The sequence below is a fragment of the Passer montanus genome, unplaced genomic scaffold (genome assembly GCF_014805655.1).
Source record: "Passer montanus isolate IOZ18808 unplaced genomic scaffold, ASM1480565v1 scaffold68, whole genome shotgun sequence".
Lineage (NCBI taxonomy): Eukaryota > Metazoa > Chordata > Aves > Passeriformes > Passeridae > Passer > Passer montanus.
In genome coordinates this window covers 881,184-1,018,599 of record NW_024371926.1, presented here as the reverse complement: position 1 = coordinate 1,018,599, position 137,416 = coordinate 881,184, and the positions used below count along the sequence as shown (strand labels likewise).

Genomic DNA, 137,416 nt, shown 5'->3' with positions numbered 1-137,416 from the left:
TCCCAGTGCCACATCCTTATGCATGTGCTGAACCCTCCCTGTAGTGCAGGGAACTACAAATAAATGCTGTTGATGCCTCTGCCCTCCCGTCAGGGATTAGGACATGCTGGAGCAATTTGCATGAGGACGAAACTTGGAAGAAATGGCAAAGCTGAGGGAATATGATATTATTTATTATTGCCAGTTGCAAGGGAACAGCAGCAGCCTCCAAACTTGTATAACTCTGGAACACGACTATTATTAGAACGCAAAGTTAGCAAGCAATTAGCTAATTGCAATTCACATTGTCTGTTGGCAATTATAAGGAGAACAGTTATAAACCCCAACAGATGGAACTCAAATGGGTCAGTGTCTCTTTTTCTGTTTTATTTTTTCCATCCCCAAAAGGCATTTGCTATGAGCTAAACTCAGGTTCCCTCTAGGGCTCATGAAAGCAGCCAGCCTGTGAGTCAGTGTGCACCGGGGTCCCTGCAGGTCACACTCCTGCACCCCAGCCCTGCACATGGAGCTTGTCCTGTCCAGACCTTCCCAAATGACCCAGTTTTGAGGCCAGAGAGTTCAGCTAAAAGCACTGTGGTTTCCATAATTTACTGTCTGTGGTGGTGTTTTTTTAGTGGCCGTGGAAAAGTGGGGAGCAGAGAAATCCAGCTGCAATTTGTCTTTGTTCCCATCCAGTTCTTCACGGCTGTACAGCTTCAGGTAATACCTTCCCTCCCCTCTCCAGCAGTGACACAAACTGATGGTGCCTCCCTGAGCATGATTTCTAAAATCTTTTGAGGTTATTTGAGGGATTTTCATTCCCTTCTGAGGATGAGTCAGAAAAGGGATCTCTGCAAAGATGAGCAGGCAACAAAGCAGCGCTCTGCTTCCCCTCTCCTGCAACAAAAGATACCAGCAGAACAGCTCCCACAGGGCAGAGATTATCTCACTGCTTTTGTTAGAAATGCCTGGGTGATGCAGCACCAGGACACGACAGAAGAGCGGAACATGAGCCCTGGAGATTTTTCAGTGCATGGTTTACATCTGTTTAACCAAACACAGGTGCTCCTACCTGTGGCACTTTGCTGTCCTCTGGGTGGGATTTGTGCTCTCAGTTCAAGGGGTGCTGTGACAGGGGTCTGCTGAGGGTCATGCCTCAGGTTTTAGCTTTTCTGTGTTTCAGATTCTGTGCTGCTTTAGTGTGTGGGTCTGGGCTTCGTATTAAGGGATGGTGAGCTCTGCACAGAGCAGGGAGACAAAACAATTCCTGCTCCAGCTGGGGACCAAGGACAAATGATCCAAATCTGAGGCCTAAGAACAGAAACAACATGAGCTGAAGAGAGAAAAACAAGAAGGATGGGACTTCATGGGCTAAAGCTGTAACTGGACAATTAACTGCAATATGCAAATGGAGCAGAGGTTATAAAAATGAGAGACCCCATGAGCACTCGTGCATTTTGTGACCATTTTGGTTCATCTTGGGTGTGTCCCTGGCTGGGCTCTTGTGCAGCCCACGGTGGAACCATTGAGGAGATCCTTTTAATAAATCCCTGCTTTATTCTTTAGCTCTGTCCAGCCTCTGTTCTAGGTCAGCCTTCTCAAGGCATCAAGGGGGTGAGGAATCATCATCTATGTGTCAAGCATTTCTCTGCTGAAGCATGCCAGGGTCCAAGCTGTGCACACAGATCAGGGTGTTTGACACCAGAGGCAAACACGGGGCACACATGACAGCCCCAATACCCCAAGTGTTGCAGCCTGGCACGTGCCAGCCTGTTCCTCAGGTTTACAGCACATGCAGGAGTGTGGCAGCAAGGCTGCTCTGACACGTGGAAACTCATCCTGCATTTCAGATTCATGGAAACTCATCCTGCATTTCAGATACCTTTTTACAGTAGGGACCAGTAGGGGCAGATTTGGCCTTAAAAGGAAACATCACAGAAGGTATTCTGAGGAAATATTTCACTAAAGTACCTCATATCTGCTTTCAGATGCTTTGTGGTCATGGAAGGAGCTTTGCCCTTTATCCTTCCTGAATGTATGTTGGTGATGCCAGTGACTGTGACAAAAGAACATCCTTGTTTTGGGTCAAGCTGATACAGACACAGAGACAGCTGGGTGATCTGAAACAGATTAGGCCCAGCAATATCAATTTCATAAATAGCAATACAAACCCACTGCACACCTTTGGCTGATATTAAACAGGGGATGGGTTGGAATTCGTCTCAGAGCAAAGGCATTATAATGAAATGGAAACATCAGGTTTTACTTAGAACTCCCAGGTTTCCCATAGGAGGCAGTTTATGTAGTGCCCATTTATTAAAGACAAATGCTATCATTTGGAACATATCTCATGGAGAGCAGGGGACTGGCTGATGCAGGGGAGCAGTAACTGGAGATGGAGCTTTGCATTTACAAGCCGTTGTTTTCAGCAGGCTCTGCATGTTCTGCCAGGTGTGATGAAAGCTGCCAGGTGCCCCAGGGTCTGCCAGGAGCCCTGGGCCTGGCCTCCCACCGTGCACAGCCCCACGAGGGCCCTGACCCAGGTGAAACATGCTGGACTTCAATGAGTATTTAACAGCAGACAGAAAGATAATCTGGTTATCAGAAGTCAGGCAATCATGGGCTAAAATAAGCAGGTATGGTTGGGGGGGCCCAGCTCTGGCTCCAGGTGCTGAGCCCTGCTCTCTGCTCCAGGAATCCCTTGAAATGAGAGCCAGCTCCTGCAGAGCATCTGCTGGTGATACCTCAGGTTTTAGCTTTTGTGTTTTTCAGATTCTGTGCTGCTTTAGTGTGTAGTTCTCAGCTTCATATTAGGGGATGGTGAGCTCTCTGCACAGAGCAGGGAGACAAAACAATTCCTTCTCTAGCTGGGGACCAAGGACAAATGATCCAAATCTCAGGCCCAAGAGCACAAACAATGTGGGCTGAAGAGAGAAAAACAAGGATGGGACTGCAGGGGCTAAAACTGTAATTGGACAATGAACTGCAATCTGCAAATGGAGCAGAGCTGATCACAGTGAGAGACCCCGTGAGTGCTCCTGCATTTTGGGACCATTTTGGTTCATCTTGGGTGCAGCCCTGGCTGGGCTCTTGTGCTGCCCAAGATGGATCCATTATGGCATCCTAAGAAATCCCTGCTTTATTCTTTAGCTCTGTCTGGTCTTTGCTCTAGCTCAGCCTCCTCAAGGCATCAGTGGGGCTGGAGGAGACCTTGGCCAAGGAGCAGCAGGGACAAGGATGCTCACCTGTGCCCAGGACACATGGCAGCTGCACATGTCACCTCCTCACAGCTCCTGAGGCTCTGCTGTCTCTGATTTGGGGTCCTCACTCAGAAAGCTTCAGAGGGGTGTGCCTTTTGGAGGGGGACCCTCCCTGGTTCAGCTTGTTCCTTTTGAGGCCCACTGGGGTCAGCATGGGCTAGGCACCAGCCTGATGTTCCTTTCCTTTGATGAGTGAGTGGTTCTGAACTAAAGGGCAAATGCTGAACAGGAATAACTGCTGTTACAGTCACATCTACAGGCACCTTTGGTTCAGGTATTCACCTGGAAAGAAACAGTGTCCAATCAATCAATTGAAAAAAATTGCCCTTCTGAAAACTTTTTGGATGGGTCCTGGCATCCCAACAAGATTATTCTTTGTTCCTTTGAGATCAGAATCCAGGACAGGCCTGTCCTTCCCAGGCAGCACCAGGCAAAACTACATGATTTGGGAAGCACAAATTCTACTCTTTGCATGTAGGAGAATTTCTGCCTCAATGCAGGATGGCATCTGCAAATATGAATTTGAATAAATTCTATATTTATGCTCCATGCAGCTTTTAGTACATCAGACAAAGCATGCATATGGGACAGAACAGTAAGTCCTGCATGTGTTTCCCCTACCATGTGACCACAGAGATCTGACATCCAATGCCACTGCTCCTTTTCCTTACAGAGCTCCCAGAGGTCAGCAGGTCAGTTCATGGAGTCCTACAAGAAGCCATGGATTCCTTTTGGGTAAAAAGCAGCTCTGGAGCAAGAGGGGTTTGAGATCTCTGCCCACTGCTCATGCTGGGTACTGGGGGAGAGGCAGATCCCCCTGCAGTGTGCCAGGGAGGAAACGTGGGCTGTAATTTAGAGAAGAATATTGGCATTGCTGTGATCCCCACAGTGAGCACTGCAGGCATTGGGGAACCTCCTGTCAAGGTACAGGCACAGGAAAAGGTGCTGGGCTCATGAGCCATCACTCAGCATCCCTTAATGAGAAAATCAAACCTTGTCCCACAAAACTGCCTGCTGCAGGTGGTTTGACCCTGAGAATGTAGCTGAGGGAAGATGTCCATCTGTGCTGAGCCCCTGCACAGAGTGGAAAAAACTCCCAAAAATCAAATGGTATCAGACAAGGGATCTCCTAACTGCCTTATCCTGCCAGCTCCACATCTGGGAGGAGAGCAGGAGGGCAGAGAAGTGCACTGCCTGCCTGCCTGCACCGTGCAGACAGGCTGGTGACAGCTCAGCAATGTAAATGATGCATAATAAGCCCTAAATAAAGTGTGAGGAACATGTTTGGGATCAGCAAATCTATTCTGACAAGAAGAAGCAAAGGAATGAAATCCCTTTTCCCAAACAGACTGCTAAATCATGGAATAAATGTAATCTAATCCCACAGAAAAATGGCTACTGAAGATTTCTAGCTGGAGTCTCCCTGCTCTGCTCCATGGGACAGTGTGCACCAGGGAACAGGGGCAAGGAGGAGGAGTTTTGGGAGTGGGGGCCACATTCTCCTCCTCAAAATGCTCAGGTTCTATTGAAACCACTTTGTGCACTCACATTTACAGCCCAGTCTGTCCCATTTCCGTACATTCCCCCATCAGCCATTTATCACCAGCAAGGGGTGGCTGGAGCCAAATGTTCCCCTGACCTTCAAGAGCCCTGTGAGCTTTCCTTCTCTGCTTAAGTGGGAGACTTAAGATAAGCCCAGAGCAGTCTCAAATAAACACAGTGAGCTGATGGGTTACAGGCTGCGCTGGCCAGCTGAGGAGAAGGGGATTCTCTTCACAGTTCTGTTGGTGCTGTGGAGTTTCTTGTCCTCACAGGACAGGCAGGACAGAGAGCCACTGCAGCACTTCACTGCAGGACAGTGGAGGCCACAACCGAAGGCAAGGAGCCCAGAGCAGTGTCCTGGGCTGACTTCAGGATGCTCGTAGCCCCATTTGTCTTTTTAGCCCAGAAATAAGTTTTGCACCTTTAGGACTCGTTCTGAGAGCAAAGAGGGGGAAGAAGAAGTGCACAGCTTGTTTTCAGACACTGCACTCACCCCTCCACACTCCTGCTCCTGTGCTGTCTGCAGCACGGACAGACAGACAGCAGGACAGAGCTGCCTTTGCTTTTAGTTCGTTTTTAGCTCGCTGAGGCAGAGAAATCCCCCGGACTGTGGTTTTACTTTTTATTGGACCTGTTTAAACCTGCTCTGGACTGAACACACAGAAGAACTCCAGCAGATCCACCTGTGGCCCACCAGGCCCGGCCTGGGCCTAAGCCTGGGCCTTTCCAGCACCGGAGAGACTGATAAGAGACTGATAAGGGTCTGATAACAAACTGATAATAAACTGAGTGAGCAGAGCTACAGCCCAGGAGAGCATTTTCTCAGTTTGTCGTCTCTTTTGGAGCAGCAAGAATTTTTATTGTTTGATATTGCTCATTTTTTTGTGCTGCTGAACACTTTACCTGTTAAATAAACAAATTTTCCCACTTTTCTCCAAGAAAACCTTTTTCCTGAACAGGTTAGGGGAGTGGACACTTGAATTGGTTTTCTAGAGGAAGCCTCTTTAGGGGTTTTCCTCCCAAAATTGCCCTAAACCAGGACAAGCAGCCATGGAGCAGCAGCAGTGCTGGGAGGAGCTGTGGGACCTCAGGGCTCCAGGGCTGCCCTGGGAGCATGGACAGCTCTGTGCTCCATGCAAGATGTGATCTGATCCAGCTTTGCACTCTTAATTTTCCATGGGTTGCTCTGCCCACCTGCTGAGCCACCTCCAGGCAGGTACATATTTTCCAGGGAAAATGCATTTTTTTGTCTCTGTGCCCACGCTGGGAGGTGCTGAGGCTGTTCCTGTGGAGGCTGCAGGGAATGGTCCTCCCTGGACTGTGAGCCTTTAAGCAGTGGTTTTATGTTCTTTGTTGTCCTTTCACTTGAGCAGGGGCCAAAAAGGTGGGATCCAGATTGCAGGTGTGTTTCTGGTACCTCTTTTCTGTTTGGGAGCTGCTGCTCCTGGCCCTTGTGGGCAGCAGTGAGGGTCTCTGACCCTCCCCAGGCTTTGGGAGCCCCCAGGCTCTGCAGGTTGACCAGGCAGCTGTCCCAGGATGGGGCTGCACCGACAGCATGAGATGCAGCCTTGGAGAACAGCAGGCTGCCAGGACACCTCATCAGATGGAGATTGCCTCTTTGTTCCTCTGAAAACCACAAAAAAAGAGTTTCTCCCGTCACAGTTCACTGATGCCCAGACAAAGATGATGTGAAATCTGTGGGAAGACTTATTTTATTACAATATAGGAATGCACAGAACCAGATGTTTAAGCTTAGCTGTGGCTCCTCCATGTCCTGCTGTCCCTGCTCAGGGAGCAGGGTGATGTACAGCACTCTGAACGTGGGACAGCACTCTGTGCAGGTCTCCAAGGGCTGCTTGGAGCCAGGGCCACGGCCACTGCAGGTCCCCTGCATCCCTCTGTGCCACAGGGCCTGCTGCAGAGGGGTCACATTCACATTTTCTGAAAAATCCCTTTGCCCAGGATTTTTCTCCTGGGAAGCTGAGAAGCCTCAGAGAAAAGGAAAACAATTCTTGTCTCATTTGCTTCTCCTGTGTTGTGCTTATGTGGAATGTGTTTGGAGATTGTTTACCCACAGGTGATTGTTTCATCGCATTCTGGTGTGAGTTGCTTTGACTTTTTGGCCAGTTGGGGCCAAGCTGTGTCGAGGCTCTGGAAAGAGTCACGAGTTTTCATTATTATCTTTTTAGCCTTCTGTAAGTAGCCTTTTTTGTATTTAGTATAGTATAGTTTAGTATTCTTTAATACAATATAGTATCATAAAATAATAAATTAGCCTTCTGAGAACATGGAATCAGACTCATAATTCCTCCCATCATTGGAGCACCTCACAAATACATACAGAGGTGGCAATGCTGGCATGGTGGAAGAGCAGGTGCCCCTTGGTGACCCCAGCCTGGCTCAGAGGCAGCCCCAGCCCAGCCCCTGCAGGTGCTGCTCTGCAGCCCAGCCCTGCTGCCTTTCCCTGGCCTCCTGAGGCCAAACCCTGCTCCTGGTTTTCTCTCTGTCTCTGCTGCTTCTCCGCCGAGTTAAACCCATCCGAGTCCCAGCCAGGGCTGTGTCCTGGTGGGATCTGGGAGCCTGCAGATGTTTTGCAAGAGCTGGGACAGCCTCCCCAGCCTGCCAGGCTCTGAGCCCAGCCCGGCAGCTTTGGCTCCCCAGGCTGCAGCAGGCAGGCAAGGCTCACACGCACGTCCAGCCTGCCAGCCTTGTTTGTTTCTCCAGCAGCCAGAATTTCATCTTTTCCACCTCCACGCTGCCAGGAGAGCCCTCATGCACTGCCCTGACACCTCCAGGGTTTATTTCCAGCTGAAGCACGCTGCCTCCATATGTGCTCCTGCTGCTGGCTGCTGGTGATTAAGTTGGTGCTGTTGTTGGTCCCCCTGCCTCCATTCAGAAGTTGGCAGTCATTAAAAGCTCATTCATCTCGGGAGCCCAGTGGCAATTGCAGCCTCTCCTTCGGGATGGGTTAACTCCTGCTCTCCCACCAGCCCGAGGGGCAGCAGCCACGCCTGGTTCTGATTAACGTGGTGCAGAAAATCCAGCTCCACACTCTGCTCAGGGAGAAAACAGTGAAAATTGCCTGGAGGCAGGAGATGAGCTGGGTTATTGTGACCCTGCACAGAGCTGTGGGCACTGCATCCCCTCACTGAGGGGCAGTGACTGCAGCAATGATGGGAGAGGACATGGGTATTTCCCCAGCAGGCCTTGTAAAATTAAATTCTAAAATTGTCAGTCTGATCACCCCTCATTGCCTTCCCAACTGTCAGGGTGTTCTTGGCTGTTAGAGGAAGGACTGGCAAATGTTTGTGGAGAATTTCAGGGACCATGGCCCAGGAGGTTGAGGCTGTGAGTAAGGAATTCACTGCCCGGAGAAGTGCAAGGCTCACACTGATTCCAATTCCAGAGACAGGAGGGGCTGCTCCCTTGGACATGGTCAGTGTGTAACAGAAAACTTCAGCAAATCAAATGCTCTGAATTGCCCCTGGGTACAAAACTCCCAAAGCACGTGGATTGTAATGACCAGGAAAGAGCGAGCTGAGGGTTTGTGGCCCCTGAGCAGACTGTTTGCAATTCCTCCTGCTCCAGAGGTTCCCTCCAGGCTGCAAGTCAGAGCTAATGCTAAAAAAATATTTTTTATGCAAGACCAACTCTGAAGTGAAATAGAGAAACATACAAAGGAATCTCAATTGACTATCTGGCTCTGACACTCCTGAAGCTCGTGGCTATTTATCTCTGTCCAAAAGTGTGCTTTAAAGACACAACAGGAATCTTCCTTTGGGGAGAGAAAGGAGTGTATGTCTGCCCTTCAAATGTCAAATCGAACACCAAAGATATGGGAAGCACATAAACCTAGAGAACAAACAAGCTCACTCCATACCTGAGATGAAGTTTGATTTTGGATGCAGAAATGTGTTTATTTTCTTGGAAAGAAGCAGGCTCTGGCCTTTCAGCTGTTACAGATTTCCTCAAGGGAATAATTTTCCTAGCAAACCTTGTTCCTTCTGTAATCCTTTGTAGCAACTCACCGAGTCATGCTGCCCTTGCTTTAAAAATACGTTTTCAAGGCCCATTAGCAAATTCACAGGTTTTTTTTTTTTATACGCTGAGAATTAAAGTGAAAACATAAGACCCAGCAAACTATTTTAGCTTTATATACAGCCTCCCCAGTAAACAAGTGTTGCAAGAGCCTGTGTGCTGCCGGCAGAGCAGAGGGATGGGAAACAGAATGTGGTCACATGTGGTTTTATTCAGCGAGTTATTTATATAATCTGAAGTATAGTAACAATGTCCTTGGATCCAGAGTCTCCCAGCTCTGCAGTCCCTGCTGCTGGTGCCTCTTGGCTTTTCCACATGGACACCCCTGAGCTCCCAGTGCTTCACTTCCATGTGACACTGCTCCATTCAAGGGCCTGATTCCTGGGAGTTTGGATTCTCAGGGCTCTGGGACACATTTCTAGAGCTGCATCCTCCCATAGCCCAGCATCCTGCACCCTGTACTCCCTGGGTACATCATCCTGGACTCTGGTACTCCCTGGGTACATCATCCTGCACCCTGGTACTTACTGGGTACATCATCCTGGTAGTCACTGGGTGCATCATCCTGCATCCTGTGTGATCTGATCCAGATCTGCACTCCCTGGGTACATCATCCTGCACCCTGGTACTTACTGGGTACATCATCCTGGTAGTCACTGGGTGCATCATCCTGCATCCTGTGTGATCTGATCCAGATCTGCACTCCCTGGGTACATCATCCTGCATCCTGGAGCTCTACTGGTACCTGCTCCTGTGTCCTGGTCCTGCCCTGCTATGGCATCCTGGTGCTCCACACGGGTGCTCAGCATCACCTGAGGCTGGGCAGGAGAGTGCTGTGACAATGTCTGAAGGACAGCCGGTCCCAGGAGACAGCATGGCCTCATCCTCCCTGCTTCTTACCTCTCTCTGCCTTCTCAAAGGCCCAGTTTATGCCTAGACATGTCCAAAAGCACCGGGACTCCATCTCCTGACTTTCTCTGCATCCCCTGGCATACATCATGATTGTATTTGCAAGGTGTCCTGACAAAGACAGGAATGATGAATCTGACTCCATGTTCTCCGAAGGATAATTTATTATTTTATGATACTATATTGTATTAAAGAATACAGAAAGGATACTTAGAGAAAGCTAAAAAGATAATAATGAAAACTCGTGACTCTCTCCAGAGTCCTGACACAGCTTGGCCCTGATTGGCCAAAGAGCCAAAACAACTCACAGCAGAACCCAATGAAACAATCACCTGTGGATAAACAATCTCCAAACACATTCCACACATGAGCACAACACAGGAGAAGCAAATGAGACAAGAACTGTTTTCCTTTTCTCTGAGGCTTCTCAGCTTCCCAGGAGAAAAATCCTGGGCGAAAGGATTTGTTCAGAGAATGTGAATGCCACACAGCATCTGTTCCTCTGCCCTCCCACAGCCACCCCACGAAGGGATGGTCCCTGGTGTGATGGGCTGTGCTGGGGTGGGCAGGCAGCCCAGCAGCACCGCGGGCTCCCTGCCAGGGTACAGGACGGGCACCCAGCTCAGCTGCATGGACTCTGCAACACTGCAGACTAGTGGCACGGCAGGAGAGCAGCTGGAGCTGGGAAGGGCCAGAGCAAACCTGAAGCAAACACCTGATCCATTCCCTCTGAAGAAATGTCTTTAATCCTGCTGGCATTAGAGGTTGTGGCCAGCCATTCTCCAGGCAGGTGAATGGAATTCTTTATTGTGCCTATTTGGTTATATCTTGGATAGAAATAAGGATTATCCTCGGATTTTTGTGTCTCACTCAGAGCCCCCAGCACGTGTTTATAATTTTCTTCTTCCTTTCAGGCAATGCCAGCAATCTCCTGAAGTTCTTAAACTGAACCTGTGAAATTTAATGGCTGGACAGTGGATCTGACATATTCCTCTAAAATTCAAATGTGCTTCTCATGCTGATTTATGATCTTTTTTCTCCAGCAAAATATCCACTGTATTTTATCTCTAGTATTTCTCATGTGATTCTGTGTCAGAAAGGAAGGTCAGGCACGCCACTGCTCTGAATTTCCAAGGAGCAGCAGTAGGTGGCTGGCTTGGATTTCTTTAGTCTGGTTTGTGCTTGTTTGTGCAGGCAAAGCCCTCTTCATGGCAGGGACAGTCAGAGCCCTGCCTGGGCAGGTCCTGCCCCTTGGCCCTGGTACTGCAGGCACAGCAGGGGCAGGGTGGGGTCTGGGGCAGAGCTGCTGGCACTGCCCAGGCCCTGCTCCCTGCTTTGGAGCTGCCCAGGCACTGGTGCTGTGTCCAGCACACACAGCTCAGCCATCCTGCTCCACTCTTGGCTGCTTTTCTGTTATGAGCCAGGGGTTTAAAACTTGAAATAACCACAGATAATTACCCAAATTGAGGGGGACGATGCTGCTTCTCTTCCTGAGCCAAAAGAAAGAAAATTTATCATAGACATTCCATAGGTTTTCCTACACTCACACACTCTCTGCTCCTGTGGAGCTGGCTGGGTGACTTGGGGCACTCAGGTGTCCCCATTCCAGATTTTGGTGAACCTTTTGTGTCATGCTGTGTCCCTGGGGTGCACCTAAGGCTGGCGAGGGCAGCCAGCTGGGCTCTGGGGCTGCAGAGGGGTTACAGGCAGTGCTTGGTGGCAGGCGGGATGCTGAGCCCCATGGATCTGTAATTGCAAATGTGGAGTTGTGGTACTGAGGGAATTCAGTGAATCCACAGATTTCGTATCTCCACTGATCTTCTGTGGCCCATAAATGGTCTAAATACTGGTTCCTCTTGCCTGTGGTCAAGAGCTAGCTCTTGGGTTTTTGAATAAGAACTGGCATTATTTGGCAGTGGATTTGAGGCCTTGCGGAGTCATCAGCTCTGTTTCTCAAAAGCTTTTTTCAGAAGTAATTTATTTCACTGAACCTTTAACTGCTGCCCTCATCCCAGCCCTCCCCTGCTCCTGTTGCATCCCCAGTCATCAGGTCCATGCCTGGCTGCTCCCCTGCCTCCCAGCAGTGACGGTCAGTGCTTTAGGGCAGACGGGCTCTGCTCCCCACCCAGCACCCTGCACAGGTCCCAGCTCCCTCCCCTGAAGAGCTGGAAGAGGCAGCAGGAGGTGGCAGTGCCAAGACAAGGAGCTGCCCCAGGAGGTTGCACAAGCAGAGGCTTTGCAAGAGGGATCCAGTGGCACCACCACGCACCAGCGTGTGCTGGGAGGAGCTGGCACAGAAACTTCTTTTCTTTTCAAGTGGCCATCCCACCCCAGTCTCTGCCGTGGCCAAGTGTTTCCAGCTTTCAGAAGAAAAGGCACAAGGCAATCTGCTGCTGTCCCCTCCACTGTGCCTGGGGTGAGCTGTGGTGGCACTGGCACTGCCACCATCCCTGCTCCTGCCATGCCACTCCTGCCCTGAGTGGCCTCTCCTCCCTGCCAGTGTCCGTGGCAGAGGGATGGCTGCTGCCTCCTTCAGCTGCCCAGCCCAGTGCTCACTGCCCAGTGGCCCTGGCACAGCCTTGGTGGCCACCGAGCCCAGGACCCGTGTCCAGGGACAGCCAGGCTCTTGTCCAGCCCAGCAGAAATCCACGGTTTGGCTCTCTGCTTCCTCCCATTCTGCCCAAGTTTATTTTCCTTGTTTTCTGTTTATGAGCTCGGGGAGTATTGAATTTCCCAAAGTCACTGCCATCCATTGCCACAGGTCTCGCACACAAAGCCTCCCTCAATGCCAGGATCCAAGTTTTGCAATTGGACCAGTTCCCTTTCCCTTCAACCATTGTGGAAACAGCCTTTGTTTTGCTTCTGGATCTTGTTCCTCAGGCCCAAATCAAGGGCCACTGTCCAAGCCTGGGTTTTTTGAAATCCGATTTCACTGCTTTAATGAAAACAGCACATTTCAGGGGATGGGGCTGAGGTCCTTGAACAGTAGGATTTTTTTCTGCAGGACTTGTGTATCTGCAAATGCTGCGCTGTCCAGCCCTGCCAGCTCCCTGCAAAGAGCAGGAACTGGAGGGACAGGGCAAAAATGCTCCTGGGGGACTTGTTAAAAGAGAAAGCTGGCTCAGGAGCTCCATTCCAGCTGCAGACAGACAGCCAAGGTGGAACATCCTGTGCCCTCAAAGGGGCTGGGGGGCTTGGCAGGTGTGAGAGTGTCCCCAGTGTGTGTGTGGAGCAGGCTGTGGCAGTGGCTGTGGCCAGTGGGAGCCACTGTCATGCTCTGGCTCCTCCAGGGCCTCCCTGGCCCCCAGGAATGTGGATCCTTTCACTGGAGTCACACTTGCCTCCAGTGGGAGATGCCTCTGCACCACGTCCTGGCAAGGGGCAGCCGTGCTCCTCTGTTCCATGCATGGAAGTGGCACCAACCTCAGCCTTTGCTGATGAAAACTCCATTTATTCTGGGCCTGTAGGAGAGGAATCCCCTCTAACTGCGTGCTCAGGCATGTGCTGAAACTGCCCTTGTGTGTGTCAGAGCCAGGGAACGGTTCTGTAATCGCCCATTTTTATTTAATTGTAACGCCTCTGTCCCACGAACTGTTCCAGATGCTCTTATGGTTCCTAGCTCTGGGCTCTAAACATGCTGTTCTCCTCACCCTGGTCCCCACCCTTCGAGCACAAACAATGGTTTTGCTGGTTTTTGAGCCTTTTTTGTGCCAACGGGATGTGGGGAGAGAATCCCCTTCATGCCAAATGCAGTTGATAATGCAAAACAGGAAGGGAGCTGGATGCCAGCCTCAGAGGAGCTGGGCAGCGAGGGCCAGCGGGTGTCACCGTCACCCCGAGCATCCCGGGCTGCTGAGGGGCAGGCCTTGGAAAGAGGAGTTTCATGGAGGGATAGGAAGGGGAGGCTGCACCCCCTGCAGCAATGATCCCAAACCCCAGCTCCAGCTCCCAGGGGGTGCTGGCTGTTCCTGGTGAGCCCCTGGCATGTGCAGGGGCAAGGGGACATCCAGGTTCCACAGCAGCGTGGACAGGACCCTGTGCTGGGCACAACCAGCGCCCTGGGAGGGAACTGAGGGTGTGAGGGTGCTGCTGGCAGTGCCAGGAGCACGCTGTGCCACGGCAGTGCCACCACCTGCGTGTCACAGCCAGCGCCTGGCAGGTGCTGTGCCCACGCTGGTGGCACCGCTGCCCTTCTCAGGGGCTGTGGGCAGGTGACCCAGAGTCCCCTGAGCAGCTGCTCCATCCTTCCCTCTGCACAGCTCAGCCACCTTTGCTGTTCTTTGGGGGATCAGTTGTCCTTGTCCCCATGCTGATGGCAGAGCTGTGCTCACCAGGCACAGCTCCAGATGCAGCTGGGAAACTGGTGCCATCAGTGCTGGAGCCACATGGGGCCAGTGGCCACAGGAAGGGGACCCTTGCTCCCAGGACAGATTGTTGCTCTGGTCTCTGCAGGTTCCCCCATCTCCTCTTTTATCCCTTCTTTATATATATTTCAGAATGATATAAATTCTCCGCTATGGACCCTGCTGGGTGAGCACAAAAGAGAACTTGCAGGCAGGCCCAAGAGAAAGGGAGGATGAAAAAAACCACAGGAGAAAATTAATAAAGCATTTGAGAAAGGGAGAGGATGCCTCGCTGGGAAAGTGTGTAGCACACAGGGCTCCCCAAAGCACATCAAAGCCTGACTCTGAAATTAGCCCAACTGATGGGAATGTAAAGCAGGGGATTCTCCCACTGAGCTGTGGATTGAGAGTCCCCCCACAGGCTGCGAGGCACTGACATTTGTATTTATCCAGGCTCGAAGCTCCATCATGGAGCTTTTCAAAGGGCACTGCTGGGACCCAGCAGGCCTCCTCCCCAGCATGGCAAACATGGCACTTTTAATTACTGCTCTGCGCCGGCACATGTGCCCGACCCCCACACTAATTCTTGTTGCAATTACAGCGATCTAATTGAGTTTATTCACTCTCCGAAGCTTTTGTGTCTTTCTTCCTCGCACTCCCTGCCGGTGAGAGCCGGGGCTCCATTGATGGGGTAGGTAGGGACAGAGGCAGTGCCTGGTGCTGGCCCTGGGGCTTCTTTGTGTCCCCTGAGCTGCTGGGAAATGCCAAATCCCCCCCGAGGCAACGCCCTGCTGACCCCGGCGCCGAGCCTGGAGGAGCACTTTTACATTTTTATAGGAAAATTACTTCCAATTGACAGGGAAACGATGGCACCAGAGTGACACACAGGATGGCACCAGAGTGACACACAGCATCTCCGTGGGCAGGGAGGGATGAGTGTTCAACAGGGGCTTCAGACAGAGACTCTTGGCCCCGGGACATCAGAGAGCTTCTGCCCCCGTGTCCCCACCTCATCCCTCACTCTCTGCAGGTGCTCTGAGACTTGCCAGGTTCCCAACATGAAAATGCACCCACCCAGCAGGGAGGAGATGCTTTTGGAAGGGGGTTCCTGGCTGAGAGGGGTCTGTTCCAGCGAGCAGCAGCCCGGCCATCAGCAGGTGCCCAGCACTCTGCGCCCAGCAAGTGCCATCAGTGTCTAAATAATGTCCTTGTCACAGCCCCAGCTGTGCCTTGCACCTGTGGCAGGTGTTGCAGTGGAGCCAGGACCTGGCAGTGTCAGGCAGTCCCAGGTGAGCCATTGGGAAGAGCCCCTGGGTGCTGCCCCTCCAGCTGTTTTATACAGTGGCAAATGTTGGTGTCTACTGAGAACAAACAAACCCATTCACAAGTTTCTCTTGGAAATAATTTGCCTAGAAAACAAACCAAAATCCACTTAAATTATTTAAAAATCTCCTTAGCTTTTGCATCTCTTGGGAGTGAATTTTGCCTCCTCTTTTGCAGCACCACCTGTTCTTTCTTTTTTTGCCCTTCTTGCCATCTCTCTGGGTTACAGGGCCACGGTGGGAAGTGACATTCCAGCTCCAGGGGCTGCTGCCACTGCTCATCCCACTGACCTCTTACTTTTCAAGCTTATTTGATTAACAGTAAGTAAAATAAAACTTGCTGATGCTTGAAATTAAAATTTCCTCATGCAATATCAGCTGAAGAACTGCTGGATGTTCTACAGGGAAATGAACAAAGCTCCCACCTGAGACAGTGCCAGGCTGAGCTGGGGCCCCAGGGGCACCTCCATTCCTGGAGGAGAAGCTCTTGGAGAGCCTGATGGGAACATCTGCCGTGGCTTCTGTGGATGCTCTTGAAGAGGGAGAGAAGCAGACACATGGTGACTGGCACCCAGCCCAATGAGGGAGGAGGGGGAGGAATTAACTCTCATTTAAGTCCACTTTTGTTGTAAATAAACTATAATCACTTCAAACCTTTTGCTTAATCAGAAAAGGCTGTTGAACATTAAGCAAACCATCGGCAGACTTGTCTTACTGCTGGATTAGAGATATTAAATGCCAGCAATGCTTGATTTTTTTAATCTGTCCTGCAGCTGCATTATTAAAACAAACACATTTGCAGACCTGCAAAAATCCAGAAATGAAAACAAAAGATGAGATTGAAGCTTTCCCAGAGGCAAGATCTGAAATCTGGATAATTTAAAAATCTACGTTTAGTCTTCATCTTTTGAACCAAATAATGGAGGGAAATGACACATAATAAAATTACCACTGGAATTAGCAGCACATTCCCTAACAAAGCCAGGTTAAAACTTAGGAATCCCTCTGTGCAGAGGCAACAGCTCTGGAGCCCTCTCAGTGCCCTGCTGGCACAGGGACTCCTCTGAGCCCAGGTTTCTGCTGAAGAGAGCAAACAGCTCTGGCTGTAAAAATGATGCTGGGTTGTTTTGGTTTTTTTTCAGAAACTGGTGGATTTTCTGAAAGCTCCAACTTCTAGACACCAGAGGCTCTTGCAGTTCATTAAGTCTCACCTGTATTTGAAAAAATGAAGGTTTCTGGTTACCTTGGTGGCAGAGCAAATCTTGGAAGTGTGATGCCCAGGAGCCACAGAGCAGCCTACATTCATCATTTACTCAAGCTCTGAGCCCTTGTGCTGGCCAGGGGGCAGCTGATGGTGCCAGGAGCTCCAGGAGGCCACAGGGAGAGTGACTCAGTGTCTGCTGGGCCCTAAAATCCCACTGCTCCAGAAGTGCCCCCCAGACAGGGACTGGGGGCCCCTGAGGATGAGGCATGGCCAGGAGCAGAGCATGGAGTGCTGCCCTCGGCCAGGGTGTGAGCAGGCCCCTCCTTGCCTCGCCACTGCCACCCTGCCCACAGCTCTGGCATCCTTTTGTTCCTCCCTCCAGCCCTGGGGACAATAAAACCCGATTTTAAGGGAACCAGGGGAAGATGCCAGCTTGGCAGGGCTGGGCACGCTGGGACGTGCTGCTGTCTCAGGGCAGCAGAGTTACAGAGAGTGTCTGTCACTGACAGGGATGCCAGCCAGCAATTCATTTTCCACATTAATTTTGATTATGAGTTCTTATATGGTTGCAGAGCCCAATTTTCAAGAGGGAAGTTTCCACCCCCTACACACAGGACAAAAAATCAGATTGACCTAAAGTTGTTCTTTCCTAAATTTCTTGTGGAATCTTGGCTGGATACAAGTTGTCTCAAATGCAATTACACTGTCATAAATAATTTTCCACCTCTTTTTTCCGTCTCAACCATCCCGCTCCCCTGCGGTCAGTGGAAATTTCCCCCTTTTATTAGGTTAGACTCATTGGCACTGAGAAAAACTCTGCTCATGGCATCATTGTATGCTTCCAGCCAAATCCTCGGAGATTTCCCTCCCACTAACACAAAAGCTGGGGCCAGGGCTGGATCAGGGAGCCTGTAGCTGGGTGCTGCCCTTGCACAAGCCGGGGGTGTCCTTGTCCCCATTTAGGAAACTCCCCCAGGAGTAGCACTGCCTGGAGCACCCACAGCACCTCGGGGGGCTCAGCAGCAGCAGCTCCCCACGGGCTCAGAGCTCGTGGTGCTTCCAGACTGCTAAAAACGGGACCAGACTCCTGGTACTAAAGTGATTTCAGCATTTATTACAACAAAAGAAAGCCTAAAGCAAGGGGGCGAGCAGGAGTGATCCCATCGAGGATGCTGCTGGGACGGCTTCAGCAGCGATGTCCCTGGTGTTCCAGGTGGAGCAGCACGGATTCACTGGGTCAGATGTCCCCTTTTTATCCTGTTTTTTGTCCCTCTGGATTGGTTTCTGTTTGGATCCTTTATTTGCATTAAGGCTTTAGGCGCTTGATTGGCCCATTACGGTACCTTATTTCTTATAACTACCCTTTTAACCCCTTTTACCATAACCAAACCAACAGTACATGTTAAAAACAGGACCAGACTCCCAGTACTAAAGTGATTTCAGCATTTATTATAATAAAGGAAAACCTAAATCAAGGGCTGAGCAGGAGCACTCCTGTCGAGGATGCTGCAGCGCTGGTGCTGGGGCTTCCTCAGCAGCGATGTCCCTGACAATGTCTCCAATGTTCCAGGTGGAGCAGCACACCTTCCCTGGGTCAGATGCCCCTTTTTATCCTGTTTTTTGTCCCTCTGGAGTGGTTTCTGTTTGGATTCTTCACTTGCATGAAGGTTTAAGGTGCTTGACTGGCCCATGACGGTTCTGTCCATGCTGGCTCATGGTGCACTTTACTTTGGTGTGTTATAGCACACTGAGTACAGTATTTCTTATAACTACCCTTTTAACCCCTTTTACAATATAATAACCAAACTAACAGTACACGCCTAACAATTATCAACTATTTTACAACCGTTTCTAACCGATTTTAAACACAGACAAACACAAGAAGCGTTTCTATAAACACTTTGCTGCAGCGCGATGTTGGCGATGGGTTATCACAGGCACAGCTGTGAAGGTTTTTGGCTGAATCTCTGTTTCTCGTGCCTGCTCGACTCCCTGTGCCGCGTTGGCTGAGTCCCCGCAGACAGACAAAGGGGATGTGACTAACAGCTGCCACATGTGGCTGTGTCCTCCTCGGATTTACCTAGCTTTCCCTACGAGCTGCGTCCCCAAAGCACTTCACAGAGTGGGCTATCAGATTCAGGGCAACCCCCATGGCAGGGAGGAACAACAAGGAGGACTCCATCTTACCAGAAGGCTAATTAATTACTTTTTTATACTATATTATATTATTTTACACTATATTACATTATGTCTAAACGGAATCTGCCAAGCACTCAACCCTGCACACAACTGCACTGAATCTCGTGCTTGTCACCAACAGTCCTGACACACACACACACAAATATTTGGCCCTGGTAGGCCAAGGAAACAAAACCCCATCACTTTGGATAAACAATCTCCATATTGCATTCTACTTTTTCACAAAAACAGGCACAACAAATGAGATAAGAATTGCTTTTCCTTTCTCTGAGGTTCCTCACTGTGATTCCCAGAAAATATCCCTGGGAAGCTGTGCCTTGCTTTTCTCTGTGAAGAGAAACTCAGCCACAGTGGGTAACTGGGATTGTGGGTGCAGAGCCACGTGGGGAGGAAAAGCTCTTTAAGGGGGGGGTCGTGCTCCATGCCCTGGCTGCTCTGCAGGGCCAGGAGACATCTTTCCTTGGGCTCTGGCACACCCAGGCCACGGCTGAGCAATCCTGTTAATTCAGCCCATCAAGGGCTGGTAAATAATTTTAAAGGGTCATTAAAAGTATTATGTTATGGGTCCTGGGATTTTTTTATTTTATTTTTATTATTGTATGGTTCCTGGGATGACCAGTGGGAGCGCAGAGTGGGATGGCTGTGGGGGGACAGGGAAGGCTGTGGTGCTCCAGGTTCATCCCTGGCCATGTGCCCAGCCCCTCCTTGCTCCAAACATGCTGCAAGATGAAGTGGGCAGGACTGGGCACCCCAGCCCTCTCTGCTTGCCCCCCAGCCCTGCTGGCACTCTGCAGGGCACAAGGAGGGCGTCTCAGGCCACAGACCCATTTTGCAATGCTGCAGGAAGCCTCAAACAGTCAGATGTATCTTCTGCTGCAAGAAGTTTGTTTCTTGACACTCACTTGAGTGCCTTCCCAGCAACGAGGCCGTCTCGCTGCAGCCTGACAGGGCTCTGGTTTCTGTCTGCATGAGGAGTGCTCATCCTTCTCCTGCTCCTGTGGCTGCGTGTTTTGAATTAAATCGTATGGGAGACATTCAGGAAAGTGTGAAGTGATTTTTATGTAGCGGATGAAAAAGTTTCGGGGGAAATAGAATTTGATGAAATTGCACTGTCCAATATTAGTAACTGGTTCACAGGAAAGTAGAGAGGAGTCTGCAGCCCCGAGTCATGTGAGTGCTGCCAGGACTGCGAGCCACATTACTCACTAAGTGGAAAGTCCAGGTAAAGCCCAGCCCCTGGCTCACATGTGGTAGTGATTTGGGCAGATCCTCTGTCAGAGTGGCTGACATCATGACGAGAGGTATTTACAGCCGACAAGGAGAGCTCTGCACAGACCTTGCCCCCCCTCCCCCTTTTTTTTCGTTTTTTTCTGAGCTGTTATTATAAAGTATTATTTATGAAGTGGTGAGAGCATGAGCAGCACAACCCTGCCAAACTTAAAGCACTTTTCATTTAACAGAATGAAAATTATTTTAACATGAGTATCTGAAGGAAAGATCCACAAATTCTGGACAGCTTTATGGAGGCAGGCTATAAATTCTGAGCTCACAAAACTATTTTTCTCACCAATGGGCTTCTCTTTACCTCTGAAAGTTTACTTTCAGTAAACACAAGCTGACTCCTCAGCAGTCTGCAGAGGAGGATGTTCACAGCCATCACTGTGTGTAGTCCCTGTGATCTGTGGATCATTCCAGAGAGGCACTTGGGGACACGTTTCCATGTGTGCCAGCTCTGCCCCTGCACCAGGCCTGGGGCTCGGCTGCAGAGCTGACCAAGGCCACCCCAGACTGCAGGGCTCACCCTGCTGACACCCCTGGGCTGCCCAGCAGCTGAACAGGACAAGTCTCTCTCTTTGTTACCCACTTAACTCTCGTAGCAGAGGTCAAGTTCCAAGCCATGGGAATGAGCCAGACTGAGGGTGAGCAGAACCCACGCAGACTCAAGAACCCCCTCAAGCTCAGGAGTGCTCTGCACTGGCCCCAGCGAGACAAAAACCTGCCCAAAGAGGGGAGGACAGGCACCCTGTGCCCCTCTGTGTGTCCCACTGCTTGCGTGTGCTCTGCCAGCAGTGATGGGCTGTGCCCCTGGGGTGGGAGCACCCTCACATCCCCCAGACTCCAGGTGACCTGCTGGGGTTCTGCTGGGCTGCCCCACCTGCCCACACACAGCCCGAGGGGAGCTGTTTCTTTCTCACACAGCCCAGAACGCCAGTTGCCATCATATTACTTTTATTTGTGATCTCATGTCAGCTCAGAGTGCTACTGTGTCCTCCCCTCAGACGAGAGCTGCAGGGAAACCACAAGAAGCTTTTTGAAATGCAAAACTGGTAAGCAACAAAATTATGAAACCACAGGAAACGAAATGAGCAATTCCTGTAGTTCATGCTTTCCCCCCTAAGCTCCTCCTTTGCTCTTAGAAAAATGTACATTAAATGGGGTGTTAGCAAATGCTTCCTGTCCTCCAGTAAGATTCCAGCTTCCCGGGTGCTGGGCAGGATGGAGGGATGAGTTTCAGAGGGCAATGCTGACTCATTGTGACAAACACCACAAATGAAAAAGACCCATCAGGACCACTGTGCAGAGGCTGACAAAGGACCCCCCCGGTGACAGCAGGCAGTGACATCTGCTCTGATGGCAGCCTGGTGGCACGCAGAGCCACAGCTCACCCTTGGCTCCAGGGTTGTGGGGTGGCTTTTGTCTCATTGTTGGCACCCCAGCAGTGGGACAGCTCCACAGCCCCTGGTCCCTGCTCACACCGGGGTGCAGGACAGCTCCATGCCACGCTCTCTCTGCCTGCTGCCAGCCCCAGGCCTGGCCTGCGCTGGGGTGTTGGTCCTTCCCAGCCTCGTGGGGGGAAAAGCCGCACATTTTGGGAACACCAGCACTGTGAAGTGACAGAACAGGTACAGCATGGCCCTCAGCACATCCCCCTGCCCAGTGAGCCTTGTGCCACTGTGGAGCCCCAGAGCCCTCCATCCTCCACACAATCCTCGCTGCAAGTGCAATTGCAGAGGAAGTGCAAACAAGCTGGTGCAGCTCTGACTGTGGTTCGCTGTCATGTGGTTTGTGTTTCACTGATGACACGTTTATGGGGTGCCAGGCCAGGGCAGTGACCCCTGAAGGGAACTGAGAGGCATCAGTGCTCTGCCCCGTTTGCAGAGCACACAGTTGCATGAACGGCCAGAAGCTGGAGAAGCTTCACGATGCTCAGAGGCACAATTCACACTAATAATAACATAAAATCATAATAATCCTAATATCAGTGACCAGAGCAGCTTCAGGCCTTCCATCTCCTCAGCAGGTGCAGCTCTGCTGGCTCCAGAGCAGCAGGCCCACACCTCACAATGGCAAAGAGCTGGGGCTGCTGGCAGTGCTGGTCACACTTCATCCTGCTTTTGGACAGTCACAGGGTGGTGGGGCTCTGCAGACCCCTCTGAATCCTTTCTCGAGCAGCCCAGCAAGGGCAGCTGTCCTGGGGAAGGCTCTGTACCCTTGCAGGGGCTGTCGCAGTCCGTGGAGAGTGAAGCAGCAGCTCCCAAGCCTTGGCAGCAGGGCAGGAGAGCAGCTGCCTGCATGCTGCTGGCTCCAGTGGGGTGTCCTGGTGCCTCCAGTGAGCTACGAGGCTCCAGGATTTCCCCAAGAAATGTCAAGGGACACTGCAGAAAATGATGCTTTTCAATAACAAGGAAATATTCCATGAATGAAACCAGATCTGTTTATTTTGAGTTCACTGTTGCAAATCATTGCAAAGAGAACCCAGTCCTACAGAATAGGTCCAACATGGATGTGAACCACATGAGGTGCAGGTTTGATCCAGCACAGAAACTTTTTGAATTTGCTTTCTTTAAATCTAATTTCTTATTGAAACAATGTGGTTTGCATTAAGGTTTTGATGTTTTGTTTTAAAACCACACATCTAATTTTAAATGTTTAAGACTTATAAATAATACAGTAATTTTGATGCAGCCAAAGAAGATCTCATGCGAGAAACAGATAAATCAGTAAATCAGTACCTCATTTACATGTTTAACATGTGCCACATTTCATTCCCCATCCTCCTTGGATGAGACTCAAAGGGACTTTCCAAAGAATTTGCCCCCACATCCCTGCTTCATCCTGAGATAGAAACAAATTCCAGTTTGGAAAAAAACAGCTTTTATCACAGATGTCAGCAATTAAATTGTCCATTAAATAAAACATTCACTCACCTTATTTTTCCCTTTCCTCATTTGCTAAGATGAGAAATATTTCCCTCTGTTGCTGCAATCCTCTGGGAAGGCTTTCCAGCACATCCTTGGGGCAGCTCCCCAGGAACTGAGCTCTCCTGAGGGAGCCAGAGCTGCTCCGTGGGGCCAGAACTGCAGAGTCCATCCCCCTCCCACGGGCTCTGCCTGGTGCCAGCAGCAGTGCCAGGATGGGAGATCCCCCATGAGTGGTGTTGGGGACACCCTGGGGGCCAACACCTCCTCCAGGACCACCTTTGCCCACCCAGATGCTCCCCGGACATCAGGCATGGCACACACAAAGCCTTCGATGACGAAAAGAACAGCTGAGGTTGCTCAGAGCGCCCCACGTCCCCAGCAGGGCCACCCACACCACGTTTGTTATCACCTAGGCTTGCACCTGTGCTCAGTCAGGTGATAATCACACCAAAGCAGCTCGTTTCCTCCTGCTCCCCCTCACCAGAGAGCGTCTGCCTCCTGCAGAAGGATTAATTCCAGTAATTAATTCAGCCACTCTAGGCATGAGGAGAAAATGCCCCAATTACTGTCTCTCCTCCTGTGGTGTCGCAGTGAAATCTCATTAGCACTTGTGTGCAGCCAGAACTGCTCTGACAGGGGTGTTAGATGTGTTAATGGGAAACACTTTCCTTTATCCTTTGGCAAATCCAGCTGTTTCCACCAAATCAGTATGGAATTTGATCTGGAGGAGCCTGCGTGGCCAGGCTTTGGAGTGGTGAAGTGTTAAAGGGAGCCCTGACCTGGCTCACCCTGTCTGCCCCAGCACCTCTCACCTGCGCTGTCAGATTTGTTCAAGGTGCAAGGACCCAAATCTTGAGCCATTTTATCAGCTGATGTGCACCAGTGTGTGGCTGTCAGAGTTACTGAGCAGCACGCTGCGTGCTGGGAGGGCTGGCTGGGAGTGATGGGCACTGGCACAGGGCTCCCAGGCAGTGCCAGGGCCTGTCCTCGGGGTGCCACCGTGGTGGAGAGCCCGGGCAGTGTCCTCCTGCCCATCCTGCTGCTGGGCATGCCTCCACCAGGCCTGCTGGAAAGGCTAAAAGCATTCTTGGTCTGATCCCAGAGCAGGTCTGAATTAGGAATAAATGAAAAAGGAAAGAAGACAAAACTATCATTTGACTTTTATTAAAGTTTCAGGAGGGATACAGGCCAATAATTCCTTTTTATTGATAAACCTACCATCAAACAATGCATTCCCCCATCCCTTTCCACTTCTGGCTGCGAGGTGTCTGACACTGATGGGCAGAGGGATGTGCTGTCCCTCTGGGAGCAGGGACATTTTGGGCCAGGGTGCCCCACACCTGCTGACCCTATGGCTATGTCATATATCAAAAGCCATAGGTTATCAAAAAGTTTATCAAAAGCTTTTGATAAAAGCCTAGTTATTGCCAAATATGATTGTAAATTTGCTGTATCTATTGAAGGAAGAGAGCTTGAAGTGCGCGTGAATACATTTTGCTGCTGCCCTGTAAACTGAACAAACCTAGAATACAATGGCAGCTGACCCATGGCTGTGGGGTCACTGGGAGAGCAGGGAATCACAGAGCCCCTTGCCACTGGTTTCACAGGGATGCTGTAGCCCTGACCAAGAAGATGCTGTTTGTTTGGTTTGGCAGGGAAAGGATTTCCCCTGCGCTGTTTATTGACACATGAATCAGTCTGGCACGGCAGCGAGGGCTCGGCACTTGTGTGCAAGCACGAGAGCGCGTGTCAGGCAGCGCAGTGAAAGCTGCACTAATGAGCCCATTCATCTTGTCACTCCAGGCAGGGACAGCCCTCGGTCCCTGGTGCGTGGACACTCGTCACTGGCTGGGTGAGGGGAGCCTGTCCTGCGGCCACTGCCCGCGGGTGCCGGCCACTTCAGACACCCAGGTGGGAGCTCGTGCCCAGATGTGAGCTCATGCCCACCACTCCCAGGCACCCAGGTGTGAGCTCATGCCCTGCCAGGCACCCAGATGTTAGTTCATGCCCACCACTGCCCTGCCAGGCACCCAGGTGTGAGCTGGTGCCCACCACTGCCCTGCCAAGCACCCAGGTGTGAGCTCATGCCCTGCCAGGCACCCAGATGTTAGTTCATGCCCACCACTGCCCTGCCAGGCACCCAGGTGGGAGCTCATGCCCATCACTCCCAGACACCCAGGTGTGAGTTCATGCCCATCACTCCCTTGCAGACACCCAGATGTGAGCTCATGCCCAGATGTGAGCTCATGCCCATCACTCCCAGACACCCAGATGTGAGCTCATGCCCAGATGTGAGCTCATGCCCATCACTCCCTTGCAGACACCCAGATGTGAGCTCATGCCCAGATGTGAGCTCATGCCCATCACTCCCAGACACCCAGGTGTGAGTTCATGCCCATCACTGCCACAGCTGTGGGGGTCCCAACAGACACCCCAACCTGGTGTGGGAGCTGCCTCAACATGGACCTGTTCTTCTAAGTTCTTCTGAGCCTTCTGATGGTTACATTCTTGTAATGAACTTTCTCACACATTTTATGTAAATAATTAAGTATTTTACATTCCTTTCTGGAGGAGGAGAAACTTGATGGACTGTTGGCTTGTGCAGTGTCATTGGAAAGGTGGCCCTTTCACCCTCCAATCTACTGTCACTTTTGGAAATCTATAAATGCTAGAATCAAAAATTAAACTCCCCCTTCTTTTACCTTAGACATTCCAGTGTGCATGTTGTTTTATTTCGTGTCCTGGAGTGACACCTCAGCCCCGGTGTGCTCGGTGTGCCTATCCTGCAGTGCTCCCCTGACCTCCCTGGTTTTATTTCGTGTCCTAGAGTGACACCTCAGCCCCGGTGTGCTCGGTGTACTGCATCCTGCAGTGCTCCCCTGACCTCCCTGGAGGGACTGGCAGGATCCTGGTGCTCCTCCATGCCCAGCTTCATCTCACCCAGCTCACTTGGGTCCCCCTGCCCAGCTCTGCCCACGCCAGTGACCCTTTCTGCCTCCACATGCCCACAGCACACGTGCTCCTCGCCTCTGCCTCCACCCCTGCTCTGCCTCTTCAGAGCTGGCAGTAGCTAGTAAAAAACCCAGCAATTTTTATTCAGGATTAATAGACACTTTTAGTCATTATTTTTCACAACTTGAGAGGATTTATTTTGTTTGATCCTGGGATATAAAGTCTTCCCCTTCAGGGAAATTTCCACTGAAAGTACTAACCTAAATAAGAGGTTTTCTTGTAAAATCTCAGAAGGAGCTCTCTTTTGAAAATGATGACACTTCAGAGAGAGTTTGCAATGAGTTTTACTTTGAGTGCAACACAGCTTGACCTCAATTATGGAGCTGTCCCTGCTGCTTCGTTAAACAGATAAATAACAATAAGAAGCAGATTTGCTTAATGTCACTGCAGAGTTTGTGGGCCAAGTTCAGGACGTTAAGTGCTACACCAGTGTCTGTGCTGACACTTCAAGCAGGATAAATAACCACAGACATGACATGTGGGGGACATGGTGCTGCTGGAGCATCCTTCCTTCCTCCATGAGGTCTCCAGGAGCTGCTGCTGGTGGCCCTGCCTCAAAAGTGGATACAGGTTTTGCTGCATTTCCACAAGCTGGTCTGTAACCCAAACCTGCAGCACAGCAAAGCTGAGCTCCTTGTGACATGGGAAAATCTCTTTTTGTGCCTGCCCTGTGCCAGCAGCAAGACTGACCACTCCTCTGGGCAGCAGCTGCTCTGGTATCAATAAACTACTGGAGGAGGCTGGTGAAATCAGGAAAGCTCCAGCTCGTGAGCACTGCCCTGGGTCAGCCATCAGCAGCCTCCTGGCACAGGGAGCAGCCAGCCCAGCGTGTGCTCTGTTTGTGACAGCACAGCCTGGGCACGCTGCCCCCAGTGTGCTCCACTCAGGTCCTGCCCTGCAGCCCCCAGGACAGGGCTGTGCACAACCCCAGCTCCTGCTGCACCTGCTGGGGCTCCTGGAGCTCCTGTCCCTGCCTGGCTGCAGGGCTGTGTGCTGGGCAGGGAGGATGTGGATCAAGGGAGGCACCTGCCCTGCCCCACTCAGAGCCAGTGCCAAGAGACAAATGCTGTCAGTGCTGCTTGTGTTGCAAATATTCTGATCAGAGCAATGAAGCTGATTAATGCAAACCAGAAATGCAGTTCAGAGAGAGGAGGGGGAGGATAAAACTGCCCATTACCCCAAGCCTGCTGGGATTCTGGGAGCTGGCTGCAATAACCTGCTCCTGCTGGGCACTGCAGCCCTGAGTGCCAGGTGTGACACGCCATGAGGGCAGTGCTGGTGCTGGGGGAGCTTTGAACACAGACCATGCACAGCATGGTGTGCTTGGTTTTGCTGCAGCATGTGCTTCCGTGAGGTCTGTGCTCTGAGGAGTGCAGAATACAGCAGAGATGCAGCCAAGAGCATAAAGGGAAGGAGACGTGAGATGGGGAAAACCATCCGTTCCTGATCTCACTCTCTTGGACTCAGTGCAAAATCTTTCCAATCTTAGCATGCAAATTAACTGGTAAATTAAACATGAATTTTAAGTTGATGACATCCCTTTAAATAAACAACAACATTGGTATCTTGCTTGCAATCAGCTCCTGATCAATTATCTGTGTTTTCACCAATGTGCTGTTGCATAGTGCCTGCAGTTCCTTCCTGCACTGCAGCATCCTGAATCAAAGAAACCTCTCACACGAACATCATGGGCTGAAAACAATGGAACTGAACACCACTTCTTCAACTTAAATTGCTAACAGACAACAAAATTAAATGGATTTTTTTTTCCATCAGAGAGCTCTCGGCAGCAGAGTCAAACATGGGGGACCCAGTAACATCTCTGAGTGATGCTCAGGAGGTGAATCTTCTCACGAAGCTCTTGCTCAGGCACTGGGGAGCTGCAGCAAACAAACCCCAGAGCTGCTGTGTGTCCAGCAGCCTGCCATCTGGATCAGATGGGTGGATGGACAGAGGACATGGGATGGTGGTGGGCTGAGGTGAAGTGTGGAACAGGCTGGGAGGTGACATCACCAGAAGTCCCAGGGGACCGTGCAGTGGTGGCAGCATCCACAGCTGGCCCAGCACCCGGGTGTGGCTGCATCCTGAGCACTGGGGGCTTTTCTGTTAATCTTTGGTCCTAAATCTCAAAATAAAAAAGAAGTTGAGTTAAAATTTATCCTTCCCCACTGAATTACTTTCTTGGCAGAAGTATGAGCTGTGTGACAGCTGCTACTTCAGACACTAAAAATGCTCATTCATCACAGAAAATAAAACCCCTTGTTACTGTTCAGCCGAGAGCCCATGTAATCACCATGTAACTGAATTAGGAATGGGTGACTTTGCTCAGCTTCAGTTTCACACGATCCAGACAAGACCTGCTCAGCTGACTCCTCTGGGAACTGCACTTTATTACAGCTTCAAAAATTCAATAATGTTCAGAATAAAAGCTAACTTTTATGACCTCAGCCATTGCCCACCATGCCTTGTGCCACATAACATTTATATTCTGAATTTCCAACATCAATGCGAGGCTCTTTGAACTCAGGCTTTGCTGGTTTTCTCATTGCTGGGATTGGCTTTCTGCTGCTTAATTTGAGGTGCAATGTCCAGGATCTGGGGTGCAACACCCAGGATGTGCCCAGGACCTGGTGTGCAATGCCTAGGAGCTGTAAGAGCAGTGCCCAGGAGCTGGGGGGACAACCCCCAGGATCTGTGGTGTGCTGGCCAGGATTGGGGTGCAACATCCAGGATGGGGGTTGCATCACTCAAGACATGGTGTGCAATGTCTGAGAGCTCTAAGAGCAGTGCCAAAGAGCTGGAAGGACACCCCCCAGGACCTGGTGTGCAATGCCTGGGAGCTGTAAGAGCAGTGCCCAGGAGCTGGGGGGACAACCCCCAGGATCTGGGGTGTGCTGGCCAGGACCCGGGGTGCAGCAGCAGCCATGGAGGGCAGCAGTGCCCGGGGTGCAGGGCTGGATCGATGGCCATGAGTCCATGGGGGGCTGCAGTGCTCGGGATTTGGGGCTGGATCGATGGCCATGGGTCCATGGGGGGCTGCAGAGCCCGATGTGCAGGGCTGGATCAATGGTGTGCAATGCCTGGGAGCTGTAAGAGCAGTGCCCAGGAGCTGGCCATGGGGAGCTGCAGTGCCAGGATTTGGGGCTGGATCGATGGCCATGGGTCCATGGGGGGCTGCAGAGCCCCGGGTGCAGGGCTGGATCAATGGCCATGGGGGATGCAGTGCCCAGGATTTGGGGCTGGATCAATGGTCCATGGGGGGCTGCAGTGCCAGGATTTGGGGCTGGACTGATGGCCATGGGGAGCTGCAGTGCCAGGATTTGGGGCTGGATCGATGGCCATGGGTCCATGGGGGGCTGCAGAGCCCCGGGTGCAGGGCTGCAGCGGTTGGCAGCAGCTGTGGAGGCTCTGGCTCCGCGTGTCCGTGGTGGCTCCGCGCCCCGCAGGGAGCTTTGCGCAAGGCGAGCTGCTGTCAGGATTTGCACATAAGTCACAGGGTTTAACCGAAATCCAATTTGCCGGAGAGAAGTGTTGGTTTAGATTATGGAAGAACAATTCACTTGTGGGTGTGCTGGGAGGGGAGCGGGGAGGGCAGGGGACTGGGGGGGCCCTTCCCTTCCCTGCCATCGCCAGGTTTGGTGGAGACTCGCTGAGCCTGAATGAAAACAAATGTAAAACTGATAGGTACATTTGTAACCCATTACCAGGCTGACTTTATGAAACTCTAAACTCGCTGGCAAGTGGAGGGAGGTGGCGGCTTCCAAAATATTTTTTCTTAAATGAGAAAGTTGCTTCAGATTGTGCCGGTTCTCCTGGCCCAGGCCGAGCCCCCGCACCTGGAGCCCGGCTGCACCTCGCTCTGATCACCTGAGGCAGCACTGCCAAGCCCCTGGTGCACGTGTGGGTGTCACGTCCGTGTCCCCCAGCCCCTGATCCCCACCATAAGGAAAAGCTGATCCACTGCCATGGGTGGGAATTAGCCAACAGGCCTCAGGGAAGTTTGAGGCAGGCAAGCTGGAGGCCGTGGATCCCTGCCCACGCTTCCTTCACGGGAGAGGCACACGGCCTGGTGGCGTGGCAGGAGCATCAGTGTCCCATTAGGGACATCTGTGACAGCCCCAGAGCCCCCCAGGCCCCACCACGCTCAGAGGGGCTGGGCAATGGACACATCCAAGGTGTTTCCTTTGTCTGTGAGTCTGTCCTGGTGACTCACTGTGCTCAAACACTTGTAGGGATGCTGTAGCCATTCCTGTAATGTATTTGTGCAAAGTGTTACACAGCACAGCCCCCTGCTCTCCCAGGGACAGGGATGGTGTCACCACAGCCCAGGGCTCTGTCCAGGGCAGGGCTCCCTGGTGAGCTGTTAGCAGGGGTCAGTGTGTGCCACTGAATGTCCAATAAATCCCTTTTTCACCTTTTCCCATCAGGTGATGACGTGATGGTGGCAGCTGGGGCTCAGGGCTTGAGGGCACTGGCAGCTCCATCCAGACCAGGGGTGCAGTGTGGGTTCCTGAGCACAGCCAGAGACCCAGCTGTGGCCTCACAGTTCTGTTTCCATATTTACAGCTCTCAGTGACAATTCTGAAATCCCTTACACTTGTCTTTGCCCTGGTGGGGAGTCAGGAGGGGAGCAGGAGAGAATTTCCCCTGGAGCACCAGGCCTCCTGCAAGGTTGCATCTGCCTGCACTTGGCAGCACCAGCACAGGGTCTCGTGTCAGGTTCCCATGTTATGGGCCCAGGCAGGAGCTTTTGTGGGTGTGCTCACACTTGAAAATCTGACCCTCAAATCCTGTGCAACCCACATGAATTTTGAAAGGAGAAATACTGGACTTTATTTCTTAAAGCAAAATAAATTATTTCAGAATAAATCAATAGAACACAACTTTGCTCAGTGGAATAAACTAAGTGGAGACACGGAAAAATAAACTCCTTCTGACAAGTCCTGATGAAAGATCCTCATCTCTGCAGGTCATGGGATCAGCGCTGGAATGGCAGCACTTGAACCCTGGCAGGCAGCCCGCAGGCTCTGGCAGACGTTCCTGGCACTGAGGCACCAGGATGCTTTGCTGGTTGCTCCTGGGCTGGATGAGGCTGGCTCCTGGGCAGCCACAGAGCCCCCCGTGCCACGCTGGGGGCCAGCCTGAGCCTCCCCCTGCATCCCACCCCGGCGTGGAGCTGCTGGGCTGTGGCAGCACTGGTGGCCCAGGGGGCAAGGCAGGTGCCAGGGCAATGGTTGAAGAGATGGGGCCCCACCAGCAGCCTCTGGAGAGGCTGAAGCATCAGGAAAGGCTCCAGAGGCACCAGGGATGCATCTGCCTCTGCCTGTCCTGGTCATGGATGTGGGTCCCAGAGTCCTGTGAGATGGCAGCTGCCCACCCTGTGCACAGCACCTGGTTCCTGCCCTGCTGCCAGGGCAGAGCTTGGGTGCCCTCAGCGCCCTGCACCCTCTGGGGTGCCCCCACCTCTCCATCCTCCTGCACTTATGAGAGGTGACAGTATGAGAGCATGGAAGAGCAGTTTGAGCAGGCTGGCAGGACAGAGCCCCACTGCCAGCTCAGGAGGTGATACCTGGAGTCCCAGAAAAGTCACTAAAACGGGGAGAAATTCTCATTTAATTTGGTTCATTTGTTATAATGATTCTTCACCACGGTCCATATTAAACACTTCAGTGATTTTTGCCTCTAAAACCCTCTTGCAGGAATCGTGATGAAAGGTATATTTATTGTACTTCGGCTTGGAAAGTTGTTTCAGATGTTTCCAATTCATCAACCAGTTCAGACATCTGTTCCTGGTTGGGGCAGAAAAGCTTAACTCACACACACACACAAAAACTGCTCATTTTGGAGGGTTTATGATGAGCTTTCTAATCCTGACAAGTTGTCAAATAGTGCTAATAGCCACCTCAGCCATGGCCCCATCACCCCCAGCCCCAGGTAGGAGCCCGTGGTGACCTCTGGGCTCAGGGGGCTCAGAGATGTCCCCAAGGCAGGGCTGCCCCTGGTGAGACCCCCCAGCCCTGCCCTAGTCCCAGCAGGACGTGCCCAGGACTGCACAGCCAGACTCGGGCTCCACTCAGGATTGCAAAATCTGGCTCTAAGTTGGAACAAAATGATAATATTTAGAAATACTCTGGTACACCAAATCAAACCTCAAAGAAGGTTTGGGGGAGGGGGTTGAGATGTTTCAGTGAGGCAAAAATCAATGGCTTTGTTTGGTTGCAACTTGTCAATAAACACAATCCATTTCTGTACCAAAAAAGGCAGCGAGGTCATTCCAAACAAAAAAAATCAAAGTGATTCATTCAGAAAATGTCAAAACAGGATGTTTTGATACTGTCGGAGTCTATTTCCAGATTTCTTTCGAAAGATATTTTGGTTCAATGGACCAGGTTGCAGGAAGTGCTGGGATTTTGGAAGAAGAACCACATGCTCTGACAGGACAGGGCAGACACATCACCCTCCCTGTCTCTGCTCCAGAGTTTCCTTCCAGCCTGTGCTGATCCAGGCGGGCTGGGCTGGCCACGAGTCCCACGGTGCTGGCCAAGCCAAGGTGACAGCACAGAAATGAACCCCTCGAGTGTGGACAAGATGGACACACCTGGGTACACGTGCACACACGTGTGCTCACCTGGGCACCCACATGGACACAGGTACACAGACGGACATATACACAGATACACACCAGAGATACACACAGATACACAGAGATACACACACATGGACACAGGTACACGCACACAGACGTACACAGATACACACCATAGATACAGGAGATACACACACGTGGACACAGATACACACAGATGGACATATACACAGATACACACCAGAGATACACACAGATACACAGAGATACACACACATGGACACAGGTACACGCACACAGACGTACACAGATACACACCATAGATACAGGAGATACACACACATGGACACAGATACACACAGATACACACAGAGATATGCACCATAGATACACACACAGATACACACATGGACACAGGTACACACACATAGACACAGGTACACACACAGATACATACAGACATACACATGGACACACATGGACACAGATACACACACAGACATACACAGATACACACATACATACAGATTCACACATAGATACATACATAGATACACACAGATACACAGACATACACACAGATACACACATATGGACACCATACAGATTCACACATAGATACATACATACATAGATACACACAGATACACACATATGGACAGAGATACTCACGGATGGACACACACAGACACAGAGATACACACCAAAGATACACACAGATATACAGACATACACACCATAGATACACACACAGAGACATACATACAGATACACAGAGATACACACGCACGGACACAGACACACACAGATACACACCACAAATACAGAGATACACACAGATATACACACACAGACACACACATGGACACAGACACACACACCACAGACACACAGATACACAGACATACACAAAGATACCCTCACATGGACACAGACACACACACCACAGACACACAGATACACAGACATACACAAAGATACCCTCACATGGACACAGACACACACACCACAGACACACAGATACACAGACATACACAAAGATACCCTCACATGGACACAGACACACACACCACAGACACACAGATACACAGACATACACAAAGATACCCTCACATGGACACAGACACACACACCACAGACACACAGATACACAGACATACATACAGATACACACACATGGACACACAGACACAGATACACACACATGGACACAGATACATACAGACACAGATGCACATACACGGACACACAAACACACAGACACACATACATAGACACAGACACACACACAAGTGGTTTCTCCAGCCATGACATGGGGTTTGCTGGTGGTTGTGACTTTCCAGTGCAGCAACAGGGAGTGAGGGGTGAGATGTCACCCGCTGCTGCCCCAGGGCAGGCAGGGGAGGCTGGGGACACTGGTGCCCTTCTGGCTGCACTGGCAGCTCTGGAAACCAGCAGCTGCCAGCGCCAGGATGCTTTCCCAGGAGAGTGAGGTTCTGGGAATGTCAGCTCCTTAATTAACCCTGAGCCTTGTCGCCTTCCTGGGGTGTGAACCCCTGGACACGCTCTGCATCTGCCCCAAAGGGAGAGTGAGAAAAGTTAATGAACTATTAATGAATTCTTCAGATTCACACAGGAGCTCCCCTGCTTCCCTGTGCCAAGCAACCTGAGAGATTCCCACAGCCTAATCTCTGCAGAGAGACAGACTGTCTCGTGGCTCTGCAAGTGCACAGATCCCGGCCGGGTGGATCTGCCCTCCGGTGCCACGCAGAGATTCTTTAATTAAAGCCAAGGTTGCCATGGTGGGGTCCAGGAGCTCCTGACAGATCCGGGCTGGGGAACAGCAGCCAGCACACAATCTCATTAGCACCTGCAGCTCCAGCTGGTTATTGCATTGGGCTGCTTTGAATTTCCATGGTGTGGCCTCCTGGTTCTCACCCCTCTGGAGGCACGAGGAGCAGGTTTGGGGCACGTTGCAATCAGCCCTGCTCTGCCTGGCACAGGCACATCCCAGCATGACAGGAGCCTCTCTGTGGGTGCTGGAGGAGCAGCAGCTTCTGCTCAGGCCTTGGGAATGAGGCAGGTTCTGGTGAGCTTTGCCAGGCATGGGTATCTGTCACCACAGCAGCTCTGAGGGGGGAGGAAGGAGCAGGTTCTGCCCTCAGCCCAGGGAAGAGCTGCTGGCAGACAGCACAGCATCTGGCACTCACCTCTGCAATGGGAGGGGACAGTTCTGTCACGGCTCCCAGCGCTGCTGCCCACAGCCCCAGGCAGTGCCTGCCCTCAAGGTGAGCATCCCACGTGGGACCAGTCACAGCTGGGGAGGTGGAGTGGGTCACACTGGTGCACAGGCACAGGGGGGCTGCAGGCCAGTGCGTGCTGTAAGCAAAGGGGCAGGATGGAGAGGTGCCTGCCATTCCTTCCCATTATCCCATCCCATTATCCCATCCCATTATCCCATCCCATTATCCCATCCCATTATCCCATCCCATTATCCCATCCCATTATCCCATCCCATTATCCCATCCCATTATCCCATCCCATTATCCCATCCCATTATCCCATCCCATTATCCCATCCCATTATCCCATCCCATTATCCCATCCCATTATCCCATCCCATTATCCCATCCCATTATTCCATCCCATCCCAGTGCTCCTATACCCATCCCAGTGTTCCCCATCCCATCCCATCCCATCCCATCCCATCCCATCCCAACCCATCCCATCCCATCCCATCCCATCCCATCCCAGTGCTCCTGTACCTATCCCAATGTTCCTGTACCCATCCCAATGTTCCTGTACCCATCCCATCCCACATTCTCCATCCGTCCATCCATCCATCCATCCATCCATCCATCCATCCATCCATCCATCCATCCATCCATCCATCCATCCCATCCTTAGGATCCCATCCCATCCCAGGATGGCCGTGCTGGGATTTCCCTGTCCACCAGCACCCAGCCCATCTGCTGAAGCACCGATGAGATCTCTGGGTCTGTTCCTTCACCAAATTCCTGGCAGAAAAAAATTCACCTTTCTGCAGTATATTTTCCAGCTTTATTTCTGAAGTGAAAGAAAACCAGGATGATCCAACCCCAAAGCCAAGCCAGGAGCCTTGGGGCAGCAGCCTGAGCTGCAGCACTCACCGAAGGGCAGATTTGCTGTCCCACACCCTGTGCCCACCCTGCCGTGCCCTCCCACCCCAGGCTGTCCCCATGGCCAGTGCAATGTCCAAAGTGGGTGTGCTGAGCCTCAGAGGCACCCAGGGCAGCACTTGCTGTGGCTGCTGCTGTGCTTCCAATTAGCTCACATCTGCTGCTGCTCTCCGAGCAAGCACCCCACCTCGAGCGCCTGCAAGTGATTTGGTGCAGCAATAACAGAAATCACGAAACCTGAAATGAATCTAAACAAAAGGAATCTTTCAAATCACCCTTAACCCGTTGAAGGCCAGGCCCTGTGTGCAAGCAAGGGTTTTGATGTGCTCCATGACACAGAAGCAGCTTCTTCACCCAGTTCCTGGTGACCCACAGGAGCCCCCAAAGGCACAGGCTCCCCAGGTCAGTGGTTATTTGTGTTGGGTGTGTCTGACAGATGTGTGGGGCAGCCCCCACAGCATCAGCCTCTGCTGCTCTCCCAGCCTCCCAAACTGGGAGTCCCACAGTGACCCTTGACTGCGGGTTCTAGAGTTTTCCATCTAGGAAAAGGAAGGAAGGAACAGATAGAAGGAAAGAACAGATTTGCACTGGGAAAGTTGCTGGGGCATCCTGCTCTGCCCTTCCATCCATGTCCTGTGATGCAAGATTTAATGCCTCCTCAGCTTATACACGCTGCTCCAGGCTCCACCTTTCAGGGCAGGCTCCTGCTGGGATGGTGAGATCGTTTTCACACTGGATTCTCTGGTCCCCAGGGGATCATCTGGATGCACACAACTGCTGTGACTGAGCAGCAGAGAGCAGCAGCCGTGACCTCAGCCCATGAATGGAGCTGTCCTCCTCCACAGCCACTCTGGGGTTCCTGCCCTGGAAGCTCCAGATGTCCACAGCAGTTTTATTACTCTACTCCAGAATTCTCAAAGGCCCAAATACATAAATAATAAAGCTGCTTTTTTTTTTTTTTTTTAATTATGTCAGGAACGCACCAGCTTCTTTCAATATAGCCCAATTCTGAGGCATTTCTGTGGGTTGTTGCAAATGACCTCCAAGCAGGAGGTTAATGCTGGTGGTTGTGGTTAGCAGTCACCCACGAGCTGGAGGCTCCTGACACTGCTAACAAGGCACATGTGTGGGAGCAGAGCATGAGGCGTGTGGCAGCACCAGGATTTCCTGTGTTTGGGGAGGGCTCAAGCTCCCTGGCAGCACCAGATGCCAGGGCTCAGGTTTCCCTGACCTGCTGCAGCAGGATCCAGGCATGTGGCACTGGGCTGGCAGCAGGATGGTGCTGCCACACCAGCCCAGTGCCAGCTCTGGGGCATGCTGGCGTGGAGGAGCCTCCTGCAGCCAGGAACCTCTGGAAGGGAAGCTCATGGGTGGGCAACACCTTTCTCCCTCTCCCCAGTGTGTGCTCTCCTTTTCTGATGGTCTCCATCATAAAGGGGCACAGGGCTCAGATTTGGGCTGGAGATCCACCTCCAGCTAGGTCTGGCTGTGCTCTGATATTGGTTATTTCATCACAGAACCCCATGGGCAGGGACCTGCCTGAGTGAGCATCTCCCCACCCTGCCCTTGCAGCCTCTCTGCTCCAGCAGCAGAGAGGACACAGCGACCCATCCTCTCCTGTTCCCTGCTCTGCTCACTCCCAGGCTCCCGAATTCCCAAATAAGCTCAACCCCAACCTGTGTGGCCAACTGGGGACACGAGTGCAGAGCAGAGAACCAGGCAAGGATTCCTCACATGGAGAATGCCAGCAGTCCCACACCCAGCAGGGACTCAATTTCTGTATCCCCCCTATGAGTGTGGGTGCCATAACATGATTTGAGGGGTAAAATGGAGCATTAAAGATCATTTATGCAATAAATTAATGCCCACCAGAGGTGTCAGATCAGGAAAGGCTGGGAAGGATGAAGGGCAGGAAGAAGGTGAGCTCCCCCACAGAAAGGTGCCTTGTCACCTCAAATCTGCATATTTATGAAGCCCATTCTCATTTGTCTCAGTCAGATCAATCACTCCAAGCCCAGAATTTTCAGGAATTCTCCTTACAAGCTGGGCACTGCTTTGACAAACTGCACTGCCAAAGCAGTGCCATTTTTACAGCAGCAGTGTCAGTTTGCTATCACGCTGTAACAGCTACTTTTGCAGAGGGGAATCTACACTCCTTTTCCTCTGCAGTCACAGTAAATGTGTTTTTCACTTTCTTACCATGCTTAAAAATAGCATTAAGTTTTTGCTGATCACATGATTAAAAAAAAAAAAAGACAAACTGAATGATGCAGGGAGTAAAACCATGTGGCACAGTAAAAACAAATTAGGCTCACATATGTTTTGTGTAACCCTCAGGACTTGTCTGTATTAGATATCGGTAATGAAAAGAATATTAAACTCTAACAGCACAGAATGCCATATGCTGAGGAATTCAAAGAGGAACAATGCATTTGCACAGGATGCTCCTGAATGGAAAATGCCCACAAATGAACATTATTTTTCCTTAGCTGTGGAAAAAACCCCAACCTATCACTCTTCTACTTTTCCATGGCTTTTTAGCAAGCTTTTAGGCACTGCTGTCACATCACTGGAAGGTCTCTGTGCAGGGAGGCTGGGACACAGGCTGGGAATGGCCATGTGCACAGCAGGGGGAGCAGCGTGGACCAGGGGCTCTCCTCTGGCCCCCAGCTCAGTGATGGCCACAGGAAACAGCCTTGGGTTTGCCCTGCACACCAGGGAGAGGTGTGGTCCTCATCCCCACCCCCATCCCCATCCCTATCCCCAACCCCATACCCATGTCTCCTTCCCCATTCCCATCCCTGTGTCCCCATCCCCATTCCCATTCCCATCCCTATCTCTATCCCCATCCCTGTCTCCATCCCCATCCCCATGTCTCTATTTCCATCCCCATCATGTCTCCATCCCCATCCCCATGTCCCCATTCCCTCCCTACCATCCTCATCCCTATCCCCATGTCTCCTTCCTCATTCCCATCACGTCTTCATCTCCCCTCCCATCCCCATCCCCATCCCCATTCCTATCCCTATCCCTATCCTATCCCCAGCCCCATCCCCATGTCTCCTTCCCCATTCCATCCCCATTCCCATCCCTATCCCTATCTCTATCCCCATCCCTGTCTCCATCCCCATCCCTATGTCCCCATCCCCTCCCCACCATCCCCATCCCTATCCCCATATCTCCATCCCCATCCCCATTCCCATCCCCATCCCCATCCCCATCCCGATGTCTCTATCTCCAACCCCTCCCCATCCCCATTCCCCTCCCCACTCCCAGCATGTCTCCATCCCCCTCCCCATTCCTATCCCTATCCCCATTCACATCCTCATCCCCATTCCTATCCCTGTACCCCCATCCCCTCCCCACTATCCCCATGTCCCCATGTCCCCATCCCCTCCCTACCATCCCCATCCCTGTATCCCCATCCCTGTATCCCCATCCCCACCATCCCATCCCCTCCCCACCCCGGTGTGCCCCCGGGCCAGCCCCGGGCCGGAGCTCTCGCGTTTCTCCTCCTGTTTACGAGCTGCGAGTGGGGATCCTCGCCGTGACTCACCGCCCGCAGCCACGGCTCAACCACAACTGTAACTTTCCAGTTTGCCTCAGAAACAGCGGGGAGGGCGGCGTGGAGGGGGAAGAGCTGGAAAATGTTAGGAAAAGGCAGCAAAGTCTCTAAAGAGACCAGAGGCAGCTGAGAAAAACAACAAATGGTCTTAGTAGGATACTAACATTTTAACAAGAATTCCTTTAATTTAATCACAATAAGATTCACCAAGAGGAGGAAGAAGCAGAAAGCTTCATCTGAGCATTTAATGAAAAAATCTTCACAGTACAGGCCAGTGCTGCTGCAATTAATTCCCCTTGGTGGAGTTTCCATGTGCACCTCCGGAGTCAGAGTCACAGCTTTCACGCCTTGGCATTCGCAGAGCAGCCAAAGGCTTGGCCGAGATTAATTTGCTTTAATCTTCTGTGTCCCCCTCGGATGCTGGTGGCATCACAGCCACTCTCTGGGATGTCCCAGGCAGAAACACAGGAGGCAGCAGGAGGATCTCTTGGGGAGAGCAGCATCCACCAGGGCTCCGTGTCCCGTGAGACCCCAGGGTGCTCACAAGGGAGCTGGCAGTGCCGTGCCCGCAGTGGGCACTGGGGTGTCACAGCTGCCAAGAGCTGCCCTTGCCCTACAAATAAAATAAACTCATTGAGGTGGACATGGAGAGCAGATTTTAGTGATTTTAGTGCCCCTGTGCTCGGCGGTGGTGCGGAGCAGCCCGAGTCAGACAATGCCAGTGACACGTCCTAAACGGCGTTTTTAAAGGCTCGAAGCAAGCTTGTAAAGATTTTATTTGCACACGAGGCTGTAATGAATAAAGGAGCTGGCACTGCCGCCCCGCCACCCTCCGGGAGCCCTGTCTGCCTTCCTGGGGCAGCACACAGAGCAGTGGCTGTGATGGCACAGCCTTGGTGGCTGGGCAGCTGGGGACAGGGGACAGGGACAGGGCATGGGGAGTGGGGAATAGGGCACAAGTGACAGGGGACAGGGGACAAAGCATAGAGCTAGGGGCACAGGGAACAGGGGACGGGGGACAGGACACGGGGGATAGGGCTCAGGGGACAAGGCACAGGGTACAGGGATGAGGGCATGAGGCACAGGGGACAGGGGACAGGGCCTGGGGCACAGGGTATGGGGCACAGGGGACAGGACAAAAGGATCAGGGATCAGGGACAGGGCACAGGGGTCAGGGTACCGGGGATAGAGCACAGGGGACAGGGACATGGACAGGGGACAGGACACAGAGCAGAGGGTACAGGGCACAGAGCACAGGGCACAGGGCACAGGGCACAGAGCACAGGGCACAGAACACAGGGCACAGGGCACAGAACACAGGGCACAGAGCACAGAGCACAGGGCACAGGGCACAGACCACAGAGCACAGGGCACAGGGCACAGGGCACAGAGCACAGGGCACAGGGTACAGAACACAGAGCACAGGGCACAGAACACAGGGCACAGAGCACAGGGCACAGGGTACAGAACACAGAGCACAGGGCACAGAACACAGGGCACAGGGTACAGGCAAATGTTCTGATGGGGTCTCTTACTCCCCCTGCTTGGGGAGCAGGGCACCTTCCTGTCACACTGCAGGTGACAAGGTGCCCTTTTTTCAGGCTTGCTGCTTTGGGAAGTATCTCATCCTAAATTTTACATTTAAGCATTTTCCTTGAGAAAAAGAAGCAGGACACAGGGATGGTGAGGGGCCGGGGAGGGCTGTCCTGAAGCTCCTGTCCGGTCCAAGCTGGAGCACATTGACTGCTCTGAGCCTGGCTGCCCCCCCATCATGCCACTCCCGGCTCCCAGGGCAGCTCCTGACCCCCCTGGCCTCCCCAGCACAAAATCCAGTGCTGCCCTTTCCCAGACGTCCTCCCCAGGCTGCACAGGGTGATTTCACCAGCTAATCCCGGGCAACTGCTGAACCATTGTCTGCCCAGCGCTGAGCTAGGATATTATGGCTGGGAAAACTTCCTTCCGATCTGCAAGCTGTGTGAACAGAACTTGTTTAAAATAGCTGCTTTGACAAACAAACAGAGCCAGCTCCATTTTCATCAGCATCTCCCCTCCTCAAACATCAACATTTGCGTTTGGGTAACAGGAGATGGCCTTTGGAGCAGCCACAGCCGGGGCCACGCGGATCCTGGCCAGCACTGCCGGCCAAGGGCAGCACTGAGGAGATGCTGAGCAGCCAATTTGGGCAGTGACAGGATCCCTGGTGTCCCAGCAAGGCCCTGCCAGCAGCCACTCTCCCTGCCCAGATCGTGGTCCCACAGGGTGCCCGGGTGGCCAGAGGCACCTCAGGAAGGGGCTGGTGCTGCTGGGTGCATTCCCGGGGATGGAAAGGAGCTCTGCTGTCAGAAATGAAAGCCCGTGAACCACAAAGCACCCCGAGGACAGGCTTTGAAGCTCACGTTGTTTTCATTTGGATGTCATTATTTTAAAAGTCACTTGCGTGTTTTCTGGTAAAAGAGTTTGCTGCAATGTTTCCTCTTCTCCTCCCACTCGGAGAAGAACCTGATGGGAGCACCCATGGGGCCTGACCATGGGGATGGGATGGGGTGGGATGGGATGGGATGGGATGGGATGGGATGGGATGGGATGGGATGGGATGGAAGTAGCTGTCTCATCAAACACCTCTGCAAGTGACCAGGGCAGAGGTGGGGACAACATCCCGGGCACCATGGTCTTGTCAGGCCTGGCTAATGCTGGGTGCCCAAGCTGCCATGTCCCAGAGCTGGGGCTGAAGCTGAAAAAGGGCAGGAACTCTCTGGGCTTCCAGCTCAGTGTAGCCTTGCTGCAGGCAGTGCAGAGGCAAAAGGAAGAAGCTCTGTGGAAGAAGGAGAAGGCCAAGTGTGTGGATTGGTCTGCAGCCACTGCCACCCTGCACAGCTGGCACAGCTGCCCCATGGTGCTGAGAGAACCAGGCTGTGTCTAGAGGTGTCTGACAAAGCCAGACAGTCAGGCTTGTCCAAAAACAAAGCAGCATGGCATTGGGGCAGGCAGGAACCCAAGAGTGTTGCTGCTGCCTCTCCAAGCCAGTCCTTGAGAGGAAAGGGTGTCCCGTGCTTTGGAAATCACTTTCGCTGACTTTTAAACCCAGAGGATCCCTGCTTAGCTGGAAACTACCCCTCCAACAGAGAAAATTAATTATGTCCCAAAGACAGCGCGAGAAGCAGCAAGGAGGCCAGCTGGAAGCAGCCTGAGCCCTCTCGCACCCAGGGCCAAGTTCCATTTCTCATGACATCAGTGGGTGCTTTGACTGCCGTGCCAAAGGAACCAAGGTCTGTCCCGGGTGCAGACAGCTGCCTCCACAGAGAGGAGAAAATCCAGGCCTCTGGATGGTGCTCCCTGTGTGAAAGGATCCCTCCCTGCTGCTCGTTTGCAGGGATTTGGAGTGCACTGCCCACGGCACACTGCTCTGTGCCCAGGCTGTGTGGGGACAGGGGGACCCCATGGCCCAGAGAGCCCCAGCTAAGAGGGGAATGCCCACTCTGGGACTGGGCATCCTTCTGCCTCTTCTGCTGCTGTGGCAGCCCCAAGGGGTGGGGGAAACAAGGGGGCTGCCTTGGCAGTGGTGGGTGGTGTGTGCCAAGTCCCTTTGTCCCACAGGGAGGGCGAGCGTGGCCATGGGAGGTGCTTTCAGCCTGGGCACGGGCTGGCAGAGAGCTGTGCCCAGGGCCCCTCATCACCCAGACCAGTGACAGGACAGGACCCTCACTGAGGGGGATCATTTGCCTCCAGTGGCAGCCCCTGGGGACAGCTCCTGCTGGGGCCAGTGCCCTGTGGGTGACACTGGGCGTGCAGCCCATGTGGCACCCAGCAGCCCAGGAGGGATGTGTGCAGCCTGAGGCGGCAGCACCATCCCTGCAGACAGTGTGAAGTGACTCAGCAGAGTGAAGAGAGGCCTGGGGACAGCCTGGGGGACACCCCCAGCCTCAGCTGCAGCTGTGTGCCACGGATGGTCCCTGCCCAGCTCGGGTACCTCAGCTCCCCGCGGCAGCACCAGTCCTTCAATCCCAGCTCCCCATGAGGGCCATTCCCTGGGGCTGAGCAGGGCAGGATGGCCACGGGCACGGGCTCAGCTCAGCTCCTCTGGGTCCCCCCCTGCCCAGCTCTCAGCTCCAGCCCAGGCAGGCAGCCTTGCCACGAGCTGGGGAGGCCTCGCGCCATGCGCTGCTTCCCTGCCAGCAGCGCTCAGGTTACACTTGACATGGTGAAGTGGCAGCAAAATGAATTTAATTTATTTACTTTTTAAATGCAATGGTGGAAAACAAAACATGTTGCAAAAGTTGTTTGTTTCGGGGCGGCTCTGCGCAGACCCGCTGCAGGAGGAGTGGCTGCTGGCAGCTCAGCTCTCCGGAGAGCGGCGATGCCTGGGCTCGCACGCCGTGCCAAGGACCAGACGCTGCTGGAGACACCCTCCCTCCCTCCCTGGGAGCATGGGCAGGCCTTGGACCAGCCCAGCTCCCTGGCCAGGGTGCCCGTGACCACGTGGGACCACTGGGCTGCAGAGCTGGTGCCAGCAGACCCCGAGCAGATGCTGAGGCAGAGGTGCTGTCAGCGTGGGGTGAGCTCCTGCCCACCACCCAGCAGCGCCCTGAGCTGCCTCCAGACCAGGCAGGGACAGCAGGGAGGGCTCCTGTCCTGTACCTGTGGGGAGAAGGGGCACCCAGCAGTGCAGCTGGCAGCTCCCCAGGTGAGCCAGGGCAGGGGGACCAGGTGGGAGCCACGGGCAGGGCTCAGCTAGCCACCAGCAGTGAGGGCGGCTGCTCTGGCAGGGCTGGAGTGTCCAGAGAGCCCAGCCCCGTGCTGCACCCCGAGGCACCACCCCTCCTTGGCCCAAACTTTCCCATGGCACCGTCAGCGCTCCAAATTTATGAGGGACCACCAAGCCTGGGCATTGTCAAGCACCTAATTGAAAACACTGTAAAGGCAACACGGCAGCGTGGCCTGAGAGCCATGCTGATGGCCACCCAGGTGCCTCGTGGCACTGGGGTCCCAGCAGGGCACAGCTGGCACGCAGTGGTGGTGCCAGGCCAGCGTCCCTCTTGGTGGGCACTGCTTGGCTCCGGGTCCATCCCGGCCAGGCATCTGTGGAAAGGGGAGAGGCCCCAGGGAAACCTCCCACAGATGTGCTGCCTCCCACGCAGGAGGGTGCTCTTTCCCAGAACTTTGGTTAGGAGATACTCATGAGTTAATTAATCCTTGAGTTTTTAAGCAGAGACATATTTATGAGCCCTGTAAGAGGCTGGGGCCCAGAGAGACATTTCTTTATTCTTCCTCCAGCTCAGCTGAAGGAAACCATAAGGGGGAAGAGCGACTGAGCCATGAAATCATGGAAGATGGACTTCAGGCTGGTGATGGGGAAACAAGACCCAACTTGCCGGGGTGGGAACAGTGGACAAATGACTGCTCCCTTCCCTCTCCTTTGTCTCCTCATCCTTTGTCCACACTTGGTCAGTGGGTGCTGGGGTATCTCCAGTTTGAAGAGCAGATGTGGGGTTTGAGCACTCACCATGAACCTCCCCAGCTCCTTCAGCAGGAAGGAACTTGTCCTGGTCTCTTTTGTCCCCTTCCCTGACACCTGTGGGGAGCATTGGCCCCAGAGTTCCAGCTCCCCATGCCAAGGGGATCTGGCAGGCTTCTGTGTCAGGAGGTGTAGGACATGGCTGTGAGCACGTGGGAGCTGCCAGAGAGCACCAGCCAAGGCACCAATGCAAAACCAAGAGTGCAGGACACATGCACTGTGCTGTTGCTGGGCTCTGCTGCATCCCAAGCAGCCGAGAAAACGTGTCATGGGGACAACCAGCTGCCTTCCTGGGCAGGGCACATTTTTCCAGGCTGAAAGCTTGGAACAGAGGCTCTTTGGCTTTACCCGTTTCCTCAGAGTGAGCTGCTCATGGCATTCCCTGTCTCTCTGCAATCACCAGTTTATCTATCCACCTCAGATGATGCTTCCCCAGCTTTACTGCGCATCTTGGCCAATAGCAGTGGAGAAATGTGGCCACCACATGTTGGCAGCAATTGAATCCTGGGCACATTTTTTCTCTGTGCAGCCTTTAAGCTGTGGGAACCATTTCAAAGGAAACCATTCCCCCTATAACATGCTTGTGATCTGAAGATGTCTATTTAGATGGCAGCCCGGCATTAATTTAGCAATTCACTACAGAGTTTGGCGTGATGTTTAAAGCACTAAAATAAATTGTGGTGAAGTCGTTTCCCTCAAACCAGATTGTGTGGTTTACATTATTTGTCAACCTTAAGTACAACTGGCATGTTTGTATCACTCATGCAAAGCCCCATTGTGCCTCTCTAGAAGGGGGAAGAATCCGCACAGAAATGCATCCAAGTTCCTGCCCCGGCAGTTTCATGTCCCTGGGAGATCTGCCCCGGAGGCACGCAGCCCAGCCGGCTGGAAGGGAGCCTGGGCTTTCCTCACGATGATGGGTGTTAAGTGCAGGCTCATATAGGTTATATTACAAAGGGCCGATTTAATCAGAGGCAGATTTGCGCTCTCCTCCTGCAGTGCCTGAGCTCCACCGAGCCGCGGTGGCTTCGCCGCACCCGCCAGAGCGCACACACGCACGGTGCCATGAGGAGAGGGATGGGGGGACTCGGGGGCTGCTCGGTGCTCAGCCTGCCCTCTGCCCCACCGCTCCTGGGCTCCTGCCCTGCCCCGTGTGCCCAGGGTGTGCCCAGGAGCACAGGGAGGGAAGGGACAGGTGAGGGAGGGAAGGATCAGGTGAGGGAGGGAAAGAATAGGTGAAGGAGGGAAGGAACGGGTGAGGGAGGGAAGGAATAGGTCGGGAAGGGAAAAAACAGGTGAGGGAGGGAAGGAATGGGTGAGGGAGGGAAGAGATAGGTGAGGGAGGGAAGGATCAGGTGAGGGAGGGAATGAATGGGTGAGGGAGGGAAAGAACAGGTGAGGGAGGGAAGGAATGGGTGAGGGAGGGAATGAATAGGTGATGGAGGGAAGGAATAGATCGGGAATGGAAAAAACAGGTGAGGGAGGGAAGGAACAGGTCAGGAAAAAGGAGTAGGTTAGGGAGAGAAGGAATAGATGAGGAAAGGCTGCCCCGAGCTGCCCACAGGGATCTGGGTCTGCCTCTGGCAGCTCCCCTCTCCCAGGGGCTGGTTTGGTGACACCCCAGGGCCGCCGGCCGCACTCAGGGACACCTGCAGAGGTGTTCCCCTCTGTCCCGGCTCAGAGCTGCCCAGGCAGCCCTGCGGGGTCCCTGTGGCCCCGCCGAGCCCGGCTGTCCCCGCTGCGCTGGGCTCGGTGCTCGGCGGGCGCGGCTGCGGGGTCAGGCGGGGACAGCACGGCGACACTTTCGCCAGCGCCGCCGGGAGCAGGTTGGCGGGGCGTGCTGTGGTGTTGCGCCTGCCTCTGGGCGAGCAGGCGGGATCTCGTCTGTGATCTCAGTGCTTTATCCCTTCCTTCCCTTGCTCGGTCGCTGCAGCCAGAGAAATCCCCGGATGGCTGTCACAGCTCACAAGCTGCGCTGCCAGCGCCGAGGGTGTTTTCATTCCTGCACCTCCCAGCGAGTCCCCGGTGCCAGAAGAAGCGTCCCGTGCGCTCGCACATCGCTCCCAGCCCCGGCAGCTGCCGCAGGCTCCCAGCCCAGGGCTCTCCCCACCCGGGACACCGGCACGGTGGGGCTGCTCTGCTCTGCAGGATAACAGCTCCCTGCCCTCCTGCTGGATGGTGGCATCACCAACCCTTGGGATCGCTGTCCCGAGTGACCAAAACTCTGCTGTTCCATCTTCCCCAGCCCCTCTAAGCCCCCCTCCCTCCTCCTGCCCCTGCTCTGCGGGTCTCTGGGCCCTGCCTGCAGCGTGTTCCCCACCGTGCCCCCAGAGCAGCCTGGTGGCGTGTGCCCTGCACGTTCTTCTGGCGTCAGCTCCCCAGCTGCATTTCTTCTGCGGCAATTCTGAATTGTAAGAGACACCCGATTTTCTGGAAATTAAGTTGAGACAACAAAAATCTCTTGCTGCTCCCTGGAGCTGCCTCTGTTCCGGCCGTGGACATGTTTGTGCTTTCACTGGGTGGTGGCAGAAACTGCCTCGCTCGAATGGGAATTCCAAGGGACGAGCAGAAGCCGAGCCGGGCTGGGCAGATGCGTGGCAGCAGCGGCTGCTGTCCCCTCTTGTCGCAGGTACCCGGGCAAGCCGCTCTGGGCAGCGCCTGTCCATGAGACACCGCCCAGAAGGGCCGCACAAAAGCTCCCAGCCACGGCATTAAGTAATTGTCACATTTTTCTTCTGTAAGGATTAACGTTCCTGCTAACCTTGCAGACCTTCATTGAGCCATTGTCACCCCCCGAAACGCGGCACAATCGCCGGGGGATTAGGGTGTCTGCGGAGCAGCCTGTGCCCCTATTGTGCGCTCCCGGCGGGCGGAGGAAATCCTGCGACATCAGCCGATGAGTCCCTGCCGGCCAAATTCCCTGCCGGCCGGGCAGGGCAGCCCCCGGGGAGCCCTGCGGTGGCACCGGGGAGCTGTCCCTGCGGCCGGGAACCCGGCCGGGCCGATGGCACCAGGGAGCCGGGCAGCCCCCAGCCTGTCCCCTCCGGGCAGCAGTGACCCAGCTCCTGGGTGCTGAGGAAATCCCGTAAAAATTTAACGGGAAACACAGAGCCATAAAGGGAATTTCCTGGCGTTTTTGTCAGCTGTCGGCAGTGCCCGCTGTGTGCGCTGTGCTCAGGCACCTGGCAGCCGCAGCAGGACTGTGGGCAGGCCAAGCTGCATTAGCAGCTCGTTCCCAAGGCTCTCCCTTTGGAGCAGGAGCAGGCGAGCATGGCAGCAGCACAGCCCGATGTTCTGGGGAGCAGATCCTGCAAAAACTCAGGCTTGCAGACAGGCAGGACAGGCAGAAGCTGTGTTGCAAGGATGCAAGAGGAAAAAAGGAATGCTAAAGCAAACCCAAGATTTATGTACGTGGGTCCCGGGAGGGTCCTACAGAGCTTATAAATGACAATGCATATTGTCGTTCAACCCCCATGCTCAGTAGCAAAGGAAAAGGAGTGGGAAGCGTCTGCAGAGCTGGGGCCATTGCACAACAGCAGAGAATGGAAAACAAACTCATCTGCTTCTCCCCAGCACCAGCACCCCCACTGCCATGGTGCCTTCCCAAGAGACAGAGCCATCCCTTCCAGAGAGCCACGGGAGGATGGGACAGGAGAGTCCCAGGCGTGGTGCCCAGGGAGCAGAGCCTGGCATCCTTCTGTTGTGCCCAGTTTGGACTGCTCAGCCAGAAAAAACCAAGCAGAAAGCCCTCTGCTCCATGCAAATAAGGACTCTTCCACCCAAGACAGAGAGAAGTCTCCATGAGGGATGTCTCTGAGTCCTGCAGGTGTTCATTTCTGGAAAAGAGCTGGCTCCTGGGCAGGCTGGACTGGGGCTGCAGATCTGCACCAAGAGGATCTGTGGTGGTGGCAGATGTGGCATCTGGATGCCTCCGCCCAGCAGGATCTGGATTTGCCAGCCCTTTGGCAGGGCGCTCTGTGTTTAGGAGCCAGGATTGTTACTGCTGTGCAGTGGGATTTCATGGCAGTTTTTCATAAGCTTTGCACGTGTTTGATAGTACAAATAGGAACTGAATCTCCCCACAAGTGACAGCAGCCTGGCTGCCTGGGGCCTGCTGGGACTTGAGAAGAAAGATGTCCATTCATAGTCAGAAACTCTCTGTATTCACTGGGCATGTGGAACAATTTGGCTTCTCTTCTCTGGCATCATGGCAGGGGAAGGGCTTCCCACTCTGCCTTGAGGATTGACAGGTGATTGTGCACAGAAAAAGAGCACTCCTAAAGCCAGAGAGCAACCTGGAGCTCCTCTGCCAGATCCTGCAGCGGGAGCTTTCCCTGGGCACATCTGCTGAAGGAATAAATGGGTTTTGCATTTTGATCTCTTTTGCTTCATCTGGAGTAGCTTTGAGAAACAAGTCCTACAGTCAGGCTGGCTCTCCTTGTCTCATCTCCTGAGGTTGAAATGAGCCCCCATGGACAAGGAAGGATTATTGAGGGCACTCAGAGTCTCCCTGTGCCTCTGTGGGGCTTCTCCTCATTGAACCCTCCTCAGATCACACCTTCTGTTCCATCAGGGTGCCCATTTCCAAAAAGCAGGTGGTGACTGTGGTGACCAGGATCCATCCCAAGACATCTGGGGGGAGGCTGGTCTTCAGAAAACAGCAGCAGATGGGCTTAGTGCCTGTTGAAAATTAGGCTCTGACTGTATAGACTGTCCTTAAAACACAAGCAGCTGCAAAATCCTTGGTCTTCCAAAGGTGGGAGGTGGTGATGCCTCCACCCTGGCTTGTCCTGCGTGGGGCACACGCAGCGGCTGCAGCAAAACCAGGAAATTTCAATGAATTAATTTTTCACCAGCAAAGGTCACGAGGTCCGGGATGGGTGTCGCACCCTGGGAGCAAATTTGGCTGATGCCAGGGCAGCCACCGTCGTGGCAGTCCGAGCTTCCCTGGCTCAGCCTGACCCATGGCTATTGGCTATTCCGGAGATGGTTTCCATGAGGACTTTTCTTTTTTTTTAATTTGGTAAAAATGTTGAACAATTCTGGTTTCGTCCCCATGTGGAGCGGGAAAAATTTTGAAATCTTGAACATTTTTGAGGGCTTAAAAACAATTTCCCACCCAGTTATAGCCACCAGTCTCATCAGGATGTGTTTGAAAAGCCTCCAGCAGGAGCTGAGCAGAGCTGGTCTCAGCTGGATACCACTCTCAACGAGAAATGCCGTGGCAAAGGGTCATGTTTCTTCAGAAAAAAAGTATCTTCAATAGCTCAGGAAGTTATTAGTGTCTGCTAACAATAAGAGCTTTGGATTGATTCAATAGATGCTCATTTTAATTGTAAAATGCCAGTAATGAGAAATGTGCCATCCAATGACTCATTTTTCCCTTGTAAAAATTATTGGACATTTTTATTAGTTTTACAAATGACAGGACCTCGTATTTCTGAGAACACTTTATACAAGCCTTGCACAAGCCCACTCTCATAAAAGCGTGTCTGTGGTGACATCCAGAGCCACAAGAAGGGGAGCGGTAGAAAGGCCCAAAGTGGTGAGGACAGCCCACAAGTGGAACTGGCAGGACCGAACCCCAAGAGGGTGGGAAGGGGTGGATACAGCACCGGAGACATGAGCCCCGGCGCTCCTTCCCCGGCAGAGCCGTTCTGGAGCGGCGCGGGGCGGGCAGGGGGATGGCAGCCAGCCGGCGCCCGCAGCTCTGCCCGGCGCGGAGCCCCGGCTCGGGGCCGCGCCGCTGAGCCTGGGCGGGAGATGCGCGGGGCGCAGGGAGGGCAGGAGCCAGCCCCGGCCGAGCGGAGCTGAGCCAGGTAAGCGCCGTGCCGCGGCAGCGGGAGCGGGGAGCGCCGGGCTGCGCTCGGGGCGCTCGGACACGCGGCCCCGCACCGCCCGTGCCCCGCCAGAAACACATAAAGGGTCAGACGCGGCCAGGGACACCGGGCAGGCACATCCCGGCATCACGTTCCTCCTGCTCTTAGGGCATCCGAGCTGCTTTGGCCAGACTGTGCTCTTTTTTTTAAAAAAAAAATCCAAGCGATTTCTCATGGAGAATTAATTTGCACAGGGAGGGGAAAAAAGTAGTTTTAGAGGATTTGTCATTTCAGCGTTTCGTTTCTCCTGCCTTGCTGACATTATTTGTATTTTTGTTTATGTCTCCTCGTGAGAAGTCATCTGTGACTCTGCATAGTGTGCTGTGAGCTGGCATGATATGACATAATGCAAGAGCTGAGATAGCCCAACGCTTCTATTTTAGTTTGGAGGATATTTTAAACTTTATGTTATCCAGGAAATTTCTGAAATATTTGTCTTCATTCCAAGCCAGAATGAAAACAATTTTTGAAATGTGTCGGAAGTTCCCGTGAAACAAGTAGTGAGAGCTTCCAGCTCTGCCACCGTGCGTGGCAGGGCAGCTGCAGGGGAGGCCCCAGCCTTTCGCAGGAGAGTGGCACTGGAGAGCAGGGAATGGCTTTCTGTGTCCCAGGAGGGATCTCTGGTGGCTTTACAAACCCTCTCTGGTCTGTGGGGCTCCAGCCTGGACAGGGAGAGGCTCAGCGGGGCTGCAGGCAGAGCCACCAGCCCAGAGCTGCCAAGGCTGAGCTGCTGTGGGGCAGGCTGGGCTCTGTGGGGCCGCAGGAGGCCGGGCTCCACACGCCTCCGTGTCTGGCTGGAAAGTGCTATCAGGTTCCCAAAGCCTTTGCCTTTGCCTCTGCGCTGAGACACTCAATCCTCAGAGCTTTGTTTTGTGTACTCTGGGAACTGACAATTTGTAAAGACACGCTGCTGGGCTAATCCTCCATCAGCTCCTGGAGCGGGGAGCAGCTGGATCTGGCAGCTCTCTCCCTTCTCCCACTCCAGCCTGCTGGAGCAGCCAGTGCCTGCAAGCAGTAGCTCCCAGGTTTTGACTTAAACGCAAAGCAGAGCAGCAGCTTCGCGGCCGGCAGCCGGGACCACACAGGCACCTTGTCCTCGGCCAGCCAGGCACTGTGGGGTGGCCACGCCGGCTGTGCCAGCCAGCCCTGCGTGCCACGAGGGAACTGGCAGCGATGCCAGCCTCGGTGCTGAACGCACCTGGGCTCCCTGCTGCCCTGGAGATCTCTCGGGGAAGGGAGCTCTCCCCACAGCCTGGTTTGCTGCTGATGGTCATGATGGTGCTCATCAGCTTCATGATGCTGCTGGTGCCTCAGGGAAGGGATAAAACTAAAATTCTACACAAGAATTCTCTCTGCCTGGCCACCATCTCACAAAGAGGCAAAGGGCCAAGGGTGCCTTGCCCATTGCTCCATGCACAGAGCTCGCCCACAGCCCAGCGGGGTCTTCTGTGTTTGGGGGAGCTGGGTGTCCATCAGACAGCCCTGGAAAACGGGATCACCCTGCAGCCCTGGCTGGGAAGGCACCAGTGCCATTGCTCGGCATGGGCAAGGCCTCAGATCTCAGGAAAACTCATTTTTAAGCTACTTGGGGTCTGTCAGAGCAAATGAGTTGCAGTTTCAGCAGCCACTTGCTCCTGGTTTAACCCTGGGAATGCAACTGTGTTACAAATATTTACCTGATGAGGTAAACCATCAATACCCTTGAAACTTACATTAAAAAATACTGGACTAGAGCATCTTGTGGGTTTTGCTTTTTTCCCTGCTGATTTGTTTCACAATATGCCAGAAGCATGGCTTGAGTTAGGGCTTTGGCAGGAGCTTTTATCATGATTGATATAGTGGAGGATAGAAAAGAAATTTGGTTATCAGAGGATGCCAGAACTCAACTTCCTAGCACATACATTCAATAATGCAAAAATTCTCCTTTAAAGGTCTCCTTAGAACAAATCCCAGTCATCACAAAACCCATGGAGATAAATTAAATTACATTTTAATAGTGGAGAATTCATTCCTGGGCCAGGCGCAGCAGTGAAAGTATGTTCTCTCTTAGGCAAAAGTAGCCTCATCTCCCATCAAAATTCTGAATGTTACCATATGAAAAACTTAATTGGAAATGAAACCCCAAAGCTCCCAGGGCAGAGGCACCACGAGAGACTGCCCCACCTCCTGCTCCCCTGCCCCACGGCTGCCCTGGCTGTGTTCTTGCCTGTCCTGCCCTGTTCTGGGATGGTGTGCCTCCCGAAAAAGCCAGGCTTGACCCGTCTCTCCTCGTGCTGTAGAGATTTCAAATGGTCCTGTAGAGGTTTTAAATCCCTGCAGATGCAGGCACGGGTGCCTTTGGTGAGTGCTGGGTGCACTGGGTGCCTGCTGTGGGTCATTGGGGTGGGGATCACGGGCAGTAATGAGGGATGGTGGCTCAGGGGGATGTGGGGTGAGGGGATTCAGGTGCTGCTGGGGGAAAATGGATTTGTAGGAAGTTCTCAGGGTATGACAGAAGGCCCACAGAGTCTGTATCTGTATGCCGGCCTTGAGGTAAGAACAGGGGATTGTCTGACACTGGCTGGGCCAGCCTCACCTCCAGCTCCCACACGATTGCATCCAAAAACTGGAGGGGGCAAAGGCAGAAAGAGACAGGGCAGAGCTGCCATGGCTGTGCTGCCTGTCCCTCCCACCGAGGGAGCCTTTCCCTCCTCATCCTCCCCCTCCTGGCCTCCCTGCCCTGGCTCTGGGAGCCTGAGCCTTGCTCCCTGCCCAGCCTCTCCATCCCAGCCTCATCCTGCAGTGCCAGGCTGGGCCTCTCTCTTCTCCATGTCTGCACAATGACCAAAAGCCCCGGGCAGAATTAGCTCCTTGCTCAGTGCTGCATCCAATTAATTATATAGTTTAAGACACAATATGTAGACATTTCCCATCCACACCAGCAAAGCTCTTGGCTCTGCTGGAAAGTTCTGCATGGCAGAAGGTGGCTGGGCACGGCAGACATGCGCCCTTGGCACGGGCAGGGAAGAGTGCCAAGCTGTAATTAAAGTAATTACCTGTGTTAATATGTTCTGCAAGTGGCTCGGGGTACAGCAGAGAGAGCACATCACTAACTGCTTCTGCTGCCCAGGGCTTCCCTCCACGTGCCTGCTGCTGATCTGGTCAGCTGCTCTCAGTGCAGTGAGGCTCCTGGAGGGGTCCCTGCCCAGGGGACACGCGTCCCCTGCTGCTGAGGACACACGGACAGGCACCTCCCACCCACTGCTGCTGTGTCAGGACAGCCCAGAGCACCAGCACCTATCCTGTGGGTAAGCAGGAACCTCCAGCTCATGGCTGGGGCATTCCCAAACTACCCCAGCACCCCAAAGTCACCCCAGGGTCCCAAAACTGCCGCAGGTCCCTTCTGCTGCAGCCTGCCCTCCGTGGGCACAGCAAGGAGCTCTGTGTCACTGCCAGGGCCAGCCCAGGATCAGGGCTCTGCCCTGGCTGTGGCAGGTGACCCAGGGGACTCCCGAGGGTACCAGCCTGTCCCCACACGGGGATGGGAGCCCACAACAACTCCAGGCCTCCTGCAGGTCCCGCCCGTGGGGTTTTGTCACACATGATGTCCCACATCTGGGACTCACCAGTTGGAGATGGCAGTGCTATTTCCATGTTGAACTGTAACTTTTTTACCCCCAGCCGTTCCAGGGCTTACAACTATTGTGTGGGGTTTTTAATGTTGCAAGAATTTATATTGGGAAAAAAGTGCTTTTTTTTTTTGCTTTTTTTTTTCTCTATGCCTTGGGAAATGTCATCCAGCAGGAATGTTCCCAAGAGCTGATCATGGCTGGGAGAAGGATGGGCTTGAGCAGGGGCTGCATGCCCAGCTCCCATGCCTGTCCCAGTCTCCCAGGACTGGCTCCCAGGGCTGTGGCTCCCTTGGGTGCCCCATCCGTGCTCTCCAAACTCTGCCCGTGGCCCTCAGGGACATCTGCAGCAGCAGCAGAGGCAGGAGGGAGGGAGCAGATGCCTGGAGAGGGACAGGCTGCTCACAAAGCCACTCCTGCTGCAGAGGCTCTGGGTTTCATGTCCTCCTGGCTGTGCCAGTGGCTCTTCCACTTCCAGCTCTGGATGGAGTTTACAAGAAATGCTGGAAGCCCCAGCCCTGCGATGTGTCATCATTCAAACTTCTCTTTAATAGTATCCCAAAGGAATTTATTTTTCCCCAACATCAAAGCCCCCTGAGCAATGCTGGGAGAGGCAGGGCTTCCCCCCAGAGCCTGGTGGCTCCTGCCCTGCTCGGGGGGCTGGACCCCCCCTGGCTGTGCCAGGGACAGCGATGGTTTCAGGTGGGGCCAGGGGAGGCAGAGCTGTGACAAGATGAGCATGTACGTTCACTCTGAAAGCACAAGTGAGGGGGGTATGGATTGCCCTGCTGTGAGGGTGCTGAGGCCCCTTCCAGGCTCAGCATCACTTCACAGATCACTTTCAGGAGCAGGCACCGATGGAAAAATAATAATAATGAGAAAGGAATAGCGAGGAGAAGCGAGTCTGCATCTCCCCCTCTTCTGCCAGCATTCAGAGGGCACTGGGGATGCAGGCAGAGCATCTCCTCAGACCTCAGTGCTCGGGGGATCCCCCTGTTCCCCAGTGCTGCTGTCCTCCCCAGCTGCATGAGTTTTGCAGAGGGAATTCAGCAGAAGAACTGCAGCAGCTCCTGCCTCTGCAAACACAGCGTGCTGCTGTCCCTGCCAGCACTCCGGGCTGCTTCGCCTCAAGGAATCTGTGACATCCGTCCTGCTGTGATCTGTAACAATATTGGGATTAAATTAGCTTCCCTGAGCTGCAGAGAGGTCAGTGTGTAAGGCCCCTGGTTAATCCAGCAGGCCAGGGAGAACAGAAGCCTCCCTGCATTGGGAAAGGAAAACAACGGGGTCTGTTTGCAATCCGTGCAGCTAATTCAAACAGCATTCCTCAAACAACGGGGGAAAGGGCCTTGGGAGCAAATGGGAAAGGAGTGTTTCCCAACATGCACAGAATGCTGCTCCTTGGGGAGAGGGGAATGTCCAGACTGCACGGACGGGGTGCCAGGAGAGATGCCAGGCCCTGGAGGAGGTCTGGACAGCGAGTGGGGCACACAGCAGCCCTGGGCACAGTGAACCCAGAGCAGCTCAGTCCTGCTGGGCCCCCCGAGCAGCCCAGGGGGCAGGGGGTGCTGCCAGCCCCACATCTGGGCTGGATTGGGCAGCTCGTCCCCAGCTCTGGGGTGACAGGGTCCCGCTGTGCTGTCACCCACAGAGGGTTTTACGCTGCAGGAGCTGGCGTGGCTCTGCAGCTGTGCTGAGGTAAGAAAAGGGGATTGCCTGACTCTGCTGTGGGCTGCAGGCTTGTTGGTACAGGACACGAAATAAAATGATGTGGATATTGAAATTTTTAAGGTAAAAAGAAGGAAAGTTTAATTTTTTTATTCCAACATTTATAAATTTTTAAAAGTGACAGTGGATCGGAGGATGATAATGCCACTTCTCCAATGACACTGGACAAACCAACAGTCTATCAAATTTCTCCTCCTCTAAAAAAAACCCAAAACAATTAATTATTTACATAAATCACATTAAAAAGTTTGTTACAAAAATGTAAACATCAGAAGGCTTAAAAAAACATAAAAAAATAAGACAACACAGTCTGGGCCAGCCTCACCTTGAGGTCCCACATAATGAATGCATCCAAAAACTGGAAGGGGCCAAAAGGCAGAAAGAGAGAGGGCAGAGCTGCCATGGCTGTGCACCGAGGGAGCCTTTCCCTCCTCATCCTCCCCATCCACCTCCCCTTGCCCAGCTGTGGCTCTCAGCACCAGCCTGGGGTGAGCACTGGGGACAATCCCAGATGGAGAGGCTCCCAGCAGGGAGCATCAGCAGGGCTGGAGGGAAGCCCGGGATTGCTCCGGGAGCAGAGGCATGCCAGTGATCCTGTCAGGAGGTCAGCTCTACATCCTCTGGCTCTCACAGCTTCACATCCTCTGGCTCTCCCAGCTTCACATCCTCGGGCTCTCACAGCACCACGGTGCCCCTGGCGTGCCACAGGGTGGTGGTGAGACCAGGGTGAGCAGCTCTCCACCATCCTCAGCTCTGTCTGGGGCTGTGTAGAGGAGGAGCCTCGTGTGCTCGAGGCAGAGCCTCTGTGAACCTCAAGAGGGTAAAGCAGTGCCCCAAGGGAACCTCTCCACCCTTAAGGGAGCAGGCTGGAGGCATTTAGGAGACACACTCAGTGCCATCTTTGGCTGATGTCTGTGGGGAGTGCGGGTTGTTCATTCAAACGTGAATGAAGGATGAGAGGAAATCACAGGATGGGTCAGGTTGGAAGGCACCACAGAGGTCATCAGGTCCAACCTCCCTTCTTCAGCAGGGTCAAGAAGAGAGAGAAGCACGTGGCACAGCATTGTGTCCAGATGGTTCTGGAATAGCCCCAGGGAGGGAGAAACCCTCTCTGGACAATCTTCAGTAACTGCACAGGGAAGAAATTCTGCTTCATGTCCAGGGGGAGCTTCCTGGGCATCATTTCCAGCCCATTCCTCCCGTGAGCCCTGCCAGGGGCGCAGGCCCTGCCTGGCAGCCAGGGCAGAGTGGAGGCAGTGGGCAGGCACTGGCAGAGCCGTGCTCCTGACACTCTGCTGGTGTTCAGGTGCTCTTACAAACTGCCTGGGCTGTCATCCTGCAGCTCAGAACCTCAGAGCAGCAGCCAGAAAAGAGCTCGTGTCCAGTCTGGGAGTGTCACAGACCCTTCAGGACGTACTTGCTTTCCTTCTGCTTTCTCTGTGAGTGTCTTTTCTGCTTTTTGCTTGTGCTGAGATATTATCAGAGGCTGATGAGGCACCAGGGATGAGTAATGCACCTTTTGTGCCAGCTGGGAATCTGCAGGCACTGGTAGGGTTGATGTGGGTCTGAAGGAAGCTGTGGTGCTCAGTGCTGGATCTGCCTGGTGCAGACCTGGGTGCAGCCACAGCCCCTGCCCTCAGCTGCACCAGGTGAGGGACATGGCTCCTGCTTGTCCCTGGGCAGGGTCAGCCTTCCATGGAACACCTTCCCCCTCTTCAAGAGGGCTTTGCAAAGCAGGAGGTGCAGAGGGATGAAATTGCACCAGAATAATGCAGGTTTTTAATGCAGAGGAGAAGCATGTACTGTAAGGGTGGGCTGGGGGATGTGGAGGAATTGGCACTTCCCGTGCAGGAGCAGAGTGGGGCTGTCCCCTCAGCTTTGTGCAGAGCCACTGTGCCCGTGTCCCAGCCAGAGGAGCCCAGGCAATCTGCTGTGGGTGTCAAGGAACCCTCTGCTTTCCATCTGGAGCAGCTTGGTGTCTTATCCTGCTAAACCAGGGAATTTCATGTCCCTTTGTAGAGGAGAGAAACAACCTGTTAGGGATTAATTTAGGATCAGCCTCAAGAGCCATTAGCTAAAGAAAACCAAGCCTGTAAATGAGCTCCTGTCAGAGGGGGAGGAATTGTAGGACTTTGTGCTGGGTTTATTGTGCAGGTTTTGGTGTGATTCACCCTAAAATTGCAGATGTCTCTGCAATGACACCTCTGGCACCAGGGAGTGTGTCCCTTTGCCTTCAGCCAGCCCCACTGCTCTGTTGGCTGGTTACTGCTGTGCTGGTAGCCCTGGGTCTGTCAGCATTGCCAGCACAGAGCTCTGACTTTGGGGTTTATTGCTCAGCTGGAAACTTGATCTACAGCTGTCAGCAGAGGCTGCACCACTCCAGTATCAGAAAGGAGGTTTGGCTGCTCCATGTGCATCAAATACAGATCTTGGCTTCATAATTTTTTACTCATCCAGTCAATGGAGTAACATTGTCCCTGACAACATTTGATGGCACTTGAGAATTTCCTAGAATAGAAAGTTTAAAAAAAAAGCTCTAAATATAAATAGAAAAAGGTCTTGGATATGGAGACTTGCAGCAGTGACTGCTCAGCATCTGCCAGCAAGCAGCACACTCTGTGAGACAGAAAGATCTCAGTGACATCATTTGCAAATAGGAAACGAGGGACATTTAACGAGGTGCCAAGGAGAGCTCAGGATGAATCAAACGTCCATGTACATGAGCACTAACACACAGCACAAAGGAAAAGCTGCAGAAAGGGTGAGTTTCCCCTCCTGCCTGTGTTTGGGGTATTTTGCACCTCTGTGCTCACAGCTGCCCCCACACAAGGGCTGTGTGAGGAATTCATGAGGATCTCTGTGTCTGGGGGGTGCTTGGTGCCCTGTTCTGTGTCCATACCCTTGCCCTGCTCTTCCTCAGGGCTGTCAGGTCCATACGGAGTCACTGAGCACTCCAGGGCTGGTGCCAGCAGCTGTCAGGGATACTCAGGGACCTCCCTTCAGTGGGGGCTCAAGGGCAGCAGTGTTGAAGGGGAACTGCCCTGGCCCAGCAGGGACCCAGCAGGGACCCAGGAGCCACCACAGGGTTTGAAAGAGCCTGAGCCCTCTGGCTTCCAGCTCAGAGCCCTGCAAGCCCGGGGGGTGTCCCCAGGAGACTGCCAGGGTCCATGGGCACATCATGCCCAGGGGCTGCCTGGCAGCTTGTCACACACCCCTGGGACAATCTCCAGGGCACCAGGGCTCTGGGCAGAGCTCATGGCATCACATCAGCCCTGTGGGGAATGAGGGTCACTCATGGCTGCTGGCCCTCGAGGCTGGTGGCCACCAGCTCCTCTGTGTGGCTGGGACAGGAGCACTGGCCAGGGCCCAGAGTGGCTCTGGGAACACCTGGCTGCTCCCTGAGCCCCTGTGCAGCTCTGCCCACCCCAGCAGGCGTGGTGGGGCTCAGGGAAGGTGCCTGAGCACTGATGTTCCCTGTTCCCTGCACGGAGCAGGGTCTACCACGTGTCCACCCTGGAGTGCAGGTGGAGGAGGGAGAGGGAGGAGAGCTCTGGGGCTGCTCAGGTGTGCTGCAGGGCAGGTGTCCCAGGCAGCCCCAGCACAGCCATGCTGCTCTCCTGAGCAGGAGTGTTTCCTCCTGCTGCACAGCCAGCAATGGAAAAACAACCAGGCTCTGAGCTCGTTGCCTTCATGCCTTCCCCCCCTCCAGAGGATAATAAGCTGCTTTTAATATCTGACATGTTTATTAACAGATGCAGTTGTGACAGCTGATGACTTCATATGCCACTTACCACTAAAATGTTAGTAATAACTCGGAATTAACTGTCATAAATAAAAGAGACTACAAAGACAACTGGATGGTGTGTCACTCTGCAGTAATTTACTGAGACCCTGTTGGCTCTGGATGCGAGGCTGGAAGGTCCTTCGTGGAGCTCCAGTCCGGGTTTTGCAACAGCCACAATATTTTGGCTGGATATTGTCTTAGGAGGTGGTACTAGTGGGGTGGAATTCCCTCATGCAGGAGTTTGCACTGGATGCCTTTACAAAGCTGGATACTCTGGTAATAATAATAATAAAAAGCCCCTACCCCTGGATGGGGACGGAGTCTACGGATGGAGCCCGGGATTTATGAATGTGCAAATTGCTGTGATAGGATCACAAACTTTCTGCTTTGCATACGCAGGGAGCAGCGTGGGCTGATGGAGTAGGAGCTTTACGAGCTGAGATCCTGCACATCGCAGAGGGGTTTGTTTCTCTGTGCAAACCCCGCTAGAAACCTGCTTTAAAAAACCAGCCACCACAAAACCCAAACGCACCAGGCTTCTCCATGAACTCGCCATCAACATGTTTTTCATTTTTTTTGACAGAAACGTGTGTGTAACTTTCTCTGGAGGAACTGAGGAATTTTGTAGTTGCTCTTATAGTATTTTAAATCTGAGAACCCAGTAGAGTCTTTTCCGCAGTGATGAGGGAGTGACAAGTTGAAGGTAAGGGCTTCAGCATGCATGTTTGTGTCGATGGAGCTTTTGCAACGCGGGGCTGCTAATGAAGAAGGCGAGCCGTGTCAGCATCTGCCCGCGGCTCTGCCTTGTGCAACGTGGATAATGAGCCCAGACAATGAGAGCTGCGCGGAATCACAGCACCATCTGTGGGATCCCCTGCCTCCCTCCCCCTCCCCCGAGGTCCGTGGGGCTTGCAGGGAAGCCGGGCTGCTCTCTGCGTCCCCTGGCACCGGGCTGGGGACGGGGACGGAGGCAGCTGGGCTATTGATCAGCTGGCCGGAGCTCCCGGCTGGGTCCGGGCCGGCTGCGGGGCGCAGCCGTGCCCTCTGCCCCGCTCTGGTGCCAGTGGGAGCGAGGACAGTGGATTTGCTGCTGCCTCAGTCCTGCTGCGGCTGCACCTGAGGCAAGGCTGCTGCCACGCACCCGTGGGGTGAGTACGGGCTCTGTGCAGCTGGAAGGGGGGAAATCATTAACGGGGATGCCGGCACTAATTAGAGTGGTGCTGATGTGCAGGGAAGTGCTGCTGGATGCAGTGAGGGTCAGCGAGGGCTCCTGCAGCCTGGCGTGGGTCAGGGTGGCTCCAGCTGAGGTCTCCACGTGCTGAGAGAGCTGGCTGGGGGTCACTGGGCTTGCCCACCCCTGGGCTGCCGAGTCTCAGGCATGTGTGTTCCCTTGAACGGTTCAGGTGATGTGGTTTGGGGTTAAAGAGGCACCTCACAGTGAAAGGCATTAAAATAGGGTGAGAAGAAAACGCCAAGGCACGCATGGAGCCCCCACTCTGCTGCACGGGGGTCAGCAGGTACCCACACAAAAAACTCCGTCACCTGCAGGTCTGTGAGCTTGGGGCAGTGCTTGCGATGCTGTGTGGGGCGCCAGGTCTGCGCTGAGATCTCCCAGGGACTCGCAGGGAAGCCTCTCCCCGGCGGGTTCTCTGTTTGGAGTGGTTTTGTCTGTTGGTGACCCCGGAGGGGATGAGCTCCCGGCTCCATGCGCTCACCCCGCTGCGGGGCCAGGGCTGCGCAGGCTGGGTGGGAGCATGGCAGCGGCACCGCGGGGCTGGGAACGCCAGTGCTGCAACATGCCTGCAAACCACCCTGGAAAAAAGGCTCCTTTCGGCTGGATCAGCTCCCTGGCCCCTGCGCGGCCGCTGCGAGAGCAGCAGCACCACCCTGAGGGACGCGGCAGGGAGGAGCGGGGACAGGCACCCGCTCGGGAATGCAGGGCATGATGCCCTGAGCACGGCCAAAACCTCGGGAAATGCAGGGCATGATGCCCTGAGCATGGCCAAAAGCTCTGGAAATGCAGGGCATGATTCCCTGAGCATGGCCAAAGGCTCTGGAAATGCAGGGCATGATGCCCTAAGCACAGCAAAAAGCTCTGCAGATGCCCTGAGCACAGTCTAAAACTCTGGAGATGCAGAGCAGGGATGCCCTGAGCACGGCCAAAAGCTCTGGAGATGCAGGGCATGATGCCCTGAGCACAGCAACAAGCTCTGCAGATGCCCTGAGCACAGTCTAAAACTCTGGAGATGCAGAGCAGGGATGCCCTGAGCACGGCCAAAAGCTCTGCAGATGCTTTGAGCACAGCCAAAAGCTCTGGAGATGCAGAGCAGAATGCCCTGAGCACAGCCAAAAGCTCTGCAGATGCCCTGAGCACGGCCAAAAGCTCTGGAGATGCAGGGCATGATGCCCTGAGCATGGCCAAAAGCTCTGGAGATACAGGGCAGGGATGCCCTGAGCATGGCCAAAAGCTCTGGAGATGCAGGGCATGATGCCCTGAGCACAGCCAAAAGCTCTGGAAATACAGGGCATGATGCCCTGAGCACAGCCTAAAGTATGCCCTGAGCACAGTCTAAAACTCTGGAAATACAGGGCATGATGCCCTGAGCACAGCCTAAAGTTCTGCAGATGCAGGGATGCCCTGAGCACGGCCAAGGGCAGCTGTGCCACCGTGTGCAGGCAGCAGCTGAGCCGAGCACAAGCCCCACATTTCCATCAGCCAAGCCAGATGTGAGCTGGCACAGCTCTTCCTGGCCTGTGAGGCTGGGACTGGCGAGCACCAGAGCCAAGGGCCAGCTCAGCCCTCCTGGCCTGTGGGGACAGCCCTGGAGGGGGACAGAGGGGGCCGTGCAGCCGAGGCAGGTGGCACTGGCAGCAGAGACCCTTCCCTGAGCAGTGTGAGGGGGACGTGTCATCCTGCCAAGGGTGGAAGTGCCTGTCTTTGCCTGAGACCTGGCAAAGTGACAGGTTTCCTGTCATGCCCACCACCAACCTCCTCCAGGGAGATCCCGTGGGGCTGCAGCTTCCTCACGGGCAGCAGGGCAGCGTGGGCTGGCTGCAGGATCCATTGCAAGCCACCCCGAGCACTGCCAGGCCTGCAGAGCTCAGACCTTGCTGCCCCTGTCCCAGTGCTGCAGGGGGCTGTCATCCCACTAAAAGGCAGAGTTTGGATGGGCTCAGTCCAGCTGGCAGCAGAAATTGGTCTGGAGGGCACCCTGGCTGCCTGTCACTCCCTCCTCTCTGTCCTGCCACACACCCAGAGCTGAGGCTGTGGGGTTTTTTCCCAGTTTGTTTTCCTCTGCTGCTGGAGTCGGTGCTACTCCTGGCTCTGCAGGGCTCAGGTTGATGTCTGGGAGAGCCAGAGCACTGGGAATCCCCTCAGGAAGCTGCTCTTGGCGGATGGTTCCTGTGCACATGGCCACCAGGAAGCCCCAGGTGTGCTCAGGGCTCCAGCTTTGGCAGCTCAGCACAGCAGCCCGTGGCTCATCGGGCCCCTGTGAGCCTGGACATTTGTGTTCACAAAGCTGGCAGGCAGGGTCTGTGGTGGAAGGAGCTGTGAGCCCTTGTTAGCATGCATTTCCAGAGAAATAAGGGGGGAATTGGGTATTGAGCTGGATGTGTGTGCACTTGTTGTAGGATGAGCCTCAGCACTCAGTCTGTGCTTCTGGGTGTGTCAGACCCCCCTGCTCCCACCCCCAGGGCTGTACCTGACACGGTGTGTGTCCATCCCCACCTCCTGGGGCACCTGCTCAGCATGACCCTGCTCAGCTATGGGCTTTTAGGGGAAAAAACCAGATTTTCAGTGCCCTGCTCTGTGCTACCCCACACTGGGCTGCTCTGTTTCCTGGTCTGTGATTTGTTTGTGCTGTTCTGGTGAGTTACTGATCTGCAGGAGGCTCAGACCCACCCGAGCTGTGCCAACAGAGGTTTGCCTGTCCCATGACTGCAGTCACATCCCCAGGCTCAGAGCCGTGCCTGCCAGGCTGATTGCAGTGCAGCTCCAGATGCTGCTCTGGCTCTGTGGAGCAGCAGCAGGCGCAGATCCTGCAGCCTGCCTCAGGCTCTGCCTCCTCCTCCTTCTCCAGAGCAGCGTGCTGCCTGTGCGCTGGCATGAGGGCCATGGGAATCCCCCTGTAAAACATTTCCTGATGTTTTACAGCGCTGAAGCACTCTGCTCCTGGAGGGAGGCCTGTGGCACTGTGGATTTCTTGGAGCAGCTGCTGTGGGGGAGCTGCAGGGGCTGGGGCAGCTCCCACTGCCAGGGCAGGGCACAGGGATGGCCAAAAGCAGCAGCCCCTCAGTGTCACAGCACGGGGAATGCAGTGCAGGAGCTGGTGGAGGAAGTCAGACCTCAACAATGCTGTGGATAGCTCTGCTGCCAGATTGGGCTTTTATTATTTTTATTTTTTCGCTGGAGTTTATGGGTTGGGGATTTTGCAGAACTTGGCACTGGGATCTAATATCAAATGAAGACCTTCTGGTTCGGAAATTTGACTTAATGCAGCCGTCTTTTATTGCTTCAAGGATTAAGCACAACAAAGTGGCTCTGCCTGTGCATGTGCAGAGCTGCTTGCCAGAGGCACGTGAGACACCCTGTGGCAGCTGTGGTGGCCCAGCCAAGCCTGGTGGGACCTTCCACTGCAGAGGGTTTCCCAGTGCTGCTCCTGGAGCATCAGCCTTGGGAGCACAGCAGCACAGAGGGACTTCCCAAAGAGAATGAGGGCCCAAACCTGCTCCCCCAGCCCTTCCCTCCTAGGCAGGGCAGGCAGGGAGCTCTGCCATGGGGTGACCAGCACAGGGAACAGGGCACGGGCAGGGCAGCCAGCGGGCTCAGGGAGCACCAGCAGCATGGGCACATCCCTGGGCGCTGTGGAACAGGGACAGGGGATGAGCAGCTGCCATCTCTGGGGTTTGAGGGGGCTGTTGAAAGCTCCACAAAGGCAGGATGGGGAGTGAGCAGCGTGGAGCTGCTGCTGCCACCCACAAATTTACAGAGCTGGACTCTGCCCTGGGGCTGAGAGGCTTTGGGGTGGTGTGTCCTGGGGCTGGGAGCCCTCAGGGTGGTGTGTCCTGGTCCTGGGAGCCCTCAGGTTGGTGTGTCCTGGGGCTGGGAGGTCTCAGGGTGGTGTGTCCTGGGTGTTGTCCCCTGGTGTGGGGCTGGGACCAAGCAAACCCTGCAAACCATGACTCCTCCTGCAGGAAGCCACTTTGTGCATATTCACACAGAGGAAATTCAATTTCTCTATCCAGGGCCTGGAAACCCAAATTCCCCAGCTCACAGCTGGGCTGTTGGCAGCGACCTGGCAGTTCCCAGGGGTTCATTCCTGCTGCTGCTGTAGCCAGGTCTGTCCTGCCTCCAGCATCTGGTCCTTCTCTCCAAGGCTCAGTAAACCTTTGGAGAGCCTGTTTACATTTGGGATCCTTGGTACATTCAGCAAGAGGCAATATATCAGCAATTTAGTTATTGTGGATTAGGTCTCAAATATCCTGGGGATATAATGTTGGTCTTTCTCACCTTGTGTGTAGGAGGACTAATGGCAAATTATCTGGATGGTTTACATTTTCTGGTTTGTATTTGAGCTCCCAAGGACCAATTTATCCTGATTGAATTGCAAACAAGGCTTAGTGCCATCTCAGATTCAGGGGCCAGGTCTCTCCATAAATGAATTCAGAACAATTCAGGTTACCCCAAATTCTTCCTGTAGATTGGATAATGGCATAAATCCTGCGAATGTTTAGACTGGAAATTGTTTGCAGCAACCTGAGCTTGACTGATGGCTGCAGTAAGAGAAAGAATCATAACTCGTGTCCTGCAGTGAGGGTGGGGAAGGCAGTCCAGCCAGACAGTCCAGCTCACCACAGACCCCCAGGTGCTCAAGGGGGCATTTGGAGACCTGTGGATCATGTGTGACCTGCCCAGACAGCACCTAGAGTGCCAGTGGCCTTTCTGTGCTGAGGCAGCAGCTGTGGCCAAGCCCAGGCTCTCTTTGGGCTAGAAAGTGAGGAATCAAGGAGGGAGAAGCATGTGCTCGCTTGGTTTGTGCTGCAGTCCCAAGGTTTCCCATGGCACCTCCCTGCCCCATTAGAAATGGGTCTGTGGTGGTGGCACGAGCGTCACGCTGGCTCTTGGCACACCAGGGCTGTGTTTGCTCCCTCAGGACATCCATCCCTGCTGCTGTCCCCACGCCGGGGGACCGTGCCCAAGCTGTGAGTGTTGTGTAAACACGGCGTGTGCTTCCTGCGGGCGCCTGCACCGCAAAGCCGCCCTAATTAAACACCGGCGGCGGCCGCAGCACCACGGTCCCTCTGGAGCTGCACTGATGCCATCCCCAGGCTGCTGTGGCCCTGCTGGGCATGTGGACTGTCCCACACCACCTGTCCCGAGGGTCCCTGCTGCCCCCCAGGTCCCTGCAAAGCGCAGAGGAGCTGCGGGGATCCCCCTGTGCTCAGCCCCGTCAATGCTCCCACCAGCCCGGCTTAAGCACTTGACAGTGTTTATAAAGCAGCTCGCAGCAAACAGGCTTGGAAGTGCAGAACAAGTTGGTGTTTACACAAGTGACTAATTATTTATTTGAAAATCCTGCGGACCAGCCGTGGGCTGTAACGACAAGCACATGGCGAGCGCTGGGCTCCTGCCCCGGCAGCCGCAGCGGGGACGCGGTGAAAAGTTCAGAGCCACCAGGGCAGGGGGACAGTGGCCGTGGCCCAGGTGAGCCAGGCCTGCCAGGAGTGTCTGTGCCACGTGCTGCCACAAAGCTCAGCGGCACCCAGCTCACAGCAGCCCCCTCCCTCCAGGCGCTCTGCTGTGGGGCCATAGCCCCCTTAGGTGGGCTGGAGCAGGGGGCTGCTGGGCCAGTGGCCCTCCAGCAGGTCCCCCAGGCAGGGTGGGCCAGGGAGGGGAGCAGCCCCCGGGGACCAAGTCCATCCCAGGCAGAGGCTGGGCTCTCTTCCAGCACTGTCGCCAGCAGTTGTTTGGGGCATCGGTGATTGCGCAGTTATTATAAAGGGATTAAAACAATTTTCTGTTTCGTTTGACTTCACAGAGCAAATGTTGTCGCCTTTATTCCGGCACAATGTCTGCCGTTGGCAGGGCTTTGCTCTGCCAGCTGCACAGAGGAGTGGGGCCCGGCTTGGCAGTGCCAGATCTCTTGGTGCAGCATGGAGCTTGCCCTTCACATCAACCACTTGAAAACTAACCATTTGAAAACCACAGGGAAATGCCCTGTCAGGAGCCAGCTGAGCAAGGGTTTGGGCTCTCTCAGGGAAGGATGGCACATGTGGAGTGCTGGCTGCTGGCTGGCGGGCAGCTGGGCTTCCCTTCTCTCTCCCCAATTTCATGCAGAGCCATTGGTTTGCTGCCAGCCTGGCCTGCTGGTGTTGCCATCTCATCACTCCGTCCTGCCGTGCACGTTGGGCCACTCTGTGCCATGGCTTGGTGAGGGCAGCGTGGCACTCGCAGCTGGGCTGTCTCTGCCCCACACTGGGTTCTCTGTCCCATGTTAGGTTCTCTATTCCATGCCACGTTCACTGCCCCATACCAGGCTCATTGCCCCATGCCAGGCTCGTTGCCCCACACCAAGCTCTCTCCCCCATGCCAGGCTCTCTGCCCTGTGCCAGGCTTGCTGCCCCATGCCAGACTTACTGCCCCACACCAGGCTCTCTGCCCCATGCCAGGCTTTCTGCCCCATGTTGGACTCTCTCCCCCACACAAGGCTCTCTCCCCTATGCCAGGCTTGCTGCCCCATGCCAGACTCACTGCCCCACACCAGGCTCTCTGCCCCACACCAGGCTCTCTGCCCCATGCCAGGCTTGCTGCCCCATGTTGGGTTCTCTGCCCCACACCAGGCTCTCTGCCCCATGCCAGGCTCTCTGCCCCGTGCCAGGCTTTCTGCCCCATGTTGGACTCTCTGCCCCACACCAGGCTCTCTGCCCCACGCCAGGCTTGCTGCCCCACATTGGGCTCTCTGCCCCACGCCAGACTCTCTGCCGCGTGCCAGGCTCTCTGCCCCACGCCAGACTCTCTGCCCCACACCAGGCTCTCTGCCCCACGCCAGGCTGTCTCTGCCGGTGAGCCCGGGGCAGAGCAGCTCCCTGTGCAGGCAGCGCTGACCCTGCCCTGTGCTTCGGGGAACAGGAGACGGGAGGTTTGGAAATTCCCTCAGAGCAGAAAGGCAGCGTTCTGGGCAGCTCGCAGAGGATCCCACCCCGTCCCCAGACAGCCCCAGCCCCGGCTGGGGACTGCAGGCTGGCTCCCTGCTAGGCTTCACTACCAGCCCCAGAGGTGCCCACTTGATGGGAAACATCTTGTGTGCCTGGCACCCGCAGCAGCCATCTGCCTCTTGGGGAGGGCAGCCCAGGGGTCTGGCTCTATTTTAAACAAGTTCCAGCTCTAACTACTGTTTGCAGATGGCAAAGATGCACTGAGTATTCAGATGGATGCTGGTTGCTAGCAACAGGGACTCATGGATGAGGTTGGAGCACAGTTCTCCCCACACCACTCCAGGTGCCACTATCTGCCAGCACCCCCAGTGCACCCCACAGCCCCCTGCTCACCCCCAGCTATTGTGGGAGTGATGCTGCCTGTCAGGTTAACCCGTTCTCCTCTTCTTTTGCAGTTCCTGCCAGCGTCCCTGTGCGAGCAGCTAACGCAGTGCCGAGCCCCCGACGGGACTAGGGCCGAGCTCCTGCACTCCTGACAGGGATGAAGGTAGAGCCATGTTCCCTGCTACCTAAGCTGCCTGGTGCTGCTGTCGTTCGTGGATATGGTGGCAGCCCCGGCTCCGTGCACAGACTCTCAGCTCTGATCCCACCCGGGAGGATTTAGCGGCAGCAGAGAGCCCAGCTGCGGAGCACGCTCCCCCAGCCACCCCACGACGGAGGGGCTGCAGCGCTGGAGAGTTACTATGCAGCTTGGACTGCTTGTGGTGGTGGTTTTTCTGAGCTCGATGGATCTAACAGGCAGCAGCAAAGTGGTGAAGGGCAAGAGGCAAAGACGAAGTATGTATGAAATGCTTTTCTTCTCTACTTCCTCTCATGGTGCTGTGAAGGTCGTGCTGGTGTGAATGCAGCACAGGGAGCTGGGCAGGGCTGTGGTGCCCCAAGAGCCTGCAGAGACCCCCCAGTCCACTCCCCATGTGCCCTGAGCTGTTCCCTGAGGTCACAGGGGGGTCAGTTCTGCCTCCAGCCCAGAGGGTCCCTGGAGGGGCTCGTGCAGGGCAGCCAGGCAGAATTGGCACAAGAGCAGCCACAGGCGTTTGCCCTCCTTTATGTAAGCTCATGTTAGAGCTGTTTTACATTAAAACTGGTTTAAATTAAATTATAGAAAATTGATTTTATATTAAAACTGGGACTGCTGAGCCCTGGGAGAACAAGGAAAACCTGACGTCATGGCTAATGCTATAAAGAGCAATTTCCAGTGAGAGCCCAGTTTATACCTTTGCCATGGATGCTGAGCTTGGCACCAGGGCCCAGCTCTGCAGGAGGGATGGGGCTGCATCCCTGAGGGTCTCTGTGGAGAGGGGCCAAGGTCCACAGTGCCAGGGGGGTCTCAATCCAGACCAGGGGACCCTCCTGGCAGCTGGGGGCTGAGGACCCCCCTGCCTTCAGTGTCTTTTCACAAGGCTGAAGCCTGGGAAAACACTGAAGACAGGCCTGGCAATGGGGCTGGGGCAGGCAGTGGGGGATGCCAGGTTCTTGGGTCATGGTGGGGGATCAGAGCAGCTCTTGGGTCATGGCAGGGGAACAGAGCAGCTCTCTCACCTTTAGTCCTGACACTTGAACGCTGTGCTGCTCTGTGCTTGCTTTTGAAGTGTAGTAAACATGGTATTTAAAAGAATACATCTTTTAAATACACAGCTTTTCTATAAACAAGGACATGGCTTGCATAATAAACTAATAAAAATAACCTGCATTCTAGTCTGCAAAGAATGCGATTGGTTTCAAAACAAGCAGCATTTTATATGATAATTAAAAGCAGAAAACTCTCAAGACATGGGATTGAGTATTTTTCTTGGACTGAATGTAGGAGCTGAGAACACATCTCTATTTTGGGGGCAGTGACACCTCCTGACTGCCAGAGAGAATTTAAGGGTCAGAGCGAGATCCAGCCTGGGACGCAGCACGGACAGAATTAATGGAACAGTTTTGCTCCAGGGCCATGCACTCTGCTCCTCGGCATGGAGGCACTGCAGGGGAGGCAGCAGGAGGTGCTGGACCCCTTGGGCATGCCCATGTTAGTGTCTGCCCCACACGGGCACCAGGGCTGGCAGGCAGCAGGCTGGGATGGGCAGTGCTGGGCACAGCTGGTGGCTGCTTTGGGGTCCTGCTGCTCAGCACAGCCACCGTTGTGACCTCGTGCCCATTCTTGGCACAGCTCTGGCTCCTGTGGCCATCCAGAGCAGTGCTGCAGCGTGCCAGTGCTGCAGGAGCCTTGCTGTGCCCCAGTTCCTGCCCTCCTGCCAGTGGTGCCAGCGGTTTGGGGTCACAGCTGGTGCCTGCAGAGCCCAGCACTAACCACTGCCTCCCTCCTGCTCCTGCAGTCAGCACCGAGCTGAGTCAGGGCTGTGCCAGAGGCTGTGACCTGTGCTCTGAGTTCAACGGGTGCCTGAGGTGCTCCCCCAAACTCTTCATCCTCCTGGAGCGCAACGACATCCGCCAGATTGGGATCTGCCTGCCCTCTTGTCCTCTGGGGTACTTCGGCCTTCGCAACACGGACATGAACAAGTGCATCAGTGAGTGTGGGGCTGGGGGGAAGGGCTGGGCAGGGCCAGGGGCAGGGTAACGTGGCCTCTGCCAGGCTTTGGGGTGTCCCTGGTGGGCTGCAATGGTATAGATAGCTCAGTCCTGCTCAGCACAGCCTGCCCGAGCTCCCAGGCAGCTCCCAGCCACCTTAGCAAGCTCAGCTCTTAGGAGATTTCAGCTCTTTTAGTGATTATCAGCTCATTGAGTGATTTTATTAAGTGCTGTGGGCAGACGCAGGGAGAGAGAGGAGAAGGCTGTGTGAGGTTCCACAGAGGTGTCTTTATTGGGATCTTCTGCAAAGATTCCCAGGGACAGCTCTTCTGACAAACTGGGCAAAAGTAGCTCTTTATACAGGGAACAGGGGTTTTAGGAATTGTCCAATAGTAAGGGTCAAGGGAAAGTGACTTATAGTCTTAAGAGAGAGAAGTAAGTGTCCAAAGGTGGAAGAGAGAGGCTTCTAAGGTCCAGCCATCATGACCTGGCATTTCCTATCTTAGGCTGCTGACCACCAGGGAGGCAGTGCAGCCCTGTGCCTGCTGCAGCAGGGCTCTGCAGGGCAGCCTCTGCTCAGGTGCAGGAGCTGCTGTGGCTGTCAGCAAGGGTGAGGCAGGGCTGAGCACGGCAGCCTGAGAAGAGCCCTGCCCAGCACTGCACGGGCATGCTGTGGGTGTGGGATCTTGCAGGACCTCTGGGCAGTTTTGTTACATGGGTTGCCAGATTGGCAGCTTTTGGGAGGAGGGAGATCCTTTCAGGCACTTAGTGCCTCCTTTCCTGCTCTGCTGCTCGCCAGACTCAGGCGGCTCTGAGTGAAATCCTTGACTTGCATCTTGTAGCCAGAGCACCAGAAAGAGCTGGACATGGAAACATGGGATCACTCCCCTGGCAGCTCCATGCACAGCACCCTCACAGCCAGCTTTCCATCTAGCTCCCTTTCCATGCAGCCTGTCCTGCAGCTGCAGCTGGAGCCAGGGCTGTGTCCTTTGCACCGTCCCCTTGGCTGACTGAGGCTGCTGAAAGCCCCAGCCCAAAACCTTCCCACCCTGCCTGATTCTGGCCTGGCAGTGGCTGCTGCTGGCTGGCTGTGAGAGCTGCAGCACAGGGCTGTCCTGCACAGGGAAAGAAAAGTCACTTCTGAGTGGCACAGCCAGGCCTGGCTGCTGCAAGACCCCTGGGCTGGCAGTGTGGAGCTCCTTGAGTCTTCTGTTCACATCAGATTACGTGATGGCTTTGGTGATTTTTTTGCTTTTTTTTTTTTTTTTCCCCAGAATGCAAAATTGAGAACTGTGAGTCCTGTTTCAGTCGAAACTTTTGCACAAAATGTAAGGAAGGTTTGTATTTGCACAAAGGGAGATGTTATGTCACATGCCCCGAAGGCTACGCTGCTGCCAACGGCACCATGGAGTGCAGCAGTCCTGGTAAGCAGCCCTGCACTGATGTCTGCCCGTGGGTACTGCTGCAGGGGGCTTTAGATGATGATCCAAACCCCTTATGGTCCCCCATGCCGAGCCCTTCGTGGGGCAGAGCCCTCTGGGAACCAGCCTGGATGGGGAGCAGCCTCTGGTGTTGTGAGCTGTGACCCAGAGCTGGTGTGGCAAGGAAGGGGTGCTCAGGGACTTAGGAACCTGCTGGGGAAACACAGACTCCCTTGCAGCCTAAGGGGGGAGAGATGCAGTGGTGGGCTCTGGGATGGCCTGGGCTGGCAAGGCAGGAGGGGAGTTACAGCTGGGCTCTCTTGTTATCTGGCAGCACAATGTGAAATGAGCGAGTGGGGGCCGTGGGGGCCCTGCTCCAAGAAAAGGAAGCTCTGTGGCTTCAAGAAGGGCAATGAAGACCGAACACGGCGGATTCTGCAGGCTCCCTCTGGGGACGTGTCTCTGTGCCCTGCAACCACGGAGGTGCGGCGCTGCACGGTGCAGAAGAACCAGTGCCCCGAAGGTGAGCAGAGCTGGGGGCTCCCCATCCCTCCCCACACCCCTCAGAGCTCAGGCACAAGCAGTCAGCCAATTGTCCAGTGCCACAAATGTGCTGTGCAGCTCCTGACTCCTCTGGAGTGCAGGGGATGAGGATGTGATGGACCTGGGAGAGCTGCAGGTGGAAGGGGCACGGCCCCCAGGGTGGTGATCCTTGGCACAGCTTGTTCTGTGCCACAGGTTTCAGCTATTTTACAGAATTCACAGAATGGCAAGGCTGGAAGAGACTTTCAAGATCACCGAGTCCAACCCATGCCAAAAACCCCTCATTTTAGTTTGTTCCCTGGCCAGAGAGCAGCCAAGGATGCATGCCTTTGTGCTGCTGTGATGGGAGATCTCTACCAGAATTGCTCTGGTTTTCCCAGGAATTAGAGTCTTCAGGATGAATGGTGGTTTGGTTATCTTGCTACAGAATGGACAAGGATTGCAGCTGTGTTGAATGTTCTGAGGGGAAAGGGCTCTGAGCAGTGACTAAATGCCCAGGAATTAACCAGGGGGGCAGGGTGAAGGAGACAGGGCCAATCTGTTCCCCGATGCCTCGCTCCACCTCACAGTGCCCCTTTGCTTTACTGCAGGGAAAAGGAAGAAAAAGGAGGAGCAAGGAAAGCAAGACAATGGGAATAGAAATCGGAAAGACACCAAAGACACTAAGTCTGGCACCAAGAAGAGGAAGAACAGACAGAGAGGGGCCACGGTGCCCGCGACGCCCGCTAGCCCTGCCCAGTAGCCGGCCAGCGCGTCACCGGATGGCAAGGCAACATTGCTGCTATGTATATGAAAGCTTTATTGAACAGAGCACTGCTACACCATGTACACGTGTCCAGAGACAGACATATACTCCAGACTGACCCACGGACTGACAGAGGCCGCACACACATGCCGAAGGAGGCTGCACACACCCCCTGCCCAGGACTGTGGAGGAACGCTGCTGAGGAGGGGGAGCGCACACGGAGGCAAAGCCACAGTGTCCCCAGGGCTCTGTGGGGACACTGCAGGGAGCAGAGGTGGAGCATAAGCCAGTGAAGGACCCAGACCCCCATGGGATTGATTTCATGATCAAAGGCCTCAAATGGAGCCCAAGCACATAGCCCCAGCACAGCCCCACTCAGCCAGGGGATGAGACTGAACCCACATGGCCACTCTCCCTGACCTGGGGCCCAGACACAGAGCAGGGGCCTCTTTCTCTTCCCTCACCCCTTATTTTGTGTTTTAAGGTGTATGACTTTATCATTGCGAATACTTGTTTGTGATAAGAGGTCAGTGGCATCTGCCCTGAATCTGCTTCAAAGAATTATTTCAAATTAAAAAAAAAACCCAAAATCAAAATGACAACCAGCTTCCTGAGTGTGTGGTTCATACCTTGGCCCCTATGGAGGCTGGTGTCCCACAGGACAGAGACTCACTTGTGGAAGGGAAACTCACCAAAGCTTTAAGAAAATGCCAGGAAATGCTGCCAGCTGCAGCGCAGCCACAAATCAGCCGTCCTGCGAGAGGGACCCCAGCTGCACCCCGCTGAACTCCCCACTGAAGGATCCACTTAACACACAGCAGATTGAGAAAATGAGAGGTTACAACAAACTACAGGTGCCTGAAACGTTGTGACTCCGCTGGGCCAGTCCCAGCTGCGGGACAATCCCGGGCTGGGGACAGCTGGGGCCGGCCACCACCCCGGGTGTGGCAGGAGGGAGGCAGGCGGGAGGGGAAGGCACAGCTCAGGTCCTGCAGAAGAGAAACACATTTTTGAATTGGGTAGAAAATACCTGTCTGCGTGCCACTGGCTGGAATTCCCTGGATTCTCCTGCTCTGTGAGAGGTGATGCCTGAGCAGAGGAACTGGGACAAGGACTGTGCCAGCCAGACCTGGCAAGCCCTGTGTGGGTTTGCTGCCTGCTCTGCTCAGGGCAGGGTCACAGGGCAGCTCCCCCTCCCTGCCCTGGGGTTTTACAATGTGATTTCTCTGTATAAATGCAAAGAGACACGTCTCATTTCTCGAGAGTTCAGCAGAAGCTCTCTGCTCCCGAGGGATGGTGCTATGGCTCACAGGGTGGATCAGGGACGTGCTGCTGGAGCTCCAACTCCCCTGGCAGGGCAAAGGGCAGGGGAAGCCTCACCCCAGCCTAACCTGGTGAATCCAATCTTGGCTGTACTCGCTTCCTTACCACGCTCTGCTCTGTGGTTCGAGGGCAGTGAGCCAACAGGTGTGCAGGAGAGAGCTCCCTGTCCCTCCGAGGGTCACTGCCCACACCCACAGCCCTGCTTCTCTCCTGTGGCTCGAGGTGACCACTGAGGACTCAGCTCTGGCACAGGACACCCCAGCTCCCTTCACCCAGCCTCCCCAGGGCTGGCTCGGGGCAGGATGTGGAGGCTGCACAGTTGTTTGGGCTCCGGAGCTGTACCAAGCTCTCCGTGGCTGCTCTGCTGGCAGAAAAACCTTTCAGCCTATCGTCCACTTTGTGTTTAAGTAAACAAGAAGCTGTTACATCTTTGAAAGGGGATTCCATTTCAGCACAATGATAAACGACCAGCATACCAAACAGGGGGAGAAAGAGTTTCTTTAAAGTCATCCTTGAATTTGTTTATGGATCATGTTCACATGATTTCTGAAAGCTTCCCCTCTGAATGATCCAGCCTCGCTGTATTTCCTAGCCTGTGAGAGAAGTATTTTGCTCACAAGCAGAACCATTTTCCCTTCCACTTCTACCAGCACCCACCAGTGACCCCCTGGTGAAGCTCAGCTCCCTGGCTCGCTGTGCCTCCCTCCTGGAGCCACAGCCCCACCGAGCTCTCAGCGAGGATTAAGGAAAAGAGAATGCATTAGGAAAGTTTTCTACATGAGGCTCTGGTAATGACTTGATTCCCTACAGTAACTCCTGGCACTATTAGCACAACTATTTCAAAACTAAACTGCATGTAATAAATCAACAGAACCTATTTTAGAGAACTCTAGGGATTATTAGAAAATCTGACAAACTTCTTTCTGTTGTAGCCTTTCCCCTACTTTCTTCCCTTTTTCAGAGCAAAATGGGAAGAAAAAGGGACAAAGGCAACAGGAAGTTTAAGATGCGTATTAAAGATATCCAAGATTTTTCAGTAGGGGTGATTTTAAAATTAAATTGTTTTAGAACAATTAGGAGAAAAAATGTAACAAATAAATCCAATTTATTTTCTTTTTTTTTTTTGAGTCAGCTCAAGAACTGTGCTTATTCCCACTCCCAGAGAGCTGGTTCAGTTATGAATTTGGGAACATTTTGCCTTTGACCAAAGTGAACTGCACACTGAGCTCCCCAGTCCAAGCTGAGATGTCCTTAGCTGGGTGATGTCACCTCAACTCACACACATGTGAATGCTCTCTTTCCATGCACTAAGTTACCCTGTTGTGGTGTTGTCTCCATGGCATCACTGTAAAATACATGTCTTTAAACAAATAAATCAATAAATGGGTTTGCTGAACTAGCTTCATTTGTTTATTCACTAAAACTGGAGTCAAACCCAACTGATCAAAAATCTCCGCAGACACAGCGAGCCTCTCCTGAGAGCTTTCTGCCCACATGGAGAGCCAAAGAACCACGTGGATCATGGCTGGAATGTCACTGCTCCAACTCCTGCACCTACTCCCAGCCTGTGCTTTGATCAGCTCGGTGCTGGACTGGAGGAGCAGCTGCTGGATGCACAGACAGACAGACAGACAGATGCTTTGTCAGGAACTCTACTGCAGAGGAAACAGCTTTGTTTTCCCTGCTGAACAACCTGGTGTTATTTGCTGGACAGAATTCCATTAAGTCAGAATCTGCAGGATGGTTTCTAGACTGTTTCCTCAGATTTTGAGCAATACATCCCATGTCATGGGGGAACAAAGGGACAGCAATAATGGACAGCTTGCAGTCGTGGGTTTGGAACTGTTTCATTTCTCTCTTATTTGCTGAGATTTGGAACCTAAAGAAGATGAATGTCACCAAGCACACATTGCTTCTATCACATTCTTAACCCCCTCTGGGTAATATAAATCTGTATTTTTCATCATCTACAGTCAATGAACTGTGTGCACACACACTCCTCACACAGTAATTCACTGACTTTCCACCCCCAGAGAGGTGGAGGTAATGTATATACTCCTTAGCCCATGTTTATGTTTAAATGATTTCTCACTCAGGAGAAATCTTAGCTTTGATTAAAGGAAACAAAGTAGGATAGTGAGAAAGAGGTTATCTCCAAAATTATTGTTTGGATTACATTGTCTGAGAACACTAAAAAGTATAATTCTGATATATATTTACAAATTTTATGAAGTCAATAGACTTCACAAAGAGACATGATAGGCATCACATTTAAAAAATCTATATTAAAAGTACAGAAATACCAGTGTATTTAATTAGTCACCATCAATAAATCACCCTGGTGACATTTATGTACACGGTAATACATCACACCAACTGAATGCCAAACCAGAGTTTGGATGGAGCTGCTTGCTGGAATTTCCAGGATTTTTGAAGAACAGGAAAAGAGAGGCAGCCAGGTAGGTGGTACATTGTAATTTCCAGCCTGAGGTAAAATGCTGGTTTAGAGGCACCGACAGGGCCACAGAGGAGCCCAGCCCAAAGAGCAGAAGTTACTTTTCCTGACTGACAAATCAAACCAGGGGGAAACATTCCTCTTTAACTGCTTTATCTCCCAGAGCACTGGTGCCTGCTGGATCTGCAGAGCTGGCAGATGTTCCCAGGGTGAAGCCCAGGGCTCCTCAGCCCAGCCCAGGGCTCCTCAGCCCAGCTCTGAGCCCCCACAGGCTCTCGGGGCTGGACCCTGCTGCCACAGCTCAGCCTGGGCTCTCAAAGCCCTCTTACACCTTTCTGCCTTTTTCCTTGGCTTCAGTTTTCTCCTCCCTCCCGAGTTCCCCTGTTGTTTCAGTCACCATTTTGGGAACTCCATATTCAAAGCAACAATTCAGGATCACTTTGTCTTTCCTGTCACACCTGGAACCTTTTGCCAAGGAGCCCTCCCTCGCTCCTGCTCCTGAGTCCCTGGGAAGCCATGCCTGAGGAACTGAGCTGTGGTGACAAACTGCCTACAAGATCTTCTCCCGTGATTTTGAAGATGAGCTACAAAATCCACTTGTGCTCTGCAGGGAACTGCTGCAATAGAGGGAGATGGCTGAGGCTGCTTTATCCTGTTAAATGAAACAGAGGAGCTCAGTGCCACACTGAGAAAAGGCTCTGAGTGCAAGTCTGGTCTTGTTCTGAACTCTTGGAAATCTACTTTTCCTTCATTTAATTGACAAAATCTGTAGATCATACGAGGAAGACGGTGCCTGCCAAAAATCCAACATCACTAGTTTTTAATAATACAATGGGAATAACCCTCAGAACATATGTAATTATGGGAATGAGTCATTCCGATGGCATCATGTAACCACATTCACTGGGATTTGACAAAGATGAGGCCACATAAAACTCAAAATTATTTCATTTCAGCTCTGGTCAGGCAGTGGAGCTGAGGCCACGTAGCAGAGGCGATGGACAACAATCTGTGACCCTGTTGTCCAGGCTGGCTGTGGCCAGGACAGAATGAGAAAAAGCTAAAGATTGAAATGGGAGGATGTATCAACAGCAAAGGAAAATCTGTGAGTCATGGAGCAACAAAACATCACTTTAGTGGACCAAAATATCTGACTTGCACGTTATCAGATACACAATAATCAGCTGCAGCCTCAGGGATGCTGCAAGTTCAACTGCTGGAATTTGGGCCAGGGGATTTGTGAGAGGTGCCAGTTTGAAAGCAGGTCCCACACGTTATCAGTAGGATCTTTCCTTATGACACAAAATCCAGGCTCGTAGCCCACCCCAAAGGCTCGTAAAGGGTCTGAGCCCTCCCGCCAACGCTGCCAACCTGGGAATTCAGCACCCAACTCTGGGGCATCCCCAAGACAAGCTCTCCCTGCCACAGCCTCCTGCCCAGGGCTGGCTGGGTCTGCTCCCTCACAGAAAGAGACAGCGACTTTCTGGCTGCTCCCCAAGATCTCTTGCTAACAATAAAGAGGGAGTTTTCTTAAGGGAAAGGAAGAAAGAGTTGGGGACAGCAGAGCAAAAGTATTACTCAACTATTTAGTCTAAAATTTTGAAAATCAAAAGGCTCTTCTGACAGATTGATATCGACCCTAATGGAAAACACACTTGTCCCGGGAAAACTCTTCTGCTTGAGCCTCGAGTCTGATAGCTTAAACAATTATCTACAATTTGGAATTGATTTTTTATAGCCACATCAATGTGCACTTTTTCAATGCCCAAGGCACAGATAATTCTATTAAGAGAAAAACCAGAACGTGTAGGCTTAAGCCAAACAGCCTCCAACTCCAGACTTGGTCTTACAAAACATGTCCCAAGGCCTGACTCATCGTGGCTCCCTTGTACAGCAGGGACTCTACACCTCACAGCAAAACGCTGAAAATCATTAGAAGAACAAAATCCCAGCAGCTCTGTTATTGTTCTGGGTTTAAAGGAGCATTAGCAGCACCAGAAGGACATTGCTCTGCTGCTCATAAGTGTTTGGGAAGGATGGGCCAGAGCTGTGTTTTGGGCAAGTATTCCCCAAGGTGCTGAGCTTGGCCCTGGCCCAAGCTCTGCTATCAATTAGCACTGTTTGAGTTCAGCTTTGCTCATTTCCCCTAGGTGAGGAGCATTCAAACTGCTGTTCCAGTCTGGCAGCAACAGGAACGTGGGCTTTGGACACAGGCCTTGCACGGATTTGATCTGTTAACCCCCATCTGCACAACTCTTCACCCTCACACAGAAACACGCAGCGCTGTTATTGCGAACGTTTAAAATTCCTTGCCAGTAACCCAGAAAGAACAGCCCCGTGTGCCTGTAAACACCCGCCAGCCCTGCCTTGTGCTCGAGTGTCTGCTGCAGCGTGTCCCTCTGGCTGTCCCAGTGCCCCTCTGGCTGTCCCAGTGTGCTCATTTCCCCTAGGTGAGGAGCATTCAAACTGCTGTTCCAGTCTGGCAGCAACAGGAACGTGGGCTTTGGACACAGGCCTTGCACGGATTTGATCTGTTAACCACCATCTGCACAACTCTTTACCCTCACACAGAAACACGCAGTGCTGTTATTGCGAATGTTTAAAATTCCTTGCCAGTAACCCAGAAAGAACAGCCCCGTGTGCCTGTAAACACCCGCCAGCCCTGCCTTGTGCTCGAGTGTCTGCTGCAGCGTGTCCCTCTGGCTGTCCCAGTGTCCCTCTGACTGCCTCAGTGATCTTTGGCTGTCCCAGTGTCCCTTTGGCTGTCCCTGTGACTGTCCCAGTGCCCCTCTGGCTGTCCCAGTGCCCCTCTGGCTGCCTCAGTGATCTTTGGCTGTTCCAGTGTCCCTTTGGCTGTCCCTGTGACTGTCCCAGTAATCTTTGGCTGTCCCAGTGTCCCCGTGACTGCCCCAGTGTCCCTCTGGCTGTCCATGTGTCCCTTTGGCTGTTCATGTGTCCCTCTGACTGTCCCAGTGATCTTTGGCTGTCCCAGTGTCCCATAAACAGTCCCAGTGTCCCACGAGCAGCCCCAGTGTCCCTTTGGCTGTCCCTGTGTCCCTCTGACTGCCCCAGTGTCCCTCTGAGTGCTTCTGTGTCACTCTGGCTGTCCCAGAGCCCCTCTGACTACCTCAGTGTCCCTCTGACTGTCCCAGTGATCTTTGGCTGTCCCAGTGTCCCTGTGACTGCCCCAGTGCCCCTCTGGCTGGCCCAGTGTCCCTCTGGCTGTCCCTGTGTCCCACAAACAGTCCTAGTGTCCCTTTGGCTGTCCACGTGTCCCTCTGAGTGCTCCAGTGTCCCACAAACAGTCCCAGTGTCCCACAAGCAGCCCCAGTGTCCCTCTGGCTGTCCCTGTGTCCCACAAACAGTCCTAGTGTCCCTTTGGCTGTCCACGTGTCCCTCTGAGTGCTCCAGTGTCCCACAAACAGTCCCAGTGTCCCTCTGACTGTCCCTGTGTCCCTTTGGCTGTCGATATGTCCCTGTGACAGTCCCAGTGTCCCTCTAAGTGCTCCAGTGTCCCATTTGCCACCCAGTGTCCCACCAGCAGCCCCAGTGCCCCTCTGGCTGTCCCAGTGTCCCGCCAGCCACCCCCATCCATCGGCGAGCAGGGAGCGCTGCCGCCGCTGTCCCGAACGATCCCCATGATGTGTCACTGCACGAACAGCACGTCCCGAACAATGGGGGCTCCCGTGCCCGCGGGCCCGCCGGGCCCTCCAAGCACCCCGGGCCGGGCCCGGCCAGATCGCGGCGCTCCGGGCGGCACCGCCATGGGGAGACGGGCAGGGACACGGAGCGCAGTGACAGGGGAGCGCATGTTCATTCAGCCTTCATTTCTAGTACATCACGTTTTAGTTAATGCCATTTTTTTCACGGTGTCTAAAACACTAATTTGGGCTACTGGTAGCTGTTTTGTTAATGGAAATTCTGTAAGTTGCTCTGTGGTGGGCTCTGTAACCCTGTGAGCTGGGGAGCCTGATCCCAGGCTTGAGACTGAGCCTGATCCTGAGCCCAGGCCTGAGCCTGAGCCTGAGCCTGATCCTGATCTCAGGCCTGACCCTGAGCCTAATCCTGATCCAAAGCCTGAGCCTGATTCCAGGCCTGAGCCTCATCCTGACCCTGATCCTGATCTCAGGCCTGACCCTGAGCCTGATCCTGATCCTGATCCTGATCCCAGGCCTGCCCCTGATCCTGATCCCAGGCCTGATCCTGATCCCAAGCCTGATCCCATTCCCGATCCTGATCCTGACCCCGAGCTCTCAGCAGCCCAGCGTGTACCAGGGATGCAGCTGGGAAACCCTTGCTGGATCTGCCTGGAGAGACCCAAACCACGCAGAATTCCTGAATTTCCCAGAGCAGCACAGCTCAAAAGCTCCCCCAAACCCCTGCAGAGCCTCAGCTCCCCTGAGCATCTCCACAGCCCCTGTTCCCCTCTGTGCCACACACTGACACCCCTGGCAGGGCAGCAGCACCCCTGTGGCACTTCTCAGAGCTCTGTTTCACATCAGCTTGTTTGGTTGCTTTTGCCAAATTTAAATTTCCAAATTTCCCACTCTTTGCAGAGCAGACAGGGAGGAGGGATTTTGAGATATTGCTGAGCTCAAACCAGGTCTCATCTTGCAGATCTGTGTGGGTGAGTCCTGCAGAGCTGGGTAAAAGGCTTTGTGAGAGAGCACAGAGGGATTTGTCAGAGAACAGCCCCAGGAGCCCTTCTGGGCTGCCAGGGAGGGTCTGGCCAGGCTGCAGGGGCTGTGACTGCCATGGCTGCACTCAGGGCTGGGTTAATCACCCCGTGGAGTGCACAGCAGCATCCAGCACTGCAGGGCAAGGGCCCCTCTGCATTTTGTGCCTCCCTGCAGGGCAAAGGCCCCTGTGCATTTTGTGCCTCTGTTTCTGGCCTGAGGGTCAGTGCTGCCCTTTGTGCACTGACATGGCTTCATTTGTCCCTCAGGAACAAACGTGGCAAAGTGATCAAACCTCTGCAGTATCAGTCAACTGTGGCACCAGGCACTGTTGCACGAGTGGAACCAAATATCAAGTGGTTTGGTGAGTTTTGTCCAACTTCCAGGCTCAGCAAGCTTCAAAACTGTTGAATTTGGTGTGTTGCAAGGTGTTTGTTTCAGAATGGTGTCTGAGAGCTGTGTGGGAAGGTGAAGGATCCCTGAAGCAGCAGCTCCCACTGTGTGTGGAGTTTGGAGTTATACACTAAAGAACTGCAGGATTACAAATATATAAAAAATACAAAAGCTAAAATCCTGAGGCATCATTGTCTCCCCTTGCCTGTACCTGTGCTTTGGGGCTTTGCTTTCCACACTCTCCCCTAAGGGTGGATATTTTGGCTCCTGTTTTGTTCCCCAAGGTTTGTGTCCTGTTATTCCCGTTCCCATATCTTTGCCTGAGAGCCCTTTTAATTCTGAAGTTGTGATAATTCGGAGGGAGGGGGTTTACCTCCATTTCACAGGAGGCTTTTGCCTTCCTTCACAGGCTCCTGTCTTTTCAAACCAAGACAGTTTGCCCATGTGTATGGCTGTTAAATGTCCTAGAGATATTTTTAAAATTTCCTATAAATGGTGGGAAAGAAAGGGATTGGCTGCTTATTTGGGCTTGGTCTCAAGTAAAACCCTTTGGGTTTCCTGGTGTTTTTGTTCCTAGATGGAAAGTTCATGTTTTATTAGTTCCCCAGTTGGAGCAGTTGGGATCAGGAATGTTCAGGTGTGATGTTTGTTTCTCACCCTCAGGAAACACTCGTGTGATCAAGCAATCATCCCTACAGAAATTCCAGGAGGAGATGGAGACTGTGATGAAGGATCCTTACAGGGTGATCATGAAGCAGAAGAAGCTGCCCATGTCCCTGTTCTACGACCGGATCAAACCTCATGTGGGTACCACTGTGCAGCTGTGTGCACATCTGGCAGAAGCTGGGCTGTCCCTGCTCAGCCTGGCAAACACTGCCCTCTGGAAGGGGCAGCTCTGGTGGATTCCTTGGGGAAGGATGGTTCTGATGCCCTGTGACCATCAAGTGTAGGGGCAAAGATTATTTAATAAAAAGTATTTAATAAAACTTCTCATTTTCCAATAGGAAATTTCCCAAAAAATTCTTCCCTGTGGGGGTGGGCAGGCCGTGGCACAGGGTGCCCAGAGCAGCTGTGGCTGCCCCTGGATCCCTGAAAGTGTTCAAGGCCAGGCTGGGAACACCTGGCACAGTGGAAGGTGTCCCTGCCATGGCAGGGGTGGCACTGGGTGGGCTTTAGGGTCCCTTCCAGCCCAAAGCCTCCTGTGATAGGTTATGATACTGTCACATTATGATCTGATTTCTCATAGGTTAATGTTCCAGCTGATGTTCTGATGCCTCTGACAGATTCCGGGCCTTTCCTGAGGCTGCTGCACCCTGCAGCCACTCACATGATGAATTTGAAGTGCAACATGTGTTTTATCCTGTCTCAGGAATTCTTGTTCATTCAGCCTTCATTTCTAGTACATCACGTTTTAGTTAATGCCTTTTTTTTCACAGTGTCTAAACCATTATTTTGGGCTATTGGTAGCTATTTTGTCATATGGAAACTTTGTAAGTTCATGTTGTAAGAATGTTATTTAAATGAGGGAAAAGGTTGTGTTAAAACATGCATTGCAAAAACAAATTGCTGCTTTCAGCCATGGATTGATTGCTGTTCCAAGACAAGCTGGCTTTCATTGCAAGCTTTAAAATCTAGTTTTGATTGTAATTATGGCTGACAAAAATCTGAGAATTTGGCGAGATTTGTGCTCTTGTTAGAAAAACAAGCAATGATCAAAGATAGCAGCTGAATTTTCATCACAGTGCTTGTAATTGCATTTGACACCATTTATGGTGGAAGAACTGAAGCATGGGTCGTTGGCAAATGCAGAATGTTTTGTTGCTTATTAAGTATCCACTCTTGTGTTTCTCAAAGCTTGAGCTGGAAAACTCAAACATTGTTAAGGAAGTGTCTGTCACTTGTTAGAGGCTGCCAGGGCTGTGTTGAACTTGGGGCTCCTTCCTGTGTGTCACGAGAGATGGGAAAAAATGGTGCTTGGAGTTTGTTTTTTTAACCAACCTGTTTTTCCTCAGACCTCCAGAGTTCACATTCTTGACACAGAGACATTTGAAACAACGTTTGGCCCCAAATCACAAAGGAAAAGACCAACTCTGTCTGCAAGTGATGTGCAGTCTCTGGTGGAGAATGCTGAGGCCTCGTCAGAGTCTTACGATCAGGGCAAGGACCGAGACCTGGTGACAGAGGACACTGGTGTAAGGTGACTGGAAAGGAAAATGAGTCCTTCTATACACATATGAAAAGCCAGCCTTGTTTTTAAAGAAGGATCTGGCACCTCCATCAATGCTGTTACTGTGTGAGGAGGAAGGAAAAGGAGATTAGCTGAATGTGGGATTTTGGCTAAATACCACCTGTTACTTGGGCTTTGTCCCCTCTTTTGTCTGTGAATGGCTTAAGAGAAAAGAAAAAGATCCTGATCCTGTATCTGTGGTGCTGATGTTTCTGGTGATGTCTTCTAGGGATGAAGCACAAGAGGAGATCTTTAAGAAAGGACAGTCCAAAAGAATCTGGGGTGAGCTCTACAAGGTAAATGGCATTTGGAGTTTGCAGCAGTCATCTGTCAGCCTTTACACAGTGAGGGGCTTCAGCACAGCATTGAGATCCTGTACAGCAAGAATGACAAAAACTCAAAAAGAGTAGATCTTAATTTCTAAATCTCTGCCTGACTGAGCTTGATTCTTGAGCTCTTGTCCTACAGGAACAAACATTGTTAAAATACACAATCTAGAAGAGGACTGGCAGAGTGGAGGTGTAAGTTTCTCTTGGATTCCTGGGATTTCACCACAAGTAAAAGAGTCATGTTCCCTTAAGTTTCTTTAGGCTGAAAACATCTGGCATATTGATGGGGTCATCTTGGGAGAGCTCTGACCCTCAGTTCTCCATGAGCCACCATGGCTGCCAGAGAAATGGAGACAGAGTGAGTCGGGGTGGTATGAGCAGTGTGTGTGCTCTCAGTGACTCTTAGGTGTGAAATTGCTTGACTTTTAGCTCTGAATTTCTGAATGTAGCTTAAAACCTTTTCATTTGGAACTAAAAGCACTGAGATTGGTTGAGCAAAACAGATTTCAGTAAGAGGCTGCCAAAACTGCAGGAAAAAGCTGTGAAACAAATTCACTTGGCTTGAAACAAGTCATAAAATGACAGCTCCCTGCTGTAGTTGCTTCGTGGACTAACAGCAGGTTCCTGCTTGGTTGTGTGTTTCATATTGGTCCAGAAAACATCCTTTGTACCCTGATCCATTATGAAATGGTAGAAGGGAGTTGTTGCTGAATGGAGGATGAACACTGGGGTTTGTGTGCTGCAGCACTTTAGTTTTCCCATTTGGGGGTAATGTTTTCTTTCCCTGGTGCATAAGAACAGGTAAAAGTCATTGAGCTGTCCAGGCTGAGTTTGGAGAGGAGGGAGTAGAGCATCCATGGATGTTAGTCTGAACTTCACTATCTGTGGGGAACTAGCAGTTTGTAAAGGATACAAGGTTTTTAAATTAATGATACAGTTTCAAATATGACCAGTTTTCATTTGGGAGGTACAGATACCTTGCTTTCTGCAAAATCCATTACATCTGTGTGGGGTTTTTTTATTTTTCAGGTGATTGACTCATCAGATGTTGTTGTTCAAGTTCTTGATGCCCGAGATCCCATGGGCACTCGCTCCCCTCATGTGGAATCCTACCTTAAAAAGGAGAAGAAGTGGAAACATCTCATTTTTGTCCTGAACAAATGTGATCTCATTCCTACCTGGGCCACTGTAAGCACAGTCCTGCCTGTTACTCTTCTTCTTCTGTGGACCTTCTTTGTTCCTGTTGTGGCTGTGCAGCTCTGTGCCAGTCCCCTGCTGCTCTGGAAGGGCGTACTGCAGCTGGGGCGCTGGGAGTTCTCTGCTTGCCTGCAGTAAAAGTAACAATTACCATGTAAATCTGTCCAAGTTTGGCCATGTTGAGCAACACACGCCAGCCACAAATTCCCTACTTCCTCTGTCTGGATTTAACAGTTCAGCTGTTGTCTCCAGAGTGTGCTGAATGTTAGTCTGCCTAGGATCCATATCCACCCCAGCTGGTTTGCTTTATGTCATTAAACTAATGAGTTTTAGCTAGCAGTGAAGGCGTTTTTGGGAAATTGTTTGTCTTTAATACAAACAATACTCAGGGCTTTTAGCTGTTGGGCTGGGGAAGTGCTTCAAAGGTTCTTCCCTAGCAATGCTGATGGCCAGTTGCAGTTGTGAGCCCAGTGCAGATGCTGTGTCCTCCTCTCTGAGCTCAGGGTGTCACTGTCCAGCCCCAGTCTCTAACCCAGTCCCCTTTGCCTCTCCAGAAGCGCTGGGTTGCTGTCCTTTCCCAGGAGTATCCAACACTGGCTTTCCACGCCAGCCTCACAAACCCATTCGGCAAAGGTGCTTTCATACAGCTCCTAAGGCAGTTTGGAAAGGTACAAAACAATTTTGGGGGTCTGTGGTTGGTTTGGGGGGTTACTGTGTGTGGTCTTTTGCTTTGTTAGCGTTCGGGGTTCAGAACTCCAGTGGTGATTCTGTCCCTCACTCCAAGATGTAAAAGGATCTGTTGCTTCTCACCAGTTACACTCTGACAAGAAGCAGATCAGTGTGGGATTCATTGGCTACCCCAACGTTGGCAAGAGCTCAGTGATCAATACCCTGCGCTCCAAGAAGGTCTGCAACGTGGCCCCCATTGCAGGGGAAACAAAGGTAGGAACATCCCAGTGTTAAAGATGCAGATGTGGTCATTGAAATCAGCCTGCTGACCTTGTCAGGTTCTGCACTGACCTGCACAGGCTGTGTGACCCTGAGGAGGGGCTCGTGGGCAGTCCCTGCTCTGAGGCATTCCCCAGTTCCCACACTGCTGTACTGCAGGGCTGTGATGGGAATGCTCAGCTGCCCTCACTCCCTGTCTGTGCTCTCCTGACCCAAATGCTGGGTCAGGCTCTGTTTCTCTGACTCTGGTCCTCAAGAATGAAGCCAGGCCTGTGTGCAGGTGCTGATGGGGAGCTGCTGGTCTCTTGCAGGTGTGGCAGTACATCACCTTGATGCGGCGGATCTTCCTCATCGACTGCCCCGGGGTGGTTTATCCATCAGGAGACTCAGAGACAGACATTGTGCTGAAGGGAGTGGTATGTGTCTGCACTGGCTGCTGGAAGGCTTTGCTTGTTGGCACTGTGATGGTCTCAGAGGGTTGATCCTCTACTGATCCTCTGCTGTGCTTTTTCAGGTTCAAGTTGAGAAGATTAAGAGCCCTGAAGACCATATTGGTGCTGTGCTGGAAAGAGCCAAAGCAGAATACATCAGGAAGACATACAAAATTGATTGCTGGACAGATACAGAAGACTTCCTTGAGAAACTCGCTGCTAGGACTGGAAAACTGCTAAAGGTGTGCCAGCTGCCTGTGTTTGTGGGCTGGAGGAGCCTGTGGCCTGCTCTGAACCTGGGAAATCTTTCTGTTGCTCATGGGGCATCGGGGGGCTGTGTGCCAAACATGGACATAAACTGTTCTGTTTTTCTCAGGGTGGTGAGCCTGACTTGCAGACTGTGAGCAAGATGGTTCTCAATGACTGGCAGAGGGGCAGAATCCCTTTCTTTGTGATGCCACCATTTGCAGAACCAGATCAACCAGGTCAGCCAGATCCCCAGGTAAGAATGTGATGCTTGTGCCTCCTCTTCCCACATACTTGGTTTTCCTAATGGTAGTCACTGCTGCTTTTCCCAGAATGCCATGGACCTTGGGCAGTGCATGTCCTGGGCTCTGCCCAAGCATGGTCCTTCAGGTGACACCTGAATTTGGTGAGGACCAGGTAGCAGTGCTGTTTACAGAGATGTCTACCAGAAATGTCAGTAATCATGTTGTCATCTTAGGCTTTTTCTAACAACAGAAAATGGAAGTTGTTCCTGGAGATAGTGGGATAGACTTCGGGGATAACACATTCTGTTCTTCCTTACAGCCTCCTGTGTTGGAAGCAGCTGTGACATCCAGCCAAGATATCACTGAGGAGAAAGTCTCTGAGTTGGTGGCACCAGGTGTGGAGCCAGCAGAAGAGGGGAACAACACAAACACTGAAATCAGGCAGCTCATGTCCAACATTCGGCAGAACTTCGGCAGGATTAACGTGGCACCTCAGTTCTCAGAAGAAGACCTGGTTCCTGTGGATGTGCCAGGTTTTGATGACACAGACCATGATTCACCTGGAGAGGAGGAGCAGGAGGAGGAGGAGGAAGAGGAGAATGAGGAACAGCAGGATCAAGGAGAGGAGGAATTGCAGGTGCCTGCACCAGGTTCCCAGGAGAGCTCTAAAGCAGTTCTTAAGGCTTTGGAGGACAAGATTGCAAAATACAAAAAATTTTTGGATAAAGCCAAGGCCAAGAGATTCTCAGCAATAAGGTACCTGAATCTCTCCAATACACTGCAGGGGGGAAAGGGTTGATGAGGCTCTGCTGCAGATGGACTCCATTTCTGACTTGCTTGACACATGTAACTTTGCCACAGCTTATCTGGCTTAGCTATAAGGGCTGGGAATTGGGCCAAGTAGCAGTTTGTTTTTGAAAGATTATTCCAAGAGCTGCTATTTACCAGCAAATTAAAAATGTTCTCACTTTTGGAAAGCTGCCTCTTAAACTATGGATTAGAATTAGCATTATCTTGGTTATGTGGGCAGCAATACTGCATCCTTGCATCTCTCCTTATGTTGGGTAATCCCAATGGATATGCCTGGGTCTTTGTGCATGTGTAGTGAATCCTGGCCCATACAGCAGGCCCAGTTGTAGCAAAGCTCACCCACCAGCCTTGTGAGGAGACAGATTTCAAGGTTTAAGTGTTACATTTTCTCTCTCATATAGCACACAAGCACAGTAACTCCAGCAAAAAGGGTATTGCAATATCCTGCTGCAAAGACTGGCTTTGATGCTGACAGGGGACTGGGATCTGCTGGAGTCTGATGGCTTCTCAGAGGTGGTCACTGTTTGTGTAACAACAATCTTTTATTGCTGGTTTTATCTTCCATAGAATCCCCAAGAGACTGAGTGACACAGTGTTTGCAGAATTCGTACAGAAGGATGAAGAACCCGAAGAAACTGAAGACAGAGGTAAAACAAGATTAGTAAATGTTCTTAATCTACATTTGGAAATCCTATGAATCAGAGAAAAAAATAGCATTAAGGGGAGAAGCATTCACTGGATCCTGCATGCAAGATCTTTTCCCCCTAAAACTACTAAAATCTCCCTTTAGCTGTCCCAAGGGCTGCTGCTCACCTGGTGCAGCCTGCCTGTGGAACAGGTGGGAGATGGAGAGATGTCCCTCTCAGTGAGGGAAGATCCAGTGAAGGCAAGTTTTGTGTTCCAGCAGCCTGGGCTCCCAGCAGGCTGCAGCCAGAGCAGCCCTGGGTGTTACAGGAAGGAGTGGATGGGGTTTGGGATGTTATAAAAGCAGATACTTCAGGCTATAGTTTTTTACCGAGGCTTCGGTTGTTGTAGTCAGTTTGAGTAAAGGCACAATCAGGTGGGAGAGCCCTGTCCTGGCAGGACTGTGGAATTCTCCTGGACTTGGATGGGGCTGGAGCAACCTGCTTCTTGAGAGCAGTTTTCACAGTAATAGCTGTGATTCTCTTGTGAGGAACATTCATGTTGTTTTGATAGAAGTTCTTAAATACAGCCAAGGGAATGTGTTGCTCAAGGAGTTGAAATGGTGACCTCAGCCTGAAGGTCTTCAAACTAATGAGTGTTCTGGAAGATACCAAGTGTGTGATCTCTGCTGTTGCAGGCAGCATAGAGAAGAAAAGAAAGAAGAAAGAAGAGGAGGAAAGTGATGATGATGATGACCAGTTGGGTAAACAGCCTAGTAAGAAGCTCACATCCAAAGAAGTAAGTGTGCTTTCCTGTAGTACAGCTGAGCAGGGAAATAAGCTGGCTTTTTTGTCCTTGGCGATATCACTAAAGAGCCTGTTGTCACTAAAGACCTTTGAGACTTGGGCATGAGCAGAAGGGAAATAAAAACTGAATTCTGTTATGAATGATCTGTGACAGCTTCTGTCACCCCCCTCTTACCTGGCTGTGCACACCAGATTGAATCTTGTATCTTTGCTGCAAAGACTGAAGCAGAGCTTACTCTCCTAAGAGCAGGGCGGGTGGGTTCTGTATAGAGTCACATGAGTAACATTTTGTTTGAAATTATTTATTTTACTTAACGTGTGTGGAATGCAAAGTGAACACCATTGGAGAGCTGCAGACACTGAGGCTCTGGATGCTGGGGATTTGCTAATGTGTTTTGTGTTTGCAGAGGAGACGAGCCGAGAGGCAGCAGCGCTCCAAGAAAGTCGGAGTCCGGTATTATGAAACTCACAACGTGAAAAATAAGAATAAGAACAAGAAAAAAACTGGCTTGGAGGGACAAAGATCAAAGCAGAAAAAATACAAACATAAGCAATAGCTGCTTATTCTATTAAATTTTACATAAAACAGCTCTAGTATGCGGTGGCTTTTTTTACTATAAAACTTGCGGTTCCTGTTCAAAGCCCAGTGTGACCGGTCTGTCCTGGCCCCAGGAGCAGCATCTCTCTCTTTGTTTCTGCATCATCTGAAAGTTCTTTGTGCAGTTGGAGCTGATGGTATTTCCACATCGCTGTCCCAGGCCAGCAAACACTGCAGTAGCCAAAGAGCTGTTCCAGTGTTGCTCAGTGGTGGGGTTTGGGTGGGTTTTGTTCTGGAAACTGGCTTTATGGGGTTTTCACATGACTACAGGGAATTCTCTTTCCCTTGTTCACCTTCTGTGTAACCAGCTGCTCACAGAGGTACCTCAAGCAGGGATTTCATTTGCTTCCATTGAGAAGTGAATTTGTGACTGCCATTGTGCCCCTTCATTTCACCAGAAACAATCACTCCCAGAGCTTTGGTGTTGCCTGGGCTCAGTTACTGCTGATGGTTCTGACAAGGGATTTCCATGTACAGCTGACAGCAGCTTGCAGGTACTCAAGGAAATGCCCCCAAGACACCTGTCCAAGAGTGAGCTGCCATTTCTTTCTTGGTGCAGATGACTTACTTTTCTTGCAGGCATTTCTATATTGTTTCTGAATCTTCTACAACATTTTCAAATTAATAACGTCAGAGAGAGGTTTGCATTTAAAAATGTTTATTAGTTATTGCTTTGAAGGTCATTAGCACGTTACCAACAGGCAAGTTCACTGTTCAAAGAGCTGACTGCTGAGATGGCTCTGAAGGAGGGAGCAGTAATTAATGGAGCTCTTGAATTTCAGCTCCTCAAGAGAGAAAGAAAGAACACAGTTACACTGCCTGCTGTTACTGGTAAGTGAAAACTCAAGATCATTTTAGGAAGACAAATCTTTGTCACTAATTGCAAGCTTCTTGCTCTGACAGCTCTTCTGAGCCTGCCTTGAGGACAACAAAACAATTAATTCTTTGCTGCAATGATGCATTCAAGTTGGGCCTGAAAAACAAATGAGACAGTGAGACAAATTAGATTTCCTAACCTAAAAAATAAACCCTCAGTGCTGTGAAGGGCTAAATTTTCTGTTGGATGTTCACAGCAAGGAGCTGAGGGATGCTGTGCTGCTGCCAGGAGAGCCAGGCCAGGTTTGTTCCCCAACAATTCCGTTGCTACATGTTTTATAAATTAGTTTGTCGTTCCTGGCATGCACACTTGCTGCATTCTGAGGAGAACAGAGCTGGCCTTGGCTCTGTACGATGAGAGACTCTGTTTAGAATGTGAAGCATCGAGGGGGAAATTAAATAAAAGCTGTTGAAACAGTGGTCTGAATCCTCTGATTTGAAGCTGGACTATGTGAGCTAAATTAAGTATTTGGCTCTCTAGCATTTGGAACATGAACTGACTCTGGGACAGGAGTAGCTGGGAACAGCAAGTTTTGTGATTACTGAGAAAATTTGATGCCAGTTAGTGGATGCATGGGAGCAGCTACAATAACCCAGCAGTGGCACACGCAGCTGGTCAAGCACAGGTACTTCAAGGAAGAATTGGATTCAGGGGCAACACACATCTGATCTAAGATTTTGTGTCCTAAAACATTCCAAGGCAGCCTGAAAATGCGAGTTGAAAAGTAGGATCTGCAGGAAAAGCAGCTTGCTCTAAGGGAAATGTTTTTAGCTGTAGCCAGAAACATTTGATGCTGTTCAGGGTGACATTCTTTCCTTACTCAAAAGATGTGGGATTTTTTTTTTTTCCTTTTAAAAACAAAGTACAGAGCAGAAGCTCTGTTCTCCCCAAAGCCACAAGCACAAATAATTACCCAGTCCCTGCACAGTTGTTCTTGGGTAATATTAATGTTAAATGGTGTGTTGTGTTACTGGGGCTTTAATGGTTTTAATGAGAATTTTACCACTAGTATTTGGAATTCTGGGTTTTTACTGACCTTCAGCTGCTGGTTTGTCCGTTTGAGGAACAGAACCTCTTCACTGTGTTTCTTCTCTTCTATTTCCCTCCGTTCAGTTTCTTGCCTTTCAATGGCCTCACATTTCGCTTTCTCTTCACTCACTTGTTTTTCCAGCGCCTCCTTTTCCTCTTCCAGCTCTGCAATCTTGGAAAAGAGTACAGCTGTCTCAAGTTTTGTTAGCAAACAGTCAATTTTCAGTTCAGATGGGACTGATACTTTGAGAGGCCACCCAGAACAGAGGCTAGACAGAGCTAAAGGAATGAAGGAGGTTTTATTAAAAACCCTTCAAAGGATACACCTCGGGCAGCACAAGAGCCTGGTTGTGGCTACACCCAAAATGCACCACAGGTCAAGAGTTTTCACACTTTTATAAGTATTGGTCCATTTCCATATTGGGGTTAATTGTCCAATTATAACTTCAGGTTATGAGGTCCCATCCTCCCAGTTTGCTCTCCTCAATTTGCTGTTCATACTTTTTGGGCCTGAAGCTATAATGGTGTTCTCAGGAATGGAAAAATGATTGTTTTGGCTAACTAAACTGTGAAGAGAACTTGCCAACACTCTGTATGAGGTTCAGAATTATATACTAATGCAGTGCAGAATCTGAGAAATACAAGAGCTGAAATTTAAGGCATCAGGACAGAGTGGTGGTGGTGCAGTTTCTAAAGCTGTACAACAAGCTTCAGAAGTGCAGCTAAGCCCGAGGACAGCGAGCTGAGTATTTTCATGGTCTTTGCTGCCCTCCTGTGGAAACGGAAACAATGAGTTTGAGGATATAAAATTTGCTATTTTCACGTGCAGAAAGCTCCATCACAGGGCCCCAAGGTGTCACTCACGTTGTCCCACTTTAATTTTCAGTGAAGACTTGAAATAAGAGAACAGGTTTCAGTAAAATAATTGTATTATATTAATTGGGATACTAGGACTAATTAAACTCTGCTTTTGCATAGTTTTCAACAGAAAAAGAGAAAGAAATTCAGTATCATAGTTCATACATGGCGAGCAGAGACAGTGGACTATGTTTTTAATGTAATTATTTAGAATCCATTGTACAATGGGAAGCTGTAAAGATTTAAAGAGCAGAAATTTTCTAAACATTATCAAAGAAGGATCTTCCCATGAAATAATCCACCACAACAGAAACCTGACATAAGCACTGTAAGGCAAACAGGAAGGTGGAGGTTTGGAATTAGCAAATGAAGGTTTGGAGGTTTGGAATTAGCAAACTAGTGAATTTAGTTCATGTTTTTACAATATAGGTTAAAAAGCTACAAGGCTCTTAGTTATAAGACTTTTAAAATATTTACTAATTAATAAAACTAATATTATTATATATTATACTATTAATTTACTAATTATTATTATTTAATTAATAAATAAAATCTATTTTTACTTAATCTTTATTTTATCTTCTAGGTTTATGTTACATTGTAAACTTTCTTAGTTGATCATGTTATAATACACAAACTTCCATTTTACATTTTAAGCCTTACATTTCAAGTATTACATTTTAAATTTTTTTGTTTACTTTTGTAACCATTTTTATGTTTTCTGTATTTTAAACTCTAAAACTCTAAACTTCTTTTTGCTTAGTTAAACATGTCTCTTCTTTAAACTGTGCAGTCTATGGGAAGGAAACAAGCTTACACCCTGTGCCCTTTAGACCCTTTTCTGCAGGTATATTGGAATATTGCAGATGAGGCGTGCTTTGGCTGGTCTGGCCAATACACAAACTTCCATTTTACATTTTAAGCCTTACATTTCAAGTATTAAATTTTAAATTTTTTTGTTTACTTTTGTAACAATTTTTCTGTTTTCTGTATTTTAAACTCTAAACTTCTTTTTGCTTTGTTAAACATGTCTTTGCTTTAAACTGTGCAGCCTATGGGAAAGGAAACAAGCTAACACCCTGTGGCCTTTAGACCCTTTTCTGTGGGTATATTGGATTATTACCAATATTGCAGATGGGGCATGCCTTGATTTGTCTTGGCCCCTGCTGCTGAACCAAACAGGGGCAAATATAATGTATATTATATATTGTATACTATATGATATAGTATGTAAAATATTAAATATAATATATAATATAGAATATAGAATATATATTATATTATATAATTTAAATAATGGATATTATATTATATTACATTACATTACATTACATTACATTACATTACATTACATTATATTATACTATTAAATCGACCTTCTGAAACATGAAATCAAGATTCCAGTCTCCCCCCTCTCCCCTGCTGATCGAACCACGGGTTGCTCACCCTTTTCTCCAGGTGGGCCTTGCCCTGCTCGGCCTGCAGCGCCTTGCGCACGCCGAAGGCCACGCTGCTCTCGTAGACCGCCTGGTAGGCGGCCAGCGTCAGGCGCAGCTCGTCCCGCACGCGCAGCAGCAGCAGCCCCCGCTCGGCGCAGCTCACCGTGCTCTGCCGGATCAGCTCGTCTGCAAGGGAGCAGCGAGCCTGCAGCGAGCCTGCAGCAGAGCCTGCAGCAGAGCCTGCAGCACAGCCTGCAGCAGAGCCTGCAGCGAGCCTGCAGCAGAGCCTGCAGCACAGCCTGCAGCGCAGCCTGCAGCGAGCCTGCAGCAGAGCCTGCAGCAGAGCCTGCAGCACAGCCTGCAGCAGAGCCTGCAGCGAGCCTGCAGCAGAGCCTGCAGCACAGCCTGCAGCACAGCCTGCAGCGAGCCTGCAGCAGAGCCTGCAGCAGAGCCTTGCACAGAGCCTGCGCAGAGCCTGCAGCAGAGCCTGCAGCAGAGCCTGCAGCAGAGCCTGCAGCGAGCCTGCAGCAGAGCCTGCAGCAGAGCCTGCAGCGAGCCTGCAGCAGAGCCTGCAGCAGAGCCTGCAGCGCAGCCTGCAGCGCAGCCTGCAGCAGAGCCTGCAGCAGAGCCTGCAGCGAGCCTGCAGCAGAGCCTGCAGCGCATGCAGCGCCTCTGCGACTGCGGGCTCGCTTCTCTGCAGTGAGAAACACGGAACGGCTCTCTGGCCGCTGGGAGGAACAGAGAAACTGAGAGAGAGTCAGCTTTCCTAGATATCCTTCTGGGAAAGGCTCTGAGGAGTCATGAAAATGAATGAGAGATGATTCTTATCTTGACTGAGAAATTATTCTTATCTTGACTTGCTGCAGCTGATTTGTGGAATGGGTTATGGAGATGTTTGCCAAAGCGGGTGTTCTTAATTGGGCAGTGGTGCTGGTGTTTTAAGTAAAGGGCCAATTAGGTCTGCCTGTAGTAAACTAGGGTATTAAAAAGTAATGGGTTTCTTAATAAAGGAAATTATCAGCCTTCTGTAAAATGCATGGAGTCGATGTCACTATTTACCTGTTGTGCTGCCACAGCCAGGGACATGGAATCAAGCACAGAGTCACACACAGAATCACACAGGGAGTCATGGAATCACAAACAGAATCACACACAGAATCACCAGGTTGGAAAAGACCTTCAAGATCATCAAGTCCAACCCTAACACAATCTCAACCAAACCCTGGCACCCAATCTCTTTTTAAACACACCCAGGGATGCTGGCTCTGCCACCTCCCCAGGCAGACCACTCCAGTACTTTGTCACCCATTCCAGAAAAAGCTTTTTCCTAATATCCAACCTATATTTCCCTTGGAGCAGCTTAAGACTGCTAATAATAATTGTCCCTATTACGTGACTGTGTAAATTAGGGTTCTGGGAGAGTAAATGGGGCCCTGAAGGGTCAGTGGGGGCCTGGGATGTAAATGGGGTCATGGAGAGTAAAGAGGGTTGTCGGAGAATAAATGGGGTCCTGGAAAAGTAAAGACAGTGATCAAAGAATACATAGGGTTCTGGAAGGGTAAATGGGGCCCTGAGGGGGAAATGAAGCCCTGGAAATGATGCCTTAAGCTTCAGCTTCCTAATCCTTTTAAAGAGGATTCTGAGGGAATAGAAAGGATCCTGGAAAGGTAAATGTGGGCCTTTGGGGTAAATGGGCCCACATTTAGCACATTTTATGTACTAGAGACAGCAATAATTGATTGTTTTGTTACACTGCAGCAGGTGACAGCAGAGTGGTGGTGCAGCCCTTCGGGTAATGCCAGCGATGCAGATCCCCTAAAGCTGCACCAGCAAACGCTTCAAAAGGTGTCCTGACTTGCTGCAGCGATGGGGGAGCCCTCAGGGGATCCTGCTCTGCACCCCTCACCTTTGGGGGCCCAGCGCTGCCATTAGAGCGCGTTACACACGCACGGCTTTCATTACTCGGCTGCAGTGCAGCTCAGAGGGTAACCACGAGGGTTCGAAGCTTTCCAGGAGCGGGCAGCCCCGCCGGGCCGCCCCCCGAGCGAGCCACGCGGGCACTGACCGAAGCACTGCGTGTAGAGCTCCCGGCGCACGGGGCACAGCCCGGTCTCCCGCGCCTGCCGCTGCTGCAGCTGCCGGTCCAGCTGCTCCTGCAGCTGCACGACGTCGCGGCGGGTGCTGGGCGCGGTGGACACCTCCTGCACCCAGAGCTTGTGCGCCTCCTGCCACTCCCTGCCAGACAAGCACCGGCCGTTACCGGCGGCACCGGGCGCCCCGCGGGCACCGCCGGCCGCGGCCCGGCCCCGCTCACCGCGGCGGCAGGATGGCGTTCAGGAGCTCCTGCGGCTGCTGCGTGCTGGAGAAGCTGGCGGCGCTGCGCGGGGCCTGACCCTGCGGGAACACCACGGGACAGCGCCGTAGCAGCGGCCGGGGCGCCGCGGCGCGCCCGGCCGCCGGTCGCCGCCGAGCGAGGAGCGGCGGGGCCCGGCAGGACCGCGCGCGGGCAGCAGGTAGGGAGGCCCAGCCGCTCGGCCCCACGCCCGGCGCGGCCCCGCCGCTCAACCCCTCCCGTTGTTCCCCCAGGTCGCCCCGGCGGAGGAGCAGGTCCGGGAGGAGGAGCCGCTCCCCGCGAGGCAGGAGGAGCCGCAGCCACAGCCCGCACCACGGCGCCGTGAGGGTGAAGCAGGTGAGCGGGGCTGTGGGTACGGCGGGGCCCGGCGGGCGCAGTTCCCGGGGCTCGGCCATGGCCGGTGCAGAAGGCGTCTCTTCATTTATCAGCTCCCACTGGGTCCCGTGAGCAGAGGGAGGGTCCGGGCGAGCCAGGGGCTCCCGCTGCCCAGCTCAGTGCCCCCCGTGGCTGCTGTCGGAGCCCTGCCCGTGCCGCAGCTCAGGCGTCCCTGCGAGCTGTGTCCTTTCCCAGAGCAGCCTGCACCGCCTGGCTCTGCCGCTTTATTCCCTGCGAACTGCGGGAACCCACGTAGTTTGGCAAGGAGAGGGGTTCCACGCGGCCTCAGAGCTGCACACGCATCCCCGGTGTGCGGGCCCGGGCTTTTCCCGAGGGCCGGGCTCGCCGTGCCGCTCCTTGATGGCCGTTGTCCCTCCCAGGAGCGAGAGGAGCACGGCCGCAGGGCCGCCGAGGAGCGGAGGCCGCGGGAGCGGGACAGGAGCGGGGACAGGCACAAGGAGCACGGGGACAGGAAGAGGAACGCCGGCGACAGGCCGGGAGCTCGGAGCCACGAGCGGGACGCGCAGAACCTGCGCGAGCAGCAGGCGGAGAGGGAGCTGCACAACGAGCGGCGGCGAGAGCACCGCCAGGGCAGCGGCGAGCCCAACGCGGAGCCCTGGCAGCCCGAGGGCAAAGCCAAGGAAAAACCCGCCGCCAACAAGGAGAAGCCGAGCTTCGAGCTGTCGGGGGCGCTGCTGGAGGACACCAACACCTTCCGCGGCGTGGTGATCAAGTACAGCGAGCCGCCCGAGGCGCGCATCCCCAAGACGCGCTGGCGCCTGTACCCCTTCAAGAACGACGAGTTCCTGCCCGTGATGTACATCCACCGGCAGAGCGCCTACCTGCTGGGCCGGCACCGCCGCATCGCCGACATCCCCATCGACCACCCCTCCTGCTCCAAGCAGCACGCCGTCTTCCAGTACCGGTGAGAGCCGGCAGTGGGAGGGGCTTGCACGGAATTTCAGGGTTTTGAATTGGTTTTGGTAAGGCAGTTTTGGGGGTTTTTTTAGATAAGTGAGTTTAGTTCATGTTTTTACAGTACAGGTTAAAAAGGTATAAGACTCTTGGTTATAAGGTGTCTTCCAGTACCAGTGGGAGCCGGGAGTGGGAGGGGCTTGCAAGGAATTTAAAGGTTTTGAATTTGTTTTGGTAAGGCAGTTTGGTTTTTTACATAGGTAAGTGAGTTTAGGTCATATTTTTACAGTATAGGTTAAAAGGTTATAAGAATCTTAGTTATAAAAAGTCCTCAAGTACAGGTGAGAGCTCCAGGAGTGGGAGGAGTTTGGAAGGAATTTAAGATGAGATTTTTGAGTTGGTTTTGATATTAATAAGTTTGGGTTTTGTTTTTTTTTTACATAGGTAATAAAAGTGAGTTTAGTTCATGTTTTTACAGTATAGTTTAAAAGGTTACTAGACTCTTAGTTATAAGGCTTTTAAAAGATTTATTAATTAATAAACCACATCCCCATCGACCACCCCTCCTGCTCCAAGCAGCACGCCGTCTTCCAGTACCGGTGAGAGCCGGCAGTGGGAGGGGCTTGCACGGAATTTAAGGGTTTTGAATTGGTTTTGGTAATGTAGGTTGGTTTTTTTACGTAGGTAAGTGAGTTTAGTTCACGTTTTTACAGCATAGCTTAAAAAGTTACATGACTCTTACAAGCTGTCTTCCAGTACCAGTGAGAGTTCAGAGAGTAGGAGGGGCTTGGAAGAAATTTGAGATGATTTTTGAATTTGTTTTGGTAATGCAGTTTTTTTTGGGTTTTTTTTTTTTTTTAATAATTAAGAAAAGTTAGTTTAGTTCATGTTTGTAAATATAGGTTAAAAACTTACAAAACTCTTATAAGCTATCTTCCAGTGCTGGTGAGACTTGGGACTAGGAGGGGTTTGGAAGGAATTTAAGGTTTTTTAATTGTTTTTAATAATACAGTTTGGTTTTTTACATAGGTAAGTGAGTTTAGGTCATATTTTTACAGTATAAGTTAAAAGGTTATAAGAGTCTTAGTTATAAAAAGTCCTCAAGTACAGGTGAGAGCTCCAGGAGTGGGAGGAGTTTGGAAGGAATTTAAGATGAGATTTTTGAGTTGGTTTTGATATTAATAAGTTTGGGTTTTGTTTTTTTTTTTACATAGGTAATAAAAGTGAGTTTAGTTCATGTTTTTACAGTATAGTTTAAAAGGTTACTAGACTCTTAGTTATAAGGCTTTTAAAAGATTTATTAATTAATAAACCACATCCCCATCGACCACCCCTCCTGCTCCAAGCAGCACACCGTCTTCCAGTACCGGTGAGAGCTGCAACTGGGAGGGGCTTGCAAGGAATTTGAGATGATTGACTCTTACAAGCTGTCTTCCAGTACCAGTGAGAGTTCAGAGAGTAGGAGGGGCTTGGAAGAAATTTGAGATGATTTTTGAATTTGTTTTGGTAATGCAGTTTTTTTTGGGTTTTTTTTTTTTTTTAATAATTAAGAAAAGTTAGTTTAGTTCATGTTTGTAAATATAGGTTAAAAACTTACAAAACTCTTATAAGCTATCTTCCAGTGCTGGTGAGACTTGGGACTAGGAGGGGTTTGGAAGGAATTTAAGGTTTTTTAATTGTTTTTAATAATACAGTTTGGTTTTTTACATAGGTAAGTGAGTTTAGTTCACACTTTTACAGTATAGGTTAAAAGGTTACAAGTTGTACTTAGTTACAAGTTGTCTTCCAGTTCAGTGAGGCCCGGGGACTGGGAGGGGCTTGGAAGGAGCTTGAGATGATTTTTGAATTGGTTTTGATAAAGCAGGTTTTGGGGTTTCTTTTACATAAGAAGAAAAGTGAGTTAATGTCTTTACAGTATAGGTTAAAAAGTTACAAGAGTCCTAGTTATAAGCTGTCTTCCAGTACTGGTGGGAGCTCGGGGACTGGGAGAGTTTGGGAGGAATTTAAGGTTTTTTCATTGGCAAATACAACACTGTCCCAGTGCAGGAGCTGCTGTGTTCCACCAGCAGAAGTTCAGGCAGTGACGCAGCCTCTCTCAGAACCTGCTCTGTCTCAGTTTCTTGTTGCTCTCATTGGGACAGATGAACGTTCACTGCACAAACCTGTGGTAATCGGCGGGAGAAATGCGGCACTCAATATGAGTGATCAGCAAATCTCAGAACTTTATTGATAGGCACACACATTTATATTGGTGTTAATGAGGCTAATAGATATTGCAAAAGGCGAGCTCAGTATTGGTTAGTTACTTATCAGCTAACTACGCCTACCTTAGCATTCTTGTGACTACTATCTTGCAGCTGTTCTCATCTTTTCTTCATATTTCTAACTAACCATCCTCTCCCCCATCCTGATGCTGCACCAAGGGCACAGTGCCCTTGCCTGGTTTAGACACTGACTGCTGGCTCCTATACCTATCTCCTTCTTCCTTAACTAACGGTATTATATCAGTGTGACCTTTGTCAACAAGCCAGCTGTTCACAAACTCCTCCACACAAACCCACCTCCTCGCAGAGCAGTTTCCCACCTGCTGTTGGCACACACGTGCAGTCTCTCTGGTGGCTGAGCAGTGTTTGTTTTGCAGGCTGGTGGAGTACACCCGTGCTGACGGCAGCGTGGGCCGCAGGGTGAGGCCCTACATCATCGACCTGGGCTCGGGGAACGGCACCTTCCTCAACAACCAGCGCATCGAGCCCCAGCGCTACTACGAACTCAAGGAGAAGGACGTGCTCAAGTTTGGCTTCAGCAGCAGGGAGTACGTCCTGCTCCACGAATCCTCGGATAAATCCGAGGCCAACGCAAAGGACGATGACGAGGATGAGGAGAAGGAGGAAGAGTCTGACAGTTAACGGATGAGGAGGAAGCTGGGGAGAGGCAGAGGAGGGAAACTCCTTGCAGTTGAAGGGGACTGGGATGTGAACACGGAGCATTGCAGCACTGATGCCTCTTGTTGCCTTAAAGTCCTTTCTCTGTTGCTGGTCTGTTCCCATAGTTTGTTTTGGGGGGCTTTGCTCGTTATTCGTGTTTGATAGTTTTGCATATCAGGAAGTACAGCTTTATTTTTATTTTATTTTTCTCCCAAGAAGCCGAAGAGCACCTGGATGTGAAAACTCTGGTGCTGGAAACCCTCCACAGATGTTGCCAGACTCTTCCAGCAAACCATGTCAAACACAGACAGCATCTGGAAAATTATTTTTATGACTTGTTATAGCCCTTTGAAAATGCTACAGACTGAAAGGTTAGATAGAGATTCACGTCCTGTTGCATAGTTTGCCAAATTCCTCTGCCTGTTGGGAGTTCTGACAGGAGAATTTACCTGGATCACTGCTAAAATGGCAGAAATGTGGCAAAGACCCTCATGTATTTGTATGTTTTGGGTATTTAATTTGCCTCATGGTGACTGAGGGGCGGGCATTTCACTGGAGTTCTGCCTGGAAATCACAAGGGAATGTGAAACAGAAGTTAAACAGTTCCTGGAATTTCAGGTGATAAGACTGTGACCCGAGTTTCCTGTTCCCACACATGATGCTGAAACTGTCCTGGATGTGGAGTGTCTGGGTTGTAAGCTAGAGCCCTTATTTCTGACCCCTCCCCAGGGTTTGTTTGTGTCAGACAGAAACACCTTTGATAGGGTGACATGTTTTAACCAGTTTGCACTATTTAAGTTCTCTTTTTATAAAAACTTACCCAAGTCCTTTGTTTAACAGTGAAGAAGTCAGTGTTTAGGGAGAGAAGCACCAGTCCCACTCACTGGGAGCTGCAGTTTTTGGTGTCTCTCCCACGTTGCTCTGTGTTCAATGTGTGTGTCCCACACGTCACTGACTCACCTGGGTGTTTGTGGTCTCACCTGTTCGTCCCTGCTGTGTACAGACTGTACACAAAGGTGCTTGTTGTACACATTGATAGTGTAAATATGGGGCATTGCTGTGGGGTTTCAGATGGGTAGGATGGGGTTTGAGCAGGAGGAGCTCCTTTATATCTACTCCAAGGGTTTTTAAATAAACAATTTGTAAATTTAGCCCTGATTGCTTTCAATTGTAATATTTTTCTAGTGTCTTTTTTTTTTTCTCAAAAAAGTTGAAGTTTCAGTACTTGTTTCTGTAGTAAAGAAACCAAATAAGTTCAAGACTGCACAACTTGTATCCTGGAGAGGCTGTGAGCACAGGAGATTTGTATCACTCCCCTTTCTCTCTGAGTGTGGCCAGGGTGGCCCATTCTGTGTCCCCTGAGAGGGTTCTCACAGGAATGGGAAGTGACAGAATTGCAAAAGGGCAAACTGGCCCCCAGTGCCACTGCAGAGAATCAGAGTGACACACTTTAATGGGATCACAGAAGGGTTTGGGTTGGAGGTGGCAGGGAAATTAATCCACAAACACCTGAGGTTTGTGTCCAAAAAGGAAACACAGGAGTCCCAGAATGTTATTCCAATAAAGGGAGAGGCCATGGGGCATTTCCCATGGAATCTCTCAGACTGTTAGAGCATGCAGCCTCCTTTTTATCCCAATTTCCTGCTGCATTTCCCTCTCTTTTCCCACTGACTGAGTTACTTGAGAGGTATTTTCCAGATCACCTAATACAGACCCCCTTGTAATGAATAAACCTCTTTTCCTTGTGTCAATCAATCAGAGGAATTCCTGTGGAACTATGGTACTTCCCATTGTTTCTTTCATCTCTCAGTATCCATTTGATAATATTCATTTATATACTGATACCATTCATTTATATGCTGATAATATTCATTTATATACTGCTAATATTCATTTATATACTGCTAATATTCATTTATATACTGATATTATTCATTTATATACTGCTAATATTCATTTATATACTGATACTATTCATTTATATACTGATAATATTCATTTATATACTGATACTATTCATTTATATACTGCTAATATTCATTTATATACTGATAATATTCATTTATCAGCAGCCCTATGATAGATGTATAAAGACAAATCCCTCTCATTCCATTCATCAGTCAGCGGCATCCTTCCCGTTGTTTGTTTTATCTCTCAACGCTAGTTTTATCTGTAGGCAGACCCACACCGGCTTGCAAAGACAAATCCCTCATTCCCTCCAGAGTGACCCTAGACAGAACCGGGGCACACCTGAATTGTTAGGAAGGAGGAATCAGAGCCCCCCAGCCCCGGGCGCTCTGTCGCTGTCCCGGGCCCGCCTCCCGCCCGGCTCCGCCCTGGCGGCCGCGNGCCCCGGCGGCGGCGCGGCCGCGGCGGCGCGGCCGGGCCTGCTCCATGCGCGGCCGCGTTCCCGGCAGGAGACGCTGGCAAACCTGGAGCGGCAGATCTACGCCTTCGAGGGCAGCTACCTGGAGGACACGCAGATGTACGGCAACATCATCCGCGGCTGGGATCGCTATCTCACCAACCAGAAGTGAGTGAGGGGCGGAGGCGATGCCCACCCGGCCCGGGCCCCCCCGCCCGCCCGGCCCCGCCATCGCGCCTGTCTCTGTTTCAGGAACTCCAACAGCAAGAACGACCGCAGGAACCGCAAGTTCAAGGAGGCCGAGAGGCTCTTCAGCAAGTCCTCGGTCACCTCAGCAGCGGTGAGTGCTGGGATGAGCCCTGATCCCGTATCCGTCCCTGTGCACAGCCCTCTCCTCATCCCTATCCCATGCCTGTCCCCATTCCTGTTCCTGCTTTATCCCCATTCCCATCCCTGCCCCTATCCCTATCCCCATTCCCATCCCTTTCCCCATTCCTGTTCCTGCTTTATCCCCATCCCATTCCTGTCCCCATCCCTGTCCCCATCCCTGTTTCCATTCCCATCCCTTTCCTTGTCCCCATTCCTGTTCCTGCTTTATCCCCATCCCTGTCCCCATTCCTATCCCTTTCCTTGTCCCCATCCCTGTTCCTGCTTTATCCCTGTCCCCATTCCCATCCCTTTCCTTGTCCACATCCCTGTTCTGTTTTATCCCTATCCCATCCCTGTCCCCATTCCTGTCCCCATTCCCATCCCTTTCCTTGTCCCCATTCCTCTTCCTGGTTTATCCCCATCTCATCTCATCCCATCCCCTCTCATCCCATCCCTGACCCTTGGTGCCTCAGTCCTGCTGTGATCACCTGCAGAATGACTTCCCCGTTTGAAATCCCATCCCTGCCCTGGCTCCCTGCCCCAAGCATCCCCATCCCACCCTCAGCCTCTCCCAGAGCCCCTTTCCACGTTTGGGGGTGGGAAGGTGCCTGTCATTGGTGTCACTGCTGTCCCCTGGCTTTGTCTGTGCCCCAGACCCCTGGTGCCACGGGCACTCCAGAGGGACATGTCTGTGTGACCTGGGCTCTGTGCTTTGGGCACTGGGAAGTGAATCCCTGCTTGGTTTGACATCCCCTTTGGTTTTGCAGGCTGTCAGTGCGTTAGCTGGAGTGCAGGACCAGCTCATTGAGAAGCGTAAGTCCCTTTGTAATTTTTCTCTGAATTTGGGAAGAATTACGCTCTCTCCACTGTTCAGCCCTGTCTCAGATCTGGGCTGGGGTCTGGCTCCCCTTCCCAGTCCCTGTGTCTGCTGCCCTCAGGCTGCTCCTGACTTCCCAAGTTCCTTCCAGGCTCAGAGGGCTTTGTTGTGTGTGAAAGGGATTGAAATTGGTTCGGTGCTCAGTGCAGGAGGAGGCTGGAGGAGCTGAAGCCCTGCATCTGTAGTGTGTCAGTCACAGGAGACCTGGGCAGGGACCACTCACCTCCAGGACACTGAGGAACCTTTTTGTGATCAGCACCAGATAGGATGTGGTTCCTCAGGGCTGAGGAGCAGCTTCCTGTGCATCCTGCAGAGCTGTTTCCCAGGCTCTGTGACTCACCTGGTGCTGCAGGGCTCAGGTGCCTCTGCTGCTGTTCTGGGGCTGTTTCTCCCACTCAGGAGCTCACCCTGGTGCTCACCTGGCTTTGTCCTGCTCTAGGGGAGCCGGGCAGTGGCACAGAGAGTGATACTTCTCCAGACTTCCACAACCAGGAGAATGAGCCCAACCAGGAGGATGCTGAAGAGCTGGATGGCTCCGTGCAGGGTGTGAAGCCCCAGAAAGCTGCTTCCTCCACTTCCTCTGGGAGCCACCACAGCAGCCACAAAAAGAGAAAGAACAAAAACAGACACAGGTCAGTGGGACCAGCAGCCTGCTCACCACACCTGGACAGCTGGCTGGGGCTGGATTGAATTTATTGCCTGAGGGGAGCCAGTAACACATTGGAATAACCAACAGGCAACTGGGGTCAGTTATTTGGGTGATTTTCCTGGTTTTGGAAGAGGAGGGGAAAGTGCTGAGGAAGTTAAACAAGCAGCACAGGGTGCTCACTCCAGCTGTGGCACAGCTGTGCTTCTGGGCAGCTTCTCCAGCTCTCCCATCTCTCCAGGATAAAGGTTATTCCTTCCAGCAGGTCCTGACCTCCTGAGCTTGCTGCTTGGTTGCTGCAGAGCCCAGGAGGACAGGAATGTTAGTGCTTTCTTTGAGGGAGGGTGGAAAGCAAATGGGGATGGTTTTGGGGTTTTGGACACTCCTGTGTCTGGATTTCCATCCAGCCCCTTCCAGCTCTCACATCCCAACTGAGTCTCAGTGCTGGCATAGAGGAGTTGCTGTGTCACCTTCACCTCAGAGTGTTTGTTATTAAACTGACCTGAAATTCACGTGAAACAGATTCCTTGAACTCTTTTCTGGTTGGATTTACCTGTCCAGCTCTGCCCCTAGGGCATCATGAGGGCAGAGAGCTGGTCCTGTGCCCTCAGCCCAGGCTCTGGCAGTGACAGTGCCTGTGGGTCAGGCCCTGAGGGAGGAGCACCGTGGAGGGGAGACACTGCAGAGCTGTCTGGAAGGATTGCTGAAGCTGGGGCCTAAGGATTTTGTAGAAGTAATGGAGCTTTTAAAACTACAGAGTTTTAAAAGTTCTCTCAGAGCCAGTCTGTGCTGGCTTTGAGCAGACTGTCTCTGAGCTGTTGGCTCTGCCTAGGGACCTGCCATGCCATTAGAGAAGGGGTTTAAAGTGGTAAAACTTTACAAGGGGGGCTGGAGACAGGTGGGGTGGGGACACGAGGTAGGTACAATACTTGGAAAATGCTTAACTCCTTTTTTGCCTTCATTAAGTGTTGAGTCATTAGCATGTCTTTAATTCTTAGGTCAGAATTTCCTTCCTACAGCAGCCTGAATTGGGCAAATATCCGAAAGGACCGGATGTCCCTTTGGTTCCCCATGAGCTGGGAATCCAAAGAAGTTCAAATCTCTTTTTTTGCCTGTAGATATTTGGAAGAAGTTCAGGAATAACACAAGAAACTACATCCGTGAACAAGTCCAGAGAAACAACCTGTAAAACTGAAGTACAGCTTAAGAAAACTGCCATTTCAAACAAATTATAAAATATTCTCCCTGGACAAACCATGGCCAGCAACATGGTTGGGTGCAGGGCAGGTGCTGGAACCGACATAAATCTCTTTGCTCTGGTCCATGACCTGGACTTTAGGGACAGGAGCTGGGGGGAAGCTGCCCCCCAACAGGTTGTGTGGCTCTGGGTTCCTTCACATCCCCCTGTGCAGCTTTGGCTGCTGCTGCCAGGCCGGGCTGTTGGACAGAGGAGCCCTGCCCTGCTCACCTGTGGCAGCTTCTGTGTTCCCAGGCCCCGTCAGACACCGAGGGGCTCAGCGAGGCAGGACCTGACTGTTTGTAATGCTTAGCAGGGCCAGATAGAGAATTAAAAACGATAAAAAGAGAATTAAATTTGTCTGTAATAAAAGCTCTGTTAAAATTGTGATTGCTGTTACTGACTATCCCTAAATTTTGGCAGACAAGACCAAACAATTCTCGAGTATGTTCAGGTTAAAAACACCCCAGCAACAACGTGCAGCGAGGGCATTCCCAGCCCCACAACCCCACAGGTGCTCCAGCCAGACCTGTGGGTCTGTCCCCTGAGGGGTCTGGCACGACAAAGAGAAAAATAAAAATAAATTTTGGCTTTTCTCTTGATTCAGAAGCTCTTCCTCTTGCCAGCACGACTCTGGGTTTGGCTGCCCTGCTCTGGAGGAGCGGGAGGTGCTGGGAGAGGGCCCTGGCTTCCCCTCTGGGGCCCTCGGCCTTCAGGGGCACACAGGGCCTCAGGTGTGGCTGCAGGGGCTGTGCTGTCCCTCTGCTCCCTGCCACGCCACAGCAAGGCCAGGGTGGAGATTTCTGTGTGCTCAGCTCTTGTCACGGCTAACTGGGGTTTGAGGGAGCCCGGTGCTGTTTGCTCTTAGTGCTGGGATGGGATTCCATGATCAATCCTGGCAGCTGTGGGCACAGCTGTGTCTGGAGGCCACCTGGAAGGGGGGTGGGACAGTCACCAAAGTGCTCAGCTCTGCCCAAACGTCCCTGGGCCGCTGGGGTGTGAGGGGAGCAGCCCAGTGCAGGGCTGGGCACCAAGTTCTGTGTCACCTCTGTCTGAAGCAGCTTTGCCCTGCCCTGGCAGCCCAGCCCCCTCCCCAGCTTCCTGACCCCTCACTTTGGTTTTCCAGGCCCTCGGGTTCCTGTCCTGCCCCTGAGTCTGGCAGCTGCCCCTCCTTCAGCTCCTCAAATCCCCTGTGTGAGCCAAACCCACCTCTGCTAACACCTCTTGTTCCCAGAAATCCAGTGGGGAGGGGGACTCTGGAGTGTCAAGCCCAGAGTGCTTTTTGTGTCCAGTCCTGGTTAAGATATCTGAAGAACTTGATGGTGTTTGAACACTGGCTTTGTTATTTATTTCATTTTAATTTTTAGCAATCTCGCTAGGGTGGCTAATCAATTAATTGATTTAATTCATTAGTATATTAATTTCTATTGCTTTCTTCCTTTCAAATGCTGCCCCTCAGCCCGTCTGGCATGTTTGATTATGACTTTGAGTAAGTTTGACTTGAATTAGTACTTGTGCTGTGTTGTTAGTGTGTAGACACCGATGTGCCTTTTGAGACCTCGCTAACCCCTAGTTTATCTGTTTAATTGTAGGTATGTATATTAGGTTAGGCTGGGAAGTTTTTTTTAAAAACAGAAAAGCGTGATGGAGGTAACATTTTATTTAATAACTTCAGCAAATTATAAATTAACTTCACTCTTCTTTACCTTTCTGTTTCATATTTGAATAGATAAAACTTTTTAACTTTAAAACTTAGCTTAAAAACTGATTCTTTTGGCTTTGCTGCTTAAGGAGATAAGTATAGACTTGGATATTTCCTTTTGGAAAAATTTACTAAACTCAGTAATTTTGGCTCATATAATCCCTGTCATTCTAACTCCTCTCTCTATCCAAGTAAATAACTCTCACGCTATGTCTGGCTAATTACCTGTGGCATAGTTACACCTCTGGCAGATTAAATTAACATAAAGCATGCCTAGTTCCCCTTGTTCACCTGCCTAAGCACCCTGTGATTGATTGTGCCCCTTGATTAATTCTGTCTGGGAGTGGATGGAATCTGCTTTTTGGCAAATAATAACTCGGCTCTCCTGTGCTGCTCTCTTGCCCAGTAACCCTGGGAAAGCCCCTGGCTCAGCCAGCTGGGAATGGATGGATTAACCGTAGTCTGTCTAGCTGTGCCCTGTGCAGTAACTCTGGTGTTGGGTCAGGTATTGACATGGACGTTTCTCTTGTCTTTCCAACCACAGGATTGATCTCAAGTTAAACAAAAAGCCAAGAGCCGTAAGTATCCGTGCTCTGTCTGTGTTTTCATTGCTCACTGGAAGGGCTGGCTGGCTCACAAGCTTTAAAAACCCTCCTGCTGCTGCTGCTGTCATTTGAGTTCTTATTGTCATGGTTGAGGAGTCACAGTGTGACACTGGCATTGTCCCCTGGCTGGGACAGCAGCTGAGCCCAGGTCACAGATAACTCCCGTGTGCTTCTCGTGGAAAAAGCTGCTTTGCATCCTGTTATCTTGTCATGATCTGGAGCATCAAAAGCATCTGGTTTGAGTTGATACTCTAGGTTGGAAGGGTCCTGCTTTTCAATGTTTAGCTGCAAGAAAAAGATCTGTTTTGCCTGCAGCTAGTGGTGTGTGAGATGAGAGAGGACTGAGACCCCCAGCTCCAAGAGCAGAATCGGAGGTGGGAAGGTGTTAATGTGCCTGTGCTGTCCTTTCTCTGCAGGACTACTAGAGCCATCAGTGCTGATGCTCCTGGGATTTAGGTCTGTGACTCCCCACTGAGAAGCCCTGAAGCAGGATGGCAGCTGCAGCAGGAGTGACTCACTCTAAGGGACTTTGATGGGGGGAGGAAATCCTGGACCATGTACTTTGCATCATTTTAATCACCTGAGTTGCAGGAAGACAAAGGTGGTGTAGTAGTTGTAGTAGTTCTGAATTCCTGACTGTTCTGTGCTTCCACCTTGGTCGGGAACTTGCTGAAAAGGCTGATACTGCTGCCCCCTGTCACCTGCAGACCCACAGAGAGGCATTTCCTTTTCCACTGGAACTGGGGTAGGATTCAGTGTGTCCCATCCATCTTGTGAGACTTCAGTTACTTTTGTTGCTGATATTTAGCTTTGCAGGTTTGGTTTCTTTTGGTTTTGTTTTATTTTGTTGGTTTTGTTGTGCCTTTTTTAAAGTGTATAGTTACAAGTTGACTTCGGGTTTCTTCGTTTAGTCTGTGCAGTGGAAGGTTCTTCATTTTGTGGAGCAGCTCTTGATTCTTACTCAAGCAGAGAAGAAGGCAGTTTAACCCTTTTCTCTTTCACTTTAAACACCATCTCTCAATATTCCTCAGTGCATTAGATGCAGGAAGGGCCAGAGCTCAGAGCCAACTCTTCACTGTTGCTGACTTTGGGTGGGTTCTCTTTTTAATACAAACCTCTGTCATTTGTACATAAACAATAAAAGTTCCATGTTTGTCTCTTCTCATGGTTTATTCAGTCCAAACTTTGACTCCTGGTGCTTTTTAGTGTCCACCTGCTTCTTGGGGACATGCTGGGATTCTTCCCCTTTGGCACTGGAGCTGTTCCCTGTCCCGTGGCCCTTGGGAGGTTCACTTGGTGCTTTCTCTGCTGGGGTAGCTGTTCTAAGCTCTGCAGGGAGTGCCAGGCTCTGTTCTCCAGCTGTGTTTGGCTGATCCTGCTGCAGGGCATGACTGGAATGTCCATGGTTCTGGCATTGCTTGCAGATCAGGGATGAGCCAGCTGAGTTGTCCTGGAGAGGGACAGGAATCACAGCTGGCTGCTTCTCACAGCAGCCACGTCAGGATCTTGCTGCTGCTGTTGATCTGAGCTGTGGAATTGCTTTATCCGTGCTGGGATGTGTTTGTGTAACCCCTGCTGCTGGAGGGAGATGTGGGAAAGGGGCCCTGGGGCAGGGACCATGGGACAGGGCTGTGACTGAGCTCCCTGAGTGTGCACAGCCCGTGGAACAGCCGAGGGTTTGTGTTCTGCTGCACCTCTGCCTCCCTGGGTTTGGGGTCTGGGACTGGGGGAGCAGAATTCTGCTCTGGGCTGTGTCTGATCTGGAGATCAGGGCAGCTCTGTGTTTGTTCCTGGAGGGAGCTGGGTGTGCTCAGGGTCTGGCGGCTGCTTCTCCACTGCGGGGTCAGGATATAGCAGCTTAAAGGCCAAGCTGCAAAGCTGGCCTACTTCTGTGCTTTAAGCTACAGTTTAAGTACAGGGGGGTGGAGAATCTAGGAAACAGCATAAACTACAAAGCCTTGCTCCTCCATAGCCGGAAAAAATAATTCTCAGCTGATGGTTTTGGTTCCCTGGCCTCGGTATGAAAACAGTTCTGCTGCTGCTGCTCCAAGCAGGAATGGCTGCAGCACCTGGGTTTCAGAGGCTGAAGTCTCTGCTGCACCTCTGCCCTCGAGGAAAGCTGCCAGACTTTTTTGGGTGGAACACTTTGGAGAAGCAGCAAAGGGCTGGCGTAGCTCGGAGCCTGTGTGCAGGCAGGTTGTGTGTCAGCTCTGCATTCCCTGTGACACACTGGGGCGCTGCAGGGACAAAGTGCAGCCATTCCTGCCTCTGGCTGTGTTTGTCACCGAAGGAGGGGACAGCCTGTTCTGCAGCCTGAGGGGGGCACATTGGCAGAAAGAGAAATGGCAAACACTTGATTTAGTTAAAGGATCAGCTTTTTAGGATCACCTTTTAGTCAAAGGACCTCGCTGGGTCCTGACTCCAGCAGTTGTGCCTAAAACTTCCATTTGACTTCCTAAAGAGCCTGAGTGACCAAAGACCTCCAGCATGGCCAGTGCTGGGGCACAGAAATCAGAGGGAGCTACACAGGCTCTACCTGACTGCTAGTTAAAAATAAAAATAGTGGTTAGAAATATATCCTGAGTCCTTTGCTTGTGAAAGATGAATCCTGAGCAAAGGACAGCACAGAAGAGCAGCCACTGTATTTACGGACCCCAAAGGTGGAGAAAAGGCTAATCCCTGCACAGCCTGTCACCAAGAGGATTAGGCAGGGTTCATCTGGGCAGCAGGGCCCGGCTGGGAAAGGGGCAGCGGGGAGGGCAGCAGGGATCCCTCCTGTCCGCTCCCCTCTCGCTGTGCTCACGGCGATCCGGGACAGCCCTTGACCCTCGGGATCGCTGCAGCGGGGCGAGGGCAGCCCCGGCGGAGCCGAGCCCGTCCTGGCCCTCAGGAGCCATGGGCCGGCAGCGCGGCCCGGCCGGGGCCTGCTGGCGGCGGCTGCTGCGCGCCGCGGGCCGCGGGCTCCTGCAGCTCTGCGGGACAGCACTGAGGGGGCTGCGGCGGCTCTGGAGCCTGGCCTGGGTCGGTACCGCGCTGCCCTGGCCCGGGGAGCCCCCCAGACCTCTGCCGGCTCCAAACGGGGCGCGGGGCCTGGGCGCTGCTGGGGCGCGATCGCTGCACCGCTGCTGTGAGGGGCTGGCGGGTGTTGCACTGGGCTGGAAGCGGGGTGCACAATCTCTGCACCGCTGCTGCTGCGGGGGCTGATGCAGCTGGGGGCTGGAAGCAGGTTGCAATCTCTGCACCGCTGCTGTGAGGGGCTGGCAGGTGTTGCACTGGAGGCGGGGAGCGCCTCACCGCAGCACCCGCTGTGAGACCCTCATCCCTGGGCTGCTGTTTGGCTCCAGGCGCCGGCTGGGTGTGGTTGTGCCCAGCGGGAGCCCTGGGGACACAGGGACACCGCTCCAGGCCCTGCACTGCGCAGGGTGAGCCCTTCCCTCCCGCAGGTGCTGCTGATGTGCTACAAGAGCTGCTGGGATGGCGCCTTGCAGGTCACCGAGGAGGTAATTCCCCAGTGGGAGAGACCAGGCTGCTCACCACCCCCGGAAGAGCTGAGCCTGGTGACAGCAGCTGCTGGGTGGCACTGGGGGGCTCCCCGGGCAGGGCTGGTGCCAGGGCTCATTGGGCCTGCGAGCCCCCACTGTCCACGTTGGCTTCCAGCTCGGCACAGCTCTGCAGCTCAGACTGGAGGGGAGTGAGGAGGAGGAGGAAGATGTGGACTCAGATTCTGCGTGGGAGCCTGGACAGACAGGTGGGTCCCGGCCCAGGGGTGTCCCCAGGGTGGCTGGTGCCGTGGGGGGTGGCAGGAGCTGAGCTGTGGTGCCAGGGCAGTGGCAGTGGCGCGGCGAGGCCATGCTGGGGAGGCTGGAGGCTCTGGAGGCCGACGTCAGATTCCTCTGCACCGAGCTGGGCGCTGAGAAACTTCTGTGGAGCAGCCGGTTCCTGGAGCTGCTGCAGGAACAGCAGAGTCTGCGCCAACGGGTGAGTGCCCTGGGATTGCCCGGGGGTGCCAGCCTGGGGGTGCCAGCCCCCACAGCCCCTCACCCCCTGCTCCAGCTGCAGGAGCTGCCGTGGCGGTGGAACAGGGGGGACAGCCCCGAGCTGCTGGGGGAAGCAGAGGACCAAAGTGCCAGTGGGAGTGAGGGAGAGAGCCCAGAAGGTAGGGGCTGGGAATTGTGGAGGGGCACAGGGAGCCTCTGGGGAGGGGCAATGTTCTGCTAATGGGCAGTGCGGGTAATGCACCAGCTCCCATCTGGGCACTGGGTGGCACTGGCAGCCTGGGGAGGTAGGTGCTGGGAAAGGCTCCCAGTTCTGTTCCCATCAGGAGCCTGGCTGGGTGCTCCCAGTGGTGTCCCCTCTCTCCTTTGCTCTTTTCCAGGACGCCAGTGGATGGAGGCACCTCAGCAGCCACGTGGCTCCATCCAGCGTGACAGGCAGAAAATGTAAGTGAAGCTGTGAGCAGGGCCTCAGCAAACCAGGCAGGATCCACACACTCCTCCCTGCCCAGGCGCTGCAGGACACGGGCCAGGCTGCTGCAGCCCCAGCTGTATCCCTGTATGTGCCTCCATCCATCCCTTGGTGCTGGCTGGGCCTGGCCCCATCCAGCAGAGCTGCAGCCATTCCCCAGGAGCAGGAGCCAGCTGGAGGCAGGTCAGGACAAGCCACTGGCCCTGGGTCTGCCCCAGGACACGTCACAGCCTTCCCTGCCCAGGGCTGACTGTGCCTGGTGAAGCCACCGAGGAGCATCCTCCTGCTCTGCTGCTTGCTGGGAGTTCCAGGAACAAGGGTCTGATCAGCACCAGCTTCAGTCACCTTGCACTGGGGCGAGGGATTGCAAAACTCACCCACTGACTTCCTGATGGGCCAGATCCATCCTCTCCAGCTGCTCCTGCTCATGTCGCAACCCCGGGCTGGCTCCTTGGGACAGCAGTCAAGGGCAGCCAGCTCCCAGGCACGGCTGAGGGCCCTGGGCTGGCCAGAACAGCTGGCCCAGGAGCCTGCAGGGCTGAGGGGCTGCCCAGTGCCCAGGCCTGGCCCAGCACAGGGGGCTGCACCCTGCCCCAGGCCCCCACTGCTCAATACAGGCAGCTGCTCTCCATCGCTTGTGTCTGCCTGGTCCTTCCCCAGCAGAGCTGGGACAGCTCCACCAGTGCCCTGCAGGCCCCCAGCTCTTTGGGGAGGGGGACAGGGTGAGTTTTCACTGAAGCAGAACACGGGCAGCACCCACCCACAGCAGGGGCTGGGCTCCAGCAGCAGCAGGGCTGGCAGGGATCTGTCCTCCCGACGTGCCCGTGCAGCTCCCACTGATGCAACGCCAATAGCAGCAGCCTGACTCACCCTGCAGCCAGGGACAGCCCCGTGCTGCTCAGAAATGCCACAGAAAACTAGGTCCTGCCACTGAACTGGCAGTGCCATGGGGGCCCCAAGCTGGCACTCCTGCAGGAATCACAGTCCCCTCCATGCTGGGACCACGGGGACACCAGACAGTGACGTGACAAGGTCCTGCTCTAGCCTCCATCCTCTGTGTCAATCCTTGGGCTGGAAATCCCCAGCCAGCCCGCAGGGACCAGGGTGCAGGAGGAAGAGGGTGACATCAAGCAGCATTAGCTACAGCCACCAGCTCTGCAGCCCCCATGGAGCAGCCCCTGCAGCAAGGCAAGAGCCACCACACAGGGCACAGAACTTTTCCCCAGCCAAAGCCTCCTGACCTATTGCTTAACCTGAGGCTGCGTTTACTCCAGCACACTTGTGCAACACTGCTCCCCAGCCCTGGCCAGGGCCCTCGGTGGCTTTGGCAGGCTGCTGCTGCCCCAGACAGGGCTTTGGCTTCCAGGGGCAGCCCCTGGCCTTGGGGAACACCGGGGTATTCAGGGCCCTCAGGAAAGCTTGTGAGAGCTGAAACACACGTGGCTGGAGGGCAAGTGCTGACAGCATCTTGACAACACACACAGATACAATGTGTATCAACAAATCAACTGCTTCTGGCCTGCAAGTGCCAGGAACACTTCTGCATCCCTTGCACAGCAAAATTCCAGGACCAGAACCAACTACTACAGCAATCAGTTTTGCTATAGAATTTAATTTAGATATTTAAAATCTCTTACGATAGAAAACATAGAGTAAGAGGAAATGAAACAGGCAGCACCACCATCATCACCCCAGCCTCTCCCCACTGCCCTGGGGCAGCACCCAGTTCCTCCCCAGCACCCTTCCCTTCTCTTCCTGCACTCCTGTCTCAGGGAGGCTGTGCTGCAGCAGCAGTTTGGGGCACAGGGTGCAGAGCTGCTACCATGCTTGGTACATCCATTCCTCTCTACAGGGAGAGCAGCAGCTCAGCAGCCTCAGCACTGGGGAGCAGGGGGTGGATGCTGAATCTGCTCCCATCACCACATCCCAATGATGGTGCACACACCCCATCCCCTTCCCCACAGCCTACACAGGAGCCTTCCCCATTCCTGCCTCTGGAAATGCTTTAAGATGTTGGAACTGAGCTAGTCACATCCTGGAAAGCCCCAGGGGGAGGGAACCAGCTGAGTTCAAATGGAAGTTCAGGGAGCAAGGGCAGCACAGGGCAGTGGAGAGATGAGCAGGCCCTGGAGAGCAGACTGGCCTGCTTGGAGGAACCAGCCTCTCCTGAAGCTCAGCACGAGGCTTCAGTGGCACACAGCTGACAGGATGAGGGCTGGGAAGCCCCTGAGCACAGGAAACCTTCAACAGGCCCATGTGTGACCTCCTTCTCTCCCCAACAGCCCAGAGAGCTGACACACAGATCTGACCCAGTTTGGCAAAACACCCAAAAACAAACACCCAGCAGTCACAGCAGGCTCTACCCCCAAGCCCCAGAAGTGCTAAACCAGAGGATGCACCCTAAAAACTCCAATTTAACAGCCCCAGCAGGGTTGCCAAGGTGTGCAGGCAGGCAGCCCCACCACTCCTGGCACTGAGGAGCACGTAGGAGAAAAAATGTGCAGCAGCAACAGTTCCAGTCAGCATTCCCATTTCCCAGATCTCTGGCACCACAGTGAGCTTGGGGAATGGGGACACATAACTTTGTGTGAATGAAGGAGAAAACTCAGAGCACAGCAGTGGGATTGAGCTGGACTTGCTGCCTGCCCCAGCAGCACACAGAGCAGTCTGGGGGAGAAACTTCAACCACATCTGTGCTGGGGCATGACCCTCCCAAACCACCCCATGTGCCCCCAGGACTGTCCCTGCAGCAGAAACATCACAACCAGTCAGTCAGCTCCAGCTCTTCCTCTCCTGGTTGTGATAATGAACCCCTGCATTGATTCCTTAATTGTCTCTCAGTGCAGCTTTGAGACACAAAAATGAACATTTACCCCTTGACACATCCTGTAAAATTAGAATTGCCTATTGTCTTTTACAGGAACACCAGCCTTAAAATCCTGCAGCATTTTTCAACTACAGATGCCATTACAGACAGCAGCAAACTCCTCACCTAGTTAAAGGTGTGCTCAGATCCCTGACACACCACTCCATCCCCCCCACCACACACACAGAGCCACATGAGCTCTGTCACTGCAGTGACAGCCTCACAGGCTTCCTCTCACAGTCAATAAAGATTTCAGACTGAGAGCTGCAGGTTTGTTTTGAAATGCAGCTGGTCTCTGGGAGCACCTGCCTCCCTGGTTTCTGATTAACTACAGAGTCACTGCCCTGTGGTAAATGAAGAGCACAAGTTTCAATACAGACCATAAAGTTATTTAACCAGTGAGATAAGAACGTGCTGTGCTGCAGGGGAGCAGGTGGGAGGGGAAGATCCTACACCACAAGGTGACCACTGATATTCCTGCTGCACTTCCAGTCCATAACAAATCTTCAGAACAAAACCTGGACACGTTACCATTCACATATTCCACACTCAACACCCAACACAGATGTACTGTAACTGGAGAAAATATGTATTTATTTCCAGGCTGTACTGGAATTGCCCCTTAAAGCCAAACACAGTCCATGCTGATTCCAAAATTGCCAGGAGTGTGGCAATTCTGCTGCTTTAAATGGCAATAAATGCTGCTTTAGCAGCAGAGACACCCACACTGTGGTGCTGAGTGAGAGCCAGTGCTGCTGCTTGTCCTGCCTGCCCTGGGCACTGAGCAACCCAGCCAAATCAGCAGCAGACACTGCACATGCCCTTATCTGCCACAGCACATGGATGTTTTGGTCTCACTGCATCGATCAGCAGCCTGTCAATAACCAGCCTCACACTGCACACAGACATCAAAGCCAGTCAGAGGAACTCAGGGAGGAAGGATCATTTCTCTGGCTACCCCAGAAAGCCAACCAAAATGCTGAATATTCCTCCACAAAGCCACCAGAGACCAAATATGTCAACTCAGCAGTTTTTATTTATATAACACAGTTTTTCTTTGCCAGGGCTGTCACATGGCTGTTCAGTACATTACTGCATAGTGATACAGAAAGTTCAGCAAGTGTCAGCTGGGGAGTACAAAATGTTAATCTTCTCATTGCAAGAGAGGCAGCAGATACCAGCATTCCACCAGAAACCCAAACCCACCTTGCCAAGTAACATCTGGCTGAGGTGAGAACAGCATTGATTAAAACTGCAAGCAGCAAGGTGCTGAACAGTAACATTAAAAACCATTTTATCTGTAATTTACAAATATGCAAAGTATCAGGTTATTTAAAATTAAGAAGCATTTTGCTTACTAACATGAAACATTACTAATTTGTAATGTATCATTATTAACCAGGTATACAGGTTCCTGTGTCCCTGTGGTCTCATGGCACATGGTGCCAGTCTGGGCAGGTCATTCCTTGGACAGCAGAGGGAAGAGCAGGAACAGACAACACTGCTCCCAGGAGGGTTTCAGGACCAGCTGCCTTCCACTCTCCCCTTCCTAATTTGCCACTCAATAACCTTGGTTCAACCACAGAAGGGCGTATTGTATTTAGAAAACAACACCACACACAGATACAATGTGTATCAACAAATCAACTGCTTCTGGCCTGCAAGTGCCAGGAACACTTCTGCATCCCTTGCACAGCAAAATTCCAGGACCAGAACCAATTACTACAGCAATTGGTTTTGCATATTTAAAATCTCTTACAGTACCTACAATAGAAAACATCTTACAGAGTAAGAGGAAATGGAACAGAAACAGTCTTGCCAAATAATTCTTATTCTACAATTCTGGATGCTGCTCTAGTTGGGCACAGCCAAAGGGGACAGGGGAATATTGGTGAGGAAGAAGAGGAAGCAACAGCTTTACAACACAAAATATTAAAGACTCCTTGGAAAGGCCCCTGGCAGCAGTCCAGATGTGACTGCAGCTCTTCTATTGCTGTCTGAAGGCAAAAGGCACATAATAAATCATTGTCAGTGCTGTACAGAGCCATCCTGGGACAGAGACAGTTCCAGAGCAGCACTCACAGCATGCTCAGCTCACCCACCTGCTCTGACACTGCAGCTGTCAGCACACACCCAACCCACAACTCACACACAGCCTTGGAGCAGTGTCCAGCCACTCCTCCTGAGCAAGGACTGTGCTCCTGGGAGCTCACAGCTCACTAAGCACTTGTGGTCTGTGGGGCACAATTACCTCAGGAAAATCAGCTGAGGTGGGAGGGGTGTGGAAAACATCATTCAAGAAGTGCACCAGTAAAACCAGTCAGATAAACCCAGCTTCAGATTACGTTAATAATGCAACATTTGCCACAGATCTGAGTGGTGGGATTTAGTCAAAAGGCTTAGTCAGGACCTAACAACAGCATTGAAAAGGCATTTGGGTCCTCAGAAACTAGCCTTAGGCCACTACAAAGGCAGCACCCACTTCTCTCACATCCAGTTATGGACAACTGCAGGAGCTCAGGGTGTGCCAGACTCCCATGACCCCCAAAGGAACAGTCCTGCTCTAGAGCTGCAGCCTCCCTTCCTGCTTAGCCCCTGGGGAAGGTGGGACGCTGGGGTGTTCTCACCTCTCCCACAGGCATGTGGTCATAGCTGGAGCAGAATTTGCTGTGAGCACACCACATCTGGCACCCAGCCTCCAGCTGGAGCCCAGTACTTCCAAGGGAATAAGAAGGAGCAACTCAGAAGGCATCTGTGGCAGCTGCAGAGGCAAACCCAGCCCCTCAAGCCCTCCCCATACCTGCCTGCCCTTGGCACCTGCCTCACACACCTGGGTTCTGGGCCTTGTAGGTGAGGATCTCTGCTGCCAGCCTCTGGGGGTCCAGCAGCCGGGGGAAGCGGCTCATGACTGCATCCACCAGGTGGGGGTGGAAGATGCCACACAGCTTGACGTGCACGCTGGCCCTCTCCTCAGCAAACTGCTCCTCAGCAGCCCAGGGCCCCGAGTCCCCGTAGGCCGGCCCCGGGGCCCTCTGCACGGGCCGGGGGCTGTGCACGCCCGGGGATCTCACCTGCGGCAGCGCGTACGGCTCCGACCAGAACTCGCGCGAGCGCGGCACGGCGGCGCCGAACTCCCCAGGCAGGCTGTACTGCCCCGCTGCCCCCGCGTGCACAGGCACCCCAAAGCCTGAGAAAGAGGGGGGAGCCCCTGAGCGGGACATCTCGGGGCTGTATTGCAAGAAGCTAGCACCAGAGGATGATGATTTGTGGGAGCTGTGGTTGTAGGAGACCAGACCGTTCTGCTCTAAGCTGGGGGAATGGGGGTACACAGGTCTCTGCCTGCCACAGGAGCAGACGGGCACCTGCTCCGCATGGGAATGGTCACAGTGACTGGTACATCTGTGAGGCCACATGTCAGACAGCTGGTTCTCCAGAGACCCAATGCCTGAGTCGAGGTGCTCCTGAGAGATGTAAGACAGAGAATCCATGGGAGGCTGCTGGTACCTGTCAGGGGAGACAGTGCCTGGCACACAGCCTTTGGCCTGAAGCACAACGTCACTGGGCTTGGCTTTGTGGGCCAAGCTCTTCCTCTCTGCAGAGACCTTCTGTAAAGAGCCTTTGTCACTCTCCGTGGGCACAGAGCACAAGAGCTCTGCCTGGGAGCCCCGCTTCCCCTTTTTCTCCTCCTTGGCACTGGTACTTCTGGTTGGAGAGAGCCTTGCGTTGGCACGGAGTTCATCAGCTAACGATCGCTGTGGCTGGTTGATCCTTTCAGGATGGTAGAACTTACACTTAATTCCATAAGTGCATTTTTTCCCTGTAAGGAAAGCCAGAGCATGGAATGACCAGCTGGATTTGACTAGATTATGAGTGACACTTGCACAGGCACCTTGTTCTTCACATTAAGAAGGCAGGTCTTACCATAAGGGCACTGCTGTTTCTTGTGCTCTGGAACTACAGGTTTCTTCCTGAGGAAGTTATCCAGGCTGGGGCCATGACGCCCTAAGGGATCATCTGGAGGCATAAACCTAAAGAAAAACAAATCTCAGTCAGAAGCAGTTCACTTCTGAGTTGAGGTTTGGTGTCTTCTCAAAGCCTCCTATTTCATTAAAGATCACAAGCTATCTGAGCCCTACAAAGCTCTCCCATTTCCTGCAGAGATAACCCTCCTGCCACCCAGTCCACACCAGCACAGAATGCTTCCCTCCAGGCACAGAAGAGGTTCAATGCCTGGTTGTCAACCAGAATTAGTACCTGCTGCTAACAGCTGTCCTGTGAGAAAATCACACCCTGGAGCATTCCTTGGAGCTCCTACTTCTAAATTAGGAGCAGCTACTGAGATGCCGCCAACTTCTTTTGGCTTTGTATCCTACAGCTTTTCATTACTTCTTCACTAGCATTTTGCTCTTCTCATGCATCACTTGCCATTGTTTCATTAGAACTAGCCAGTGTGATCACACAGATCTTTCTTAAAAGCCCAGGAAAACGTGATCATGATGCCATGAAGTGGCTACCTAGAACAGAGGCTAGCCAGAGTTAGAATAAAGTGGGTATTTATTAAAGGCCTTCAATAGATACCCCCTGGGCAGTCAAAAGCCTTCTAGAGGCTACACCCAAGATAGACCACGGTCGAACTTCTTTTGGCTTTGTATCCTACAGCTTTTCATTATTTCTTCACTAGCATTTTGCTCTTCTCATGCATCACTTGCCATTGTTTCATTAGAACTAGCCAGTGTGATCACACAGATCTTTCTTAAAAGCGCAGGAAAATGTGATCATGATGCCGTGGAGTGGCTCCCTAGAACAGAGGCTAGCCAGAGTGGAGAATAAAGTGGGTATTTATTAAAGGCCTTCAGTAGATACACCCTGGGCAGTCAAAAGCCTTCCAGAGGCTACACCCAAGAAGGACCACGGTCATGAGTTTTTCAGACAGATCTAAGTTTGGTCTATTTGCACATCAGGGGTTAATTGCCCAATTACAGCTTCAGGTAATGAAGTCATATTCCCCAATTTTCTCCCATTCTCCCAATTCAATTTTGTTTATACTTTTCAGGGCCTGAGGCAGAGGGTGCCCTTGGTTCTCAGGCCCAGAAGGATTGTATTGTCTGACTCTCACCATCATATTTCATGGAAAAATCCCCTTGCCCGGGATTTCTCTCCTGGGAAGCTGAGAGGCCTCAGAGAAAAAGAAAAACAATATTATCTCAGTTGCTTCTCCTGTGTTTTTCTGCTTTGGAATGTGGTTGGAGATTGTTTACCCACAGGTGGTTGTTTCATTGGTTTCACGTGAATTTTTTTTAACTTATTGGTCAATTACGGCCAAGCTGTGTCGGACTCTGGAGAAAGAGTCACAAGTTCTCATGAGTATCTTTTAGCCTTCTGTAAGTATCCTTGCTGTATTCTTTAGTATAGTATTTTTTAATATAATATAGATCACAAAATAATAAATTAGCCTTCTAAGAACACAAAGTCAGATGCATCATTCCTTCCTTTGTCTGGGGAACCCCACAAATACAAGATCTGACGAACACGTGATGAGAGCTTACTAACACTCTACATGGAGTTTAGAGTTACGCACTGACGCTGCACAAGAAGCAAAAAACCTGATGAGTATCTTTTAGCCTTCTGTAAGTATCCTTGCTGTATTCTTTAATATAATATAGATCATAAAATAATAAATTAGCCTTCTAAGAACATGGAGTCAGATGCATCATTCCTTCCTTCATCTGGGAACCCACAAATACAAGACATGACCAACACATGATGAGAGCTTACTAACGCTCTATACGGAGTTTAGAGTTACGCACTGATGCTGTACGAGAAATAAAAAACCTGATAATAAAAACCACAAGCTAAAAACTGCAGGCACGAGCCATACTTGTCGTTGACAAAGGAGTACATCAGCAGGCGCTCCTCGATGAACTTCTTCCACTCGGGCCGCTCGTTCTGCAGGTCGCGGTAGGTGTCGTTGGACACCACGATGCCGTCGGACTCGTGGGCCAGCTTCACGATGAAGCGGTCGTCGTAGCACACCACGCGCTTGCCGCCCACACGCCGTGACGGTGTGAACACCAGGATCTTCTTCTTCTCCAGGTCACGCAGGATGTACTGGTCTAGAGCAAACACAACTGTCAGCGCACCTGCACGGCCCTCTGTAGACAGTTTGCTTCACAGAGAAAATCTGAACCTCAGAGAAAGGGAAAGCAATGCTTATCTCATTTGCTGTGCCTGTGTTTGTGCAAAAGTAGAATGCAATATGGAGATTGTTTGCCCAGAGTGATGGGGTTTTGTTTCCTTGGCCTATCGGGGCCAAGTGTGTGTGTGTGTGTGTGTGTCGGGACTGCCAGTGACAGTCACGAGATTAGGGCAGTGGAGTGCAGTTGTGTGCTTGGCAGATTCAGTTTAGATGTAATGTAATAGAATATAGAATAATATAGTAAAATAAAGTAATCAATCAGCCTTTTGATATCCATGGAATTAGATGCATTATTCTATCCCCTTTGTTGGGGTTGCCCTGAATACTATAGCCCTCCATGCAGATAAAGTAACATTATAAATAAACAAAAACATTCATTCTGTCTCTCCACAACCCAGACTGTACTCAGCCCTGCTCACTGGTGTTCTGAGTTATTCAAATCTCAGCTCTCTGCAAGCTCCCCTCCATTTGAATAATTCTGGCTAAATATGCTTCAGTTAAATACAAAGCGTGTCCCCTGCAAGAGGAAAAATATCAAGAAATAAAAGACAAGAAGTTAGGAAGCAGAGCAGTATTACATTTCTTGTTTTCTGAATAATTCCTGATTATAAACTGATTCTGGCAAAAGCTGGCTTAGGGGAGAAGTTAATGACTAATACTCCCCGGTCAGTTCAGCTCATTGCAGCTCCTACTACTCAGACTTTCCATTCTGAAGTTAATTACTGACTTAACCAGAACTCTGCAAGCTCGCTGAATGACAGAGCAGTCAGCCTGAAAAGCTACTTTTGGTTTCCATATTTTCATACCTGTTATGAGTACATCTGGTCGGGGCTGCTCCTTCCTCCAGGATGGCACAAAGACTGTAATATCCTTGTGTCCCCTGTCCCAAAACCACTGGACAGCCAGAAGGATACCTCGGCAGGAGAACACTTCTTTATTCCCATGGCTGCAAAGAAGAAAATTAAGACTTTAATCCCTTCATGATTCAGTGCACACTAGTCAGGCAGTGCACAGAGCAAAGCTGGTAACTAGGACAAGCTGCAGTGAAGTGCTGAGGAGCACAGGTAGCAAACACAGATACTTGTCTTGTGTAACAACACCCTCACTCAGACCTGCCCAGCACCCCCGTTCATGTCAGCACCTCAGGAAACCAGAACACCCAAATACTCACTGGGAGGCAGACAGCAGCTGGAACTGTTGCAGCTGCTCTGAAACAGTCTCTGCTTCAAGCCTGGACTTCTGATGGTTATTTTTAGCCCAGAGCACAATGTGACCCAAAAGCCCTTTGTGCTACTCTGACAGCTAATGCCAGCGGCTGCTTCCTGCCAGGGTGCACTGTACCTCACCGGGCCTCTGCTTGCAAACTTGCTCTGATCACTTCAGGAAAACAAGATATTTTATATGCACTCATCTCAATGAAAGATGATTCACTCCATGATGGCTCAAAACCTCAGCTACAAATGCACTATTTGCACTAAATGGCATCATCTCCTGTCATCAGTGCTGGATGAGAGAACAGCTCATGGCAGTTAGAGAACAAAGTTTGACAACCTTGTCAGAAGCCATGGACTGATGCAAAAAGCTTCTTAATTATTCATTAGGTCATATCAATAAGCTTCCAGAACTTCTAGGAGGAAACTACCCCTCCTCTTTTACAAGCACTAGTATTTACAGTGCAATCAGCTCTTCTGCTGATAGTGGTTTTGGCAAACTTTCAACACTTCTATTCCAGCCTGATATGTCACTGTGGGGATCCAGCTGCCCATGTTCTGTGATGATGCATTACACCAAAAGGGGAACTGCTCTCAGAATTCAGGAAGACTTTCCTCACCTGGGCACTACCTGTCCCGAATCTTCCTCCTTCCATCTGCACCTGGATGGCATTTCAGCCCCCACCAGCCCTGGCAGCCCCTCGCCAGAGCCATTCCTGCAGGGGCACTGTTGCAGCACCACTACAGAGAAGTTTCAGTTCCCCTCCCAGCCTCACCCTCTCTTTCAAACTACAAAGGAAGTTGAAGAGCTGTACAAAAGTACTTATTCTAGAAGAATTAAACACTTGGCAACAGAACACCCACCTAAACAGACACCTAACACACCTTCAATAAGAATCCTAAATTACAGAAGGCTGAAAATCACCATCAGAAGATGCTCTGAAAGTTTTCTCCAATATCAGATGGATTTAGCTACAAATAGCCAGCCATAGGTTACTACAATTTTTTAGAGGTAAATGTGAAAAAAACCAAATCCTTTTTGGTGGATTTTTTTTGTTTGTCTTTGTTTTGGGTTGTTGGTTGTTTCTTATTTTTTGAGTCTCTGCAACCAACCTCAAACCTCCAGAAGGCAGCTAATTGGGCTGATCTGATTTGGCAGCAGCCAAGGAAAAATTCCCTTAGAAGGAAGTAAAAGCTAATTTCCACTATGATTTGCATAAGTTTGTCAAGAGCTGTTGAGGGAGGCCGCTGTACATACTGAAAATGAATCAGCAGGGAACATCACACCATCAATACAGGAAGTTTCAGAATGGAATTCCCCTTCTAGTGAATTGCTTAAAAAAGCCAGACTGCTTCTCTCACGTCAGACCCTGGGCCCTGGCCTGCCCTGACTCACAGCTGCTGTGATTTTCCCTCTGCATTTTGGGGTAACTTTCACCAGTAAGAGGCTCCTCATTAACAAACACGGCCAATCCCGCTGGTAAAGCCCAAGCACTTATCCAAGGTAAACTTTGTTGCCAGAGTCACTTATCAGCCTGAGCTCACAATGGGCCATTTTCCACAGCGTTCCCAGAGCTGTGGAGAGCACAGGAACGGAAGCAGGTTCTCTTCAGGGGTGCCAGGCACGGCTTTCACTCTCCTGCCCTGTTCCACTGCCACCACCATTCCTCATTCGCCGCGGGGCTCACCTGTGCCCCATCTTTCTCAGCTCTGTTCTCAGAACTGTCAGCCAGGGCTTGGCAGAAACCACACCTGCAAACAAACCTCCACGCAGCACTTTCACCTCAGACAAACCTACTGCAACCGACACGGCAGCTCCACCCGCACGCAGGGTTATTTTTTTATAAAATCTGCATACACAAACATAAACAGCAAAGGAGGCGGCTTCTGAGCTGCAACAGAAAAAAAGCTTTCAGCATCCAGTTCAGAACCTGGTGTGTTAAATTTCAAGAGCCTGCTATGCAGAGGTGGGGAACACATACTGCTGGGGTTGGGGTGAGGGCTGGCAGTGCTCACCAAAGTGGGAGCAAAAGCCAGGGTGAAAATGGGGACATCACACCAAAAAATATCCAGCCCTGGGATTCAGAATGCTTCATGGATACTGGGGGCTCTGGTCAAAGAGTCCAACAGGACCTGCTCCAGCAACACTGGGACAAATGAAATGCTAAGGATGAGTCACAGCCCTGCCTCGGTGACACCTGTAACATCTCATCGCTCTCTGCCTTGGAGAGAGATTCACCAATATACAAGAGGCACAGTTTGGAGACAAGTTTCCAATAGAGCTCCATATTACAAAGCTTCTCTAATTAACCCTGTAATTATTTATTGAGCAACTTCCTGCTACGGAAACTTGCACAAAGCCACTAGCTGAGAGGACAACGTCTCTTCAGTTATCCCCTCCGCGCCAGGGCACAGGAGGAAGTGTCTGTTTCAAAGGAAGCTCAAAGGAAGCACTGCTGCCCTCACCATTGCCCCGTGACAGAGCAGTGGCAAGACAGGCCCGCACCGGCAAACGTGATGGTCGTCCTCGTGTGTCAGAGAAGCACCTTGGAAAATATTACCAGCCCCTTCCACGCACCCAGAAGCGGCTGCTTTCAGCGGGGCACTCACAGCTTTTGGTCCGAGCCCTGCGCGCCTGGCAGAGCCCACAGCCCGAGCCCAGAGCCCGGCAGCCCCGCGCCCACCCGGACGCACCTCATGGCCACGTTGCTGCCATCGATGACGATGGGCTTCAGGTTGTCGCCCTCCGTCTCCTCGGGGCCGGGCGCGGGGGATTTGTTGCCGGCGCCGCCCCGAGGGACCAGCGGGGCCTCGCCGGGCTCGGGCGGGGCCTCGGGGCCGTCCCGCTCGGCCGGGCCGTGCTTCACCAGCTCTCCCAGCACCGTGTTGGTGTCGGCGCCCAGGCCCAGCTTCTGCAGCACGACGCGGATCTCCTCCGAGGAGTAGCCGAGCTTGCGGAAAAAATCCACCTTCAGCTGCAGCTCGGGGCCGTCGCCGGGCCCCTCGGGGCTCTCGCTGCCGCTCATCCCCGCTGCGGGCCGGGCCGCGCCCGGCAGCGCCTCAGGCCAGCCCGGGGCGACGCTGCCCGCGCTCATGGCTCCCGGCGGGGGACTCGCGGCCTCCGCTCGCCGCCGGGACCTGCGGGGCGACAGCGGCGTTAGCAGCGGCCCCAAGCCCGGCCGAACCCTGGCCCCTGGCCCCTGCCCCGCTGCCGGCCGAGCCCCGGCCCCACAGCCCGGCCCCGCTCCCGGCCGAGCCCCGGTCCCCGCTCCGCTCCGGGCCGAACCCCCGCGCTCACCGCGCCGCTGCCACCGCCGGGCTGCCGCTGCCTCTCCATGGGGCCGGAGCAGGGCGGCGGGAGGCAGCCTATTTATAGGGAGAGGCAGGAGGCCGGAAGGACAGAGCTAGGGGTGGAGCGGCAGCCTATGCCCGGCCCGCCCCGCCCCGCCCGGCGCTCCGCCGCTGTTGCCGATTGGGGCCGGGCTTCGTGACACATGGCCCGTGCACCGCCTGGATCCCGGCGATGCAGGTACACGCGTTCCTTGCAGCACCTGGATCCCGGCGATGCAGGTACACATGGCCCTTGCACCGCCCGGATCCCGGCGATGCAGGTACACGCGTCCCTTGTACCGCCCGGATCCCGGCGATGCAGGTACACATGGCTCTTGCACCACCTGGATCCCAGCGATGCAGGTACGCGTCCCTTGTACCGCCTGGATCCCAGCGATGAAGGTACACGTGGCCCGTGCACCGCCTGGATCCCGGCGATGCAGGCACACATCCCTTGCACCGCGTGAATCCCAGCGATGCAGGTACACGCGTCCCTCGTACCACCTGGATCCCAGCGATGCAGGTACACATGGCCCCTTGCAGCACCTGAATCCCGGCAATGCAGGTACACGTCCCTTGCAGCACCTGGATCCCAGCGATGCAGGTACACGCGTCCCTTGCAGCACCTGGATCCCAGCGATGCAGGTACACGCGTCCCTTGCAGCACCTGGATCCAGCGATGCAGGTGGCCGTGATTCAGCCGCTGGTGGCTTATCAGCCCGCCCGTGCGGAGGAGATACGCGCTGGTAGGAAACATCTGTCACCCTCCAGTGCCTGTCCCTTGCCAAGCGCTGAAAAGCACCTGTGTGGAACTGCAGAGGTTAAAATCCACGTTGTGAAACGTGCTAAAACTTCACATCTCTGACTTCTGATTAATCATGCCTAAACAATTTAATGAAGGTAGTTGCAAATTTGCTTCCCCGAGGCCATGTACCGGAGCCCAACTCGGGAGCGAGGAACTCTCCCAGTTACAGGAATGCATTTGCATTCATCTTCCTTGTGGTTACCCCGAAACAATCATTTTTCCTTGTCTCTGGCCGTGTCTGAAACCGCACTGTGTGCTCAACAGTAACACACACACAGAGCGAGATTCAGATCAGAGATAATCCTTGCTCAGTTCTTAAGTAGGTGCTTTCCCAACACTTCTTTCCTTTGGAATCTACTCCAGTCAGCATGAATTTAGCATTGTTTGTGTGCTTTTGCTTCCAGGCTAAAGTCTATTGCACCAGAAAGTACAGCCACAGATGTACTTCCTATAGGACATACCCCAAGGAAGAGGCACAAAACTGAATCTCCTGATTTATGCAAAGCAGTGGCAGCAGCCACATGGCTCTAATTTGGTGAAAGAAGCCAGGAGAGAGGGAGGTTGTTGGCTTCTCTACCCAAAATTCAGAGGCAGTCACATGCCAGTCACACCTCAGAGCTCCTCATGGGTGATTTTGATTATTATTTTTCTTTTTCACATTTGCACACTGCTTTGAACAGTACTTTTTTTTTTTTTTTGGTACTGCAAGGGCTGTGGTGGAGGCTGCAGCTTCTGAGGGTATGAAGATTCACAGAACTTTGCTGGGATAGTGGATGCACTGAGGCTCTCCACCTCCAGACAATGATGGTGATGCAGTGCTGTGCCCACAGCAGGGCAGCTGCCTCATGCCCTTTCTGCAGTGGGACAGGCTGTCAGCTGGCACTGCTGAGCCTCTGTCCCTCTGCAACACGTCCGTGTCCAAAGGACAGAGGTGGAAGTCCCCATCACAGCACAAGGAAGCACTGGGCTGTTCCAGCAGGAACCTGAGACTGAGGGGAGGACAGGGGCCGGCAAGGCCAGGTGCTTTCAGGATGCTCATGAAGAGCAGCCAGCAGCATCTCATCCTGCTGAGTTGGGAATTCTGGGATGTAAAAAAGGAACTAGAGCATCCAGGGGCAGCGGGGAGCCCAAAGTGCTCTGTGACAGCAGGAGCTCATGGATGGGGTCAGTCTCTCCCCATCTTCCACCTCCATCCTCCTCTCTGCTGACTCACAGTAAGCTTTCCTCTAGCCTGGTTCCTTCTTTATGAGCAAGTCTGCAAAACCTTGATGTCACATTTTGCTAGGGATTACCACCCCCATGTCCCAGATTTTAAAGGAAGAGCTCATCCTCTAGCAGAGCCTTTCGTCTCCCACTCATGCATTTAACCCAGCCAAAATAGTTGATATTCAAGGCTCCCATTATCTGCTGGTGGGGTAGAAGCTGGCCTTGTGCCAGTTCCTTGGGAGGTGATGCCAGCTCTTTGCAACTCCTGCTAACCAGCCCAACCAGGAGCCCTGTCAGCAAAGTGGCCCTGGACCTGGCTGCTTCCCTATGGAAGCTCAAGGCAGCTAACTCACTCCTAAAAAAGGGCTAATTAAATCTCCTTTATAAAAGCCTATGTGGGACCATTATGTTAATTAAAGACAACTTAAATGGCCTTATTTAGCAGCATTTGGGAGTAAATTAAACTGAATTAAGGCCACTTTAATTCTGAATGAGAATTTTATGCAGAATTTTAATGTTCTACTTTAAACTTTGTTAATTCAATTTAATTTTCTTAAGAATCCTGCATAGACAAACCCTGAGGAATGAGGTACCTACTGAGGCACCTGCTCCAGGCTGAGCTCATTCCTCAGCTTCTCAGGGAGCTGACAGGGCTGGGACTGGCTGCCTTGGGATCTGTGTGTTTCCAACAGCTTTGGTGTCCTCAATGCCTTGCTCATCTGTGGAGTGGCTCATCTCACTGCACTCCCCCACACGTGTTTCTGGTGATGAACTGAATTCTCCCATCACCTGCAACTCAGGGACTCAAGAGGCTCACAGAGCTGCCTCTGGATTTTCTTTTACAGCAAGCAATATAATTTATTACAGAGGACTCAGCACATTCCTGAATGAAAGTGAAAACAAATTATGATTTACACCCTTTCTTTGGAAGAGGGTGATCATGCCTCATGAGGAAAGCTGAGGAGTAATGCTGGAAGCAAAGCTGAGCAACATCCCTTTATGGTTGTTTTTACAGTGCAATCACTCAGGTTCATGGAGGTGCTGCTTGAGAGATCTGCTGCTCTGAGTGGCCTTGATGAACAAGGGTCTGATGGCAGAACCATCACGGGTTGCCAGCCTGGACACATGCCCAGTGGCATCAGGCACTGAGGGAAGATTCCTCCCACTTGTATATTGGGAAAGAGCTCCTGGCCTCCAGAGCCCGCTGCTGTGTGCTGTGGTGATTCCACAGGAGGAACAAAGCTCAACTCTTCTCAGAAAAAAGGAAATGTAGGAAGGGAGGACTAGAGGAGGAGCCTATCAAGAATGTGCAGAACTCACGTTTGGAGCCTGTGTACCTGCAGTCCTTGTCACACTGCTTGTGGTGCTCCCAGTGCTGCCTTCACCCATGAGTATGGGATTCCTGTGCAGCTGTAGACAAGTAGATGGATTTTTCTCTGAAATATTCTATTTTAAACTTATTCCCTGGGCTTTAAGGAGATCATGGTAAGCACTCTGCAGAGTAACTACTCCCTGAGTAGCCCAAGGGCTCCTTGCAGAGCAGGCATGTTTCTGAGCTCTGGAGAAGAGTGCAAGCTCCCCAGGGACCATAGCAAGGAAATTTATTTGGCTGTCACTGTGTGCCTGACTAGACACGGCCTTAGGTACTCCTCTGAGTAAGCAGCCTTGATCTCTACCTTTGGTCTTAGTGATTGATGGCATTAAGTTATAGGATGAGCCTATCTCCTCAATGACAGATGGATTGGGCACACCCTGACAATTTTTTCTCATGTGCTATTGTCAAGGAAAAGAGCTGTCCTTTGACAGCCTTTTGGGCTATAAATCTGTCATTGGTGAGGACTGAAGTGAGAGAGGCAGCAGAAGCCTCACCACCACCTGGGCTTTCAGCTGAAGGCAGTTCCTTGACACCCCTGTGCCAAAGCCAGGGGGGAACAGTCCCACTGTCCCTGCCCAGGCTGCATCAGGGGGTCAGTATCTGCTGATACCTCCCCTCTGTGTCACCTCATCACAGCATCGTGTCCAGAGCATCCACACTCCAGCAGCACCCTCTCCCTCCTGAAGCAGCACTCCTGACTCACCAGGCAACCTCAGCTTTCCAGCAGCTAGATCAAGAGCAGAGAGAAGCAACAAATTCAAGTAAGAAATTATTGGGGAAAACCGAGCGATTGCGCAAGTGGCTGTGACAGCAGCTTTTACTGTTTTGCTCAGCTCTTCCCGGCTGCAGCCTCTGCCGGAAAATGTCAGTGGTCGCCTTATCCAGGAATATCCCCGCCTGCTCAGCCCCAGTTTAGTTTGGATGCAGTGTCTGCAGCTCTGGATTTGCTGTACTCTGACATGCCTGGGAGCATTCGCTATTTCAGAACTAAAAGAATAATAAAAGTTGAACAAACACTTCATGGTATTAGCATAAGATGTTTAAATAGACAGTTTCAGAATATTTTATCTCACCCAGACCGATGTGAAGAGCAGAAGATTTACGCCTATTGCTAAGCAAATACCTCCTAAGAAGTCACATCCATCTGGGAAGTGGCTTTTCTAAGGAACAGAAAAGCAGAGCAGCAGTGTCTGCTCTGGGCACCCAGGAATTCAGGAAAGGACGTGGCAGCCACTCTGAAATCCCAAACCAAACAGTTAACTCCTGGACAACTTTGGGACTTTCTCTGCAAAGCTGGCTGGTGAATCACTTGGGGGACAGGCTGAGTTTCCCCAATGCTCTTCTTAGGAATCCGAGGTCCTGGCTCTCAACACGCATTGCCTGTCAGGAAATTCATTTCCTCTTTCTGCGGGCCAGCAGGGTCAGTGGGGACCCCAGTCTGGGGCTGTGGGGTCATGGGGACTGTGTGGTTATGGGGTCTGTGTGGTCATGGGGGCTGTGTCATTATGGGGTCCATGTGGTCATGGGGCTGTGTGGTCTTGGGGTCATGGGGGCCATGTGGTTATGGGGACCTTGTGGTCGTGGGGTCTGTGTGGTCATGGGGCCCATGTGGTTATAGGGACTGTGTGGTCAAGGGGGCTGTGTGGTTATGGGGTCTGTGTGGTTATGGGGTCTGTGTGGTCGTGGAGGCTATATGGCCATGGGGACCTTGTGGTCGTGGGTTCCGTGTGGTCATGGGGGTCGTGGGGTCATGGGGGCCATGTGGTTATGGGGACATGGGGTCCATGTGGTCATGGGGGGTCTGTGTGGTCATGGGGGCTATATGGCCATGGGGACCTTGTGGTCGTGGGTTCCGTGTGGTCATGGGGGTCGTGGGGTCATGGGGTCCATGTGGTCATGGGGGGCCATGTGGTTATAGGGACTGTGTGATCGTGGGGTCTGTGTGGTCATGGGGGCCATGTGGTTATGGGGTCTGTGTGGTCTTGGAGGCTATATGGCCATGGGGACCTTGTGGTCATGGGTTCTGTGTAGACATGGGGGTCCATGTGGTCATGGGGGCCATGTGGTCGTGGGTTCCATGTATTCATGGGGTCCCTGTGGTCATGGGGGCTGTGGGGTCATGGGGGCTGTATGGTTATAGGGATTATGTGGTCATGAGTCCCTGTGTTCATGGGGTCCCTGTGTTCATGGGGTCTCTGCGTTCATGGGGTCCCTGTGGTCACGGGGGCCGTGCCGCTGCCCGCCGGCCTGCGCAATGCGGGGCAGCTGACGGATGTGTGTCAGCGGGACACACAGCCGTGTGTCAGCCGGACACACAGACAAACAGCCGCAGCTCCGCTCGCCGCTGCCGTGATGTCAGCGCCAGCGGCCGCTGCGTGTGACTCAGGAGGTGTCAGCGTGGTGGCAGGCAGGGGCCCGGAGGTGGCTCCCACCTGCTCGGGCTCCACCTGGAGAAGGTGTTAGGCGGCGCACGAAGCAGGGGAAAGGTCGTTCCCGGCGCCTGGAGGAGGGCTGAGCAGCCCCCGGCGCAGTTGTGCAACGCGCGGCGAGCAGCGCGGCTCCCCCGCGCCCGCCGCGCTGCGGGAGCAGCCCCGCGCAGGGAGGCAGCGCCGAGCTTCAGCTCCCTCGGCTGGGGATTTCCCCGCTGCCGGCGTGTGCTGCTGCCGTGGGGCTCTGCCTGCAGCCGGGGAGCCGCGGCTTTGCGTGCCGGCCGGGCCCGGCAGCTCCCCTGGCACAGCGCGGAGCTCAGGATGCTGTGGATGTAAGCTCGGGCCGCTGCCACCCCCAGCACAAAGCCTGGTCCCGCTGCTGTGGCACAGCGGGACAGCCCAGCCCGGCCCCAGCCTGTCTTTCCACTTTTACACAACTGTGTGCAGGAGTGATGCATTTATTGCAAAACAGCTTCTGGAGCGGAGACTCAAGAGACACAATATTCAGTGTGTGGGATCTGAGGTCTGTTTGCCAGACAGTTTCAGTTAAGACTTCGCCAGTCTTAACATCCTCCCAAGCCCACACACCCGATTCACAGCTGACATCAAGGAAAGGGGCAAAGAAGTGATTGCAAGTTTGTTTTCCTCTTTGGGACAACTACCCCTTTTCCTAAGAATCAGATTCGCTTTCTCAGCCTTCCACCTAGAGGCCTCAGCGAGGCTTTACAGCTTAGTCTAAATGTTCTGATTTATTGTCTCTGCTTTGTGGAACGAGCATTTGGGATGAGAAGGATGATGAGATGCAGAAAGCAGGTTAATGATTGGCCAAGGCTGGTTAATGCCTCTTCCAGTTCTGCTGATAAACTCATGCTCTTTGCTGGGCTGGTCTGTCCAATCTGATGTGCAGAGATGAACACTTGTCCTTAGGTTTATAATCTTAAATTCTCTCTGCAGTAACTACCAGAAAATTCTGATTGCTGAGAGCAGGAGGTCGATCTGGTGTGCCTCACCCCTGTCCCTGTTTGCAATTCTGTCTCTTTGCAAACCAGGAAGAGCAGCACCTCCCCCTCTTCCTCCCTGCTCCATGCAGTGTTTCTGTGAGGGTGGAAAATTGCCTATTTTGGTAGAAAACATGTTTTCATGAAAACAGGAGGCTGTCTTTTGCTTCCCATTTCAGTTTACTTTAACAAACACATTAATGTGCCGATGAAATTAAGTGAAAAACTTGTGCATGCAGTAGCTCCCTAAGAGCCATGAACAGCAGTGACCCAGCAGCCTGTCCTGACTCCTCAGGAGGTGCTGTGCCTCTCCAGCAGCCTCATTTTCTGGCTTTTGCTGTTATCACACGCTTCAGGCTGCTCCCACACAGCTGTGATCCCCACAGCCCTCAGGAGGGTCTGCAGAGCTGCCCAGGGAGGAAGGCTGTGAGAACGGGGGGTCTGAAATTTCCAAAGAAATGTCTTTGACTCTTCCTGAAGGGAGAGGTTGAGCACCTCCCATTGCAGTGCTGCTGGGCTGGCTTGCTGCTCTGAGCATCACCAGGTTACAGTGCAATGAAAAACTCCTGAGCAGTAAATACCAATCCATTTAACATGACTATAAAAATGGTCATGCCAATAACCTGTTGTAGCTTAAGGTATTTAAACAATTCTCTATCTTTTTGTAGTCCTCTGTAATAATAATTAAATGACCTTTAAAGTGGCAGTGGGTGGAAAAATTGTGCAAAGCTGAATAGCAATTCAGCAACTGCTGAAGAAGATTGAAAATCAAGTAGAAAAAACTCACTTTGATGTAAAGGGAAGTGAAGCAATCAAGTCTGAAGCTGGAAGTTTGTTCTTCATTTGTGCTGATTTACAGATCCCATTGGGCAGAATAAATATGGGATCACTGAGCACCCAAGGGATCAGCAAACACCTTCCTGTGCACAGGAGCTTCCAGTGGCCTCAGCTCCCTTTGTGCTCAGTGGTCACATCTGTCCCAGAACAAGGGACAGCAGAGTGGTGACAATAAATTTGCTTTGCCACGACCAGCAGGTGTTGGAGAGTGGTTGAAAGTGCTGAGGGTGATGCCTTGTGAAGGCTGACCTAGAACAGAGGCTAGACGGAGTTAAAGAATAAAGAAGGGATTTATTAAAAGGTCTCAATGGATCCACCTTGTGCAGTATAAGAGCACATACCCAGCTACACCCAGGTGAACCCAAAATGGTCACAAAATCCATGGCCAGTCACAAGATCTGTCACTTTTATAAGTTCTGCTCCATTTGCATATTGGAGTTAATTGTCCAATTACAGCTTTAGGTTATGAAGTCCCATCCCTCTTATTCTTCTCTCTTCAGCCCACGTTGTTTATGCTCTTGGGCCTGAGATTTGGATCATTTGTCCTTGGTCCCCAGCTAGAGCAGGAATTGTTTTGTCTCTCTACTCTGTGCAGAGAGCTCACCATCCCCTAATATGAAGCTCAGAATCACACACTAAAGCAGCACAGAATCTGAAAAATACAAAAGCTAAAGCCTGAGTCCTCAAGGGCTTTGGTCCTTCTGAGGCTCCCTCACAAGGAGCTGCTTAAATCCCCCATGTGTGCTCACACAGCAGGTCTGAAACACGAGGCTGGAGAGGAAGGAGCTGCTCCCTCTTCCCCGTACCCACCTGCCAGGCAGCACAGGGCCCCTCTGCCCTTGTTGCTTTGATGGTTTCACCGTGCCAGCAGAGCTGGGGCCACACAGGTCTGGGGACACAGGGCTGGGGACACACAGGGCTGGGGACACAGGGCTGGGGACACACAGGGCTGGGGTGCACACAGCTGGGGGACTCCTGCGTGCCTCACCGCAGATACCTGGGGGCAAACACTGGTGGGTGACAGAGGGGGCAGAATCACTGGTGGGTGACAGAGGCCAGGCCAGGCAGAGCCTGCAGCGTCCTGGGAGAGGAGCTATTGCTGCGCTGCTGCTGGCACAGCCTCCTTCCTGGTATCGCCACTTCGCAGCCTTGCGCTGGATTTGATCCCTACAATACATGGGATTTATCTCTCTCACTTTCATGTGCCTTTAAGGAAACACCACTCTTTATCTCATTTCTGCTGCTTTTTATCATCACAAAGAGTTTTTAATGAAATGAGAAAGCGTCTGTTTCTGTGGGCCGACGTGGCGTGGGTAATTTCAATATAAAACAAACAAGGCGGCTTTCAAAATTAAAATTTTATGTGTGGCATTTTCTCATTTAACGGAATGCACAAAGACGGGCAAAACCAATTAACGGGAGGTTGAGACTCAGCAACTGGCAAAATTAAACAACAGGACTCTGCAAATGGAATGATTTGTTCAAAGAAACCTGGAGAAGGGGATGGAGAGCAGGGTGGAAGCAAGGCTGTGATCAAAAATGCACCTTCTCTTAAAAATAAATGCAGACAACTTGCTTGTTAACTCCAGAGCCCCACAGGCCAGGTGGAAACATTGGGAAATGGCATAGTCTGGCAGCACCAGGTTTGGGGAGAGCTGGGGTTGTCCCAAGTCAGGGTTTGGATGCTGTGAGTGGCAGAAGTTGGCTCCCAAAATGTGCCTGCCCCAGAGCAGCAGCTTTGTCGGGTTCAGGGCTGCTGTAAGAACCTTTCAGGAAAGGGCTGCTTCCATCCCCAGGTTTCCCTCTGCTTCCAAATCCCCTCCCACCAAGGAAAACATCAGTGCCAGGAGGAGTTAAGCTGGAGACAAGAAGGAAAGCAGGAAGGGGAGGCTGGAGGTGTCTGAGCAGCAGCAGAGGCAGCCTCTGCCCCCTGTGCTGCTCCTGCACAGGGCTGTGATCAGAGCAACACCGTGGGGGCTCCAGATGAACCATCTTAAAAGAGAGGAAGAGTGGAATTAAGGCTAATCACTTGCTATCAGCCATCAACCGGGGCTGTGCCTGCAGAGTTCAGGATTTCCAGTCCCTGGGAGCCAACCTGAGCTGGGCTCTGATTGCTGCAATCACTGCAGAACGGGGCTGGGGCTTATTTGCCTGTTTAGCTCATAATTTGTGGTGTTGAAGTGCTGAATTCTTTAAGGTGAGGAGGTGTCAGGACCATATTTAAGTGGGAATTTAAGCCTGCTGGACCAGAGCAAGGCTGAGTCCTGCCTCATCATACAAGTGAGTCAAGATTTCTCTCAGGTGTGCTGCCCTTTGCTGGAGCCCCAGAGATCACAGTGGGAGAGTCTGTCTGCCTGGTGAAGGAAATGTGGAGCAGCATTATTCCCTGTGCTTCCAGCTCTGGTTTCCACAGAGATGGAGAGGGCAAAAGTCACTTGCCAAGGAGGGGCAGCAGCCATCCAGCCCTTGCACGTGGCTGCTCAGCTACAGGTCTTCAAAGATGTTTTGGTTTGGAAAGCCAGATGTCTGCTAAGGAAGGCAGGAACTTCTCTTG

General features: G+C 52.3%; 6 protein-coding genes across 8 annotated transcripts; 4 read left to right on the top strand and 2 right to left on the bottom strand.

Annotated features, from left to right (window-relative positions):
• Positions 1-50,522: 50,522 nt before the first annotated feature.
• Positions 50,523-73,812, top strand: RSPO1 (R-spondin 1). Of its 3 annotated transcripts, none has more exons than XM_039729216.1 (6): positions 50,523-50,649; positions 68,442-68,823; positions 70,365-70,556; positions 71,832-71,981; positions 72,313-72,501; positions 73,112-73,812. In XM_039729216.1, exons 2-6 carry the CDS (start codon positions 68,730-68,732, stop codon positions 73,261-73,263), a joined length of 777 nt encoding a protein of 258 aa, XP_039585150.1. In that variant the 5' UTR covers positions 50,523-50,649; positions 68,442-68,729; the 3' UTR covers positions 73,264-73,812. The 3 variants fall into 3 exon arrangements, with proteins under 3 accessions (XP_039585150.1, XP_039585149.1, XP_039585148.1); XM_039729215.1 differs by lacking the exon at positions 50,523-50,649 and adding an exon at positions 60,476-60,532; XM_039729214.1 differs by lacking the exon at positions 50,523-50,649 and adding an exon at positions 61,319-61,346.
• Positions 73,813-81,636: 7,824 nt separating this feature from the next.
• On the top strand, positions 81,637-90,566 carry GNL2 (G protein nucleolar 2; the record flags this gene model as incomplete). Its single annotated transcript, XM_039729073.1, has 15 exons — positions 81,637-81,671; positions 81,990-82,084; positions 82,777-82,916; positions 84,126-84,310; positions 84,570-84,636; positions 85,699-85,857; positions 86,421-86,534; positions 86,680-86,808; positions 87,126-87,230; positions 87,329-87,487; positions 87,622-87,747; positions 88,056-88,492; positions 89,114-89,193; positions 89,868-89,968; positions 90,384-90,566. Coding segments are annotated over 15 exons (2,082 nt in total), but the record flags the coding sequence as incomplete, so codon positions are not given.
• A 649-nt stretch (positions 90,567-91,215) lies between these two features.
• DNALI1 (dynein axonemal light intermediate chain 1) lies at positions 91,216-97,110 on the bottom strand (the record flags this gene model as incomplete). The annotated part of the gene is made up of 4 exons (XM_039729076.1): positions 91,216-91,547; positions 92,488-92,652; positions 94,785-94,963; positions 96,843-97,110. Coding segments are annotated over 4 exons (648 nt in total), but the record flags the coding sequence as incomplete, so codon positions are not given.
• A 91-nt stretch (positions 97,111-97,201) lies between these two features.
• Positions 97,202-102,495, top strand: SNIP1 (Smad nuclear interacting protein 1; the record flags this gene model as incomplete). Its single annotated transcript, XM_039729075.1, has 4 exons — positions 97,202-97,290; positions 97,364-97,466; positions 97,886-98,430; positions 101,062-102,495. Coding segments are annotated over 4 exons (1,002 nt in total), but the record flags the coding sequence as incomplete, so codon positions are not given.
• A 1,164-nt stretch (positions 102,496-103,659) lies between these two features.
• On the top strand, positions 103,660-110,328 carry MEAF6 (MYST/Esa1 associated factor 6). The gene is made up of 7 exons (XM_039729212.1): positions 103,660-103,877; positions 103,962-104,049; positions 104,846-104,891; positions 105,395-105,587; positions 108,298-108,327; positions 109,085-109,118; positions 109,562-110,328. Exons 1-7 carry the CDS (start codon positions 103,828-103,830, stop codon positions 109,568-109,570), a joined length of 450 nt encoding a protein of 149 aa, XP_039585146.1. The 5' UTR covers positions 103,660-103,827; the 3' UTR covers positions 109,571-110,328.
• A 7,165-nt stretch (positions 110,329-117,493) lies between these two features.
• On the bottom strand, positions 117,494-127,318 carry ZC3H12A (zinc finger CCCH-type containing 12A). The gene is made up of 6 exons (XM_039729195.1): positions 127,181-127,318; positions 126,577-127,020; positions 123,478-123,617; positions 122,354-122,588; positions 120,397-120,503; positions 117,494-120,292 (listed from the first exon to the last, which is right to left on the bottom strand). Exons 2-6 carry the CDS (start codon positions 126,975-126,977, stop codon positions 119,298-119,300), a joined length of 1,878 nt encoding a protein of 625 aa, XP_039585129.1. The 5' UTR covers positions 126,978-127,020; positions 127,181-127,318; the 3' UTR covers positions 117,494-119,297.
• Positions 127,319-137,416: the final 10,098 nt, after the last annotated feature.

Bases quoted from the DNA above. Each gene is read 5' to 3' on its own strand.
- ZC3H12A (XM_039729195.1), bottom strand. From the start codon at position 126,977: ATGAGCGCGGGCAGCGTCGCCCCGGGCTGGCCTGAGGCGCTGCCGGGC. The intron at 122,589-123,477 runs GTATGAAAATAT...TGTTTGCTCTAG, and splicing joins ACCAGATGTACTCATAACAG to ACCAGTACATCCTGCGTGAC. The intron at 120,293-120,396 runs GTAAGACCTGCC...CTTTCCTTACAG, and splicing joins GAAACAGCAGTGCCCTTATG to GGAAAAAATGCACTTATGGA.
- RSPO1 (XM_039729216.1), top strand. From the start codon at position 68,730: ATGCAGCTTGGACTGCTTGTGGTGGTGGTTTTTCTGAGCTCGATGGAT. The intron at 71,982-72,312 runs GTAAGCAGCCCT...GTTATCTGGCAG, and splicing joins CATGGAGTGCAGCAGTCCTG to CACAATGTGAAATGAGCGAG. The intron at 72,502-73,111 runs GTGAGCAGAGCT...GCTTTACTGCAG, and splicing joins GAAGAACCAGTGCCCCGAAG to GGAAAAGGAAGAAAAAGGAG.
- MEAF6 (XM_039729212.1), top strand. From the start codon at position 103,828: ATGTACGGCAACATCATCCGCGGCTGGGATCGCTATCTCACCAACCAG. The intron at 104,892-105,394 runs GTAAGTCCCTTT...GTCCTGCTCTAG, and splicing joins GGACCAGCTCATTGAGAAGC to GGGAGCCGGGCAGTGGCACA. The intron at 105,588-108,297 runs GTCAGTGGGACC...GCTGCCCCTCAG, and splicing joins AAGAACAAAAACAGACACAG to CCCGTCTGGCATGTTTGATT.